General features: G+C 34.2%; 3 protein-coding genes, 2 long non-coding RNA genes and 2 pseudogenes across 5 annotated transcripts; all 7 read right to left on the bottom strand.

Annotated features, from left to right (window-relative positions):
• Positions 1 to 12,139: 12,139 nt before the first annotated feature.
• Positions 12,140 to 13,252, bottom strand: LOC114424132 (probable mannitol dehydrogenase). Its single transcript, XM_028390993.1, has 2 exons — positions 13,105 to 13,252; positions 12,140 to 12,345 (listed from the first exon to the last, which is right to left on the bottom strand). Exons 1-2 carry the CDS (start codon positions 13,250 to 13,252, stop codon positions 12,140 to 12,142), a joined length of 354 nt encoding a protein of 117 aa, XP_028246794.1.
• An 889-nt stretch (positions 13,253 to 14,141) lies between these two features.
• LOC114421765 lies at positions 14,142 to 15,558 on the bottom strand. The gene is made up of 3 exons (XR_003668576.1): positions 15,455 to 15,558; positions 15,178 to 15,296; positions 14,142 to 14,291 (listed from the first exon to the last, which is right to left on the bottom strand). It is a non-coding gene; the product is annotated as an uncharacterized LOC114421765 (long non-coding RNA).
• A 14,658-nt stretch (positions 15,559 to 30,216) lies between these two features.
• Positions 30,217 to 94,541, bottom strand: LOC114424131 (annotated as a pseudogene).
• Positions 73,698 to 79,096, bottom strand: LOC114423041. The gene is made up of 5 exons (XR_003668785.1): positions 78,823 to 79,096; positions 74,535 to 78,722; positions 74,314 to 74,435; positions 73,837 to 74,228; positions 73,698 to 73,752 (listed from the first exon to the last, which is right to left on the bottom strand). It is a non-coding gene; the product is annotated as an uncharacterized LOC114423041 (long non-coding RNA).
• On the bottom strand, positions 84,430 to 89,171 carry LOC114423040 (transcription termination factor MTERF15, mitochondrial-like). Its single transcript, XM_028389645.1, has 2 exons — positions 87,811 to 89,171; positions 84,430 to 84,909 (listed from the first exon to the last, which is right to left on the bottom strand). Exon 1 carries the CDS (start codon positions 89,030 to 89,032, stop codon positions 87,830 to 87,832), a length of 1,203 nt encoding a protein of 400 aa, XP_028245446.1. The 5' UTR covers positions 89,033 to 89,171; the 3' UTR covers positions 84,430 to 84,909; positions 87,811 to 87,829.
• A 31,577-nt stretch (positions 94,542 to 126,118) lies between the features above and the next one.
• Positions 126,119 to 128,944, bottom strand: LOC114424130 (annotated as a pseudogene).
• Positions 128,945 to 132,399: 3,455 nt separating this feature from the next.
• LOC114424129 (rhamnogalacturonate lyase B-like) lies at positions 132,400 to 137,918 on the bottom strand. Its single transcript, XM_028390991.1, has 14 exons — positions 137,803 to 137,918; positions 137,597 to 137,647; positions 136,133 to 136,246; positions 135,881 to 136,000; positions 135,628 to 135,763; positions 135,208 to 135,390; positions 134,727 to 134,882; positions 134,512 to 134,618; positions 134,334 to 134,427; positions 133,898 to 134,039; positions 133,631 to 133,790; positions 133,425 to 133,541; positions 133,064 to 133,187; positions 132,400 to 132,636 (listed from the first exon to the last, which is right to left on the bottom strand). The coding sequence occupies exons 1-14, from the start codon at positions 137,916 to 137,918 to the stop codon at positions 132,400 to 132,402; spliced, it is 1,857 nt and encodes a 618-aa protein (XP_028246792.1).
• Positions 137,919 to 144,179: the final 6,261 nt, after the last annotated feature.

Raw genomic sequence — 144,179 nt, 5'->3', positions numbered from 1 at the left:
CGTAAGTTTCCGTAACTTTACGAAAAAAGAATCACCAAAAAAAGCAGAGGGGGGTGTACTTAGTAAAAATGGGGGTGCAAATAGCACCCAGGCCCACTTGGGCCCTCTAGAATATTCCTCCAGAAGGCTGTTGCTTCTGGAGGAAGCAACCTGGCTCGCCTGGGCGAGCTGAGCTCGCCTGGGCGAGCTGGGCGGCAACCACCTCCCCTATTTTGCTATAAATAGGGGAGGAAGTGAAGAAGAAAAGGGTTCAGCCCCTTTGGCACTTCTCTCTCTTTCGAATTTGCTTGAAAAAATCGTTTCCGTGAAGAAAATCTAAGCCGAGGCGCTTCCGAAACGTTTCCGTAACGTCTTCCGTGAAGAATTTCGCAAAGGTTTCAACCGTTCTTCGACGTTCTTCATCGTTCTTCGATCTTCAACGGGTAAGTACCTCGAACCAAGCTTTTCGATTCATTCTATGTACCCGTAGTGGTCCACATTGTGTTTCGTGCATTTTTATTCTCGTTTTGTTTACTTTTTATACCCCCTGTTGACGTGCTTAAGCCATTTTACTTAAGTCATTTCTCGCTTAACTTAAAAATAAAATAAATTTCCACCGAACGTTTGAATTATATTATCCATTAACTTCGATTAAAATAAATTCCGACCGTTCGGTCGTGCCGTAACCACGTTGGAAATCAAAAAGAGGTAAAAAATAATATAATAATCAAAAAGACATCTTTTAGTAAAATAAAGCGGAAAATCAATCGGACGTTTTCTCTTTGGGATTTCTCATTCTTAATCGAATTGATTAATAACTAAAGTGAAACTAAAGGCTAAAATCAATTCGCCTAGTCAAGCTCGTCCATAAAAATAGGCTTTTGAAGTTTGTCATTTCATTTTCTCACTAAGTAAAATGGATCATTTTTAAGGTCCAACGCCTTAAAATGATCACCTCTTAAAGTAAAAAGAATCACTTGATAAAAAAGAACTACGTAGGTCTGATTTTCTCATCCCAAATTGAGGAATACGTAGGAGCAAAGGGAAACACCCTTGTCGACCACAAAAAGAGAAAATATAAAAAGGGTATAAAGGATATAGAGACATAAAAAGGGAACATAAAAAATCAAAGTCATGTTTGCACATTCGATTAAAGGCTGCCGTCCCTTAGGGCGGACGTGTGGGGTGCTAATACCTTCCCCGTGCGTAAATACAACTCCCGAACCTTTCACTTAAAAGTTCGTAGATCGCGTCTTTTCCGGTTTTTCCGACGTTTTCCTCAAATAAACGTTGGTGGCGACTCCGCGCGTATTCCTTTCGTGGAACACGCATCCCACGAGTCACGCGTCGCCCTCCCGCCGAAGGGTAGGTTGCGACAGCCCCACCTAGGCTATGTATAGTCCCTATAGCTGTAGTAGGCTCCTACACCTCAGTATTCTCTAAGCATATGTAGGCTCCCTCAAGTACTCTTTCAACAAGCCTTTCTAGGATTAACCCTAACATTCTCTAAGCCTTTATAGGCTATCTACCCAAGAATTCATTTATAAAACCTCTTTAGGATTCAAATCCTTAGTAGCAACTACTACTTGACTCCCATAGTAACATATTGTGGTCACTTTCAACCTTCAGAAGTAGAAATCCCAAATTACTTTTCTAAGGTTCCTTATGCTAAACGAGTTTTATTTGGGTAGGTACCTAATACATCTTAAAGGGAAAAACTCATCAGTAAGCTCCCCCCTGAGAATATGTTTAAAGAATCTTTATTACTAGATAAATTTGGCTATGCAAATAAAGATAGCTTAGGTTAAGGAAGTCTAGTATTAGAAATTGATGAAGCTTTTGACCTATGTACTCTCAATTGTGTTCCTTCCTAGCATAGAAATTCAATTGCACTTCAATGTCCTTATATAGACTATCTTGAAGATGATTGTTGCACCTTGTCCAGGAGGCCAAGAAGATCTATAGTGAGTTGTCTCCATCACACAAATGGTCCCACTTTCTTCCTTAATTGGAATAACTTGCATATAACTTTGAAGTTTGAATTTTTGTTTATTAGTGCCTACTTTGGTTCAGAACTCATGACTTCTCTTTTATTCCAACTCAATCATGAGGTTCGCTACTTCTTAAGAAAAGTGAGTCATTCGCAGAAATGGTGTTCATTCTTTTTTACTATTGCAGCTTGTGAATGACTACATTTCTTCTTCATGGTTATCTTGCTAAAGTAGAGCTTATCTCTCTTATTTTGAATTAGATTTGTTGGATCAAGAGTGCTTCATCAAGGTAATGCATCAATACACTGATGCATGGTGTTGACCATTACAACTCTCAATGTGTGCTTCTTGACTATGTAGACATGTTTATCTTCACTTGTAGTCAAACCATTGCATCTTCTAATGATTCTTAAGTCATGTGCAGCTTCCAATATCTGCCCCTTGACTTAAACTACCTCCAAAATGATACTTCTAGTCATATACAACTTCTAATATATGCACTTTGACATAGAAAACATGACTGCCCTTCTTCTTTTGGTTTCTTGCTTCTAAAGTTGGACAAGCTTCAGGGTTGGGAAACCAAGTCTGTCGGAAAAAGCTTTACACCTTGTTCTCTATGTTTCTTGATAAGTCACATTTCTTTGAAAGCACTCAAGGCAAAACATTAGTAACAAAAGTCTAACATATTTAAAATTTGCTTCTAAAAGTTTGTTGTCATTAAAACATTCATCTCATTAAGGGTTCTGCTTCAACACTAAGAATATCATATTCCATGGTCTATTGAAAGTGGGTTGTAATAAATGTTCTCGAAAGAGTTTCTCAAAAAAAGGTAAATTAGTATTGGCAAAATATTTCTAAATACTTAATTCACCTTTTCTCTTTTCTTGAGCACCATTTAACCCATTTTATTTCTACAACAAATACATATTATGAATCTTGTACCTGGTGTTGCCTTTGTTCAACACTTGCAATTTTGGTTGATCTAGTGTTTGGATAAGGTAGCCCATTACACAAATTGAGCTCAAGTCCAATTAAGAATAAGTATCATCATCATCATCATCATCATCATCATCATTATCATCACTCAAAACCATTATTATTGCCTCATCGTCATTGTAATTACAATCATTGTCATTACCAAGATTACCATTGTGACTTCTATAATTACAATTACCACTATCACTATTACTATCTCATTCATATATCGTTAAATTTATTAACTTTCTTTTTATATCTCAATACAATCAGCGTTTTAGAATTTCAAATTCTAATTAATGTTTTTTCCCTCGAATACATTATTTAATAACTCACTACTAGTATTGACTTCAAGGGTTAAGGTATTAAATAAGATTATTTTAGTCCAAACATGATAGTATCTACTTTCATTAAGTATTGCTTAATCTCTGTGCATTAACCTTAAACATAAAAACATATGAAAAGAGGTAATATTATTACTAACATCACTACTACATTGATATTGTCACATTTTTTTTATGATACCATTGTTACCATTATCATTTATGTTAATATCATTGATATTGTGGTTAGTGGGTGTTAAAACTAGTTTGGCATGGCGGGTCAACCCTAGTAACATGCCCAAATGGGTTAAGTTGAGTTAAGACATTCAATTCTCTCACCAACTCAATATGATCAAATGTCAGGAAGAGTTTGGTTGACCTTTTTTTCTTACACTGAATTAAAGTTCACTCCTTAAAGTTAATGAGTAATTTATTATAACTTGATTAGTTTCTTATTGTTTAAAATTGTGAATCCCCATGAAAGCAAATCTTTGTAGTAATTAGAATTTCAAACAAATAAACATCTTAACTTAAAGTTTATGATCATTTCTTAAGTATCAAATATTTAAGGCATCTCCAATAGCCAAAATTTAAGATACCCATTTTGAGTATGTTAGAGTATATTAAATTATTTTTTATTCTTAAAAAACTTTGGAGATGGGTTGTTTATATAAGATAGCCATGCCAAAACTTAAGAAACTCACAATACCAATTAGACTTGCTCCAACAACAAAACAAAATAAAAAAATAACTTTTTATCCTAAGAAATTGGTCAAGCATCTTCCATTGACGATGAGCTTAGTGAGCTTCTTGATTTACTAGTTTTATAATATTTTTATATTTAATTATATTTGATAATAAAATTTAGAGAAAAATCAAGGCAAAGACAATTATAAAATTTTTATATTTTTATTTTTTTTAAAATGATTGACAACTTAACCCAACCCATCAACCCATTCCCAATTGGGTTGAATTGAAATTTTCAACTCAACATGAGTTTTGACAAGTTAAGAGAGGGTGGGTTAAATTTACCCATTTGATATACCTAATTATGGTTGACAACCATCACTACTACCACTATCTTTATAATTTTTTCATTCAAAAAGTTAAATGACGGCTTTTTTTTACGACAATTACATGATGACTTAATAGGTTATTCATTACACATAAAATAATAATAGATGATGGTGTAGTAAAAGTTGTTCATTCTTCTATCGAATATTTATGTCCATTGAACATCGTATTATCTAAAAGTAAAAAACTTACTTGTGCTATATCACAACCATGCATCAAAGAATAAACTGAAGAAAAAAATTAAACCCTATTACATTTCCCTATTTTATATTATTAATTTACCATTTTATTTTTAGTGCTCTTTAATTTACATTAAATGCAACTGTTTTTTTCTAATTAATTAGACCACCGGTTGGTACATTTATAAGCTTCTAAGTGATTTTTTTAATTTTTATATTATCTCTTCATTAAAATAGTCTTACGTTACTTTATTTTAAATAAAATAAATAAATAAATTTATAACCATAATATCTTTATCATTAATTTCCCAAACAGTTAAAGCATGTGTATTTATTATTTCACGCATGTAAAATAAAATAAAATATTTTTTTTCTTATTCTGGAATTAATTCTACCACCGGTTGGTACATTTATAAGCTTCGGATAATATTTTTTTTTATATCCTATCGTCAATATAATAGTCTTACGTTACTTTATTTTAAATAAAAAATAGAAATAAATTTATAAGCATAATGTCTTTATCATTAATTTCCCAATCAGTTAAAGCATGTGTATTTATTCTTCCACTCATGTAAAATAAAATAAAATATTTTTTCTTATTCTAAAGTGAGATGATGTCTATAATTATATTTGTTCATTAGAGACAAAAAATTTCTGTCAAAATATAGATTTTAAATAATAAGAGTGAAAAAAAGATTATACTACTTTCTAAGATGAATTGTTATCTATTATACTAATTATTTTAAAATTTATATCTAAAGTATTTTTAATTTATTTAATAGTGTAAAAAATATTTATGTTAACAATGTATAAAAAGTAACCTTCTTTTTTTAATTTCATATTTTTTAAACCCTCAAGTTATATATTATCATTTTTTAATGGAAATCATATATTGTCATTTACACTATTTATTATTTTTCACTGTATTATTTATTTTTTAATACTCTATTCTATTTTCACTTTCTAAGTATTTTAAAAAGCATAATTGGTAATGCTTAGTTGACAGTTAACTAACTTTCTTCTTTACGCATGTGGCTAAGAATTTAATCCCAAATTCCAGTGTATAAAAATATTTTTTTTGAAGATGTTAATTCCTTATCGACATCTTAATACTTTAAGCTTAAGGGATTAATCCTTAATTCTTAGTTAGGAATATCCTAAAAGTTTAACAAACAACTATTATGACTTGCACTTTTCTTTTTATATCTTAGAAAATATGCCACCTGCCAACTTAGAAAATATTTTTAACTAGCATAAAAGCATTTTTAATTATTAAAATGCGTAATTATCTTAATTAAGGAAATTGTAATCAATATAATTTTCATAATTTAAACATTTAAATTCACAACACAAATATATTCTAATTCAAAGTTGATAATATGAATATGTTTTGATTCAAATTTAAAATCTCATAAGTTGAGTTTTATTAAAAAAAAAGTTATATGATCAACTAAACTATAAATACCTATGTATATTATAAGGATGACAAAAGTGAGGTTTTTTTTTCGTGAATACACCATTTCTCTTATTTTTTTCTCAATCTATACTACTTTGTAATTTAATTTTCAATTTACACTACTTCAGACTTTGTGTTTGGAATTGGTGAATTTACAACGCAATCTACACTAGTTCCGTGAACAATTTTGTGCTTTGTATGAAGGTGAATACACTCTCTCTCCTTTTTGTTTTTTTTTAATTTAAAATATTATAAAATATAAATATTATATTATATAATTTTTTAACTGGTTTTAAAATTACTTATTTATTAAATTAAATTTTATAATTCTGTTTTTTATTTTTTAAAATTTATGTGTTGTTGATATTTTTATTTTTAAAATTACTTATTTTTAATTGGTTTTACTGCCACCCGAATCAATGTGACAAGAATATGAACGAGATCAATGGGGTCCTGATCCAAGGAGAAAGAACACTATAAAGGATAGTCTCGTTTCAACTCGCATTTCTACTAAGATGGACCAAGAAGAAAGTAAACGGGAAAGTAGAAAAAAATGTGAAATTTGCCGGCAACATGGTCATAACAAAAACAATTGTCCTAACATATCTCCATCTTAAGTTTTTCCTTAGCGAAATGTAATTGTTTAAGTATTTTATTGATAATGTAATATAATGTTCTTCTATAAATAAATTGTTAAACAAAAAGTCTTCTCATTTTTAATTAAATGTAATGACATAAACTATTAGACATAAAATTAATTTAGTTAGTTACTAGAAGTTATTTGAGTAAATTAGTTGGTTACTCAAGTTATAGTTACTAGAAGTTATTTGAGTAAGTTAGTGTTGGTTATTCAAGTTAGTTATTTTCTATCTTCGTATAAATATATCAACTTTGTAATACTTTGATGAATGAATGAATTGAATGAATTTGAAAACTATCGTTCATTTCTTTCATTCCTAATATGGTATCAGAGATTTTTGCTTTTGTGTCTCTTGCTTCCTACTGAAACTATTTATGGTTCTGCCTGGTGGTGTGGATAGTGCTGCTAGCCCTCGCTTTGTGGCGCCGAGCCCTGACTCGAGGGGGCGTGTTGCGAGTCCCACATCAGGTGGTTCACGAAGATGATTCAGTTTTTATATAACTGGGTAGGCCACCCCCTTATGAATCATTTTTTAAGGGGACCTTTCGGATGCCTGATTGATTTGTTTTCTCTCATGGCCATGGATGTCATTGATGATTAAGTTCTTATATAACTGGGTAGTCCACCCCCTTATGAATCATTTTTTAAGGGGACCTTTCGGATGCCTGATTTCTTTTTTTTTTCTCTCTCATGGCCATGGATGCCATTGATGATTAAGTTCTTATATAACTGGGTAGGCCACCCCCTTATGCATCGTTTTTTAAGGGGACCTTTCGGATGCCTGGTTGGTTCTTTTTTTTCTCTCTCTCATGGTCATGGATGCCATTGATGATTAAGTTCTTATATAATTGGGTAGGCCACCCCCTTATGAATCATTTTTTTAAGGGGACCTTTCGGATGCCTGGTTGGTTCTTTTTTTTATTTCTCTCATGGCCATGGATATCATTGATGATTAAGTTTTTATATAACTGGATAGGCCACCTCCTTATGAATCATTTTTTTAAGGGGACCTTTCGGATGCCTGGTTGGTTCTTTTTTTTCTCTCTCATGGCCATGACTGCCATTGATGATTCTAACCCCTTCATTCTTCATTCTTCTGAAAATATTGGCATTGTCTTAGTTTCTCATCCTTTCATCGTGTTTTCGGCAAAGGCTTAGTTGCTAATGTGGTGTTGTGGATGAATTGGCGTGGAGTGGTTGCGGTGCTCGTTTATGCCACCGCATTGTGATACCTCTTCAAGCGTGTTGGTTACAATTTCTTGTCCTTTGTCTCCAAAGTTTTTTGCCAACAAGCTTTGATGTTTGCTTTGGACTCTTGGAAGCCGTCGAAGTTGGTCGAAGATTTCTCGAAGTTTTTATTTTGATCAATGTATTTTCGACATGTTTCGCTCTATTTCCTGTTTTCAATTTTTTTCTTTTTTCTTTTTTCTTTCTTCTTTAATGTTGATGCATTGTATTCTCCAAGCTAGAAGTGTTTTCAACACATTCCAGCTTGCGGGGGGGTATTAGACATAAAATTAATTTAGTTAGTTACTAGAAGTTATTTGAGTAAATTAGTTGGTTACTCAAGTTATAGTTACTAGAAGTTATTTGAGTAAGTTAGTGTTGGTTATTCAAGTTAGTTATTTTCTATCTTTGTATAAATATATCAACTTTGTAATACTTTGATGAATGAATGAATGAATTGAATGAATCATAAAACTACTTTTCATCTATCTTCCATTTCTTTCATTCCTAATATATTTCATTCCTAATATCGTTCATTTCTTTCATTCCTAATATAAACAAACTAATTATATTTAGTAATATAATTATATTAAAAATAATTATATTAGAAAATTCAGATTTTAAATAAAAATATTCACCTAAAAAATATGTTAAGTAAATTAAATAATAAAACAAAAATAATTATATTTAATAATATCATTTTCTGTAAAAAAAATTAAAAAAATTATAAAATTTAATTTAATAAATAAGTAATTTTAAAATCAATTAAAAAAATTATATAATATAATATTTATATTTTATAATATTTTAAATTAAAAAAAAGGAGAGAGAATTAGGTATACATGACATAGCTATATAATTTGTTTGTTCTAAGTAATCTCTTGGCCACATTGATTTGTAAAATAGTGTAGATTGACCACGTTCAAAGCACAAAGGTTCAAGAGAGTATATTGGAAATTAAATTGCAAAGTGACGTAGGTTGGGATAAAACAAGAGAGAGAAGGTGTATTCACAGAAAAAAAAAAAAACCTAGAATTGATTGGTTCGGCCTATTTTGGTCTACCCATTTAAATTTAACATATTACACATGTTAGTCCTTCCTTTAAAAAATAATTTTTTTTACCAAAATTCATATTCCATCAACAATAAAAAAACACTGAAAAATGAAAATTTATAGGGACATAATCACATTAAATTAGTTCCACTTCCTTGTAAACTTTTAATATTTGACAATACAAAATATTTAAAAAGTTTAATTACTATTTTAGTCTCTAAATTTGTGAAATATTTTTTTTAGTCCCTGAAATTTAAAAATGTTATTTTTAGTTCCCAAATTTTGATAAATTGTTTTTTTAGTCCATGACATAATAAATTGATATCTTGTGACAATTTTTAGTTGCCATAAACAAATTTTTATTTGGCTAAAATATATTTGTGTCCTCATAAATATGAAAATATTCAGAATTTATTCTCGTAAAATTTTTAGTACGTTTTTCATTCTAATAAAATTAAAATATATCATTTTTTGCTTAGACATATAAATCTAAACCTACAACGATAACTTTTTACATCGATTATATATATAATCAATGTAAATATAATATTTTTTATATTGGTTATGCGCATAATTGATGTAAAATATTTTTATATTAGTTATACATATAACCAATGTAAAAAGTCATGCACATTGATTCAAAAATTTACACGGTACTCCTAGTAAGAAAAACAATACATTTGACAAAAAACATATTAAAAATTTTACAGAAATTTTTCAGGAGAATTTCTAACATTTTCATATTTATAAGAACAAAAAATATATATGTTAGCCTTTTATTTTTTAACTACTAAAATTTGCATTTTAAAATGGTAACAGACTATTAAAAGAAACTGTCACAAATTACTAAAAATCGTTGCAAAATATGAATTTATTATCTCATATACTAAAAAAAATTAATTTTTCAAAATTCAAAGACTAAAAAAATATTTTTAAATTTCAGGTCTCAAATTCAAAAACTAAAACAGTAGTTAAACCAATTTAAAATAATATATTAATCTTAAAATCTTAAATCATATAAAATATTTAAACCACACAAAAATACTGATAATCTTGGATAATAATAACTAATAATAAATCTATCAAAATGGTGTTTTACTACTATTTTAGAAAAATCAGTCCAGGAGAACGTACTTACGTGTGAAGAGTGATGAGCGTGCTCTCTATTGCACTGTCCTTCAGATCTCACGCACGCTTGCTAGCTTCTTTCATACTCACTGTTTTCACTTTATCACTCTTCATTAATATGAATAGGAATGAATTTATTTGCCCCAAGATTCTATTATCTGTTTATTCTATTACTATTAATTATTATTATTAATCACAAAGGTTTGATTGGGACACGTGTCAACATGTGGTAAATTTTTTTTCCAAAATTTCTCTACTTCCTTTCTAACTTTTTTCTTTTTTTTATGTACTTCTATTTCCCTGTCATTTTCTTTTTCATTTCTTTTTCTTTTATCTTTTTTATTTACAAATATTTTTTATATTAACTACTATTTTATTTATATTAAATATATCTATCTATTTTGTTCTATTACTCTTTTAATATATAAATTGAATGAAATATTTTTTTTTGAATTATCTATCTATTTTGAACAATCTATCCATTCTCGATTAATCTCATCCAATGTTGTTATTATGTCTATTTGCAATTATTACTGCTATAATTTTTTTGTGTTAAATAATTACAGATTTGGATAAAATTAAAATATTTTTTTTAAAAAAAAATTAATTTTATTAAGATGAGAACATGGATAAAGACAAAAAATGACAAACTCATCCTCATTTTACCCTTTGTCATGCATATTCACAATTATGATTTATACATTTTTTGGTGTTGAATAATTATAGATTTTGATCATTTTTTTTATTTTAATTTTGTTGAGTGGGGATGAAAAATAACTTACTTGTGGATGTGTCTGTCTTAGCCTATCGTTATACCTACTTACAATCATTATTTATCTAGTTTTTTTTTTGTTTTAAATAATTACAAATTTGGTTAGGATTAACATATCTTTTATTCTTTTAATTATTTTATTTTTTGGTTTAATTGTTTTCTAAATTAAAAAAATACTTTAATCCATTCACATGTCTATTAGATCAATTGATCATATAACATATTATTATACACAAATAGTTTATCCTCTGTCATTTTGTTGCTTCTTGTAATATTAAGTTTGAACTTCATCCATGACTACTTCTATTTTTGTATGGTATCATGTTTTTTAATATACAATTTTCATCGTATTTGCTTCTACTAGAAAGTTTTCTTCTCATTGCAATGTCTTTATGGACCATAAAAAAATATATATTTACTTACATATAAAACGTGCAAAAACAATCAATTGAGCATAGACCCAATTTCTGGTAGTTACATAAGAAAAAAAATTACTTTCAATGATCCCAAGTTATATATCAACATGACTTAAATATCTTTCAACTTCATATAATATAAGTGTTTTGCTTTTCATCCGTTTTTTTTCTTTGTTTCATAATCATCTTGCTACTAAATTGAGCCAATTAATTATGTAACTAAAAAACAATAATAGGAATAAAAATAAATCAAGTGAGTCTAATTCAATTGCTTAAACAAGACATGTGAGTGTTATAAATCTTTTGATACCATGTTGAATTCTTATGGATAAAAAAAAAATCAAAATACAAGAAAACTATAGGACAACAAAACAAAAACATTAAAAATATTTAAAAAGCTCAAAACAAACATAACTTATTATTATAGGGACTAAATAATTATTTATGAGAAATTTATAAAAATTAAGCCTTCATACACTACGTACATATGCATGTTTGGAGAGTAAAAAAATTAAACCAATAAATATACCAATAACTCAAACTCAAAGAATGCAAGTTTGTGTTTAACTCAACATAAAAAACAAAAAATTAACTCAAAGGTAAGAATTATCCTCAATTATATATTTTATCTTTATCTTTTTTCTAATTAATATGAGACTAGTTTTCGTTCAGTAAAAGCAAAAAATAATTAAAGATAAAATGAGAAGAAGATAAAAATAGCACAATGATTATATAAACTTGTGGCAATGGTACAAACTTTGTAGTGTTCACTAATCACCGCTCAAAATCAAATATATGTGCATTAACTACGTCAATCAATAAACAAGGTAAATCACCTTATCAAAATAATACTCACTTTACAACACATATACTATGCTTAATCAAAACAATAAACTCTAAGCTCCAATTTTCATTGATGCAAATTTTAAGAGCTTGGCTTTAGTGTTTTCCCAATATCAATAACAAATCGATATTTTACATCTGCTTTGAGGAGGCACTCCAATGCCGTGTTCACATAATTTATAGGAATAACCTCAATGGCAGGTTTTACATCATGTTTAGCTGCAAAATCAATCATTTCTTGTGTCTCCTTAATTCCTCCAATGACACTGTCAGCTATTATTTTTCTCCCTGCAAACCAAATACAATATTTGTAAAATTTAAATACCTTTTAGTCTTTTTGTAATTTAATATTTTTTTCTTTTTGTTCTTATAAAATTATATTTTGCTTTTAGTATTTTTATTTTTTAAATCATATTATATAATACTTTGAATAATAAAAAAGACTTCCATATATTTTTTCCTGTAATTTAGTATTTTTATTCATTTTTGTTATTGTAAAAAAAAATCATTTTAATCCTTATAAGATGTGTTTGTTTTATTTTTCTTCCTTAAATACTTTAGATAGTGTTTTTCTCATTGTTTAAAAGCACATTCTTTATTACTGTTTAAAGTATTATCTAAAATACTTTAAGGGAAAAAAATAAAATAAACATTTTGTAATGATTAAAATGAAAAAAATTACAAAAATATGAAATGAAAAAAACATTAAGTTACAGCAACAAAAAATGTATTTAAGCCTAAAAAACGCTATCTAAAACAATAAAATGACAAGAAACAAAACAAACATAATTTGTAAGGACTAAAAATAAAAAATTAATTTTACAAAGATGAAAAATAAAAAAATATCAAATTATAAGGACTAAAAAAATATTTAAATATATTTGTAATTCACTTTCATTTGCAACAATATTCAAATCATTCTACTGTGCAAATTATTAGCATACAAAAACTAGATGCAAAATTTATATCAATGGCAAGTTATGTCAATTCTGAATTGCATGAAGGTTCTTTGCTAAAACACATGGTATTCTTTTTCCATATGCATACCTGCAAGTAAAGGGAAGATTGGTAGCTCTAGAGGCTTCTCTGGTAAACCAACCATGACGAGTTTCCCTTGAGACTTCAACATACCTAACAGAGGGGGCAGAGGATGGATGGCAGAAACTGTGTCTATTATACCATCCAAGGTGCCCATTGCAGCCTAAACAGAAAAGAAGGGGCCTTAGAATTTGAGCAATAATTGTTTCTCATGGGGGTACATATTAAGCATGTTTGGTTCAATTTATTTGAAAAGAAGAAAAAAAAAACATATTCACAAGTCTATTTGGAATAAATTTACGGCGAGAAAAATCAATTAATTTTTCACGGTGAAAATAAAGTAAGAAATAGTTGCTTCTATTTTTTCATAATATCTCCATGACTTTATATAGTAGAATCAATTCGCTGGTGTTATCCAAACACACGATGCTAAAAATTCACAATAATGCAAAACATATTTTAAAACCAAACTACTTGGTTTAACAAATGGTTGTAGTTTGAAAACAGGTATAGTTTAAAGCAAACTTTTGTAAATACATAACGGGTTTCAAACTAATTTTAATTTAATTAACCCACTATAACAATCTAGTGCAGGTTTTAATAATTTGTAAGAGGTCTTAAATTTAAATTTCATTCTAAAAAAAGAGGATAAAATATGTTTTTTGTTTTAAAAAATATGAAAATATTTAAAATTCATTTTTGTAAAATTTTCAATATATTTTTCATCCTCACAAAATTAAAATATATTATTTTTTGACCCAAACATAGATTCGGATAAATTCAAACTAGTAATGATAACTTTTTACATCAGTTAGACATATATTAATATAAATGTGACATTTTTTATATTAATTATATATATAATTGATATCAAAAGTGATACACATAGGTTAAGAAGTCTAAATCTTGTTTCAAACAAAAAATAATATATTTCAATTTTATAACGAATTTATAATAAATTCTAAATATTTTCATATTTAAAAGGATGAAAAATATTTTAACCAAAAAAATGAATTTTAGTTAACCAAAAAAATGAATATGTCACAATCATTTTTGGACAGTAATTCTCAAGATTGTCTTCACAGCTTTGGCATGAGCGACAGGATAGAACCATGCATCCCACACCCACCTTGTCTCCTACTTTGAAGTTCCGTACCTTGCTTCCTACCTCTGTTACTTCACCTGCAATCTCGTGCCTACGTTTTGGTACTCAAATTAGAATACAAATATACAATGTGACCAAGGTTTTAAAAAACGGTTTGTGACCGTTTTGAACTATAACATCAAGATTTTTTTTTAATTATTTGTGATCTTAACACGACCATAATTTGGATCACATATCTTAATTTCTTTATGATTTTATTGGACTAGCCCTGCTGAAAAATTGGGGATTCAAACTTGAAAAGAACAATGCAATGCTTGTGATGCTTGAAAAATTCAAAACACCAAAACCCTGTTATGCTTCGTTCTAAAGTAAATTCAGAATTTTACCAAAATCATAAACAAAACAAAAAATTAGAAAAACTAAAAGTGAATATTAGTTTATCAAACCTTTTAGAAATTAGCTAAATGTGCAGAAGATCATTAAGTACAAGTTTAAATTTTAATAAATTAGTTTTGAAATTACCATATTCAAAGATTAATATGCATTGTAGAGTAACTTTTTTTTTTAAAAAAAAAGTCAAAATTAAATAAAACAATATTTATATTAACCTTTAAATATGGTAAGAGCATCTCGAACATGTGTTGACGGTATATATAAAAAAAAGCATCTCCAACATAAGTTGATTAACTTTAAGGAAAATTGATTTACTTTTTTTTTTCTCTGTTATTGAAATAGATAACATGAATTATTTGTATAAATAATTGTTTTTTATAACATTTATACCATAAATAATATATTTTTTAAGTATTATAGGATCCGTAAAATAAAATTAATCACTCACACAAATATCGTAACATTAAAGTAAATTTTTGTATAAAGTGTTTAAATCTGAAAAATTATAAGCCCATAAAATTAAGATGAACAATGCATGTATGCAACTATGAATTGTAAATGCTCTATTATATTACGAAGCATACCCGGGTACTAGGGGAGGGGATAAGTGGAAATGCCCCATTCGTTCTTCAACATATGAGGGTCCGAGTGACATATAGCACAGTACAATACTTTGAATGCTACATCTTTCTCTCCTGTTTCCCTGTCCCATTATAACAAATTAAAATCCGGTTAATTTAACTGAAATATATAAGCATTAGATAATACTAATTTTATTTAATTAACATGTAATATCATAAACATGATTTTAAACTGACCCAATAATAAAAATATAATTGAAGAAATGAGTACTACATGCACCTTCTTGAGAACTTGAAAGGGGAGAGAACCCCAGATGTGTCTCTAGCTGTCCATCCAAAAGCCTTCCTGGGATGCTCCATTTCTGGTGGAACTGCCATTTGAATCTGTTCTATAAATTAATTGGGAAGGAACTAAAAGTGAGAATTGATTTAACTCAAAGGCACAAGAGAGTGAGTAGAGACCCCAGAGTTATGTGGCACACGGTGCTTCACGTATGCTACTTAGAAAGGAAGCGGGTAATGTGGTTTGTATGGTTTTCAATAAATAAAAAATTCTAAAAGAAATTAGTTTCTTCACTTTCTTGCTATCAAGGGTAACATCGATTTCCCAATGAGGTTTCTTGATGGCCCATGAAGGTTCTCGAGCAATTACTGTCGAGCGCTTTGAATGGTTTTAAAATATATTCAAATTATAATTTGTTAAAATATAATTTTCGTTAGTGTATTTAATAAAATATTCTTTTTAAATATGTGTATTTGGAAGACACCCGTATTCTTAATCCCGGATAAAAAAAACTGATCAGCACGTCAAACTTTAAGATTAAACGCAATTTGAAGCTTCTGTTTACTTACTATAGTTTTTTAATCATAATTATATGAATTTAACGTTTGATTTGATCAATTTAATATATTTTTTATTTAAGTTTATTTTTGTTGTTGAAGAAGACATTTAGATTTTTATTTTATATGCTTTTTTACTATAATTATGATCCTACCTAGAATATGCTAATTTTAACCTTAAATGGAAATAAAAGAAACTTAATTTTTTTTTAGAGTTTGAGATCATGAGTGTTTCTTAACTCACTTTTGATTAATGATTAATCTTATTTGTGATACATGATTTTTGTTAGTTTAAAAAAATTTACACATAAAATGAAAAAAAATTTACACATAAAATAATCATTGTGGTACAATGATTATTTTTTTTTCTACTTTTACACTTCTTAGACTTCACTCACTTTTTATGATAATAAATGATGAGAAAAAGTTATTTTGATTTTTTTCCCTCAATTTTTATTATGAAAAAATGAATATTTCAAAACAATGTAAAAAAAAAAGTGACACCAAGATAAAAGTTATGGATAAAATGTTTTTGTTTTGTCCAAATTTAAATACCAATAAGTTCAACATGTTTTCGTTACCCTTAAAACATAAACACCACAACTCGCAATCATAATCTTTCTTCTCACCTTATATCTCCGCCTATGCTGATTAGTGTTTTTATCAAATCACTAATTCGGGACGTGAAGAATAGTTGTGAATACCTATTAGTGAGCTGCAGCCAATGGACACACTGCTCTTAGTGATGCTACAATACAAATACTTTTGAAGCTATTCTCCTAGTGAAACTTTTAATTTCAACTACAAGGTCAGTCCAATGAGTTCTAAAATGAAAATTAAAATATATATTTTTTACTTTTAAGGAAAATAATTATACGTGGAATCTTTTAGTTAACATATGTGACCTTTTTTACTTTAGAAAACTAATAATAAATATTGGATCTAAAGTTCAAACTTTAGTTGCTTTATACTTGGGTCATTCCTGCTCATATGTAATTGTCTCAAGTGGCAGGTGTTGCTTCTTGTGGTGGAGTTATTCATAGTAGCATGGGAGATTTTGTCCAAGCTCGAAGGCTTGGTAACTGCTCTGTGTGATAATGGTATTCAAAATTTGTTGGTGGAGTCAAGATTACTAATGAAGGCCATTCACAGCATACTCATTTTCATGAGTTAAGAGAGGAGATTTGCAAATTGAAGGATGAATTTCATCAATGCCTTTTTTCCGCATGTTTGTGGAGAGTCTAACCAATTGGCTGACTTGACTCCTTCAGTCCTTTGCCAGGCACGGTTTGTCTCTTAGCAGATACTGTTATCTCTTTTCTTCTATTCTTGTTTTTACGGTTCAATCCTTTATGGATTGCTGGTGTAAGCCTTTTTAATTAACTAAAGATATTTTTAAATAGATCTTGATCTTCGGAGGTTTACCGCAGTTTAAGCGTATTTGGTATTCTCCACTGAGATGCATACATCTCCACAAAAAAGTGCAAGAACATCAATTTCAAATACACTTCTGGTTCAGGAAATAAAGGTTGCTTAGGCAATTACATATTAAGGTTATGCTGGAAAAAACATTTCAACTAGCTTTTATTAGGTGAAAAGCTTTGACGATAAATAAATTTTTTTTAGTAGTTTTTAGTTTTTTTTTTTAAACGTTGGCTTCAGTTTTTTATACATTTTTTTCTTTTTATCCTTAAACATTTATCAAATTTTCTGATTATTTTAAAAATAAATTATGATTTTTTTCTGTTATTTTATATTTTTTAATAATTTCAACAACTAATAATTTAATAAAAAATTACATTTTCAATTTCCAGCTTAACTTTCTCACTTCTAGCTAATTTTATAAAAAAAATAACAAGAATGAAACTGAGGACAATGAAAAAGTCCCGTGTAACCAATCAATTTGAATAATTAATTAAAGAATTGAATTAATAGAAAATTGAAGAATTTAAATAACTGTATTCATTTACAAGCTACAACAGTAAAAAAGAATGAACACCATTTTTGCGAATGACTCACTTTTCTTAAGAAGTAGCGAACGTCATGACTGAGTTGGAATAAAACAGAAGTCATGAGTTCTGAACCAAAGTAGGCACTAATAAACAAAAATTCAAACTTCAAAGTTATATGCAAGCTATTCCAACTAAGGAAGGAAGTGGGACCATTTGTGTGATGGAGACAACCCACTATAGATCTTCTTGGCCTCCTAGCTTACTGATGAGTTTTTCCCTTTAAAATGTATTAGGTACCTACCCAAATAAAACTCATTTAGCATAGGGAACCTTAGAAAAGTAATTTGGGATTGCTACTTCTGAAGGTTGAAAGTGACCATAGTGTGTTACTATGGGAGTCAAGTAGTAGTTGTTACTAAGGATTTGAATCCTAAAGAGGTTTTATGAGTGAATTCTTGGGTAGATAGCCTATAAAGGCTTAGAGAATGCTAATCCTAGAAAGGCTTGTTGAAAGAGTACTTGAGGGAACCTACAGAGGCTTAGAGAATACTGAGGTGTAGGAGCCTGGGAAGGCTTTAAGAAAGAAAAAAAATTATGGTTGTTGCTTGTGTTAGTGGAAAGGCTACAGCTGTAGGGACTATACATAGCCTAGGTGGGGCCAACCAGGATAATTCCATTGTGTGCTTTATCTTTCTTATTGCTTTTGATCTGTACATTTCTGGATCCTTTTCGTGAGCAACTTGATTTTTAAATGACTATATCTTTGATAGAAAATCTCTTAAGCTTGCTCAATATGTTTTTACACAACCAAATGCATATACCTATTCATTGTTTTGAACTATCAAAACATATTCAACCTACCTTGAATTAATATTCTATGAGTAGCTTTTGAAGTAGTGTATGAGAGTATTTTTGTATGTGTTGGATCAAGCGGTCTCGGAATAATTAAGAAGGGGAGGTTGAATTAATTATTAATGACCTTTACTAATTAAAATTTTCCCTTCTTAGGCTTTTACTATATTGTTAAGAAAGTAAAGAACAGAAATATAAACTTAACCAAAAGTTAAAGCGGTAATTAAAGTGCACAGCGGAAATTAAAAGAGTAGGGAAGAAGAAGACAAACACACAAGAGTTTTATATAGGTTCGGCAACAACCCGTGCCTACATCCAGTCCCCAAGCGACCTGCGTCCTTGAGATTTCTTTTCAACCTTGTAAATTCCTTTACAAGCAAAGATTCACAAGGGATGTACCCTCCCTTGTTCTCTTTGAACAACCTAGTAGATGTACCCTTCACTAAAGCTGATCCACAAGAGATGTACCCTCTCTTGTTCTCAGTCACAACAACCCAAGTAGATGTACCCTCTACTTGTACCACAAAGGATGTACCCTCCAATGTGTTAAGACAAAGTTCTCAGGCAGTTAGTCCTTCGAAACTTTGTGAAGGGGGAAACAAAAGAATTCTCAGGCGGTTAATCCTTTGAAATCTTTTGCTTTAGGGAAAGGGAAGAATCAAAATAATTCTCAGACTATGTTGTTTTGAATTCTTTGACAAGGGAGAAGGGAGACACAAAAGAATTCAGGCGATTAGTCCTTCGTTCTTTTGGAAAAGGGAGAAGAGAGACACAAAAAGAATTCAGACGGTTAGTCCTGGGCGAATTCTTTTTGGCAAAGGGAGAAGGGAATGAAAAAGATGAATAACACACTTTTGTTTTCAAGGTTTAGAAAACTAGAAAACTTTAGAAAGCTTTTGGCAAAGGAAGAAGAAGAAGAAGATGTTCAAAGAGATTCAAAGATTGTAAAGGATTGTAATAATTGTTATGAATAATATCTAAAATGCAAGTCAAGGTCTTGCTTTTATAGACTCTTCATGTCTGGTCAAGAAAACCATTAGAAGAGTTATAACCTTTAGAAAAACTTGAAAATCATTGAAAGAGTTACATCTTTTGATTTTTATTCAAAACTTATCACTGGTAATCGATTACCAAATCATTGTAATCGATTACACAAAGCATTTTTGTGAAAGGATGTGACTCTTCACAATTGAATTTGAATTTCAACGTTCAAAGACACTGGTAATCAATTACCAAAATCTTGTAATCGATTACACCATTTTGAAATTAATTGGAACATTGTAAATTCAGTTTGAAAGCTTTTGAAAACAAACTTTGCTACTGGTAATCGATTACAGTAAACTGGTAATCGATTACCAGAGAGTAAAAACTCTTTGGTAAAAGCTTTTGTGAAAACTTCATGTGCTACTCAATGTTTTGAAAAAAAATTTAGTACTTATCTTGATTGAGTATTTTCTTGATTCTTGATTCTTGAATCTTGAGTCTTGAATCTTGATCTTGATTATTCTTGATTCTTGATTCTTGAATTGTTCTTGACTCAATCTTGAAGTCATTCTCTTGGGCTTTTTGTCATCATCTTTGTTATCATCAAAACACCTTGAATCAATCTTGATTCATCACCATGAATCAATCTTGATTCAATCATGAAGCTTGCTTCTACAAATGTTGCACACAAGCCTCACCTCACTTTCAAAATCATCCTATGTCTTGTTCGATTTCCCCCCAAACCTAATTTCTCGTTCAATGCCATGGTTTTGAAAATTTCAATAGGAAAGTGATTTTTTCCTTAGTTGTTGTATCTCTATTGTTAATTGCTTTCGGTCCCTATTTTGTTTGAATGTTATTGCATGATACCATAATGCATACACTTTATCTATTCAAGTTCTGTGGGATCAAAAATATGTAAAAGATATTTAGTACATTGGGTATTCATTTCTTAAATTTCCTATTTGGAAATTGTCAAGCTCCCAGTGGAAAAGTTCCTGCTAATGGCACGCATTCGAAAAATCCTAAAGAGGCATGTGCTTTATGGTTATCTATCAAGATAGCTTCAACTTAATTTGCTTGTTCTTTTGTGCTATGATCACTTCAATCAATTTGTGAACTTTTCCTTCTCCTTTTAGGCTTGTACGGAACATATTCTCTTTTCTTGTCTAATTTTATAAGCTTTTAAGTTCCAGTTAATTAATCAATGGTCCTGTCATTTTTATTTACAGAAACATGCTGGGCAACGGTCTCCAGGGAAACATTCCAAAGGGAAAGCTCGATGGAAAGGCAGGGCATCTTTAAGAAAGACTCAACCTTTGTATGCAAGTATCAGCTTGGAAGCTCTTTGGTTAGACATTCAAGAATTTGCAATGGTTAAATATAAGGTATCAGCTATTACCTAACCTGAATATATAATATTAACCAGGACATTGAGGTTAGCTAGGTTTTTCCTATCCATTTAAAATAAGTTTGGAAGTATGTATATTTTGTTATTTTAACTGTTTTTAGTTGAATGTGGGCTAGTTTTGGCAAAATAGTAAGGATGCGGGATTATATGTTGTGACCTAGAGGTCTTGGAAACAACCTCTATTCCAAGGTCTAATTTTTTTCCTGAAAGATATATGGCAACAATCTTTTCAATTATGTTCTTTTATAGGAGAACAAATACAACATTATTCTTAATAAAATTGCTATTGGAATGAAATCACCTACCATTTATTTAAACATGGAACACATAAGACTTAAATTTAAACTGGTCAAAAAAAAATTTAATTCTTAGATATGAAATTTGAATCATTTAGTTAGTTCCTGCAGTTCAAAAAATTAGAAGGGTGTTAATTAAAGAAGAAAAAAACTTATATCTCTAATAAAAAGTGGAAAAATTTGTAGCAACTAAGTGATCATTACTTAAATAATTAATATTATTTGAAAAAATAAACATATCATAATCACTTTTTTCATGAGGCTCATGTTTGTTTTTTGTACTGCCTGCATTGGTTCTGTTTTTAATTTGTAGGTTTGGAATAATTAACAAAACATACAACATATTAAACAAAAGTGCTAAAACAACATCGATTTTGGAAGAACCGATGTTGTAATGCACCATACAACATTGGTTTTGACCAAAACCGATGTTGCATAATAGCAAAGCAACATCGGATTTGGAAAAAATTGATGTTGTAATGCAACTTACAACATTGGTTTTGGTCATAACCGATGTTGTAAGGTGCATAACAACATTTGTTTTGACAAAACTGATGTTGTAAGGTGCAAAACATCGATTATATCAAAATCGATGTTGTATGGTGCAATTACAACATCAATTCTTCCAAAACTGTTGTAAGCTGCATTACAACATCAGTTTCTCCTAAAATCAATGTTGTTTTTGCATTTTTTTATATTTCGTACTATACAACATCGACTTTCATAAAAATCAATGTTGTATATTGGATTTCAACATCGGTTTTTTATAACTAATGTTAATGGTGATACTTTAACGTTGGTGGATTCAACATCAGTTCAAAACCGATGTTGAATGTCCAAAAGAACTGATGTTAAATGTCATTTTTTTAGTAGTGTCCCTTTGGATCAACACTTATTACAAGGGCACCCACTACTTCAATTGCATTTCTTTTACTTCCCTTAAATTATCGCTATTAATAATAGTGTTAATTTTTTTTATTTACCTAAATTAGCTTTATCACTTAAGCACACACACACACACACACACTGTCATTCTCCTTCTTGTATTTTGAGAGAAACTCAAAAACCCCAATACGTTGTGTTAGGGATTGTGAAAGTTGAGTTGATTGATCACAAAGTGGTTGCTTGAGTGATGCGGTGTGAATGTTGAGGATGCCTTTTATCCTCAATCCCAAACTCATGTGACACTATTGCTATTGTACAGTGGTTTGACATTGCCACCGATACCGTGTTCTACAATTTAGGGTTCCTTTATTTATTGGCCGATTGAAGGAATTTGTTGGTAGTTGGTGGTGGTTCGAGTGCAAAGGTGGGGTCGTAGCAAGTTCGACATGCTTGTAGTTGGTGCACGCTCTGTCTCATTCACCTACTGTTGTCTACTCTCCACCATTTCCTCCTCTGGCTCCCTTCGAGTCATCGCCTGGTGTTCCTTTCGTCACTCCTTCATTAATCTTTGCTCCTTTGTCTGAAAGCACCAACCTCCCTTTTCCTCTCATAACAACATTGCTTTAAACAAATTCACCGTCACTAGATCTGTTGTTGTCATTTTTGCTCCGCCTTTGCTCATGTAAAGAAACTAGAGACAATTTCGCGGATTTATCTTTTTTTCCCTCTTAATATCGTCACGAATTTACATGGATCATGAATTCTAGTACTTCATTTTTGGTTGCTTTTTCTATAATGTGTGAAGATCCATTGTTTTGTATATTGTATATATTTATGATGATGATCAAATGAACATTTTCATGATCTTAAACTTTTGTCATTTCCATTACGTCATTATTAGTAATTTGTTAATTATAAATGCAGTCTTAATTTTGTATGGACATAACCTAAACGTGCTCATGTCAACTTTAATTTTGTTGGGATGTTTGGTTGGATACATTTAAGAGAAGATAGTAGAAAAAAGGAGAAATCTACCTTCAGTGGCTTCAATTTTTGCATTTCTAGAAACAGTCTTGGCTTCTAGCAGGTCATGTGAAGATGAAATTAAATGGTAAAATTGTCATTAAATTTCATTGTAGTTTTATTAAAGCAACATGTGCAAGGCACATGATAAATTTTTGTTAACAGAATCTTAATTGTGATTGTATAGTGGTGCAATTGTAATAAAGTTGTAAAATTTAAGGGGTTATGTGTAGTGGTAATTTAAAGAGGGTGTCCGTGTAATAAGTGCAAATATGAAGGGAGGCCAATGTAATTTGTTCAAAAGAGTAAAAAAAATTCCTAGAGTTTATATACACAACTATTTTGACCGTATAGACTTGGAAGTTAAACATAATCAAATCAGTGTTAGTGGAGGTCGTTCTAAATGGATATAATCATACATAACTCCTTGAAAAGGGTTCATGGCTCTTGACTGCCTCAGATAGAAGGTGTTGGTTCCTTTAACAAAACGATCACTTGGTACGTTAATGCTTAATAGCCTATATAATCCATGCACACCATGCCTTGCTATGGCACTATATCCTCCTATTTTCCCCATTGCAAAGTCTGGTGGATTAGCACTAGGGTTATTGACCCGAACCTAATGTGATCATCCTAATTAAGAAGTGCAATTATAAAATCATTAACTTATAGTCATAATGGAAATGGTTAATTAATTATGTAAAATTTCTAGGTATGTACCTAAAGGTCAACATAAGTAATACATGCCAAGGCAAGTTGCAATTTGTAGTTTCCTCGTATTATTTGATTTGGATGTTCAAATACAATCTGCTATGTGGTTGGTTGGTATGTCTTATTTCCTGTGCTTCTGCACACAGTGCTATTTACAGTCAAAACTTTACAATTCTAATCACAAGTAGTCATGAATGACAAATTTATTAACTTTTATATTAAATATTTTTTCATCTATGGTTGCTAACACCAATAGTGTAAATGTTAGGCTCCCTACTATCTACACTGGACTTCAAGGGTCAGTACCTCCTGAGAAAAATGAGAGAAGAGAATTAGAAGTTGAAGTTATTTTTCATTGCCATTTCCTTCTTACAAGAGGTTGGTATTTATAATGCTTTTATACTAATAGAATTGATAATTCTCTTATTACAAGATGACAAGGATCCTTACAAAATGGAAATTGGCAAACAAGGTTCGTTAAGGCATTGACAGACAGGAATGCCAACTCAACACTATGTCGTTACACAAAATCCTTCAGGTATGCAAGGGTATTGTGCTATCTCTTGGGTCTTGCTTTTGCTATTGTTGGTGTGTTGCTGATGTTGTTGGGTCTATCATTCCCATGGGCTTCCAAAAGCACCTTGTCCTCAAGGTGATAAGTCAAACGCAGTTGCTCCCAATCCTCCCAGATGGTGTCTTCAAGAGGTAAGCTTGTCCACTGCACGAAGGCCTGCAACTTGGAATCTGAAAAAGTTGACTCCTTGTGAGTGCTAATGAATGCCAGTGGAGAAATAATAGGTTGATTATCCTTGGCAGTAGCTGGTAGTGATAAGGGCGCAGGGGTGGTACTAGAAGAAGCTTGATGGAAGGGTTTGAGTAAAGAAACATGAAAGACTAGGTGAATGCAGGCTCCTTCGGGTAATTGCATCTTATAAGCAGTTTTGCCAATAACTTCCAAAATTTAGAATGGGCCATAGAAGCGTTTAGCTAATTTCGGAGGAACTGATTGAGGCCCAGCTACCGAGGTCTGTTTGTATGGTCTGAGTTTGACCATCACTATATCACCCACCTGGAAAGTTACATCCCTGTGTTTATGGTCAGCAAAATGCTTCATAACTGCTTGGGCTTTCATAAGCTTCTTGCGAACTTCCTCAAAGACTGCTTCTCTATTAGTGAACATGTCATCTACCGCATCCACTTTCAAAGTGCTTGTGATATACTGTGGGAGAGTAATGGGTTTCTTCCCAAAGGTTATCTCATACGGTGAAACTCCTGACCCTGAATGTTTCGAAGTATTGTATGACCACTCAACCCAATTAAGTAATTTCCCCCACAAAGTTGGTTTCTTATGAACAAAGGCACACAACACTGTTCGATGACACGATTTAGAACCTTAGTTTGTCCATCCATCTGGGCATGATACGCCGAACTCATCTTCAGGCGAGTCCCACTGAGTTTGAACAGTTCTTGCCAAAAACCACTAATGAATAAGGGGTCCCGGTCAAAGATGAGACTGCGAGGCATGCTATGAATTTTGCTGACTATATCGATGAATAGAATGGCCACTATAAGAGACGTATGATGGGTGGGCAACATCCCCAAATGAATCTCTTTTGAAAACCTTTTGACAACCACAAGAATGGCGGTATTACCGTGGAAAGATGGTAAGCCTGTGATAAAATCAAGTGAGAGATCTTCCCACGACTGACATGGTACCGGCAACGAGTTCAATAAACCAGCGACTCTCTTAGCTTCATACTTTGTGTGTTGGCAATCCAAACAAGCAGCTACGAACTGCTCAACATCCCTATGAAGCCCTGGCCAATCAAAGTTCTCTGTTAAGCACGCTCTGGTTTTGTTGCTGCCCATATGCCCCTCGATAGGTGTGGAGTGATATTCATGGAGCAATGTCTGTATGAAACTAGATCCTGGTGGTAGCCAAATGCACCCCTTTTTGACAACACAGTCAGGATGAGCCTCTGCTTTAGTGAGTATGTCTTGTCAGAATTGAATGAATCCAGATTTTGTACGATGTCTCGCTTGAGTTCCGCTATGAATGTAGGAAAAGGAACAAATAACCACATCAGGGTACTTGTAGGTGGTTCAGGTAGTTGAGATACAGCATCTACGGCCAAATTGATGCAATAGTCATAACCCAAAAGTCAAGGTAGGTTCATTTGCTACTTCGGAGTTTGCACCACCTGGGTCAACAGCTCCTTGAGGCTTCGATGATTAGTAAGGATGATGATGCGGTGTCCCAATAGATATTGTTGCCACTTCTTAACAACGAAAGTAATCGCGAAGAGTTCCTTTACATATGTCGAAGCTCGTAGTAATTTGGGGCTAAAAGGCTTGCTGAAGAAAGCAATGGGGTGGCCATTCTGTGATAGGACTGCACCCATGCCAACACCTGATGCATCAGTTTCTAGGGTGAATGGAAGAGAAAAATTTGGCAGCATAAGAACAGGAGCAGTAGTAAGGGCCTCATTTAACTTCGTGAACGCCTGTTGGGCTGCTTGAGTCCTCTCAAATGGATCCTTGGTGATCAATTTGTGCAATGGTGTTGTGATAGAGGCATACCCTCTAATGAACTTGCGATAAAAACCAGCCAGACCCAGAAAACTACGCAAGGCTCTTGTAAAGCGTGGTGTTGTTCATTGTTGTATGGCAAGAACCTTGTCTTCTATAGGTGCAACTCCCTGTGACGATACTATGTGGCCCAAATACTCCACCTAGTTCTATGCTAAAGAACACTTTGATAATTTAAGGACAAACTGCCCTATCAATAATACCTGAAATGTCTTCTCCAAGTGGCACAAATGTTCATCGAAAGTGCGACTATAAATTAAGATATCGTTGAAGAAAACGATGACAAAGTGATAGAGGTAGGGCCGAAAGATGGAGTTCATAGTGGCCTGAAACGAAGATGGGGCATTACAAAACCCAAATGGCATGACTCAAAACTCGTAGTGCCCATGGTGGGAGCGAAAAGCAGTTTTACATATGTCACCTTCGTGCATGAGGATCTGATGGTATCCCTGTAGTAGGTCTAACTTGGAGAACCAGTGATGTTTCTTAACCAGCAGAATAGGGGAAGAGAAGGGGCATGGTAGTCCATACAGAAATGTCATTTGCCGTCATGTTTCTTAACCAGCAGAACAGGGGAAGAGAAGAGGCTGGTACTGGGTCGGATGATTCCTCTCTGTAACATAGAATCAACTTGAGCTTCAATCTCTTGTTTCTAATAATGGGGGTACCGATAAGGACGCACATTAACTGGGTCAGAATTAGGGAGGAGATGTATATGGTGGTTGGTGGGGCGTGAAGGGGGAAGGGCCTGGGGTGGTTAGAACAGGGCATCAAATTTGGTGAGGAGCTGCTGAATTTCTAGAGGAAGTGGGGTGGGAACTGTTTGGGTTGAAGAAAGCTCGGCAGGGGTAATAGAGATGTGGAAATATGCATCAGCGCCCTTGTTGTGCAACATGCGATGTAGCTGAGGTATAGTAAGCAATTGAAGGGTGGAATCAACATTACTTTTGAGTTCCCCAATATGCCTACTGTGAACAAAATGCATGGATAAAGCATTATAGTCCATGAGGACCGGACCCAATGATTTGAGCCATTGAACTCCAAGGACTAAGTTGGTGCCATGCAAGGGTAAGAGGTGCAAATCGACCAGGAATATGAGGTTATGTATTTGGATTGGAACTACTTCGCAAACCCGGTGGCACTGGAGGTACTGCCCATTGCCAACCATAAATCGAAGCTGTGTGGTAGGTCGAAAAGGAAGGCCCAACTGAGAAGCCAAGGATTCCTGGATAAAGTTGTGGGTGCTACCCCCATCAACTAAGATCACCACCTAGTGCTTACCCATAGAACCCAGTAGTCGCAGAGTTTCGGGGACCAAATGACCTGACAGAGAATGAAATCTAATTTGGGTCTGGGTCGGGCTATGAATGTCGGGTGGGTCAAGTGGTTGTATAATGGGATTATCTGCCTCAGTGTCATCATCCTCATCCATGATGAGAAGGAAAACCGTAGAGGCACACTTGTGTCCTCGGTGGAAGGTGGAACTTCTCGTCATAGTTGAAGCAAAGGTCGCCCTCGCGGCACGTGGCTAATTCCGCCGGCAAAAGATGTTTAAGGGGTATGAGAGCTTCAAGCTTTGGTGGAGCAGGCAACAATGGTGGAGGTGACGTCGTCAAGGCTGTTAAAGGTGGGGTTGTTGGTATCAGGGCAACCCGACCGCGTGATGTTCGGCACTGCTCAAGTAACTTATCCTCCAGAAGGCGAGCGAGCCCCACCGCCAGAGCCTGTGTTAATGGCTATAAGGCTTGGACCTCACGACGAATCTCTGGCGTGAGTCCAGATACAAAATAGCTTAAGAGAAATGGGGGAGGAAGACCGATAACACATTTAGCTAAGTCCTCGAACTGAGAAAGATAGTCGGCAACTATGTTGCATTGGGTGAGCTTGAATAAAGCGCCAGTGGGATCCTCATACTGAGAGGGGGTGAACCGCGATTGCAGAGCTTGCAGGAATCCTGTCCAAGACGTGAGTTAACCATTGTTGGTCATCCACTGAAACCAGGGTAAAGCGCTACCATCCATGTAGAAGGAAGCGATGGTTAAACGCTCATGCTCTAGAGTGGAATGGTACTCAAAAAATTGGTTGATTTTGAAGATCCAACAGAGAGCATCACTGCCATCAAAACAAGGAACTTCCAATTTCAGACAATGGGCATGCACAGAAGAAGCGAAGGAAGGCAGAACAATGGAAGAAGCTGAAGGGGAAGAGGTAATAGAGTTCTTGGTGACTAGGTTATGGATCAGTTCATCAAGTTTCAAGGTCATGGTCTGAATGGATTCACTCAAGGATAAATGGTTCGCGGTAAGTTTCACAAGGCCGTCCTCTAATCGATCAGAAGATGCCTTTAATCTAGTTGATTCAGCCATGGTGCAGAGACAACGAGAGTACCAAAATGTTAGGCTCCCTACTATCTATACTGGACTTCAAGGGTCAGTACCTCCTGAGAAAAATGAGAGAAGAGAATTAGAAGATGAAGAGATTTTTCATTGCCATTTCCTTCTTACAAGAGGTTGGTATTTATAATGCTTCTATACTAACAAAATTGATAATTATATTATTACAAGATGACAAGGATCCTAACAAAATGGAAATTGGTAGACAAGGTTCGTTAAGGTAGTGGCAGACAGGAATGCCAACTCAGCACTATGTCGTTACACAAAATCCTTTAGGTATGTAGGGGTATTGTGTTGTCTCTTGGGTCTTGCTTTTGCTATTGCTGGTGTGTTGCTGATGTTGTTGGGTCTATCAGTAAACACGATCATCATTTGGGTATAAATCAATATAACATTCCCACAACCCGTATTGCCTAAAGCTTTAAAAAATAGAGATACATTATTACGATTATGTTTAAACTTAAAAAGTAACTTTAAAATAAGTATTTTTTATATAAATATTATTTTTACTATCCTCAACCTGAACTAATAATTTTCTTATTGCAATAATATTAATGGTCTTAAGTTCGAAACATAACACGTTCAAAATATAAAATAGGTTTAAATATATTTTTTTTATTTACAGATTAGTATTTTTTATTTCATTTTTTCAATTTTTTTTTTGTTTTAGTCCTTATCAAATGTGTTTGTTTTATTTTGTGTTCTTAAAGTGTTTGAAATAACAATTTTTTACTGTTTAAAACACTTTTTTATTGTTAAAAATACTATCTAAAACATTTCAATGATAAAAAACAAAAACACATTTTGAAGGACAAACGATTTTTTTCTATAGGGACAAAAATGAAAAAACGTTAAATTACAGGGACCCAAAAATATTTAGGTCTAAAAAATATAAGTTTTTTAAGAAACAAATAAGATTTTCTTCCTAAAATAAGCAGAAATCTATTTTTTTTAAACAAATTAAACAAACATACGAAAAAATAAAAAGTTATTTATTTTATTAAAATAAACACTTATTTTAACAATTGGCCATACATCAATAAAAGTGAAAAGAAGAAAGACTTGCACAAAAAAACAACAACTGTAAATTAATAATGGGTTTTGGATTACTTGGCTCTGTGCTCTTCGTTGTAGAATCTGTTCATGAGCGTAGGATAAGGGTTTGGTACATAGAATTATGCAGATGTGTGATCTAGAAACCCAAATTCCCACATGGTTGGTCCATTTCTTGGAGGAGCATACACGAGTGAATCCAATTTGATGACTCCTCCTAGAGGTTCTAACAAGTAATTGTTCAATTGGGCAAAGTAATAACTAATTTTGGCCTTAACACACAAGAGAGTAAGGGAATAAATTCTACCTTGTGTGATGGTGATTGTAGCATTATATTTGTGATCACCAATGAAGCCAGGAACCCATGCATAAAAATTATAGTCACCAGGCACAATATTATTTATTAGGAAGAAACCCTTTGTATCAGTTTGAGTCCAAAATTGATAGCCCTGTGACTGGCATAAAATTTTCAAACCCTTTTTAAGTACCTTGATATAAAATAAATAAAGAAATTAATAGTGTGTTTGGATAACTATCAAAATTGATTATGGTACTCAAAATCACGGTGAAAAGTTGAAAAACTGGAAACAACTATTTATTGGTTTGGCTTTCAACGTGGTTTTGGAATTGATTATGGGAAAATTGAATTTAATCCAAACGTGTTACAAGTAAAAATAAGTTTCATTGGCTCCTATTCCAAATATGCCTTGCTTTCTCTCTGCCATGATCCTTCATCTCCAGGCAAAGCTAGCCCAACATAAGCATTGCTAGCATATAGAAATCTACCTCCTCTGAAGTACCTGGTAAAGCAAGGAAATAAAAGGAACATTGGCGACTTTTATATTTATTGGTCTTAACCCTTCGGTTCATTAGGGGAAAAACATTGACTAATCTGGAGTTCAGCCGAGAGGTAAGAAGAGCCTGGTCAATAATTGTTTTCGTTAAGGATCGAACTCAGATAATACCCAAATGATTCAACCTTAACTTCAACTTATTAACCACTTGTGTTCAATCCCTTGATTTTATCCATTTTTATATTAATATCTATAGTATGAAATTGAAGAAATAAAGTGTACGTACAAGGCATTGACATTTACCTATCTTGGACTAATAATCTTCCCAAAACTATTCCCTTTTGATTCGGTGGAATAAAATCCACTTATTTAGGAAAATCGTAAGGCCAACTTCTAACTTCTTTAGATTGTCGATTAGTTGTAGAACATAATCAAATTACATTTCATAAGTCATATAATAAGAACTTTAGGAATTTTTTATATACAGTCACAATTTTGTGCTGTTAGGGGTAACTAATACTTGCTGCACAACATCTGACCAGAGGGATATGTTAGAATTTTAGGGGATCCTTATAAAATATCAATAACCAACCAGGAACACATTATGTTAGATTATCAAGAGGGGTTATGAAGAATACCTGTATCCATAGTATGCAGCAAAATTAACAATTATAAGAAGCAATTGGTTTGGTGATCTTTCTCAACCAAACCACAATTTTCCTTTGTTGGGATCTTCATTTTCTCGTCAGATAGGGAGACGAGCATACAGTTTCTTGATTTGGTATATTGGGGAGTACAACCGTGTTTTAGATTTTTAACCTGGTAGAGTTCTCATTATTCCCTAATGAGCCAAAGCGGTTTCTGCTTATTAAGCCCATATTAATTTTCTGATGATAGTCTAATAGGCTCACCAAATTATATCACTTATATTGAGCCCAAAAAAATGTAAATAACTAATATAAATGTTATAATATAATATGTAGCCCATATTAATTAATTAATTAGGAATTATAAAATTCCTAACATTCTCCTACTTAGGCTTCATATTAACTTTAGTCATTTATACTACAAAAGTCTTTAGGTGTGCAACCATATGCTATTTACTTTTAGATTTTTCTTAAAAAATCTGGTCCATCTTATATAATAACACAGAACTGTGCCAGTTTTCATCACTATCTAACATGATTGAGCTATAATGATCACGAATGTCACATATACTTGATGACATATATCAAATATGGATAAGCGGCATGAAAATAACATGTAATTTGATCTTATTCATGTTCATTTCCAACTAGTCTAAATTTTATTATTTATAGAGATCAATCCAAACACAACATAAATATTGCAAACAAAACAAGCTCATAATGAAATGATAAACTTTAACTTTATTATATAGAAAATTCAATCTATACAAATATCTAAAAAAACATAAAACATAGAACATAAATGAGACTCCCATTAAACTAAGATGCTATAAGGAACCACACCCATATGAGCAATGTGCTCATGAAAAACTTTAGGTACCAAACCTTTCGTGAGTGAGTCAACTAGCATATCATTAGTCCTTAAATGTTCTATGGAAATTTGTTTATTCTTAACTCTTTTCTTAACAACCAAAAACTTGATGCCAATAAACTTTGATTTGATTGTACTTTTATTGTTGTTGGATTAAAGAACTACCAATTTATTGTCACAATAAATTTTCAATGGTCTTTCAATGCCATCCACCACATGCAAACTAGTGACAATATTTCTCAGCCATATCCCATGGTTGGAAGCCTCAAAACAAGCAATGAACTCCGCAACCATGGTTGAAGAAGCTACGAGAGTCGGTTTAGTAGACTTTAAAGAGATAGCTCCTTCAGCCAATATAAATATGTATCCAGATGTGGAGTGTTTGTTGTCTTGACATGCAGCAAAATCAGAGTCTGAGTACCCAATGATTTCCAAATTCATTGAATTTTGATAAGAGAGCATGTATCCTTTTGTTCTCTTTAGGTAAAGCATCACACGTTTTACTGCTTTACAATGTTGCATTCCAAGATTACTCAAATATCTGCCCAGAACTCCTACCACAAATGCTATATCAGGACGGGTGCAAACTTGAGCGTGCATTAGACTTCCTACTGCTGACGCATAAGAAATCTTTTGCATCTTTGTTCTTTCAAGGTCATTATTGGGGCATTTTTTGAGACTAAATTGTAGACAAAGGATCAAGCTGAATGTTTTGATGATGCCAAAGGTTCACATGCGTCTCAAAGCCTTATTCAAGACAAAGAAATTAAAGATATTCAAGATGGATGATCAAGACAGTCTCTAGAGTCTTAGAAAGGGTATATTAAATAGGAAGGGAATTCCAATTGAAGTAGCAAAAGGTTTGGCCAAAAAATTTAAGTTAAAAAGTCTTTTTCAAACAAATTTACTCTCTGGTAATCGATTACCAGAGGATGTAATCGATTACCAGTGGCCAAAACTGATTTACAACAGCTGTTAAAATTTGAATTCAAAATTTGCATTGTGTAATCGATTACACATATATGGTAATCGATTACCAGCAGTTTCTGAATGTTTTAATTCAAATTTTAAAGCTTGTAATCGATTACACATATACTGTAATCGATTACCAGAGCAGATTTTCAGAAAATATTCTCAACAGTCACATCTTTTTATGTGGTTCTTGAATGGCTATCAAAGGCCTATATATATGTGACTTGAGACACGAATTTGCTAAGAGTTTTTCAGAACAAAAAAAGTCTTATCCTCTTATAAAGCAAAATTGTTTTATCCTCTTACAAATTTCTTGGCCAAATTACTTGTGATTCAATAAGGAATTTTTGAGTGCTCAAATTGTTCAATATATCTCTTTCAAGAGAGATTTCTTCTTTTCTTCTTCTTCATTCTGAAAAGGGATTAAGAGACCGAGGGTCTCTTGTTGTGAAAAAATTATAAACACAAAGGAAGGGTTGTCCTTATGTGTTTAGAACTTGTAAAAGGATTTTACAAGATAGTGGAACTCTCAAGCGGGTTGCTTGGGGACTGGACGTAGGCACAAGGGTGTGGCTGAACCAGTATAAATCTGAATTTGCATTTTCTCTTCCCTTAAACTCCTTTATTTATTATTGTTTTATATTCATATTCAAATTGTTCTATTTGAATCAATATTTAAGAAATTCATTATTAAGGGAATTTATAACTTGAATAGAAAGTGAAATAGAATTTTTAATTGGGGAAATAAGTTGTAATATCTTAATTCAACCCCCCTTCTTAAGATATCTGAGGCCACTTGTCTAACAAGTGGTATCAGAGCTTCATTCTTGTATAAAGTTTAGAAGCTTCAAGAATTATGGCCTCATCAAACTACTTGTTTCCCGAGGGAAATTCTATAAATAGACCTCCTATCTTTAATGGAGTGGGTTACCACTACTGGAAAACCTGCATGCAAATCTTTATAGAGGCAATAGATTTAAATATTTGGGAAGCCATAGAACAAGGACCTTATGTTCCCTCTATAATAGCCGGAAGTGCAACAATAGAAAAACCTAGAGCAGACTGGACTGAGGAAGAAAGAAGATTAGTACAATATAATTTAAAGGCCAAAAATATTATTACATCTGCCCTAGGAATAGATGAATACTTTAGGGTTTCAAATTGTAAAAGTGCTAAAGATATGTGGGATACACTACAAGTAACACATGAAGGCACAACAGATGTTAAAAGATCTAGGATAAACACTTTAACTCGTGAATATGAACTTTTTAGGATGAATATAAATGAAAGTATACAAGACATGCAAAAGAGATTCACACACATAGTTAATCATCTTCCATCTCTAGGAAAAACTTTTCAAAATGAAGATCTAGTAAATAAAGTTTTAAGATGTCTTAATAGAGAATGGCAACCAAAGGTAACAGCCATCACAGAATCTCAAGATTTGTCTAGTATGTCTCTTGCTACGTTATTTGGAAAATTGCAGGAGCATGAAATGGAATTATTGAGATTAAATCAACATGAAGAAACTGATAAGAAGAAGAAGGGAATCGCTCTTAAAGCCTCATCTGCAATCCAAGAAGACAGTGATAAAGAAGATTCAATTGACTTGGATAATGATGAAGATATTAGTCTTTTTGTAAAAAGATTCAACAAGTTCCTGAGAGTTAGAGGAAATCAAAAGCGACCCAATTTTAAACCTAAAAGAAGGACAAAAACTTCATCCTCTACTCTAAAATGCTTTGAGTGCAATCAACCTGGACATCTGAGGGTTGATTGTCCCATCTTCAAGAAAAAGATGGAGAAGTCTGAAAAGAAAAATATCAATGAAAAGAAATTGAAGAAAGCATACATTACATGGGATGAAAACGATATGGAATCTTCTGAAGATTCAGAAAATGAAGAAATAAACCTCTGCTTTATGGCTAAAAGTTATGAAAGTGATGAAGAGGTAACATCTTCAAACAACTTATCTATTTCTTTTGATGAATTGCAAGATGCATTTGCTGATCTGCATAAAGAGTCAATTAAACTTGCAAAGTTAGTTTCATCTTCAAAGAAAACAATTTCAAATTTAGAAAATGAAATTTCAAAATTAAACAAAGAATTAGATCATCTTAGAAATCAAGTCTCAATTTCTAAAACAAATGAAAAAGTTCATATTTCTACTATTTCTAACAAGAAAATGTCAGATTCTTGTAGTTGTTGTGAAAAGTATGAAAAAAAAATCAAAGAGTTGAAAAACTCACTTGCAAAATTCTCTTATAGTAAAAATAATTTAGATGTCATATTAGGAAAACAAAGACATGTCTCTAATAAGGCTGGACTAGGATATAAATCTGAAAAACAACAAAAATTTCATAAAAACTTCTCTACTTCCACACAAAAATATAATTCTAGTTCTATCACATGTTTTTACTGTGGAAGAAAAGGGCATGGCACATCTACATGCTATTTTAGAAGAAATTGTAACAATATTAAAATGATTTGGGTTCCAAAAGGATCCTTTATTCATACTAACACACAAGGACCCAATAAAATTTGGGTACCTAAGTCACAACCTTGATTTTGTAGGAACCCTTGAGGAAAAAGTGGTACATAGATAGCGGATGCTCAAAACATATGACGGGAGATGAATCAAAATTCACACATATCTCTCCCAAGAAAAGCGGACATGTAACTTATGGTGACAATAACAAAGGTAGAATTCTTGGAGTTGGAAAAATAGGTACAAATGCTTCAACCTCCATTGAAAATGTTCTACTTGTTGAAGGTCTTAAACATAGTCTGCTTAGTGTGAGTCAATTATGTGACAAAGGCTATCTGGTATCATTTGATTCTCAAAAGTGTGTCATTGAACATAAACATGATACGAATATAAAGCATATAGGGTTTAGAGTCAACAATGTTTACATGATAGATTTAAGTCAAAAACTAGATAATAATCAATGTTTTCTTAGTAAAGATGATGATCCATGGTTGTGGCATAAACGGATTGCACATATAAACATGGAACACTTAAATAGATTAATATCAAAAGATTTAGTTGTTGGTTTGCCAAAACTAATATTTGAAAAAGATAGGCTATGTGATGCATGTCAAAAGGGAAAACAAACTAGAGTTTCTTTCAAATCTAAAAATATTGTTTCAACTACTCAACCCTTACAATTACTACATATGGATTTGTTTGGTCCTTCTAGAATCATGAGTTTTGGAGGAAGTTACTATGCTCTTGTTATAGTTGGTGATTATTCTAGATACACATGGACTCTTTTTATCACTCATAAGAATGATGCATTTCAAGCATTTAGAAAACTTGCAAAAATCATTCAAAATAAGAAAAATCTCAAGATTATATCTATTAGCAGTGATCATGGGGGTGAGTTTGAAAATAAAGAATTTGAATTATTTTGTGATAAGCATGGGATTGAGCATAACTTTTCTGCACCAAGAACCCCTCAACAAAATGGTGTTGTTGAAAGGAAAAATAGATCTTTGGAAGAGATTGCTAGAACTTTATTAAATGATACTCCTCTTCCAAAATACTTTTGGGCTGAAGCCGTTAACACTGCATGCTATATTTTAAATAGGGCTCTAATAAGACCCATTTTAAAGAAAACTCCATATGAATTGTTCAATGGCAGAAAACCAAACATCTCACATCTTCATATCTTTGGTTGTAAATGTTTTGTATTGAATAATGGAAAAGATAACTTAGGAAAATTTGATGCTAAGTTAGATGAAGGTATTTTCCTTGGATATTCTCTGCATAGTAAAGCTTATAGAATATATAATAAAATAACAATGACAATTGAGAGTCTATACATGTTTCCTTTGATGAGTCTAATGCCATTCTTCCAAGGAAGGATTTTTTAGATGATATTTCAGATTCCTTAGAAGATACACATATTCATGGAAATGACTCTAAAGAAAAAGATGAAGGAAGCAATGAAGATTCTCAAGATAATGAAGTTAGAGCAAATAATGAACTTTCAAGAGAATGGAAAGCCTCAAGAGATCATCCCCTCGACAACATTATTGGTGATATATCAAAAGGGGTAACAACTAGACATTCTCTTAAAGATTTATGCAATAATATGGCTTTTGTATCTATGATTGAACCTAAAAATATAAAAGAAGCCATAATAGATGATAACTGGATCATTTCCATGCAAGAAGAACTGAATCAATTTGAAAGAAACAATGTGTGGAAATTGGTAGAAAAACCTGAAAATTATCCTATCATAGGAACAAAATGGGTTTTTAGAAATAAATTAGATGAACATGGCATAATTATTATAAATAAGGCTAGGTTAGTAGCAAAAGGGTATAATCAAGAAGAGGGAATAGACTATGAAGAAACATATGCTCCAGTTGCAAGATTAGAAGCCAATTAGAATGCTCTTAGCATATGCATCCATAATGAATTTTAAACTCTATCAAATGGATGTTAAAAGTGCTTTTCTAAATGGTTTAATTCAAGAAGAAGTATATGTTGAACAACCCCCAGGCTTTGAAATCCCAGATAAACCAAATCATGTTTATAAATTGCGAAAGGCTCTTTATGGTTTGAAAATGGTTTGAAACAAGCCCCTAGGGCGTGGTATGAACGTTTAAGTAATTTTCTCTTAGAAAAAGAATTTTCTAGAGGAAAAGTGGATACCACATTATTCATAAAGAGAAAGCATAATGATATTTTGTTGGTTCAAATATATGTTGATGATATAATTTTTGGATCCACTAATGATTCATTGTGCAAGGAGTTTTCCCTTGATATGCAAAGTGAATTTGAAATGTCAATGATGGTAGAACTAAAGTACTTCCTGGGATTACAAATCAAGCAAACTCAAGAAGGTATATTCATCAATCAATCTAAGTACTGCAAGGAATTGATCAAAACATTTGGGATGGAAAGTGCAAAACACATGGCTACACCGATGAGCACTAGCTGTTACTTAGATAAAGATGAATCTGGTCAATCTATAGACATGAAACAGTATCGAGGTATGATCGGATCTCTTCTCTATTTATCTGCTAGTAGACCTGATATTATGTTTAGTGTATGCATGTGTGCTAGGTTTCAATCCAACCCCAAACAATCACATTTGAGTGTAGTTAAGAGAATCATGAGATATCTATTAGGTACAATAAATTTAGGATTATGGTATCCTAAGAACTCAACATGTAACTTAATAGAATATTCTGATTCTGACTTTGCCGGATCTAAAACTGATAGAAAAAGCACAAGTGGAACTTGCCAATTCATTGGATCCGCTCTTGTCTCATGGCATAGTAAGAAACAAAACAGTGTTGCTTTATCCACTGCAGAAGCGGAATATATTTCTGCCGGCAGTTGTTGTGCACAGATTTTATGGATGAAGCAACAATTATCTGACTATGGTATCCTTCTTGATCGTATACCTATTAGGTGTGATAATACTAGTGCCATAAATCTATCCTAAAACCCTGTACAACATTCTAGAATGAAACATATAGAAATTAGGCACCATTTTCTAAGAGACCATGTTCTAAAGGGAGATTGTTTGCTAGAGTTTGTTGATACAAAGAATCAGCTTGCTGATATCTTTACAAATCCTCTCACAAAGGATATATTCTTTTCAATAAGAAGAGAATTAGGACTTTTAGACCTTAGTGATTTGGATAGGTAAAGTTTTATGATTGATTGATTAATTTACTCTTATGATTGATTGTTTATATGTTACTTTGATTAATTTTGCTTAAATTCTTGTTATTATGATAGAATTTATGTATTCCTGTGTGCTGTATAGTTGAATGATTGATTTAAAGTGCATTAGTAGTGATGATTAATCATATTAGATGTGTTTAGAATAGACATAGATATTTTTTTTTAGAAACTAGCCTAGGTTATGTTCTGGTAATCGATTACCATCCATTGTAATCGATTACACAAGAACAGACAGCCTATAATCGATTACAACATCCTGTAATCGATTACCAGAAGGCTCATTACTCTTGTAATCTATTACCAAGCCTTGTAATCGATTACAACTCGTCCTTGTCTATAAATACTCACGAAATCAGAGCTGCTGCGCAGCTACGGCCTCCTCTCACGCCTCCTTCATACCTAAAACTTCAAATCTTCGAATCTCACTCAATTCTTCACCAAATCACGTCCCGTAAAGCCCAATCTTCCTCTTTTTCATTCCTCTTTGACTTCCACTGATTAAAATCCACTAAAACTTCATCAAATGGAAGAGCCATCGAAGAAGAGAAAGGGATCATCCTCCACCGCTGCTGCTGCTGCCCATCGCCGCCACGGACCATCTGAAGCATCCACAACACCTATTCATCCATCTTTATCATCTCCAAGATCATCTACATTGTTTTCTTCTGATGATCAGCGTCTACGGTACCTCTCTCAATTTTCTTCTAGGATCATCTTAGACCCTAAGTACCTAGATGTAGAGTTTTTTAATGATGAAACGTTTGATTGCTATCAAGTGTTTCAAAATTCTGGCCTTGTTAATTTCATGTCATTAAAATTGCCACATTATCCTGAACTTGTAAAGGTCTTCTACTGCAATTTGAAAATTCAAGATGACATTATTTCCTCTGAGGTGCATGGTATTCCTATGATCATTGATTAGTCTTTATTCTTTTCTTTAACTCATTTACCCAGTCAAGGTGCACCTTTTGAGGGCACCATTGTTGATGACTGGAAATTTGATTATTCTAGTCATGATGCTCGCCGCATGGTCTGCAGTGATCAGGCTGAAATGACCGATAGATTGCTGGCCGAATCATTAACTTTTGATAATCGCATCATGCACTATATAATTGTTAGAATTTTACTTCCCCGGTCTTCAAATTTAGCACAAGCCTCTGAGGAGGATTTGATTTTGATGTGGGCTTTTCTCACCGGTCGTCAGATCGACTGGGCCTATTTGGTTCGGTACCGAATGCATAAGGCATTACGGGCCAATGCACCTCTACCTTATCCACAGTTGATAGCTTTGTTTCTGCGTCATTTTCAAATTCCGCTTGATGATGAGCCATTTGTTCAAGTCAAGCGATCCTTTGCAATTGGTGCTGGTGCTGTGACTTCCTTTGGTTACCGTAAGGATCGGAATGGTCAATGGCTGAAGAAAGACGCACTCCCTCCTCAAGATGAGCGTACTCCTTCACCTCCTCCTCAGCGTGAAGATTCAGCACTCCTGAATGAAGTCCTTACCGAATTACGAGGTCTTTGTTCTTATGTTGGTGAACGTTTTGACTCATTGGATACACGCTTTGCCGGCATGGATATTCGCCTCACACAAGTTGAAGAAGATGTCTCCTTCATCCGTACTTGCTTTGATCCACCACCACCGCCTCCATCATCCTCTTAGATTCATTGTTATTATTATTATGACTAAGTTTTATTAGTAATTAAGTATTATTGGTACTTTGTTTTGATCGCCGTGTATTTGGCTTTTTGTTGCACTAGTTATCGTACTCTTGCACTATTATTATATTTCTGGACTTTGCTTTGGTTGGTTATGACAATGTATGGATTTATTTTGGTTTAATGTTTGGCTCTGTTTGAATTTTGATTGTGTTGCTTAGTTCTTTTTGATGTTGCCAAAGGGGGAGAGAACTTGAGAGAGCTTGGGGTAGAAATCAATTAGAAATTTATTATTAAGTAAAGTTAGGCATACATGCCAAAAGATAGGGGGAGTAAGGGTTGTATGAACGTGCTATCATCTTGTATATAGCTTGTCTTGATTTCAGGGATTGTCATCATCAAAAAGGGGGAGATTGTAGACAAAGGATCAAGCTGAATGTTTTGATCTGAATGTTTTGATGATGTCAAAGGTTCACATGCGTCTCAAAGCCTTATTCAAGACAAAGAAATTAAAGATATTCAAGATGGATGATCAAGACAGTCTCTAGAGTCTTAGAAAGGGTATATTAAATAGGAAGGGAATTCCAATTGAAGTAGCAAAAGGTTTGGCCAAAAAATTTAAGTTAAAAAGTCTTTTTCAAACAAATTTACTCTCTGGTAATCGATTACCAGAGGATATAATCGATTACCAGTGACCAAAACTGATTTACAACAACTATTAAAATTTGAATTCAAAATTTGCACTGTGTAATCGATTACACATATATGGTAATCGATTACCAGCAGTTTCTGAACGTTTTAATTCAAATTTTAAAGCTTGTAATCGATTACACATATACTGTAATCGATTACCAGAGCAGATTTTCAGAAAATATTCTCAACAGTCACATCTTTTTATGTGGTTCTTGAATGGCTATCAAAGGCCTATATATATGTGACTTGAGACACGAATTTGCTAAGAGTTTTTCAGAACAAAAAAAGTCTTATCCTCTTATAAAGCAAAATTGTTTTATCCTCTTACAAATTCCTTGGTCAAATTACTTGTGATTCAATAAGGAATTTTTGAGTGCTCAAATTGTTCAATATATCTCTTTCAAGAGAGATTTCTTCTTTTCTTCTTCTTCATTCTGTAAAGGGATTAAGAGACCGAGGGTCTCTTGTTGTGAAAAAATTCTAAACACAAAGGAAGGGTTGTCCTTGTGTGTTTAGAACTTGTAAAAGGATTTTACAAGATAGTGGAACTCTCAAGTGGGTTGCTTGGGGACTGGACGTAGGCACAAGGGTGTGGCCGAACCAGTATAAATCTGAGTTTGCATTTTCTCTTCCCTTAAACTCCTTTATTTATTATTGTTTTATATTCATATTCAAATTGTTCTATTTGAATCAATATTTAAGAAATTCATTATTAAGGGAATTTATAACTTGAATAGAAAGTGAAATAGAATTTTTAATTGGGGAAATAAGTTGTAATATCTTAATTCAACCCCCCCTTCTTAAGATATCTGAGGCCACTTGTCCAACATAAATTTGTCTATTTTGGCAATCGGGGTATCTCTTGGTTTACTATCTTTCATGCTAAATTTATCTAGGATATTATTGATATATCTCTCTTGTGACAACCTTAAGATACCTTGAGAGCGATCTCTTAGTATCTTAATACCTAACACAAAAGAGGCTTCCCTAAGATTTTTCATTTCAAAATTTTTCGTTAGAAATTTTATAGTCTCTTGTAATAAGCCTATATCGCTACTAGCAAGCAGTATATCATTGACATACAATGCCAAGAATAAGTATTTACTCTCACTGGGCTTATGATATACACAATCATCAACTGCATTTGCCTCAAAACCATACAAGGTAATGACTTAATGGAACTTGTAATACCATTGATGGGAAATTTGTTTTATACCATAGATGGATTTATTTAGTTTGCAAATCATAGACTTTAAGTCGCCTGATACAAAGTTTTCTGGTTGCACCATATAAATCGTTTCTTCAATGTCACCATTTAGAAACACAGTCTTAACATCCATTTGATGTAGCTTTAAATCAAAAAGAGCTACCAGTTTCATTATTGTTCTAAAGGAATCCTTTGAAGGTACTGGAGAAAAGGTTTATTTATAGTCAATGCCTTCCTTTTGACTAAAACCTTTAGCGACTAGATGAGCCTTATATCTCTCGACATTGCCTTTTGAATCCCTTTTGGTTTTAAATATCCATTTGCAACCAATAGGTTTCACACCTTTAGGCAATTCGACAAGATTCCAAACATCATTATCTTGCATAGATTTCATCTCATCCTTCATGGCATCGATCTAATTTTGAGAGTTAGAACTACGCATAGCTTGATAAAAGTTGATTGCATCATCCTCTATTAAACCAATGTCATCCTCATGTTCTTGGAGAAAGATAATATAATCATATGGGATTGAACTTCTTCTCTCTCTAACAGATCTCCTTAATGACACTTCTTGAGATTGTTGTATAGGTATTTGAGGGAGAACCTCATTGTTGTCTTGTTCTTGAACAATGTCATCAACAATAATTAGAACATTGTTTTCTATTACTGGAGTTGTTTCTTGAACAGTAATAGGTATGGGGACTTGAGCACTGTCAATAACAAGTTCTTCCTCAAAGACAATATTCCTTATGTTCTCTTCCTTCCCAAACTTAACTTCCTCAAGAAATCTCTCATTTCCTGTTTCAAAAAAGAATCTTAAAGTCGGATCGTAAAAATTTTAGCCCCGAGAGCGTTCGACATAGCCAACAAAATAAAAGTTAACTATTCTTGAATCAAGCTTTCTTTCATGCAGTTTACAAGACCGTGTCTTAGTCGAACAATCCCAAATATGCAAGTGTTTAATGCTTGGCCTTTTGCTAGTCCAAAGTTCATAAGGGGTTTTGTTAATTGCTTTACTTGACACCCTATTAAGGATGTAAGCTGAGGTCTTTAAGGCTTCTCCCCAAAGCAACTTTGGCGAAGAAGAATAACTAACCATACTTCTCACTATATCCTTAAGAGTTTGATTTTGTCATTATGCTACACCATTCATGCTATGTTTGCCTGACATAGTGTATTGCAGAACAATTCCACATTCTCCGAGAAAAAATGCAAAAGGTCTGGGATGTTGTGCTCCTGATCCATCATATCTACCATAGTACTTACCACCACGGTCAAAATTTGATAGCCTTAATTTTCTTTCCAAGTTGAAGTTCAACTTCATCCTTAATTTTCTTTCCAAGACTTCTCATGTATCAAATATAGGTAATTGTATCTAGAGTAGTCATCTATGAACGAGATAAAATAGTGTTGTCCATTCTAAGGAGGTGTTGGAAAAAGACCACAAATGTTAGTATGTACTAGTTCCAAGACGTCTTTAGCTCTTTCGGCACCTAATTTCCTCATGTTTGTTCGTTTTCCCTTTATGCATTCAATACAAACTTCAAAGTCTGATAAATCTAAAGGTTCAAGAATTTTATTCGACACGAGTCTCTGAATTTTGTTTAGACATATGACCTAAGCATTTGTGTCATAAAGTGGCTGAATTCTCATTTAATTTTCACTTTGTACCACTTCAGTTTGTTTGCGGTATTTCATCATAAGAACAAATAGCATCTAGCATATATAGATTATCAATTAAAGAATCAGAACCAATCAAATTTAAATTTAAATTTTAGTAGAGACTAACTTCATTATTTCTAAATGAACAAGAAAAACCAAATTTGTCCAAACTAGAAATTGAAATCAAATTCCGTCTAAAAGACGGTACAACAAAAGTATCAAATAAATCCAAATAAAATCTTGTTTTCAATTGTAATCTAGAAGTTCCTATAGCCTCCACCGCAACCCTCTTATCGTCGTTGACACTTACGTGAGTAGTAGCACCAGAATCTACCCATAAGTATCTTTAGGTACAAAAGCTAAATTAACTTCAGAGCAGATAAGAGAAATAGATTTACCTTTATTTACTCACCATGCAGCATACTTTGGACACTATTTCTTCATTGTGTCCAGACTTCTCCCTAAATCCTTCGCATTTCGTTTATTTCTCTTGCTGAGAAGACCCTTCCGAAGCACCCTTAGTTTTCTTTCTTGTCTTATTTTGAGAGGTTGAGCTTAACTAAACACTTTTAGATTTGTCTATGCAGCCTCTTTTCTTCTTGCACACAATGAGATATAAGCTCATTAAGGGACCATTTGTCCTTCTGAGTGTTATAGCTCACTTTGAATTGCCCAAAGTGTGCAGGAAGTGAGATCAAAACTGAATGTATGAATAGCTCTTCACCAAGCTCTAGCTTAAGTGCTTTTAGTTTTGATGTCAACTTAGACATTTCCATTATGTACTCCCTTATATTACTTTTGCCCTTAAACTTCATGGAGATGAGTTTAGCCAAAAGGTTACTCGTCTTTGTCTTCTCGTCTTTTGGCAAAATATTGTTCAATTTCCTCAAGAAATATCTTTGCATTTTCACCCTCAGAAATAGATTCCCAAAACACCTTTGGAATAGAGCACTTCATGATCATAATGCACGCACATTCGATTGGAATAGTCTTATTTCTCAATTTTTACCTCATTAGAGGTTTCTGAAGTAGAAGTGAGTCATTTCATTCTCAGTGCCAAATCCAAATCCATACATGCGAGAACAATTTTTATATCTTCTTTCTTGACCTTAAAATTTGTCTGATTCAGTATAGCAACATAAACTGAATAATAAAAAAAATCACATGCTCACAGATAAGCCAACAAGTTATTAAAATATATATAACATGACATGTGCAAAATAGTTCACATAATAAACCTGTCACAAGATATCCAACACAACATTATTTCATAGTCTTTGGACCATAAATTAAATTAATTAGTGATTGATACTTTCAATGCAATGATCAAATTATGTCGAATAATAGTCTTTATTTGGACTGACTATTATTCACATGAAAAATATCTTATAATTGTTACACATTTATTATCACATGTACAATATTATTTGGCCAAATTGCGTTTTACTTTGAGCCGAACATAATCATATAATTTCATACTAATATCTATGCAATTCCGATTAAATTAATTTATGCAATAGAGATTTCTTTTGGTGACATATTGTTTCAATTAATTTAATCAAAATCACCCGACACAAAAAGGAGAGGGTTTGTAATGGCTAAATTTGCACCCAAATATAATACTGGATTTGTATATGCGAAAACATAAATCATATACACAATTCATAAAGACAATAAACAAAAAAACTAACATTTTATTCTCTCGGATGAAAGCAAATGCTTTAATTTTTGTAACTTGAGGCATGACAATGACCATGTATGATATGCAACATAAAGGCATGTATATCATGTGAATTAATAAAGCCAAAAAAACATGCATGTAAAGTCATGTATATCATGTCATGACATAGCATGTGTTTTGTTTCACAAATAACAACCAATATAACAAGAATAACAAGCCAACAATTACTGAGTGAAAGAAAATTCTCATGTAATCACAATGCATAACCGTGAACACATGACTTAGCGTGATTGAAAAAACGTCTAGACTCGCAATCACAATTTTTAATCAAGTGATAAAAAATTCCAAAATAAAATTAGGGTTCACATAACAAAGCAACATAGGTATAACACAAACCAAACAACTTTAATTCCTAATAATCTAACAGTAATGGTGGTTCTGATACCACTTGTTAGAATTTTAGGGGATTCTTATAAAATAACAATAACTACCAGGAACGCATTATGTTAGATTATTAAGAGGGGTTATGAAGAATACCTGGATTTATAGTACGCAACGGAATTAACAATTATATGGAGCAATTGGTTTGGTAATCTTCCTTAACCAAATCACGGTTTTCCTTTGTTGAGACCTTTGTTTTGTCGTCAAACAGAGAGAAGACAATTGTGCTTTAGGTTTTTATCCGGTTAGAGTTTTCATTATTCTTTAACGGGATAAAGTAATTTTCGCTTATTAAGCCCATATTAATTCTTTGATGATAATCTAACAGGATTACCAAATTCAATCACTCATATTGGACCCAAAAAAATATAAATATTGTAATATAATAAGTAGCCCACATTAATAAATTAATTAGGAATTATAGAATTCCTAACCGGATAGTCTATCATCCTCTCTTGAAACATTGTTAAAATAAGCAAATACACGACCAAAAACCTTGTTATAAGTCTCTCCTCCTCGAAATGCCATGGTTACCTCCTTGCCAGCATAGTGACTACTCACAAACATCGGAACAAAATTAAGATATGCAAATTAGAAGTGAACTGATGTGTATATGAAGTATCAACTTATATATTTTGATGTATATATTTTATGAGTAAATTCATCATGCAATGATGATGTAAACAGTTGTTATATTATGATTCTATTACTTATTATCTTGTATAATAAATTTGTTACACTTTTATAACAATTATTTAAAAAATTATATTAATATTGATTTTTATTGATTGTTACTGTATACTACTTTTCTAGTACATAATTCTTAAATTTATATTTTATCCGGTATTGGACTCGAGCCTTTTTACGGTTAATAGTGTTACTGAAAAAATTAGAAATTATAAGACCAGTAGACCTATAAAAAAAATGGCGGGCATATATTGGAACCATATACTTATTTTTAAACGGTATATTAACATGTTATATAATTTTTTTTATATAAAAAGAATTGCACCATGGGATACTGTGGTGTTATGGTGATTGTAAAACATGTTACTTCACCATGACATTAAGAAGTGTTATTTCTTATCATTTTTATTTTATATTTTAAAAAATAAACGGTTTAATTAAAAAATATTTTTATTTGTGCACTAGTTAGCTATTTAGCTTTAAAATAATCTTTAGACATAAAAAATAAGGTTAATTATGTTTTAGTCTTTGAAATTTAAAATAAATTTATTTTTGTTCCCAAATTAAAAAAAAAAGAATAGTCTCTCAAATTTTTTTTAAAAAAACATATTTTTAGTCTCAGAAGTCAAACAGCTTTATTAAAAATATTACAAAAGTAAACACGTGTCAAATGTTATCAAATGCGGGTAGGTTAAAAAAAAATAAAAGTTATCTTTCTTAGAAAATTAAAAACTTATTTTTTAAAATTTAAGAGATCGAAATATTTTTTCAATTTCAGAGACAAAAAATAAATTTATTTCAAATTTTAGAGACTAAAAGTATAATTATGTGGTAAAAGTGTTTGAACCTTCCATACACAACGACACTGAATTGGGATTTGGTACTGCTTTGTTTGGTTTCGTGTTTATGGTGGATTTGATTGTTAAGAAATTGATGAGAAGAGAAAAGAAATTTTCAAAAGAATAAGATGGTCTTACATCTCTTTTAATTTTCTAAATTTATTTTAAATATTTTTTAATTTTTTTCATTATTTTTTCTTCTTCACAATCGAGCACACACCTACTTATTAAGAAGAGTAAATAGTTATTTTTGTCTTTGAAGGAATAATTTACTAAAAAATACGTTCTTGAAATATGAAAATACAAAATTTAGTCCTTGAAAGTATAAAAAGTGTAACAAATATATCTAGCAATTAACTTCCCTCCATCACTGTTAATAAAATAGCTTATGTGGCGTAGAGGGACAAATTTATCATTGAAATGATTACCAATATGGTCATCCCTAATTGTCAACATATGGACATATTTGTCATATAATATTTTCTTAACTTTTCGTCTTCTTATTCTCTCGGAATAGGACTGAGTAAATAGTCCCTTTTGTCCCAAAATGTATAATTCGTGACAAATGCGTCCCTGTAGGATGAAAATACAAAATTTAGTTCCCAAAAGTGTAAAGAGTGGAGCAAATATATCTGGTCGTTAACTTATGTCTGTCACCATTAATAAAATAGTTAAGATTCAAAGAAGTGAAATATGAGATATATTTATCTTTTATTTACAATAGATTGTGACTAATTATTACAATTTGGAAAAATTTATAATGATTGGTATACTATTATAATATTTATTTTGGATAATTTTTATTATGACAGACAAATTATGATTGATAATCAATATTATCATTATTATTATGTTTGTTTTAAATTATATTTACCAATATATTTTTTAAGTGATTATTGTAATGCTATGCTTGTAACGATAAAAAATGAAGAAAATTTATCCTAAAATTATATTTTACCCTTAAATGAAACGAAATTTTGGATCTAACAAATTAGTCCAATAGAAACATACTAATATTTAGGTCCAATAAAAAAATTGTTGACATTTTTGTCCAATAATATTAACTTATTGACATTTTGGTCCAATGAAACGTACTAAATTTTAGGTTAAAAAAGTATTAACATTTTCCTCCAATAAAAAATATTGACATTTTCGTTCAACAAAAAATTACTGACATTTTCGTCCAAAATGGTACTTTACTGACATTTTCGGCCAATTTAGTTAGCATGACCACGTTGACAATCATTTCAGTGACAAATTCATCTCTCTATGACACATATGTTATTTTATTAATAGTGATGAACGAAAGTTAATGACTGGATATATTTGTTACACTTTCGGAAACAAAAGTGATTATTTATCCAAAAGAAAATGCATAATGGTCATCCGGGGAAAATATTAAGGGTACCAATACAATTTTTTGGTAATTATTAAAATAAAAAAAACTTAAATATGTTTATTATCCATGTAAATTTATACTTTTGGCTCCTGTAAGAAAATTTTTCATTTTTAATCTCTCAAATCTAAGTTTTTGTTTTTTTCAATTTTAGTCTCTATAAGATATTTTGCTCATTTTAAATATAGATTAATTTTTGTTTTTTTTAATTTTAATCCCTATAAACGCGAACTTATGAGATTATAAATGAAAAAAATTAGTATTTTAAAATGACAATTAAATTGAAAAGGCACAAACTTAGGACTAAAAATGAACAAAAAAACCTTTAGGAATCAAAATGAAAAAAAAATGCTAACTTACATGGATTAAAATCAGAAAAATGAACTTATAAAGACCATGAATGAAAAGGCGTTAACTTACTAGTCCGCAAATGGAGAAAATGAACTTATTCGAAAGAAATGGTTATTTTTTCAAGATCTGTATCCAGCCCACAAAAATTTGCAAATAAATGGGTCAATTCACATACCCAAATAGTAATTTGAAAAAACATTTTTTTATAGTAAAAAAATGTTTTTAAAAAGTGAAAAACGAATAAAATTAAAAGAAAAAATAACTTCATTTTTTAAGCTAAAATGTATCACATTAAAATATATCAACATTTTAAACATAACATTATTAATAACCTAAATTAAAGATAAAAAATCTTAACATAACAATAATTGCACATTGGACTTAGGCGGATTACACAAGTAGTTCGTAAGTCCGTAGATAAAGTTTGCTAAACTAGTAGGTTGAACGATCAAACTCAAAAACTTAATATAGTTATGCGGATTTTAAAAAATGCTCGTTTTCGAAAGATTTGCGGGCTTAATGGATCAATCTATGAATGAGGGTCAATATAATTGCTTCCAGCTTTATAAAATTATATATCTACCCACCAAAAAACTTAAATTTACAAAGTTAAGAATTATACTTCTACCCCCATAACTTTGTTCTACGGTGCCCCCATAAAAATTATAGGAGTCAACATTCTTAGCCAAACTTTACTTAGATAAAATTACCAAGCATCCTATACAAAGATGATAAAATAAACACTTCAACAAGATATGCCAATTACATGGCCAAGTTGTTTTAGTCATGCTTCCAGCCAAAACCCATGTTATCATCAAGACCGTTGTTAAAAGAAGGGATTATCTGTGAACTCATGGCTGATATCTTGTACCATGATCAATATAATCCATGGTCTTGCAAATGTAGATTTTATGGCATATATATCAGATGTTCTCTAGCTAAATTCATTGTTGTCACTAGCAGCAAAAGAATCACTATTTGAAGTTCTTTTGAAGCTATTGTTCCTTGAAATAGATTCATTGTTTCCTGTAACATTGGTAGAACCTTTGCCGAAGGATGGATTATGGCACTCAAAATCCAATGCATTCTTTGCCATATTCCTATTTGCATTGGGTCCACCAAGAATCTAGTTGCATTCCCCCTTTGTTATGGGTGATGCTAGGTGCACCAGCGTTATTGCTTGTGCACCCAACAATTATTTATAATTCCTTAAATGCCCCTACACCTTCTTCTTTGTTTTTAAGTTTATGTTTAAGCTTTTTTTTCATTTAAGGTTCGTTTGCTTTCTTCTTTGCTTTCTCCTTTTGGTGTTGGTTTTTCATTGTTGAGAGAGGTGCCGCTTCGGTGGTGGTGAAAGTGTTACGGGTCGGTGGTGATTGTTGCAGTGGTTGGTTCGTCATCGGAGGTACACCAGGTATGCGGTGTTGCTGGGTGAGTGACTTGATCCGCATGTGTAATTTCAACATACGGATCAAGTTGATTCGTGTAAACCATACGGATCAACTTGATCCGTATGGGTTACAGATTTTGAATTTTTAAAAAATTGTTTAAAGTTTAATTTTTTTTAATTATTAATATGTTTGTATGTAAATTTGTAAAAAGAAATTATTTGTTTATATGTGTATTTGAAATAATTCGTATGTAGATTGATATAGTGTTTTTGGTTTTTAATATATATGATTATGAATTGTAGTGTTTATAAAATGGTGTGCAGTAAAAGATTATGTAGAGCTTTGTATGATATTATATGTATAGTGCAGTTAGGTGTTGTATGTTTGTCATGTGAAAATTTTTGATTTGTTGTTAAGATGGACGAAGATCAATGGATGTATGACAGTATAATGTTTGAAGATGTTGATATGGATGATCAAAATGAACAAAAATGTGGTGTGAATGAACAACATGTTGATTGTTCGAATGCGTTCAATACTTCTCAGGTAATAATGTTCATTATTGTTATTAAATTGATAGAATGAATGTTCGTTTGAAGACTAAAATTGCCTGGGTTGCATTGTTAGTGTTTGCTACCCGAGATGATGTTTTGTAGTGTGCTCGATCAGTTGCTCATGAAAACGGATTTGTGGCGGTGATTATGAGGTCTGACACAAACACTGGTATTAGAGGAAGGACTTCATTTGTGTTAATTGGTTGTGAAAGGAGCGGTCAGTATAGGTCTAGGAAGAAAGATTTTGTTAGAAGAGATACTAGGAGTAGGAAATGTGAGTGTCCCTTCAAGTTTCGTGGGAAACCAGTGGTTGGAGGGCAAGGTTGGATGGTGAAGTTGATGTGTGGGAGTCATAATCATGAATTGACAAAGTTATTAGTTGGACATTCATACACTGAACAATTCACTAAGGATGAAAAGACAATTATTACATATATGACAAAGTCAATGGTCAAACCAAGAAACATTTTGCTAACGTTGAAGGAGCATAATGTCAATAGTTGTACAACAATCAAACAAATATACAATGCAAGAAGTGCATACCGTTCTTCCATTAGAGGAACTGATACTGAAATGCAACTCTAATGAAGCTTCTTGAACGGGATCAATATATTCATTGGCATAGATTAAAGGATGAAGATGTGGTACGTGATATCTTTTGGTGTCACCCTGATGCAGTGAAGTTATGCAATGCATGTAATTTGGTGTTTTTGATAGATAGTACCTACAAAACAAACAAGTACAGACTCCCACTACTTGACTTTGTTGGTGTGACACCAATAGGGATGACATTCTCTGCTGGTTTTGCATATCTGGAGGGTGAACGTGTTAATAATGTGGTATAGGCTTTAGAACGGTTTCGAGGTATATTTCTAAGACGTGATGTCATCCTTAGAGTTATTGTGACTGACAGAGACCTAGCATTGATGAATGCAGTGAAAACTATATTCCCTGAGTGTACAAACTTGTTGTGCAGATTTCACATCGACAAGAATGTCAAGGCAAAATGTAAATCCCTAATTGGTCAAAAAAATGCTTGGGAGTATGTCATGGATGTCTAAGGAAGTTTGGTTGATTGTCCTTCGGAACATCAGTTCGATGAATGCCTTAAGAAGTTTGAAATTGCTTGTTCACCTTAGCCAATGTTTGTTGACTATGTTAACGAAATATGGATAATCCCCCACAAAGAAAATTTTGTTACAGTTTGAACGAATAAGGCGATACACTTAGGAAACACAACTACAAACAGGTATGAAAATGTTAAAGTTTTTCTATTAGGGTTGATGAATTGATGGATTTTAATTATTGTTTTTGTGTATTTCAAATGTAAGGTTGAATTTGTTTATTGGGCTTTAAAAAGAGTATTACAAAATAGCCTTGGAGACTTATGTAGTGTTTGAAATGCACGCTGCAACACACTGAAATTAAAGCATCCTTTGAAACAAGTACACATGTGGTTGGACATGTTTTTAAAGTTACCTTATACAAGAGGCTTCTTGACATGGTTTCAAGGTATGCTTTAAATTAGATTGTTGCTGAGTTTAAACGTGTACATTATGCTGGCAAGAATCCTTCTTCTTGTGGTTGTGTCATGAGAACTACGCACGGTCTTCCTTGTGCATGTGAGCTATCTAAATATGTTTTTGGTAGCATTCACTAGATTCAATCCATATGTTTTGGAGGAGATTGAGTTTTTCATACCAAAGGTTATCTAAGCCCCAAGTGACCATAAAGGAAGAGATGGAAACAATATCTAAGTGATTTGAGGAACTTGATATTTGTGGTAAAGTAACTCTAAAGAGTAAACTTCGGGAAATTGCATACCCTGACCAAAACTCTACGTGTCCTCTTCCAGAAAAGTTCAACACTAAAGGTACACAGAAGAAACCGATGAACAGAAACCAAAGATCAATAAAGCGTGATCCATCTTACTGGAGTATGTTGATGCTTTACATTCTGTGCAAAATAGTAATTCTTCGATGAAGCATAGTTCATTGACAACATTGTGGATGTCAAAGCTGACGGTAACTATGGATATCGCTCGATTGTCGCTGTATTAGGTATGGGTGAAGATTCTTGGTCCTTGGTGCACAACCATTTGCTTAAAGAACTTGGCAAATGGTCAGATGACTATATCAAGCTCTTCGGTGGCACAGATAGATTCGAGGAATTAAGGAGGTTCCTATTTGTTGATGGGTTATCCATGGTATGTAATTTATGTTTTGCTTTTTAAGAATTAACTTTAAATAAATGTTATGTGTATATTTGTTTGATTCAGGTTATTGTGGATAAGTGGATGGATATAACCGAGATGGGATGTCATTGCATCTAGGTATAATGTAATCCTTGTATCGTTGTCGCTACAATAAAGCATGACGTTCTTTCTTCTTAGAAGTCAACCACCAACCGATTCTTCTGTGCATTGCAAAATATGTATCGGTCACGTCTATGACAATCATTTTGTTCAGGTAGATTCAAGATAGTCCTATTTTTAAATTTATGCAATCATTTGTATTCTTTTGACGTAAAATTATTTGTGCATGTACAACAGGTTTATTTTAAAGACCGTTGTCCTTTACCGCCTCTAGCATTGTTATGGTCTAGAAATTGTCATCCTCAAGCAAAGCAGTGGCCAACTCCATATATTAGTAAAATGCAGCAGTACAGAAAGTTGATGATGTTGAAAAAAGACTATGTTGACATAACTGAAGACAGAACATGTAGCTTCTAATGACTTTGTAATGTCCTACATTAATATATAATTGTTAGGTTGCAAATTCACATACTTTTCAGTATCTTTGTTATGTTAAATTTAATTGCCAAAGGTGTAGACGTTATGGATATATTGTTACGTCATTACTAAGGTTACCTGGTACGTTTAACGGTTACGTAATTTAAAAAAAATTGTTAACGTTAACCCTAATATTTAGTAGACATAAACATAGACTAAAAATTATAGATAAAAATAAGTTAAAATTTACAAAATGTTTGGGAAAACCAAAATATTGTCAAATACAAGAAAATTATAAACATAGTTGAAATATTAAAATATAAAATGGGTGACGTCTATGGTTGATCTGTGCGCCGCCTTCGTCGCGACCTGACATAAACATTGCCATCTAGTGTGACATCCCTAGCGATCCTTATGCAGTCTTCCATGACCTTGTGTATTTTCATGCCTACAGTGACTATCCTTAGGTTGAGCAAACGCTCCAACCTTTTTGCGATTGCTTGGTGTCATACCCTAATTTCGTCCGGGGACTATTGTTTGATGGCATGCAACCTTTGGTTGACCGCTTCGAGGTACTTGGCACCCTTTGTTGCACAATACATGAAGTTCCAAGACATGCCGAATATCAAAAGGAAGCATTGTTATGCAATCCGTGAAATTTTGTAGCGTGCCGGAAATCAAAAGGAAGTGTTGTTGCGCAATCCGTGAGTTTCCGTAACATTCCAAAAGCTAAAAAAGGAGTAATTACATAATCCGTAAGGTTTCGTAACCTTACGGAAAGAAAACAAGTATCGTTACAAAATTCGTAAAGTTTCGTAACGTTACGAAAAAAGAATCAGCAAAAAAAGCAAAGGGGTGTATTTAGTAAAAAAGGGGTGCAAATAGCAACCAGGCCCACTTGGGCCTTCCAGATTCTTCCTCCAGAAGGCGGTTGCTTCTGGAGGAACCAACCTGGCTCGCCTGGGCGATCTGGGTGGCAAGCTCCTCCCCTATTTTCCTATAAATAGAGGGAGGAGTGAAGTTAGTGAGGAAAATTGTTTTCGTGAAGAAAATCCAAGGCGAGGCGCTTCCGAAACGTTTCCGTGGGTAATTTCGCGAAGATTTTCAACCGTTCTTCGTCATTTGTCATTCGTTCTTCGGTCTTCAACCGATAAGTTCCCGAAATCGAACTTTTCAATTCATTCTATGTACCTGTGGTGGTCCCCATTTGTTTCGTGTACTTTTATTCTCGTTTCATTTACTTTCTGTACCCCCTTTTGACGTGTTTCAGTCATTTACTTAAGTCATTTTCTTGCCTAATCAAAAAATAAAATAAATTTCCACCGATCATTTGATTTGTAATATCCGTTAATTTCTGTTAAAATGAAATCCGATAGTTCGGTCATGCCATAACCACGTTGGAAACCAAAAAGAGGTAAAATAATAATATAATAATCAAAAAATATCTTTTAGTAAAATAAAGGAAAAAAATTAATCGGACGTTTCTCTTTGGGATTTCTCTTTCTTAATTGAATTGACTAATAACTAAAGTGAAACTAAGGCTAAAATCAACTCGCAAAGTCAAGCTCGTCCGCAAAAAAAATCACTAAAAAGGATCTTAAGGTTCAATACCTCAGTTTTTCTTAACAAGTAAAAATGGATCATTTTTAAGGTCCAACGCCTTAAAAAGACCACATACCAAGTAAAAAGAATCGCTTGATTCACCCTTAAGAAAGAACTACGTAGGTCTGATTTCCTCTTCGATGGAGGGTACGTAGAGCAAGAGCCCCGCTTTTGTCGACCTCAAAAATAAAAAGAAATAAAAGTTTAGGTACACAATTTCATACAATTCTAAAATTAAGGTTGTTGTCCTTTGGGACAAACGTGAGAGGTGCTAATACCTTCCTCAAACGTAAATACAACTCCCGAATCTGGAATATTCTTCATGACCGGTTTCCTTCGGTTTTTCCGACGTTTTCCACAAATAAACGTTGGTGGCAACTCCGCGCATTTTCCTCCTTTGGAAGACGCACCCGTGAGCCTCGCCTCGCTCGCCCGCAAAAGGGTAGGTTGCGACAGTTGGCAACTCCACTGGGGACTGTTTTTGTGAGTTAGGCCTATTTTAGGAAATTGTGGAATTGTGAAACTTTGTGTGTGCATTTTTTTGAAACTGTGTAAATATAATAAATGTTGTCTTTTCCACATTTTTACACTGCATTCTAAGCACCCACGGGTTTGAGTAAAAAAGGGGCCCTATACCCGGGTCCATGGGAATTTAAGGAGTGGAGGTGAATCTATGGTCATGCTAGATCTCCGACTTGCTTGATAATAATGAAACCTCGTCTAGAGTTTTCTCTCTTTATAATGTGTTGTCGCTGGTATTCCATACCGTCGCAATATTATTATCTTGAGTGATGATACCTCTAGAAAACAGCCATGTGAGATATAGATCGTTGGGAGTAGTTATTAGAGACCCCTAGATATTATCCTATAGGTCCCCAAATAGGGGCATGGAGCAAACACGCTCTGTGCCATTTGTTCTCATGCATTTTTCTGCAAATAGCACATAAATTATAGTTTTGCTGTATAGCTAGTGATATTTTGTCTCTCTAGAGTAATGGGTCACTTTTTAATACATACGTTGGGGCACCGCAATGCCTAGAACGTAGTATTAAAAAGATGGATCTTTTTTGGTCTCGTATATGTAAATTACCCCTTATTTTTATTTCCGTTTCATGCATGCGCATTGCATCATTCATATCGGAGCCTTGATCCACCCCTTTTTAGGTAAATGATGGGGACAAATCAAAACAGAAAAAAGATTCTATCAAGTTAAGATTAAGGGCCTAGATGTCACCAGCCTTAAGGAGTTGGGACGGTTGATGGGACCCCTCCAAAGGCATGCCTTCCGCAAAGTGTACGGAAAGATTTTAGATTTGACCACAGCGGAGGTATTTACGGAAGCCATTGTATCCCTCGCCCAATACTATGACCAGCCGTTGAGATGCTTCACGTTTGGGGACTTCCAAATAGTACCGATTGTTGAAGAATTTAAGGAGATTTTAGGATGCCCTCTTGGGGTAAGAAAACCGTATCTTTTCTCCGGGTTTCTTCCCTCCTTGAGCAAGATTGCAGCTGTGATCGGAGATTCGGCGAGAGAGTTAGATCGTATGAAGCAAACTCGAAACGGCGTAGTGGGCCTACCGCGAAAATACTTGGAAGGCAAGGCAAGGGATATGGGGAGTCAAGAAGAGTGGGTCCCGTTTGCGGATATACTAGCTTTCCTGATCTTTGGGGTTGTCTTCTTTCCAAACGTGGACGGTTTGGTGGACCTAGCTGCAATTGATGCTTTCCTTGCTTATCACCATAGCAAGGAGAGCCCGGCGGTAGCTATCTTGGCGGACTTATTTGATACATTTGACCGAAGGTGCGAGAAGAATAGCGCACGGATTGTCTGCTGCTTACCCACTCTTTGTGTGTGGTTGGTTTCGCACCTATTCCAACAAGACATAAGACACCCGTGTCCGTTTCAAAGTTATCGCTCGTGCGTCGAAAAGAGAAGAGTCGATTGGGACCAATACTTGGCTGGGATAGGAGGCGGCACAATCAACTGGTTTCCTCATTGGAAGGAAGGAAAGGAGGGAGTTCTTTTCTCATGTGGGGACTACCCAAACGTTCCGTTGATAGGGACAAGGGGTTGTATTAACTATAATCCCGCACTTGCCATAAGACAATTAGGGTAGCCCATGAGGGGAGCACCGACGGAAGAGAGCCTCTCGCCTTTCCTTGTGAGAGATTTCGGCGCGCAAAGTCTCAAGATTGTACAAAGAGTCCACAAGGCGTGGAAAAGCCCATTAAGGAAAGATAAAGAACTTAGGGGCATCCGTAATGGCATCATCGATGGTTATCATGAATGGCTAAGAGTTCATACACGAGGGTTAGATTGGCTCTCCAAGTTGAAAATTATCAACGAGGAAAACTTCGAAGCTCCAGAAGAGGATGAAGTCCAAGCTCTAAAATCAGAGCTAGGAAAGGCAAGACTCGCCAAAGAAAAATTCAAGTCAGCCGTTACAAACATCCGGAAAGAGTGTGCTGAGTTACGAGAGGAAAATGAGGCTACCGCAAGAGCCCTTGAACAAGAAACCAAGAGGGCTCGCAAGGAAGAGCATGGCCGAGATAAATTCCGAGGAGCTTTGTGGGGCAGCAACAATGAGCTCAAGCTCTGGAGAGAGGAAAGAGACCAGTCACGAGTACATGGTATGATCTTAAAGGAGGAGTTAGCTGCTTGCTCAAGATCCAAGAGGAATTTGGCCCAACACTTAGAAGCCACGTAGCAAAGCATGCTAGCTATAATAGGGCAGTACAAAGAAGAGTTAAACCAGTCTTTGACCCATGAACAAAAACTAGTAAAGGATTTTGCACAAGCGTACGCCGAGAAGGAAGCATGAGGGAGAGTGAATGATGCATTGCATCAAGAAGTGACCATGTGGATGGATAGGTTTGCCTTGACCTTAAATGGAAGTCAAGACCTCCCGCGACTACTAGCCAAAGCAAAGGTCATCGCCGAAGTGTGTTCAGCCCCAGAGGAAATTCACAGGCTAATCAATTATTGTCAACACATGATAGATTTGATGGCCCATATAATTAGAAACCGTTAGGTTCTGTTGTAACACTTTTGTATGATCTTGGCTAGATAAAAGCTTTGTTCCTTTTTATAAAAAGAGAAGTTCTGAAACTCATCACGTTATCTAAAAAAGGCCTTGAGGTGGATCCAAGTGCTCTGATCATTCATTAGCATATTCATGTTTTGGTGGCATACTCACCACTGTTTGTTTCTATAGGGAACTCACCATAACTAAAAAAGCGCAAAGGCACCCCTATAACACCCGATCCAGAAGTAAGATGGATAACGAGGAGGGAGTGCAAGAACAGATGAAGGCCGACCTATCGGCCTTAAAAGATCAAATGACTTCTATCACGGAGGCCATGCTAAAGCTTCAAAAAACTATAGAAGATAATGCTACGGCGGCCGCTTCCAATACAGCTAGGGAAGCGGAACCGGTGCTACAGCCCGCAATAAACTTGGGTCGAGACAGAAACACGATGGTTTTCAATCGGAGGTATAGTCCTCAAGCCTACCCTTATGGTTTGCCTCCGGACTTCACTCCCCATACCGCTCCAGACGATTTGAGCCAAGCCCCTACCTTCGAGGGGCAGTTCCCTCCTCATGCCGACTATCCTCTGCAAGAAGATGATGAAGGAGATGCCTATTTAGGCCCTCTACTTCCCCTCAAGGATCCGGCCCCCCATGAGTTGCCCCAACCAAACATAGTTTGCCACGTTCCATCTCCATCCGCACCCGTTAAGGAACTCGTTCCCTTTGCAAAAGACAAGGAAAAGATTGATTTACTTGAAGAGAGGCTGAGAACGGTAGAAGGCCTTGGCAACTACCCGTTCTCGGATTTAGCAGATCTGTGTCTGGTACCTGACATCATCATTCCTCCCAAGTTTAAAGTACCAGATTTTGATAAATACAAAGGGACGACTTGTCCAAAAGGTCATCTTTGGATGTATTGCCGAAGGATGGGAGCATATTCTATGGACAAAAAGATGTTAATGCACTTCTTTCAAGACAGCTTAGCCAGAGCAGCTGTGGCATGGTACACCAATCTGGAAGCTTCTTAAATCCGGTCATGGAAAGACTTGGCAACTGCCTTCATTAGGCAGTACCAATACAACACGGATATGGCTCCTGATCGGAACCAACTTCAGAGCATGACCAAGCGGGAACATGAGTCCATTAAAGAATATGCTCAAAGGTGGAGAGACCTAGCAGCCCAAGTCGTCCCACCTATGACTGAAAGGGAAATGATCACGATTATGGTAGATACGTTGCCTACATTCTACTACGAGAAACTGATAGGATATATGCCGGCTAACTTTGCAGACATCGTCTTCGCCGGAGAAAGAATCGAGTCCGGACTGAGAAAAGGCAACTTTGAATATGCCTCCAACGTTGCCCCCAACAACAATAGAAGAGCTCCAGTGGTGGGCACACGGAAAAAAGAAGGAGATACCCACGCGGTCACCACCGCCCCGACATGGATGAAAGCGCCCCAAAATGCCCAAAACTCATACCAACACAACCACCCAAACTTTTCGATCCGAGCTGGAAGTTCCCTCCCAACTCAAGTGGAAGGGCCTCCCGCAACAAAAAAAACTCCTGCCCAACACACAGCTCCAGCCACTCCCCAGCCAACCAATAATACAACTCCTAGCGCGAGCTATAACAATGCACAATGCCCCCCGAAAGACGATTTCTCTCCTATTCCCATGGCATATTCCGAGTTATGGCCCTCATTATTGGAAAATAATTTGGTGGTGGCCATACCCGGAGTGGGTAGCCACCATACCCTAAGTGGTACAACTCGAATGGCACATGCGTGTACCATAGTGGAGCCCCCGGACACAACATTGACTCTTGCCTGCCATTCAAGTATACGGTGCAACACCTAATAAATGCCGGCTGGCTATCATTCCAAGAGGAGGGCCCCAACGTTAAAACCAATCCACTAGCCAGTCATGGAGGGGCTAGCGTAAATGCCATTGAAAAGGATAGGTCGTCAGGGTCAAAGAGATTAAAAGATGTGGCTACGACTAGACGATTCATCTACCAGTCGCTGCAGGCTGCATGCTGCATGCATGGTCTCTCGTGGCGGAGACGAAAGTGACGAATGTCTGTTTTATCTCGGGGAAACACACGACATGGAAACCTGTCCCGCGGTGGAAGAGTTACTTCAGCGGCTCATGGATTGGGGGCTGCTCAAAGTGTCCGAGGAAGATAGGGAAGAACCACAAATTTGCATGCAGTCAGAGGAAAGGAAGGTTCCCCTAACCCCCAAAGCCCTAGTAATATGTTTCACTAGGAAGGTGACCGGCTCCAGGCCCATGTACCCCCCGACAGTGCCCAAGCCAACGCCGTTTTCCTATCAAAGCAATAAGGTTGTTCCATGGAAGTATACCCCTCCCGCTTTTGGAGAGAGAGCTGCAACCGAGGTTGACTCCTTGTCAGCCAAGGTGACCAACATCACTGGCCTTAGTGTCGTAACCCGCAGTGGCCGGGTGTTCGCTCCCCCTCACTCGGCGGAATTGCCCACCAAGGGGAAAGCACCCATGATCCAAGAGCCCGCAGACGTGGCCACCCCCTCAAAAGAAGTAGATCCCCCGGTGGTAAAAGGAGCTGAAAAGAAAGAAGGTTTTCAAGGAAAGGCGGTGACCTTGGAAGAGGCTCATGAGTTTCTTCGTCTCATCCAACAAAGCGAGTTTAAAGTAGTTGAGCAACTGAATAAAACTCCGGCAAGGATCTCTTTGCTCGAACTGCTCATAAACTTCGAGCCTCATCCTGCACTATTGGTAAAGGTCCTCAACGAAGCCCATGTAGCACACGACATCTCGGTTGAGGGATTTGAAGGAATTGTTAATCATATAACTACCAATAACTATATCGCGTTCGTGAAAGAAGAGATTCCCGTCGAGGGGAGAGGGCACAACAAAGCTCTACATGTGTCTGTCAGATGCATGGACCATGTCATCACTAAGGTGTTCATCGACAATGGTTCAAGTTTAAATGTGATGCCAAAGACCACCTTGGAGAAACTTCCTTTTAATGCGTCACGTCTAAAGCCAAGTTCGATGGTAGTACGAGCCTTTGACGGTAGTCGGTGGGAGGTGATGGGGGAAATCGACATCCCCATTCAGATAGGCCCCCACACTTGCAATGTGGTTTTTCAAGTGATGGACATAAATCCCGCCAACAACTTCCTTTTGGGGAGACCCTGGATTCACGCGCTAGGAGTGGTCCCTTCGACGCTTCACCAGAAATTGAAATTCGCGGTTGGTGGACTCTTGGTGATAATGTCAGGCGAAGAAGATATGTTGGTGAGCTGCCCCTCCTCCGCACCATATGTAGAAGTAGCGGAAGAATCATTGGAAACAACTTTCCAATCCTTCGAGGTGGTAAGTTGTGCCTCTATGGAAACGAGTCTGTTGCTGCCTTGTCTCTCTAATGCAGCCCTAATGGTGGCACGGGTGATGCTCAGGCACGGTTATGAGCCCGGAATGGGTCTGGGCAAGGACAACCACGGGAATGCTGATGTGGTCGACATTAGGGGGAACCCGTACAAATATGGGTTGGGGTATGAACCCGGGAAACCGGGAAGAAGGAATGTGCCGTCAAGACTCCGGGCAAATAGGGCATGGCCCGGCCATGTTAGCCAGTGTTTCACAAGTGTCGGGATAATGTTCGAGGAAGAGGTGGCGGCAATAGGAGAGGAGTCTCCACAAGATCCGCCAAGTTTCGCGCGACCATGCCATCCCAATTCCCAAGTGGGGAACTAGCGCGTGATGAGCCAGTCGGAAGTCTATACCGCTGATTCAATGTAATTAGAGGCTATAGATTCCTTTCTCTTTTGTTTTGTGAAACCTACTTTATTAAATAACAAAGAGATCTTGTTTCATCTGTTCTTGAGATTCCATCTTTTCTCATATTGTTTTGCATGTTTTTGTTTCTTTTGTCTTGATTGGTATAGATGTGAGGGTCGATTCTTTGAGGATCCTAACAACGAGAGTTTGATAATCGATTTTGACCGAGAAGTAAGTCAGACAATAAACGATGAAGAGGAAGAGGACGTCCTTTCACCAGAGTTGGAGAGGTTGATCGCTCAGGAAGAATGCGAAATGAAGCCTCACCAAGAGGAAACCTAACTGATAAACTTAGAGACTGGGGAGCGAAAGAAAGAAGTGAAAGTAGGAACCCGTATGACCGCACCTATCCGCCAAGGTTTGATAACCCTTCTTGAAGAATATCAAGACATCTTTGCGTGGTCGTACCAAGACATGCCAGGTCTAGACCTCGACATTGTGCAGCATAAGTTGCCATTGAATCCCGGGTCTTCCCCGGTTAAGCAAAAACTACGAAGGATGAGACCCGAAATGTCTTTAAAAATTAAAGAAGAAGTGAGAAAGCAGTTTGATGCGGGTTTCTTGGCTGTAGCTCGATACCCGGAGTGGGTAGCCAACATTGTCCCAATCCCAAAAAAGGATGGCAAAGTGCGAATGTGCGTAGACTATCGGGATTTAAATCGAGTTAGTCCTAAAGACAATTTTCCTTTGCCACACATTGATATACTGGTAGATAATACAGCCAAGTTCGTCTTTTTCTCCTTTATGGATGGTTTCTCAGGGTATAATCAGATAAAGATGGCACCCGAAGATGTGGAGAAGACTACTTTCGTCACCCTATGGGGAACATTTTGCTACAAAGTGATGGCCTTCGGGCTGAAAAATGCTGGGGCAACCTATCAGCACGCCATGGTAACGTTGTTCCACGACATGATGCATAAAGAGATAGAAGTCTATGTAGATGACATGATTGCCAAATCTCGGACCGAGGACGAACACCTCGTCAATCTGCGTAAGCTGTTTGGAAGGCTACGGAAATACCAACTGAAACCAAACCCCGCCAAGTGCACCTTCGGGGTGAAATTGGGGAAGTTATTGGGATTTATCGTGAGCCAGAAAGGGATAGAGATAGATCCCGAGAAAGTGAAGGCCATTCTTGAAATGCCAGAACCACGCACGGAGAAGCAGGTTCGAGGTTTCCTGGGCAGGTTGAATTACATCGCAAGATTTATCTCACAACTCACCCCTACCTGCGAGCCCATCTTCAAACTATTACGTAAGAACCAGAAGGTCCTATGGAACAGCGACTGCCAAGAGGCCTTCGAAAAAATCAAGCAGAGCCTCCTGAACCCCCCGATCCTCATGCCACCTGTAGCATGAAGACCTCTTTTCCCATACATGACTGTGTTAGACGAATCTATGGGGTGCGTGTTGGGTCAGCATGACGACTCTAGGAAAAAGGAACAAGCCATTTACTATTTAAGCAAGAAGTTTACCGCCTGTGAGATGAATTATTCAATGTTGGAAAGGACGTGTTGTGCCTTGGTATGGGCGTCACATCGTCTTAGGCAGTACATGCTCAGTCATACCACGTGGCTTATTTCTAAAATGGATCCTGTGAAATACATCTTTGAGAAGCCAGCCCTCACGGGACGAATCGCTAGGTGGCAGGTACTACTATCTGAATTTGATATTGTGTACGTCACCCAAAAGGCGATAAAGGGAAGCACCTTGGCAGATTATTTGGCTCAACAACCCCTCCAAGATTATCGGTCGATGCACCCTGAGTTCCCGGATGAAGACATCATGGCCCTATTCAAAGAAAAGCGAACGCACGAGGATATAGACAAATGGATTTTTTGTTTCGATGGGGCATCTAATGCTTTGGGCCATGGAGTAGGGGCAGTCCTTGTATCCCCAGATGATCAGTGTATTCCTTTCACGGCCAGGCTAGGTTTCGATTGTACCAACAATATGGCCGAATATGAAGCGTGCGCCCTTGGGATTCAAGCGGCCATTGATTTTGACGTAAAGCTACTCAAAGTGTATGGAGATTCGGCTTTGGTAATACGCCAGTTGAGAGGAGAATGGGAAACTAGGGATCCGAAGTTGTTACTCTATCAAACTTATATCTTGAAGTTAGCCGAATTCTTTGACGACATTTCTTTCCACCACATACCTCGGGAAGAGAACCAAATGGCCGATGCATTGGCCACCTTGGCATCCATGTTTCAACTTGCCCCACACGGGGATCTGCCGTACATTGAATTCAGATCTCGGGGCAAGCCGACACATTGTTGTGCGATAGAGGAAGAGCGAGATGGGAAACCGTGGTATTTCGACATCAAACAATATGTTGAGAACAAAGAATATCCACCAGGGATTTCCGACAATGACAAAAGAACGTTAAGGAGATTGGCTACTGGTTTCTTTGTGAGTGGTACCATCCTGTACAAACGAAACCACGACATGACCCTCCTGTGATGCGTAGATGCCAAAGAGGTGAACTACATGATTGAGGAAATCCACGGGGGTTCATTTGGGACATATGCCAATGGGCATGCTATGGCCAGGAAGATCCTTAGAGCAGGTTATTACTGGCTCACTATGGAAAGCGATTGTTGCACCCATGTAAGGAAATGCCATAAATGTCAAGCATACACGGACAACGTCAATGTTCCGCCACATCCTCTGAATGTCATGTCCGCCCCTTGGCCTTTTTCCATGTGGGGGATAGATGTCATTGGGGCCATCAAACCCAAAGCTTCGAATGATCATCGCTTCATTCTTGTGGCGATAGATTATTTAACCAAATGGGTTGAAGCGGCTTCTTATACCAATGTCACGAGGAGTGTGGTGGTCAGATTCATAAAGAAGGAACTGATTTGTCGATACGGACTCCCTAGAAAGATCATTACTGACAATGGCACCAATCTGAACAACAAAATGATGCAGGAAATGTGCGGGGATTTCAAGATCCAACATCATAACTCCACCCCTTAGCAGCCAAAGATGAACGGGGCTGTAGAGGCTGCAAATAAAAATATTAAGAAAATTATTTAGAAGATGACGGTGTCATACAAGGATTGGCAAGCGATGTTGCCTTTTTCCCTGCATCGATATCGAACCTCGATACGAACTTCTACTGGGGCAACGCCGTATTCCTTGGTTTATAGGATGGAAGCGGTACTCCCGTTTGAGGTAGAGGTCCCTTCCCAGAAGATGCTAGCAGAATCGGGCCTAGAAGAATCAGAGTGGGCTCAAACACGCTACGACCAACTCAACCTTATTGAAGATAAGCGTTTGACGGCCATTAGCCATGGGCGCCTGTATCAACAAAGGATAAAGAACGCGTTCGACAAAAAGGTGCGCTCGCGCAAGTTCAACGAGGGGGACCTTGTGCTGAAAAAGATATCCCACGCTGTTAAAGATAATCGAGGGAAGTGGGCCCCAAATTATGAAGGACCTTTCGTTGTGAAAAGGGCTTTTTCTGGGGGGGCTCTGGTGCTCACCAACATGGATGGCGAGGAACTACCCTCGCCCGTGAACTCCGATGTCGTTAAGCGATATTGCGCTTGAAGTCTAGGGCAATTGAGGAAACCGCTGCATGTTCTTTTTATTTTTGTGTTTTTGTTCTTCTTGGTTTCCTCCAGGGATTCCTGTCCGCTGTAATTGTCTCGTCACAGTTCTTTAAAAGGAGAGAACATAGGTCTGAGGCTTCAATCCTCACTTTGGTTTAAACCATGTGCCATTTGTAATAACCTGAGCCCTTTCGCTCAGTTCATGGGGTGCCCCAAGCGCTTAATTAAAACTGAACCTAACCAGCTTTCACTAAGAAGATTATTGCATTGAAAACATTCATGCATACGCATGCGCATGCATATTTTGTGATAACAGGGGCAGGATCGTCTTAGGCAACAGTCAGTGGTCGAGACAAGGTTAAAAGGCAGAAATCAATCAAGGTAAGACGACGACGCGGTCACGATTTGCCACGCATTGTTGTTTCCTACTTTCAGGTACTTAGGGACGGATGCAAATAGAGGTTAGGGTCACGACCGACAAATCGTCGTCCCTTCCCGGCTCTGGACAAGCGGAAAACGCCGCTGCAAGGCAGCCTAGTATCCTTTAAATTTACAGTAATTATTACTATTGTTTGTTTAAAATAAATAATGGATGCCTAATCTACTTTGAGTGGGTTCGAGTAAGCGAACGCCGACCCGTAGAAGGCCATGCTCATGTATTCCCTAAAAAAAAAATACAGGTTAGCTCACCTGGGCGAGCAACCCCTGTACAAAAATGTTAAAATAGGGGGAGGGGGAACGTTTTCTTCACCTAAAAGTCCCCCCCCCCCCCCCCACTTTCAAAAAACGCAAAGCTCACGGACCTTGCTGTTTTTGCTCCCCCAAGCCACCTTTGGTTGCATTTTGCTTTTATTTTTTATACTCCTACTCACTCCATCAAGTAAGTATCCCATTCTTGAGCTTTCTAGCTTTCCATTGATGTATCTTGGTCTTCTTTTGGTGCTCTAAATTGTGTGAATATGCCCAAGTCTATGGGGCAATTTTGGCTTTGTTTCATGCTTGATTGGGGTGAGTTGGGGGGTTGTATGGGATGGCCCTAGGCCTATGTTGCATTCTAAAGCAATGGGGCATGCCACATTGCCCCCACTCTCTTGCTATTCATGCCTAAACATGCACCCACCAAGTGCTCGGTGAAATGCCTCAATGACATATGAGCATGGTTTTGTAAGCTTGGGATTGTGGGACTGTTTTATATGTATAGGGAGAGCATGAAGGATTTAAAATGAGTGCCTGAATGCGATTCTAAGCCTAGGAACCCAAGCTTTTAATTTCAATACAAGGAAGCATGACTTACGCCTAGGAATCTAAGTTTTGGCTTTGAATGTAAAAAGGCATGAATGTTAGGACATGTTTGAGAAATTTTTATTAGAATTTAAATTTGGCTGCCCCATGAGGAATACCTTGCACCTAGGTAGCATGGAAAATACCTTTCAACGGTATGTATATATGTGAATATATATATAGCATAAAAATGCCTTGCAAAGTGTGTGAATATATGGCATAAAAATACCTTGCAAAGTGTGAATGTATAGCAAATAATGCATTTCAAAAATCTGTATATGTAGGATAGGTAGCGTAAAAATGTCTTTCAAAATATGCATATTTGTGGATAGTTAGCATAAGGAGCCTTTCAAAAATGTACCCATGTCAAAAATGGCACGAGAATGCTTCCCAAATGAATATATGATGTGGAATTGCCTTTCAAGTGTAGATAGATGACATGAAAGTTCCTTCTCAAATAAATGCAAGTGTGTGCATGGCATGAGTTTGGCTCTCCAATATGCATATATAAACAAATATGAAACAACAAAAATGTATATGTTAATAAAATACTCCAAGTGTGCGTAGGTGGTTTGTGGTAGCAAAATACTTAGGATATGAACATGTGTAATTTTGACACAATACCTTGAGCATGCGTATATGTATTCTTTTCAAAAAAATATGTATGTGTGGTAACTAGAATGTTTTGAATATCCTTGTATGTTGATATAAATAGTAGGATATTTTACGCATATGCACGTTCATAAATGTTTTACATTAAGGAAATGTGTGCACGAGTTTGTTCTAAATCGGAAAGATTAGCATACCGTTTTTTGCTTTAAAATAAGTGTTTTCTTGTAAACTAACTTTCCAAATGTTTGTCCTCCCAGGAAATGGCTCTGAGAAAGCTTTCCACAAAGAGATCTAGCAAGGATGCCGCGGCTGAAGGGACTAGTGCCGTTCCCGAGTTCGACAACCATCGTTTCAGGAGCGTTGAGCACCAGCAATGTTTTGAGGCCATCAAGGGATGGTCATTCCACCGAGAGAGACGTGTCCAGCTCAGGGACGATGAGTACACAGATTTCCAGGAAGAGATAGCTCGCCGGCGTTGGACGTCACTGGTCACTCCCATGGCTAAGTTTGACCCAGATGTAGTCCTAGAGTTTTACGCCAATGCTTGGCCCACGGAGGAGGGCGTGCGAGACATGCGGTCATGGGTAAGGGGCCAGTGGATTCCTTTTGATGCAGACACCCTCAGCCAGTTCCTGAGAGACCCACTAGTGTTAGAGGAGGGCCAGGAGTGCGAGTATAGTCAGAGAAGGAACCGGGCCGATGGATTTGACGAGGAGGCCATTGCCCATCTGTTATGCATACCGGGTCAGGATTTTGCCCGGACCGCTGCCGGGAGACAGGTGCGAATCATGCGCACCAGCATGACCACCTTGACTCAGATGTGGATGGCGTTGCTGCTCAGCAACGTCCTACCCAGCGATCATAACTCTGACCTCCCTCTGCCGAAGTGTCAGCTGGTGTACGCCATCCTGACATGGATGAGCGTCCATGTGGCTCAGTTGATCGCTGACGCCATTTATTTATTTGCAGGTATGCCACCTACCAGGCACCCTCTAGACCCAGATAAGTCTAACAGGGCCCTGGGGTTTCCAGCGTTGATCACGGGCCTCTGCCAATCATTCGGGGTTCCTGTCACACTTAGTAAGGTGATTCGACCGCCGATCACCCGGGCTTTCATTGAGAAGTATTGCACGCCTAGACAGGCGTAGGGTGATGCACCGTAGGCTGCAGACGCACCACCACCACCTCGTCAGGCTGATCCAGCTGGGTCATTTGGCATGGAGCAGTATTTACAGCACTTGGTTCGCCAGCAGGTGGCCAACCACAGGGGGCAGGTGCAGACCCATGAGTGTCTCTACCAGCTCAGCCTTAGTCTGCAGAGCCATGGTTTCGCTCCTTTTGCGTGCCCTACTCCAAATCAGTTCAGGGCAGGGCAGAGGTTGCATGGCCCGGAGATTGGCCTGAGGCCCAGGCAGGAGAGGCACCCGCAGAGGCTCCTGGCGATGCAGATGAGGCCCGCATAGATGAGAAGATGACAGATTTACTCGATTTATATTCTCTTTTATGTTTCCTCTTTTATCTGTTACATATCATTTTATTTTTTATAACTTGAGGGACTAACGTTTGTTTTGTTTTGTTTGACTCTTGTTTTGTGCATACATGTTGTTTGGATTGTTGCGTTAGTACTTACTTCGTTATTGTCGATAGTGTTTGTTGAAATTCCGGAATCGTGTAGAGTTTTCATTTAGGAACGTTGTCCTAAAAATAAAATGAACAAAAATCATGATAACGCCAAAATTAAGAAAAAGAAAGAAGTGTTGTGAACAAATGTCATGTCTATATATATAAAGAAAAGAAAAGAGTTTTTATATGTAAAAGAAAAAATGTATGAAAGGATTTTGTGTGTGTGTAAATAAGGTGTGAAAAGAAATTCTTGTGTGTGAGTAATGAGTGTATACAAAGAAATTTTTGTATGAACCATGAGTGTATGTTGAAAAAACGAAAAAAAGAAATCTTCGAACAGGAATAGAGTTTGTATATAGACTGTGTTGATATAAAGAGAAAGAGTTTTAATGCGTGTGTATACAGAAAAAGTTCGTCATGTATAGGAATGTAGGTGTACAAAGAAAAGCTTTCTCATAGATGGCGATGGATGTATAGTTTTTTGCAAACATAAAAAATGAAACAAAAAGAAAAAGAAAGAAAGACCTCGAAGGTCGGCATGTTATGGTCATAGGAAGCATAAATCATTCGTAGAGAGCAAACATATCTTTTGGAAACAAGAGACTGACGCTAAGAGTTTATTTTCCGGAATAACCGAGATAAGAATGGATGGATTCATTGAACCGATGAAAGAACATAATTTGGAAATATTGGGTCTACTTGTGTAAATCCCAAGCCTTAGTATCACAATGCCATAAACTGGATGCTTGAGTACCCACCTAGCTGTGGCCATGACTAATTTTGCACGTTGTTTCCAAATCATCATTGTTACACGTGCCTTGTGGAAATAATATGGAAATTCAACCTGAGATCGACACCTTGACACACGAATTTGTTTTGCCCCAGATATCAAGATCGGGCTCGCACGATGAAAAGACCATGTTGAGACTCAACCTAAACAAAGATCGGAAAGGAGGAAATGAAAAGAAAGAAAAGAAAAGGAAAAGAAGGATTCTCGGTCGGAGATCGGAAGAAAGTAAAAAGGAAAAGATCGGAGGAAAATAGAATAATTCCCAATCAATAATGGAAAGCAAGAAAGAGGACAGGAGATCTTCGAACCGAATAAATTTTCGACGAGGTAAATAACCGCCAGCAAAGAGAAAACCCATTTTTAAAGTGGTTCTTCCTTTGGGATTGCCATTCAAAGTCGTTCTCGACTGGCGATATCCCGCCCCACATAAATAAAGAGGAAAAAACTGAAACACCCAGCTTCCTCTCCAAAAACACTACCCTTGAGAAAATCTTATTGATCCGTGATCGTGAGTGTGATCTTTTGGTTCGATAGGAAATCGTGTGCAAAATAAAGTCATGGTGCAGTTATGGTTTGGGATTAGGGTAAAACAATTGCATGTGTGAGTTTTTATACACTATAAGTGATTTTATTCCCAGTTTCAGTTTGACCCGACGTTTCGCCTAAATGTTCATTTAAAAGCTAAATGTTTACATCCTGCCCTTCATTTTTTGTTACAAGGAAAATTACCTTTGGCATGGGTATATTGTTTCTCTAAGATATGGTGCTCTCGCATGATTTATTTTTCTTTGCTAAAAGCATGTTCGCCTTTTTAGAAAAAAAAAAGGTGGACCATTCGGTCCTACCCTCAAATCTTATTCAGAGCCCCATGAATTGATTGTCATTCATGCATCCTCCACCAACGGGTCTGGAGCCCCACGAATTGATTGCCTAGCGCTGTTCGCCTATCCTCCACCCTCAAATCTTATTCGGAGACCCATGAATTGATTGCCTAGCGCTGTTCATGCGTCCTCCGCCATCGAGTCTGGTGCCCCGCGAATTGATTGCCTAGCGCTGCTCGCCTATCCTCCACCCTCAAATCTTATTTGGAGTCCCATGAATTGATTGCCTAGCGCTGTTTATGTGTCCTTCGTTATCAAGCGCGGAGCCTCCGGTGGCTGGGAAATGTGTTTTTTTTGTTATTTTTCCGATCAGTTCCTTCGCCAAACATGTGTATATGTGTATATTATGTTATTGGTGTTTTTTGTTGTTTGTGTTTGTTTTGTGTTGTGCAGAGAAAGAAGAAGGAGAGACGGAAGTTGTCATAGACTAATCACGGAAAGGGCGAAGACGGACGAAATCAGTGTTTTATCTTTGCTTTCCTCTTATCTCCGATAAAAGGTAAGTAAAGAGGGGCAACTGTCATACCCTAATTTCGTTCGGGGACTATTGTTTGATGGCATGCAACCTTTGGTTGACCGCTTCGAGGTACTTGGCACCCTTTGTTGCACAATACGTGAAGTTCCGAGACATGCCGAAAATCAAAAGGAAGCATTGTTATGCAATCCGTGAAATTCCTTAACGTGCCGGAAATCAAAAGGAAGTTTTGTTGCGCAATCCGTGAGTTTCCGTAACATTCCAAAAGCTAAAAAAGGAGTAATTACATAATCCGTAAGGTTCTGTAACCTTACGGAAAGAAAACAAGTATCGTTACGAAATTCGTAAAGTTTCGTAACGTTACGAAAAAAGAATCACCAAAAAAAAGCAAAGGGGTGTATTTAGTAAAAAAAAAGGTGCAAATAGCAACCAGGCCCACTTGGGCCTTCCAGATTCTTCCTCTAGAAGGCGGTTGCTTCAGGAGGAAGCAATCTGGCTCGCCTGGGCGAGCTGGGTGGCAAGCTCCTCCCCTATTTTCCTATAAATAGAGGGAGGAGTGAAGAAGGAAGGGGTTCTGCCTTCTTGGCATTTCGTAATTACTTGAAATTAGTGAGAAAAATTGTTTCCGTTAAGAAAATCCAAGCCGAGACGCTTCCGTAACGTTTCCGTGGGTGATTTCGCGAAGATTTTCAACCGTTCTTCGTCATTCGTCATTCGTTCTTCGTCGTTCTTCGGTCTTCAACCGATAAGTTCCCGAAATCAAACTTTTCAATTCATTCTATGTACCCGTGGTGGTCCCCATTTGTTTCATGTACTTTTATTCTCGTTTCATTTACTTTTCGTACCCCCTTTTGACGTGCTTCAGTCATTTACTGAAGTCATCTTCATTTGATTTTGTAATGTCCGTTAATTTCTGTTAAAATGAAATCCGACCGTTCGGTCATGCCGTAACCACATACCAAAAAGAGGTAAAATAATAATATAATAATCAAAAAATATCTTTTAGTAAAATAAAGCAAAAAAATCAATCGGACGTTTCTCTTTGGGATTTCTCTTTCTTAATTGAATTGACTAATAACAAAAGTGAAACTAAGGCTAAAATCAACTTGCAAAGTCAAACTTGTCCGCAAAAAAAAATCTTAAAAAGGATCTTAAGGTTCAATACCTCAGTTTTTCTTTCCAAGTAAAAATGGATCATTTTTAAGGTCCAATGCCTTAAAAAGACCACATACCAAGTAAAAAGAATCGCTTGATTCGCCCTTAAGAAAGAACTACGTAGGTCTGATTTCCTCTTCGATGGAGGGTACGTAGGAGCAAGAGTCCCGCTTTTGTCGACCTCAAAAATAAAAAGAAATAAAAGTTTAGGTACACAATTTCATACAATTCTAAAATTAAGGTTGTTGTTCTTTGGGGCAAACGTGAGAGGTCCTAATACCTTCCTCAAACGTAAATACAACTCCCGAATCTGAAATATTCTTCATGACCGGTTTCCTTCGGTTTTTTCAACGTTTTCCACAAATAAACGTTGGTGGTGACTCCGCGCATTTTCCTCCTTTGGAAGACGCACCCGTGAGCCTCGCCTCGCTCGCACGCAAAAGGGTAGGTTGCGACACTTGGGAGCCTTCTGTGACATTGAAAACAACCCATAAAGTATTACAATAAGTGAACTAAATGACACTTGATAAAACATTAAAGCAACATTACTTACCACTGCATGTCAAGGCTGCTCCACATCAGAAGAGGCATGTGTCGGTGCTGCTGCTGGTGCCACTTGAACCTCAAGGATATGTGGCTCCACATATGTGTCATCCTACATCACAGGTGGATGTTTGGTCGGATCAGCAAGCTATGTAAGTGTCATGAACGGATGTGAAATCATGAAGAACCACTGTATGTAATCTGATGCACATTGTCCTGGCACAACACAAATTTGGTCCGTTGTTGCAAGATAATCAAAGTAATGCATCCACTTGTCGTCAACATCTTCAAATGATAACATGGAACTCGTAGTCTATGGAGGAATGGTCTGAACGTATCCAAATTTCCGCACCACCCTCTCTGGTCGGTGTCTGACAACAACGGGACCCCATCGTAGATGACCTGAAAAGCATGAAATCAAATCAAACTCCCGCACTCCATGGTGTTCACTGTAAGGCATCCAGCAAACATTAGGAATCGTCAGTACATCGATGTTGGTAATGACTTCAAAGAAGCCTTCGTAGTAATCCACCGGCAGGCACGTGGAGAGATCTCATCATAGTCTAGATTAGTCAAACACTCAGCAGGGAAATGCTCATATATCCAACACTACAAAGATTAGATCAAAATAAAACAAATGTCAAATTAACATATTAAAATATATTAAAAACATAGTCCAAATTAACATATTAAAAACATATTAATTACCTGTAATAGGGTTATGTAACCAGCAAGTTGTCGACCACCGATCTTACAAGCATCATTCAAATGATAATACATATGCATTAGGGCGGCAACTCCCCATGCATAGCTTCCACTTTGAATCAAGTCTCGAAAAACGTCTAAAAAAACATGAACATGTGTTGCACTCTTGTTAGCAAAAAGAGTGCAATCTAACAAATGCAGCAAATAGGCACGAGCTGCAACAGTCCAATGTCCAACCTCACATCTACTATGATAAATATCTCGTAGCCACAATAGGCGTACGTATGCCCTATGACATTGTGCTATCTCAGCTTTAGCTTATTCTCTGGAGACTTCAAGTAACTCCACCAACATCAACACAGCTTCGTTGACATGCAGAGACTCGAAGATGTGGAATGCGCTTATAATTAGAAGATGAAGCAAAGACGCCACATCATCCAGGGTGATGGTCAGCTCTCCAATAGGAAGATGGAAACTGCTAGTTTCCTTATGTCACCTCTCCACAAAAGCGGATATAAGTCCCAGATTGCTAGTGTCCACTGAACATGCGATCAAAGGACTTAATCTTGTGGCAGCAACCTATCAATCATCATTGAAAAAGACATCATCTAACTCTGGTTCGTCTAAAGACAAACTAGCAATTTCAAGAATACCACAATCATCAAGTGATTCAAAATCATTTCCAGCTACATCCCACAAGTTTCCTCTTGATGATATTGTGGAGTATTCCTTGAGAGAAGTCGTAGGTTGCTATGAACAAATACTAAATCTTCAGCTCTATGTGGTGTCATCTTGTTTCTCTTTAAAGAATGGATAAATGAATATGTACTCCAATTCCTTTCACAACATGAAGATGAACAAGGTTGTGCAAGTAACTTAAGGACAACCTTTTGAAGTATTGGAGCATTAACGTCATGATCTAGCCACCAAGCTTTTGGATCCATTTGACCTCTATCATTTAAAGAATCAAGATCATCAAAACCTTTTCTTCCATCCGAGAAGTTGGCAAACTCAATATTCACTTTCCTTCTTACATCCACATCAAGAAAGAACCTCTTGAAGCATTTTGATCTTTCACGAGTGAGTTCCATGTCTTGATGTGGAGGAATTCGATTAGAATATTCACTTAGTCATTCATGACTATAATATCTACAATTAAAAAGAAATATATACATGATTAAAATTTATGTAATTCTAAAAAAAATGTAAGTAAAAAAGTATAGAGTTAATTACCTAGGATTTAAGGAATGAGCTAAACAATGAAGAGGAGTGCTACTCTTAGTCCAACGGTCAATTAATATGGAGTGCACTACCTCATAAAAGTTTGATCCTTCACTCTCCTCCATTCTCTCATATTGATATATGGCATTCTTCATATTTTCAATCATTGAATCTCACATCTCATATACTAGATGGAGAGATGAAGCTTCCGTATCAGTTCTTGTAAGAACATCATAGATAGGGCTAGTGAAAGAAAGAATATAATCAACCTTATCCCACCATTTATCATCCAACAAAGTATCTTTCACAAATTTAGCCTTTGCAACATCATCTTCCTTATAAAAAGACCATTGGTCACTAATGACCATCTCTTGGAGTCATTTCTTCAATTGCTTGAATCTCTTGAGCATTACAATAGTAGAGGCAAATCTTGTTGAAACAATGGATAGCAATTTCAATGAATTGAAAATTGATAGTCTCATAGAGTGACTCATGACAAAGTTTTTCACAAACATTGCATCATCCACAATTTGGGTGATCCAAGAACATTCTTCATAAACAACATTGTTTTTTTTTTATATTCTTGACTGCACATATGTTCTTCAAAGCAAAATTTAATGTATGAACAACACATGGAGTCCAATAGATGGAAGGAAACTCAGCCTTAATTATTAAACTTGTTGCTTTACAAACGGCTACATTATCTGTCACTATTTGCACAACATTCGAATGCCCAACCTCCATAATTACCTCCCTCATATGTTTGGCAATGAAATTCTTGTCTTTGATCTCATTTGAACAATCGATGGCCTTTAAAAACATAGGTCTGCTCTCTGTGACAACCATGAAATTAATAAGAGATCTTCTTTGCGGGTCACTCCATCCATCACTAACAATGCTCACACCTTTTTGGCTCCATGCATTTTTAATTGGTTGTAACAAGTTCTCCACATGTCTCCTCTCATTTTGAAATAATGTTGTCCTTAATTTATTATAACCTCGAGGTTGGTAACCATTGATCTTATTATTGGCAGCATAGACAAATGTCTTCCTATAATGAGGATTTCTTGCTAAATGAAAAGGCAGCCCCGAAGAGTAAAACATCCTAGCAATTTCATGATCAAGTGTCTCTCTAGCTTGCAAATTAAAGGCATTTTCTACAGTTGATGTCTTTCTCTTTTTTGGATCAACACCAAGAGTGTTTGTATCCATGTGGTGTTGAGTAGAAACCAAAAATGACAAAGATTTTGTTTTTTACTTTTCCTCCCTCAATGTAACCTCATTGTCTATCTTCTTCAAATCTATAAGTTTGACGATTATTACCTTTTGACAAACTCTAACTCCCTTTCCAATCATCTTCAACAAGTGTGCCCTTACTCTAGTGTAAGACCCATTAAAGGTAAAATCACAAATATTGGATTTTATCTCATAATTTCCACCACCACCTACACTTTTTATTTTTGTAACATAGGTCCATAAAGGTTTGGTATCATCATCTTGTTAACTAGGACTAGAAGCACTCATCTCTACAACAATTTAAAAAAAATTAAAAATCAATGTAAACAATTTCTAAATAAAAAACAAACAACAAAAAACAATTTCTAATCAATTTAAAAAAAATTAAAAATCAATGTAAACAATTTCTAAACAAACAACCAAATGCCACCAAATTTCTTTTTATACTCACAAAAAGCTAGTGGTATCATAATTACACCAAGGAAGTGACAAAATCAGTTAAACAATGAGAGAAGTTGAACTAGGTTGTGACATCTCTGTATAATTTGATAAAATATCTTATCCAAGCATATGGGATTAATAGTAAAACATCAAAATAAAACTTGTAAACGATTCAAGAACCTCCAATATAGGATTCTTTTTTTTTTAGAAGTTGTGGACATTGTATTGAGTGTCAAGGTGTGTATTGGAAGTGTTTGACTATAATAATTGCTGCAACATTGGGAAAAAGTAGCATGTCAAGTTATTAAAATTTAAAAGAGCAACAGTGCTAAAATAATATGTCAAGTTATTAAATTATATTCAAACACAATCAACTTTGGAGGGATGCATAGTCCTTCAAAGCTTACAAATATAAAATGTTAGTTGTAGAAAATTATTTACTAATTCTATAATTGGTGGAGCTATTAAAGCCTATAGTGAAATGGGAGGGAAATAGAAAGAGACAAGCATGTTCATAAAAAGAAGAAATTTACTCAACTAGAAATCAAGGCCTGTCAATGTTGCCATACAGCCAGTATTCACGTGACATAGTTAGTGTCTTCACCAAAAAATAAGGTCTGCCATACCTGTAGGCTATAGTATAGGTCCTATACTGCTCTATTCATAGTTACGGCAATAAGCCAATAACACGGCAACGGGAAAAATAGAAAAACAATAACACGACAGCGACAAGAGATGAAGAGAATAATGCTTTTTCAACATAGGCAGCGAGAAAAACAAAGATCCATTATTAAGAAACCAGAAACGGCACCCACAAAAACCAAAAAAGAAATAGGGAGGAGATGAGAAAAGAAACAAGGGTGAAAGGCCTACCTGCCGGGGAAACGGAGGCGACAACGTGCACTGGTGGAGGCGTTTGGTTCGCTTGCGGGAAACGGCAAGGAGAAGACGAAGAAGAACCGCTTTTGTATTTGGTAAGCATTTTTTAAATAAATAAAAACAATGGTTGAGGCTTGTTGGGCCGCGTCCAATCATGCATGTCCACTTGGTGGGTCGCGTCCAATCGCGCGCGTCCGGCGTCCAACCGTGTCCGGTGACGGCGGAAGCAACGGACACCGCGTCGCACCGAAGTCGGACCCGAATGCGTGTCCAGTGCGCTTCCGACGCGGGACACGCCGCTGAGGTGCCGCATCCGTGCTTCAAGGGCAGCGACTAGCCCTTCAATTTTTGGAACAGGCCTCCCAAATTTCTGAACCTTCCTTCCATGGGAGGAAAACTTCAATTCAGGACATTCTTGCAAAAAAAAAATGATTCGACAACTTATAAAAATAATAATTAAAATTATGACAAATTTAAATAATAACAATTAAGTTTAATTTAAAATTTGAAATACCTCTTCATTCCATACGATGACTACAACATGGTCACCATAGTCAGTCAGCACTGATGGGTCACACAGCCCACTTGGAAATCCCTCAACATCATCAACAACTTCTTCAGCATGTGCATGTACGTCTTCAGTAAGCATAGGATCATCCTCAGCAATAGGGGCAGCTTCCCGTTGCCTACGTGCAGATGTCGTAGGCCTTCGCCGTTGGAGAACATCATCTAAATCATGATGATCCTCTCTCCCCAAGGCTCTACCCATAACCCTGGCTAAGGCACGACCTAACTCTCTAGTTTTAACCATAATCTGCAAATTTTGACATGCATTTTTTGGTCAAATTCAATATTTACTATTAAAATAAACATAAATAACTACAAAATTTATAACTACAAATAATATATGACTATTTTTCATTGAAATAAAATAAACATAAACAATTACAAAATTCATATATTTACTATTACAATTTCAAACTATTTCATAACACCATGCAATCATACATATTATTTTTTTAAAACACAAACAATACCTATTTTTAAAACAAAACTAACAAATAAAATACCTATTTAAAAACATTTTTCAAAACATAAATACCTTCTTTTTTTAATTAAAAAGGGTCATACGGATGAAATTGATCTGTATGACTCATACGGATCAAGTTGATCCGTATGAGGCATGCGTATGAGTCATAAGGATGAAGTTGATCTGTATGCATTATACGGATCATATAACACTTACGAATCATGTTGATCCGTACGAACGCAGAAAACGAAATACGAAAATGCAGCCATTAACGGAGACGCGAAGCTTACCTCGATAGTGGAAGAGCAAAACAGAGATGTAGGTCCTCAATGCCGACAACGAACCACCCAATGCGCGACAAACCAACCTCCAATGAAAGCAAATGCTGCCGAGAGGAGAAGAAGCTTGAACATCGTCGCGAAAGCAAGCAAACGGCGCAACCAAGAGGAACGTAAGGACAACCAAGAGGAACGTAAGGACAACCAACATGAACAGTGGAGTGTTGGGTGTACAACTTTTATATTTTAAGTGAAGGGCATTTTCACCCATTCATTTGAAATGTTGGGTGCACCTAGCAACACCCCTTTGTTATTTGACATCTCTCAAGAGTGGCTGTTGAATCATCTGCTGCTTTAGAGTCTGTAATAATACCATATCTAATGGTTGGAAATACCTCTCCTACCTGGTGTTAGGTAAACTAAAGAGAGAGAGCTGAGAGGGAAAGATGGAATGCTAACACAGATGATGAAAAAATGAATTATTCTCATTAACTATTTAATAGAATGCTATTACACACTACTTATAGTAGTTGTCCACTTACTAATCAAACTAATCACACAAAGCTTTTATACTACACACTACTTAACACTCTTCCTTAGTACAAAAGCTTATAGAAAAAAAACCTCAGAAATCTGTAGAATTAACAACACACATCATCTTCCTAAGCATCTTGAACCTGTCAATCTTCGAAGCCCCGGTCATGATATATGCTAACTGCAAGTCTTTCTTACAGTGCTTCAAATCAATTTTTCCTTTGTTCACTTGATCTCTCAGGAAGTGGAACTTAGTTTTTGTGTTTACTTCTGCCATGTGAGACTGGATTTTTGGCTAAATCTATAGCAGATTTTTTGTCCACCAACAGCTCCACAGTCCCACTCATCTTCACATTCAATTCTTCCAGCAAGTATGTAATCCAATTGGCCTAACAAGCAACATTACAAGCAGAAATATATTATGCTTCACATGTGGAAAGAGCAATCACGCCCTGCTTCTTTGAGCACCAACAGATTGGAACCCCAGAAAGAAAGAATACATAACCCATTGTACTCCTCCTATCCACCTTGTCCCCACACCAATTCGAGTCTGAATAGGCTACAAGTTGTAGACAAACCTTCTCTTTTTGATATGGGAATAGAATTCCAAAACTGCAGTGCCTTGTAGATACCTCAATATCCTTTTGGCTACAACCAAGTGAGGTTTTCTAGGATCACTCATGAACCTACTCACCACTCCCACACTATATGAAATGTCAGGTCTTGTGTGGCACACAAACCGTAAGCACCCCATAATCAGCCTGTACATTGTGCAATCAACCTTGTCCTCCTCAGTGAAACTTTCAAGCTTCATGTTCATATCAGCTGGGGTCTCTGCAGAATTGTAGCCTTTCATGTTGAACTTCTTCAACATATCAATCACATACTTCCTTTGCAGCATGAATGTTCCACACTCAGTCCTCAAAAATTCAATGCCTAAGAAGTAAGTGAGCAATCCCAGGTCAGTCATTTCAAACTCTTGACTGAGCTGCTTCTTGACTCGATCAATCAACTTCACATCACTACCTGTAATAAGTAGATCATCAACATACAAACAAATGATTGTGATATCTCCAGCTCCCTCTTGCTTGACATATAAACCATGTTCAACAGTGCACTTAACAAAGCCCACATGACTAAGAAAGGAATCAATCCTTTTGTTCCAAGCTCGAGGGGCTTACTTTAATCCATATAAAGCCTTCTTCAGCCTAAACACCTTTTCTTCCTCACCTTTCCTCTCATATCCAGGTGGCTGCATGATGTAAACTTCCTCATCTAGTGGACCATTGAGAAATGCTGACTTAACATCTAATTGCCAGAGATCCCAATGATTTAGATTTGCTAAAGCCACAATGAGTCTAATTGTCTCAAATCTGGCAACTAGTGCAAACACCTCTTTATAATCAATGCCTTGCTTCTGAAGAAACCCTCTAGCCACTAATCTAGCTTTGTACTTAGATATAGTGTCATCTGGATTGAGTTTGGTCTTGTAGACCCATTTCACTGAAATAGGCTTCTTATTTTGAGGTAAAACCATCAATTCCCATGTCTTATTCCTTTCAATTGATTCAATTTCTTCAGTCATAGCTTTCCTCCACACCTCACTGTTGATGGCTTCATCAAAACTGACTAACTCTATGTCAGATTGGAGTGTTAAATGGATCAAATCACCATCATTAGTCACTGCATTATCAGGAAACAACTCATAATCTTGCAGTCTCACTGGTTGTTGTTTATTTCTTACTGGTCTTCCTCTGATTCCTGTTGGGGATGCATCATGATTGAACCTTGCAGGATCATTAATCACCTCAGAGTTATCCCAACTGAGCTGCACTTGTCTTCTTGAAACACTAAAATTTTCAGTATAATCCTTCCATGATCTTTGTTCATCAATATAGACATCTCTGTTGTACACAATTTGATGTGCATTAGGATCATACAATCTATATGAGCTTGTGGGATTATACCCAACAAAAATCATCACCTCTGACCTGGAATCCAATTTCTTCCTTCTTTGGTTAGGAACATGTTTGAAACACAATGATCCAAACACTTTGAAGTGACTCACAGATGGTTTCCTTCCAGTCCAGGCTTCCTCAGGGACCATGCCAATGAGCCTTTGTGTTGGACACCTATTAAGAACATAGGCAGCAGTTGTAGTAGCTTCTCCCCAAAATTTGTGAGGAAGTTGCTTGCTTCTTAGCATGCTTCTCACCATGTTAAGCACAGTCCTATTCCTCCTCTCAGCAATGCCATTATGCTGAGGAGTATAGGGTGTTGTTATCTCATGAACAATGCCATGTTCCTTGTAATAATTGGACATATCTGTAGAGCAAAAATCTCATCCTCCATCTGTTCTCAGAATTTTAATGCTTCTCCCTGTCTGCTTTTCAACCATACTTTTAAATATTTTAAAAGTCTCAAACACTTCACTCTTGAGCTTCAGCATATACAACCATAATTTCCTACTGAATTCATCAACAAAGCTCACAAAGTACTTGTTGTTCCCAAGTGAAGGTGTATCAAAAGGACTACAACAATCAGAGTATACAACATCCAACAAGTTCTAAGACCTAGAGTGTGTAAAGCTGTTGAATGAACTTCTAGGTTGTTTGCTAAAGATGCAATTTTCACATACCTTTTTTGGAATGGTAATAGATGGCAGACCATGAACCATGCCTTTGGATCTTAACATGTTCATTCCTTTGAAATTCAAATGCCTTAGCCTGAGATGCCAAAGCCCAGTATCACTATCCAGAATTTCAGCTGACATACACTGAGATTTAGTGACTGAAAGATCCACTTGAAAGGTTCTGTTTTGGGCAAGTGGGATCTTCAACATTCTCTTCCCTTGTTGATCAAACAACTCCAGAACTCCTTCTTCACATTTCAATTTGAATCCTTTTTCAACCAATTGACCAATGCTCACCAGATTACTCTTTATACCTGGAACAAACAAGACATCTGAAAGGAGAGCATTGCTTCCATCCTTCTTAGATATCAGGACATCTCCCATCCCTTGAGCAGCAATTGTTCTATTGTCAGCTAATCGAATGACACTTCTTTTTGAATCATCAAAATTTACCAGCCAATTCCTATGCCCTGTCATGTGATTCGAGCAACCAGAATCCAAATACCATGTTCTTGAACTGCTAGAATCTGAATTGGTGGTCATCATCATCATCACAGGAGGATCTTCATCGAGATCACCATCATCTTTGAGCAAATTGGCTTCATCACCACCATGTCCATCATGATGATTTCCTTGGGCAAGGGCATTACACTCAGAGGAGAAATGACCAATCTTGTTACAATTGTAACACCTCAGCTCTTGCGATCAATCACTTTCTTCTTGCCCCGATACCTTTGATTTCCCCTATTTCTACGCCCTGATGATTCAGCTGGCTCTTGATTAGATTTTGAGGGTTCATGATTCCCAGAACCCTTTCCTAATGAACTTTTGTATTCTTTGCCTTTCACTTTGCCCCTATTGTTGCCTTTGCGGTGAAAATCGTTCTTTCGGGAAGACTGGGCTTGCAGGGCCTGATCCGAAGCTCGATCTGTGGTACGCTATAGTAGGCATTGTTCGTGAGCTTCGAGAGAACCTTGAAGCGCAGCAATCGTCATGGACTCCACCTTCCCAGATTCTTCCATGGCAACAACCACATGGTCGAATCTTGGAGCCAAACACCGTAAGATCTTCTCAACAATCATCAAGGTCTTCAATTCCTCATCGTATGCCTTCATCGCATTCGTGAGGACAAGCACGCGATTGAAGAACGCTGCAATGATCTCGGAGTCCTCCATCGCCATCAGCTCGTATTGGCATCGCATTGTCTGCAATTTCACCTTCTTAACCTTCGCCGCTCCCTCATTCGTCGTTTCCAAGATTTCCCAAGCCGCATGAGCACTGGATGCCTCAATGATCTTCTCAAAATGGGCTTCATCTACGCATTGATGAAGGATGTGCATCGCCTTGCAGTCCCGCTTCTTGTTCTCCTTGAAGGCGATGGGTGCTTTGCCAAGCACTGGGAATCCCTCCTCCACAATTTCCAAAACCTCCTGATACCCAAGAATCACACACATCTGGATGCACCACCAACTCCAGTTCTTGCCGTCGAGGATGGGGAGGGTTGTGGGGAGAGAGATGGCTGAGCTTTTCTGGGCCATGATCACAGATCACAGATCACAGATGGATCTTGATTTGACTCTTGATACCACTTTGTTAGGAAAACTAAAGAGAGAGAACTGAGAGGGAAAGATGGAATGCTAACACAGATGATGAAAAAATGAATTATTCTCATTAACTATTTAACATAATATTATTACACACTACTTGTAGTAGTTGTCCACTTACTAATCAAACTAATCACACTAAACTTTTATACTACACACTACTTAACACCTGGGAGACCTAGCCTCCTTTCCCACGGGAATTTATCTTCTTTAAAAAGTAGTTTCGATGTTCAACTGATTCTGATCATGTTTCAAATTTGACAATTAACCAAAATTGGAAACTGAACATTCAATAGTGCTTCTTCATCTTAGACACATGCATACATGATACATGGGGAATGTATCATTACGTATTAAGCATGTTTTTTACGAACTCGTGAAATTCTATATGTCATGAATACAAGATTATTCTCAATGAGAACGCCTAACTGGTATGCATTAATGGAGCCTCCCATAAAGCAAATTATCCGCATTAATGATATTATAACATTCTTGTACTGGTTCATATTCTCCACATTGAAACCTGCAAAGCAATTTGAACTTATGAACCTCGAACAACAAATGCAGTTTATTTCCCATTCTAATTTTTCTTTGGCTAACCTGAAACATGATACATGCTTGCACCAATTCAATTTACATATACCCACCACTCCATTTCTAGATGCTAAAGAGAGTATGTTACTACTTAATAGGATCCTCATTAATGGACAACAGAGCAAGCAAAATAAGAATTTCTAGCTGAATTCATATCATCAAGCATAAATGTATATTGTTTTCAGTTCAGGCTTCCCTGCAGCTTCTCTTCTTTATGGTACAAAAATCACACTCATAGCATTGTAAAGTCAATACATGCACAAGATGATAGGGGGGGGGAGGGAACACTGTACACACATAGATACTAAAAATTGAATATTAACAACTGAATATATCATAATCTACTTTTACTTTCAGTTTCATATTTCTCAGAACACATGATATGTTGATAATGGTATAACATTAGGTAGCAATAAAATTACCAAGCTTTTGTGCCAACCTAAATTGAGAAATGGGAAAGAACATAACAGCCAACTTGAGCAACAATAACTGAGACATACTTAATGAAGGTACGTACTCTGTCCACTCTTGGAGGAAGGAAATATAGGAAACAAATCAACAAACTTGATATTCGTATAAATAGATATCTATCAGTGATATTGGTGGAGTGGTACACTTTGCTGTAATTCATGAATAACTCACCCCTTTTCAAAGTGACAAACTCATCTGAAGCATTTAAGTAAAATTGTGCTGCATCCTTTGTGTTTCATTGCCCATTATTCTGATATTTACGCATCAATAATAAGTCAATATATGTTTCCTTATTCTTACTAAAAGCATTCAGTCACAATTTCTGATCCATAAGTAGTTGAACTAGTCTGCAACTTTACCCACCAATCCTCCTTTTTAACAGTAAACCTTAGATGTGAAACAGAAAATATGTTACATATTTTGGCCTGTCACAATCTCCATATTTGATTGATATTGTAAGAGACATGAATAATGTGATTCTTCCTATAGGAATCTGGGGTGTTGATGTTGTGAATCTACAGGAATCTTACATTTGGGATTTGTTATTAGGCTATGGAAATAACAGTTTTAGAAAATTTGGGGGAAAAAATTAAGTTAATCCTCGATTAAGTAAATTCAATTTACTTTCAGGTGGATGGAGTATATTGTGCATGTCAGTGTATGAACCTGTTGAACTATAACATATTCATAGTTATCGATCCTGGATACTCACGATTCAAGAGTAGTGGCTGACCCTAAAAATGCTGTAGCTGAGGAAATGAATGTAGGGCTGACATGAGGATTCACTGACCTGATGTTATTCTGGTTTTATTAAGATATTTAGTGAGTACTAACACATCCCAATGCTTAGTTCTCAAATAAAAACAAAGCAGAATGCCCACTTTCTACTGCCTCCTCCTATTTAAGCTAATTCATACTTCTAAAGCTGTAACCACCTAGCTATTCTAACTAATTAGTAACTACTCTCTGGCCCTGTCAAATGCATAAAAATTACCTGTAATTGACAAACGTTCAAATCCATATATATCCACGACTCCGAATAGCAGCATGCAGAACAAGATAATGACCATTTTAAGTTGAAGGGGCTACATCATAAACTTGTAAGATACCATAACAGCATTCATTTATCAAAAATTGATAAGGTAATGGTAGCACAACTAAACTCAATATGATTCTATTGAAATAAACTTTGGTTATTGATACCCCTCCACATGCTCTAACTAATAACCAGGGGCTTCCAGCAAGACATTCAATTTAGTTCATGGCAGTTTTTTAAGTGTAGACATGTCTATGACATGCCACTTTTGGCTAAAATGAATGGCAAAAAGTATGTGATAACAGACTTCTGAGCTGAAACAAATTTTCATAATACATAGACATATTTAAAACAAGGTTAAATTACTCATTTGGTCCTATAGTTTCATGATTCTTACTTTTTAATCTCTATCATTTGAAAGTGGTTTTTTTAGTCCTTATAGGTTACATTTTAATTCTCTGTTAATCTCTGTAGTTTAAAAGTATTTTTTTTAATCCTTATAATTTGTATTTTAATTCTCTTTTAGTTCCTGTAGTTTGAAAGAGTCCCTATAGTTTGAAAGTGATATTTTTAGTCTCATTTGTATTTTAATTACCTTTTAGTCATTACTACAAGAAAAATATAAAAATAATTAGCTACAAATTAGTCATAAATTATCAATTTTTTTTATTACAAATTATCTTACGATAAATTAGTTACTAATTACTTTCTAATATTTTTGTAGTTAATTGTAATTGATAATATTACTCTCGTAAGGACAAAATGGAATTAAAATATAAAATATAGAACTAAAAATATCACTTTCAAACTATAGGGACTAAAAGAGAATTAAAATACAAATTATAAGGACTAAAAAATCACTTTCAAAACTATAGTGACTAAAAGAGAATTAAAATGTAAATTATATGACTAAAAAAATCACTTTCAAACTATAAGGACCAAAAAAGTAAGAATAGTGAAACTATAGGGACAAAAAAATCACTTTCAAAGACCAAAAAGGTAAGAATCAGAAAACTATAAAGACTAAATGAGTAATTTAACCTTAAAACAAAAGAGCAAAAGGCATCAGTCACCCCTGGCCTACAATATAGCACACTTCTTTTATGTGTTGTACATCAAAAGAGATAAATAACCCAATTTATTGAATTGAAAATCAACACTAAATGGATTTATATACTTGATTATAAAATCAATATGCTATAAATCTGACCAAAAGCCTCTCCACCCAAGGAAAATAAAACTCAAACACAAAAAGGAAAAACCAGCAAAAATCAAAGTTCAATTTATCAATGAAAGAGACAAGCTGGAAGTTAGGGCAATCACCAGCAAAAGCCTTCAAAGCCTATAATACATTCTGTTGATTTGCCAAACTGTTGTAGAAATCTGGCAAGAAAGGCAAATCTTTCTGAAAACTAATGACAAATTTCTTCAAAAACTTCGCCTCGGTTATGCAAATAATGCCACTAAAGTGCAAATTATTCTTGAGCAGACCTTTTGATTTCAACATTTTGATTACCGAGAATCTAGGGATAATCCTCTTCTCCAAGTTGTACGTTACAACTTGAGGATATTCAGCAATATCTTCTGATGGCCAACCCATATCCTTCACTAGAAAACTCATTTTTTTTATAAACACTTCCTCTGACAACTTCACAACACTGGGAAACTTTCGAACTGCTCGAAGAGCTATTTCGCGGTTCCAGCCACACCTCTCATAAACCTCAAACCTTGATTCCCATCTCTTAATGGCAAGAACTTCAACACCCACGACAAAAGTTCTTCTCAAAGGATTAAACCCAAATTCCTTAGCAGTGTTGACAGCTTCCACAAATTTGGAATGGTCCCTGTAGGCTAGAGTCCCAGAATGCATCAACAGATAAGAAATGGAACCTTGAGGCACACCAGATTCCCTCAAAACCCTAATGTTTGGAACCAAGCGTTTCATCATGTCACCATACGTAAAACTAAATGGGGCATTTTTCAAAGCTCTAACAACTTCCCCTTTGTCACGAAGTACACTCTTTAGGATCTCATACCGTGGAATGAGGCATTTGTTCAAGCTTCTGAACAACATATTATGGCTAGCAATTAGGATTTTAGGCATGTCAGTGTTGGAAATCCCAATAGAACGGAAGAACTTGAGTTTAGGCAAAAGGGTATTCTCTGCATCCGCAAGAAGCACTGAGGGCTTTCTCTCCACAAGTTTTGCAAGATGGGTTTTTTCAAACCCATAGTTGTTGAGAAGATCAATAACAGCGTTTGGGCCATCTGGGTTTTTCAAATTGATCCTGTTGGAGATTTCCCTGGCCCGTCTTGGGGACAACCCCCATGAGTTGATGAGGTAAGACACAGTAAAGGTGTCACCTTTGTGGTGGTTTTCATCATCTGATTCAGAATCAGAAGAGATTCCTGAAGTGAAGGAATTGAAGAAAAAAATTGAAGCATTGTGTTTGTGTTGCAGCATAGAACCCAATTGGATTGGGGTACTTCTGTGGTGTGTGAACGATGCAGTTAATCTTGCAATGAGAAGAAAATTACGCACCATTTACCAGTGAACGTTGTTGATGATGTGATGAAGGGGCAATGCAACGCACAATACAGTAAGTCGAAGCAAGTACTGTACGGTGTTGTCGAATTGCTTAAGAATAGTGAAGGTAACCTAACGACACTGGGAGACCAGTAGGTTTTAGCGCAGCGCAAGGACATCATTTTCAAGGTAGGTAGGTTTTTTTTCAAAAATTTTGGCTTTTTCTTTTCTTTTTTTTTAACAAAAGTTGGGCAATTTTTTCCATTAAATCAAAATGAATAGATTTCGAAAAAAATACAAAAATGAATAAGTTGTTTTTAACAAAATAGTATTTCAGTATATTCTTTCAAAAGACAATTTGTCTATTGTAATTTTTAAAAAATATATTTATGTCAGCAATTAATTAAAAAGTTACACTACTCATGATAATAAAAAAGCCCAATTTTTTCTTCACTAGCGTATAACATTTGCACAGGAAATATATTTACCTAGTTGAGAGGAAGGAAATAAAGAAGGCTAAAAAATCATTTTGATTCCTGCATAAATTGATAATAATTTAATTCTTAAAATTGAAAGAAAAAATTTTTAATTTAATCTCTAAACATATAAAATAATACAACAATTTTTAATCCATAAATTTTATAATTTAATATCAAATTATTTTTCAAAAATATAACTTATTATCAAATAAGTTCTTAAATAATCAAACTTGATGTCAAAATGATACTTGTGCACGATATAGAATTTTAATATCGATGTTAAAATGATTAAATATATTATATTATATTTAATATTACACTTAAATTTAAATGTTTTTGTAATTTTGAAAAATAAAATTATAAAAGAATTTAATCACTTTACAAACATACATAAATGATTATTTTCATAATATTTTAATTTTACAAGCAATACTTTTGAATAACTTAAAGTATAGAAAATAATTAAATTAAAAAATATTGATTCAAATATTAGTTAAAATATATCATTTAAAACAACCTATTACTTTATTTATTTTTTTCAAATAATTGAGTTAGATAGTACGTAGCATTTAAAATAACTCATAATGCATGCATAGTTAAAATACTTATTACATATAAATGCTATATAAAAATATAATAATAATAATAATAATAATAATAACACTTAAGTTAAAATTAATAATAATGATATTTAAATTAACAGTATAATTATACAATTTAAAGAGAATAATAATATCATATAATATATATAGTTATAGTGGTACATCAACTTAATAATTTTCTTTTAAGTTTTTGAAGATTTATATGAAATAAATATTTTCATTTACTTTAATCATTAAAATATTATATATTTGATTGATAATTTATTTTATTTAACCCAAGAGATTAGTCCACGAGAACAAGATATGATGTCATATTTGATGAGTTATTGATTCAAATTCTCACTCCTCTGGTGAAAATGATGTAAACATAAATAATTTTATAAGCATTATCTGAGTCTAGACTTTCTTTATCTTAAATTAGAACGTCATTTTTTTTCTTTAAATCAATAAATAATCAATGATATCAACAATATGAGAACCTACTGCAAAATTTCACATGAAGTCTACCTAGTGGTAAAGGAAAATAAAAGTTTGCATAAGTTGCTAACAAATTCAAAACAAGATTTAGGCTTTTTTTACTATCTACGGATATTTTTTTTTCAATTTTTCTAATTAGGCGTGGTTTTTAAATGATTACCCAAAAGGGGTAAATCATGATAGATATCACAATATTTAAGTTAGAAGTCGTGACACCTATTATGATTTTGTATTTTTTTTTTGTAACTGAAGTCATAAAATTATCTATAACTCAGTTATTTTGCGACTTTAAATAAGTAAAACCTTTTTTAAAAAAAAAGTTAAAGTTATTTTTTTAAAAATAATAGTTTTTATTTTTTTACGGTTTTTTTCTAGTTTTTCCAAATTAGAAAAAAATTATTTATTTAATTTTCAAATAAATAATTTTAATTTTACTTATTAATAGTTTTTATTTAATATGGTGTATGTCTTTTATGGTTTTATTTTATATGTTAATTTATTTTAATGTTTTATTATTTAAAATATATTAAATATTTTTAATATTGTTTTATTTAAATGTTTTTGTTTATTTAAAATTTACATAATCTATTAATAAAAATATATACTAAAATTAATGTATTATGTTCTTTTTAATTTTAGTATGGACTTCAATATGCAATGAGATGGACGAAGCAATTCCAAATAGGCTTAAGAAATGTTCATTGTGTAGAAGTGAAGGGTATAATTGTACTAATTTTTCAAACAAATAAGTACATGACTAATATAATTTTTACATTTTATGTTTTTCTTTAATTTGTATTGTTCATTTTATATTATTGTATTATGTTGTTTTTAATTTTAGTATGTATTTTTATTAATAGATTATCTAAATTTTAAATAAACAAAAACATTTAAATAAAATAATATTAAAAATATTTAATATATTTTAAATAATAAAATATTAAAATAAATTGAGAACATATAAAATAAAACCATAAAAAATATACACCATATTAAATAAAAATTATTAATAAGTAAAATTAAATTTCGCTAACAAATAAGTCATTGAAAATATGAAAATATAAAATTTAGTCCTCAAAAGTATAAAATGTGCAACGATGTATCATGTTGTTATATTCAAAGACAAAATTAACTATTTACCCTACTAAGAATGAAGATGTTGAGGGCTCATACCGCGATGGTGATGGGCCAACATGGGAAGTATGATGGGTGTTGCTAGGTGCACCCAGCTGGGTGCACCTAGCAACACCCAAGTATGATCCTCCTTGATGGGCCCAACATTGCAAAACTCATTGTTGGGCGTTATCATCCAAAATCCCATGGATGGTGCATTAGAAGAATCAACACTAATCCACCCATGAACAATGTGGACCTGGTTCTCACATGAGTACTATAATTTATCATCCACCAGAGCCCAACACAACACAAAAACACAATCATTTCATTCATTCACAGCACTTTGAAGTTCAAACCAACAAAAGGTAAAAATAGCCAAAAGAAAATTGGCAAATAAGACAAAGCAAATATAAAAATCAGCAAGTAGTTGTTGGTACAAGTTTTTTTTAATATAATATTTGTATGAAGTAGTTTCCATCAAAACTGATGATTAATCTTTGTCGAAAACCTCAAGCACACACAAGGTAGACATTTTTCTCTTAACATGATTTATTTTATACCCAAGGGTCAATCAAGATTCAGTACATGGACTACTTGATTAAGGAATGCAAACTGTTATCACTTGTGTCAAGTCGTTATTGGTAGTTATTAGTCCAATAGGTGGTACTAAGTACGGTTCTCATATCTCGAGTTCGAGTCTTATATGAAAAAAAAATATAATTGAAAAAAAAATCTCACTAAAGTTGACCAATCAAGAGATTATCGAACAAAAATTAGTTATTAACTAAATGTTGATGAATGTTTCAAACACATTTGCAATATTGCACACCTCTCCTCTGAATTTTGGGTTGATAGGTCTGGTTAATAGAACTGCTTCTAGGAATGTCAGGATTTGGCATTTGCCTAGTTTCTCTATCTCTCACTGTTGGCATGCTTTTCCAAGCTTTAATACCATTTGGGTGTAATTTTCTTTCGAATTTATCAATTGGGAGTCATTTTTGAATTATTACTCATTTTGGGGTAAGTCATAACATGTATTACGGTGTTGGAAGTCGTAACATTTATTTCAACTTATTTTTATTTTTTATTTTTGAAACTGAAGTCGTAAACTTTATTACAACTTCAGTTTTTTTTTTTTAACTTACCACTTTAAAGTCATATTTTTTTTTACATTTACAACCTTGAAGTCGTAAATGTTTTTTTTTACATTTATGACTTTGAAGTCATAAATTTTTTTCTTACGTTAATTTTAAAAAAATGTAAATAATTTTTTAAGTTAATTTTTTTCAAAAAATTGTAAACAATTAATAATTAAATTATTTAATAAATAAATATTTTTTGTTTACTTTTTTAATCGTATTTAATATTTTTTATATGGTTTTATTCAATATTTTATATATTTTTAAATATATTTTTATTTAATATATTTTTATATTTTTTACTAATGTTAAGGAATTTTATTTGTTTTGTATATGAAAAAAATAATGTAAAATACTTAAATTAAATAATGAAAATAATATAATATATTAAAATAAAACAAACAATACAAATTAAAGAGAAACATAATACGTTAATATAGTAAAGACTAATATTATTTTTATGTTTTATGTTTCTCTTAACTTGTATTATTAATTTTATATTAATGTATTATGTTATTTTTATTTCAAGAATAATTTTTATTACTAAATTATTATTTATTGTTAATATTAAATTCATTTATACAATAAATTAATATTATTTAATAAATTATAAGTTAATATTAGTAACAAAACCTTCTAATATTTTCATTTAAATTTTAGTCAACTTATATTAATGTATTATGTTGTCTTTTTATGTTTGTCTTTAGTCTTTTTAAATTTAAGTATTTTGTATTATTTTTTCATTTAGAAAACAAATCAAATTCCTAAATATTGGTAAAAATATATATATAAAATATAAAAATATATTAAATAAAATAATATTAAAAAATATATAATATATAATAAATAAAACAATATTTAAAAAATATATAAAATATTAAATAAAACCATATACAAAATATTAAATAAACTAAAAAAGAAAAAAAACATTTATTTATTAACTAACTGAATAAAAGAAATTATTTACAATTTTTTTAAAAAAAATTAACGTTAATAAAAAGTATTTACAACTTCAAAATCTTAAACGTAAAAAAAAACTTTATAACTTCTAAGTCATAAATGTGAAAAAAAAAACTTTACAACTTTAAAGTCGTAAATTATATATAAAAAAAAGAAATAATAACTAAAGTAGTAAAAAGGTTTATGACTTCAACTAAAAAAAGTCGTAACAAATGTTACGACTTACGACTTCGAACACAGAAGTCGTAACGCGTGTTATAACTTATCCTAAAATGGATAATAATTCAAAAATCACTGCCTTTCATCTGATATAGCCATGTAGTTGAACCTGCGTCGTTTGTTAATTTTTCCATTAGGAAACCACAGTTGCAATTTGTTTTCTTTAAAAAAAGTTAAGTTTGCCAAAATAAACTATTTTACTCTGGTCTAAATTTTTAGAGTATACTTTTAATTAGAATATTTTTATACTGTAAATTAATCATAATTCTTACAAGTCTAGGGTAGCTTGGATGTTGTTAGCAAAATCTGTTGGAAAGTTTACCATGAACTGGGTTTTCATGAGGCTGCGAGGCTCATATTGAAGATCAAATTTCGACAGTTCTACGGACCACACTACCATTCTTCCTGCCAGCTCAAGCTTTCTCAACACTTGCCTAATGGGGTGGTCCGTCTTGGCAATGATCTGGTGACTTTGAAAGTATGGCCTGAGACGTCGAGCAGAGGTTATGAGTGCCAATGCCACCTTCCTGATCATTTTGTAACGCTTTTCAGCATCATGAAGGACACGACTAACAAAATAGATGGGTATTTGGTGTTTACCATCTTCTTGGATGGGGGCTGAGCTTATAACCTCTTCTGCTACTGAAAGGTAAAGGACCAGGGTGCTTTAGGCTTTGGTTGACTTAGAATTGGCAATGTTGCGATAGTTTTCTTAAAAGCTAAGAAATCTTGCTTTTAAGCTTCGTCCCATAGGAATGGCCCAGTCTTCCTAAGTAGCCGGTAGAACGGCTTCGCCTTTCCTGCAAGCTTCGGGAGGAACCTGTACAAAGATGTCAATCTACCATTCAGCTTCTAAACCTCTTTGATGTTGGTAGGGCTATGCATTTCCAATATCGCCATACAGTTGTCAAGGTTGGCTTCAATCCCAGATGGGTGATCATGAAGCACATAAATTTTCTGCCACCAACCCCAAAGGTGCACTTTTCAGGGTTGAGCCACATGTTGTACTTGTAGATCTCTCTGAAAACTTCCTCTAATTCTACTAATGTTAGGTCATGCTGTGAGACTTGATGATGATGTCATCCATATAAACCTCGACATTTTGACTATCTGCCATTTGAAGACATGGTCCATAAGCCTTTAGTATGTAGCTTCAACATTCTTGAGTCCAAAAGGCATAATCCTGTTACAGAAATTGGCGTCTTCCGTTATGAAGATAGTTTTTCCTTCATCTAGTGGGTTCATCCTAATTTGGTTGTACCCTGAATAAGCATCCAGGAAGCTCAACAATTGGAAGCCAAACGCTCCATCCACAAGTTGGTCGATGCTGGGCAGGGGATATGCATCCTTGGGATGCGCTCTATTGAGTTTGGTATAGTCAATGCACATGCGCTACTTCCCATTGGCCTTTCTCACCATGACAACGTTGGCCAACTAGGTTGAGTATCTAACCTCCCTGATAAACTGGGCTTTGAGCATCTTGTCGATCTCTTCCCTAACCACCCTACGTAATTATTTTCCCATGTTTCTCTTCTTCTGTGAGATTGGTTTGGCTTGAGGGCAGACGACCAATTTTTGGCATATGATGTTGGGATGGATGTCTGACATATTAGATGGCTACTAGGCAAACAAATCTATGTTCCTTCGTAGGACTTCGACTATATTTTTGTAATTGCAGTTGGTGAGGTCTCTACTGAGTTGCGTGCATTGCCCGAGTTTAGGTCCAAGTTGTAACTTGATGAGCTCTTTGATTGGTTTTGGGCCTTTATTGATTGCATCATCCCAAGGATCCACGTCGAATGTATTGTCTTGACTTCCCCTATTTGTTTCATAGATTGTCAGGGTCTTTATTGGGAATTCTTCAACAACGCTCATGACTTGACTGTTGCTGCCACGAGTGGGGGAATAAAGCTTGCATGGCTCTTTCATGGGAGTATAAGGAGTCACTTTCAAGCTCTCAACATAGCATTTTCGGGCTTGCTTCTGGTCTGTCTTGACAATGACGATTTCTCCCGTCAAGATAGGGAACTTCATTTTTGAGGTGTGGTGTAGAAACTATGGTTCTAAGCTCATTCAATATTGTCATGCCAATCAACGCAAAATTAGAAGTGTTGGCATCAGAAATTAATTACCTTACAGTAAAACTCCACGAGAGCTTGTCCTGAGCAAAGGTGGTTATTAGGTCCACGTAACCTCTGATTTCTTCTCTTTCTCCGAAAAAACCTAGGAGTGGTCTGTAGTGGGGTTGAATCCAATAGAGTATGTTCGTGGAACTGCCTCAGTTGATAAGAACTTTAGATATCATGAAGTTGGCAATAACAATGGAGACAATCATGGGGTCGTCCTGGTTGATGGGGTTAATGCCTTTGAAATCTCTATCGGTGAATGTTATGGGGGGAAGACTTCTCGATGGTTGTATGTTGACGCAGTTGACATCAATATCTTTGATGGTGTGGAGATGACGCTTCCGGGACTTGCTAGATAGCCCTCCATAGGAAAATTCACCCGCATAGTGTTAATCACACCTCTAATATGCTGAGCGAGTTCATCTTCTTGCTCTTATTGAGGTTGATGTTCATGCCTTTGTGTGTGACACCTTTGCCTCCCCGTCTCTTCCGTTTGGTCCCCCCCTTCTATCAGTATCTCTGTTTCTACAATGGTCCTCATTGTGCCCCCTAGACTGGCCTCCAGTTTGGTTGTCATCGGGCTTTTATTACGAATTGGGCTAGGTATCTGGCCTGTATGAGTTCCTCGATCTTGTTCTTGAGGGCCCAACAATCTTCAGTATTGTTGCAATGGTTGTGATGATATCTATAGTGATTGGTTCTATCCAGATCAGGTCTAGGAAGAGGTATGGGGGGTAACTATATGGGTACTTCTGCATTGAAAGCTTCTTCAAGGATGGTGGCTCGATTGGTTGTTAAAGGTGTATAACGTTCGTACCTTGGTCCCCTTAGAAGAGGTTGATGCTTGTATTTCTTGTGTTGCTTACCTGACTTGTGTGAGTCGGTCCTTGTGCTACTTTCTCCTTTCTCACGCTTTTGTCCAACTTGTTGAACTTTGTTCCAGAACATCGATGTTTCTTCCATCTGAATGTAGCCCTTTGCTCGCTCTCGTAGTTCATCTATGTTGCTTGGAGGTTTCTTGCACAGACTATTGATGAACTTGCCAGGTTGTAGGGCTAGCAACATGGAATGTAATGCCACATTGGGATTGACATTCCTGATTTGGACAATGAGTTGACTGAATCTATCCATAAATCTGCAGAATGACTCATCATCTACCTGTCGCAAACAAGCCAGAGCAGCAGAAGTCAGGCAGTGCATATTGAAAACTAAAGCGATCAACAAGGGTGTCAAAGCTGACAATAGACTGGGGAGGGAGTCCTCCATACCACGTCAATGTCGCCCCCTTAAGAGAAGACTCGACATAGGATCATGTCGTCATTAGTGTAAAGGTTAGCCTGGGTGAGAAACGCATCCAGGTGCTTTTGCGGGTCAGTGGTCTCATCGTAATGCTCCAGGTTGAGTGGTTTCCAACCTATAGGTAGGTCGACCTCCATGATTCAATTGACAAAAGGATGTTGTCGAGTCATTCATCCTTCATGCCGATGTGCATGCGAGGTGTTGCTATCATCCACGGTATTGTTGGTCTGATGGGGATGCAATTCACCCTCTATGCGCTCATTGATTGTGTGATGGGAGCGTTCGTCTCCTTGGGGGCATCTAACATGAGCCTCCAATTCATCATGGTCGGCCTTCAACTTTTTGAGTTCCTCTTCATGGCGGCATTCCATCTCTGCGATGCAGGATTGGAGTTGGCATAAAGCATTATTGTCCGTCGTGGTCGTCGGGCGGGGATTAGAATTTTCTAGGGGTGACTTTCGTCTGAGAGTGCATCATGTGCTAACCATAAGTGCAGGTGGCCACAAGGGAAGTTTTACTGCGGCCCCATGGTGGCCGCCAAATGTACTTACTGAAATTTGGAGTGAGCTGACATCAGGATGGACTTTCGTCAGAGGGGGCTCCACGATATTGATATCATGTGTCGGACTTGCAGGTATCCTCCATTGGAGGAATGAGGCGGGTACCTACAAAAGGGACTATGACGCTTAAGTAAGGATTTAAGTGAGTTGAGAATGAATGAAAAATGAGTGTAGAACCTTGTTATTTATAACATTGGACAAAAGCCTTAGGTCCTTGATTGCCAGGGTTCTTATAACAGCATAACAACTTCGTTGATAACTTGTAACTACCTTTTAACAACTTGATAAGAGGATAATAACATTATCATTAAGATTCTAATATATTAAAAGATTAACGACCCAATTACCTGGTTGCTGAGCAAGTAGCGTCGACTCTCTAGATCTAGGGCTGACGTGTGTACATTGATGCATGTGGTTAAGAATTTAATCCCAAATTCCAATGTATAAAAATATTTTTTTAGAAGAAGTTAATTCCTTATAGACATCTTAATACTTTAAGCTTAAGGGATTAATCACTACTAGAAACCAAGCTTTTAAAATCGTCATTTTAACATCTGTTATATAAAAACCGATGTTAAAAATAGCGCAGTGACATAGTTGTAAATAAGTTGAGTTCGTTAACATCAGTTTTTAATAAACTAATTTGTTTTACCAATTGTTAACCTCAGTTTTTTATAAATAAAAACCGATGTTGTATTATTTCCCAAATTAAAAGCCTTAATTCCCTTTCCCTCTCTCACCTTGTATATCACAAAATGCACGAGGTGTACGCCAACGACCGCGCCGAGGAAATCATGGGCCAGGCCATTCAGGAGCTCGACTGGAAGCACTCCGACATCATCATCTCCACCTCTTGCAACGACAAAGGGCTCTCATGCAAGCACATCATTGAGGGAACCAAGGCCTCCTTGAAACGCCTCGATATGGAATATAATATGTGGATGTTTTCTACTGTCACCGGTCGGATTCCTCTATGCCGATATGGAATACGCCGCATCCAATTCTAATGCCTCTACATCAAGCACGATTCCTAACTCGAAGGCCTCATCAAAATGGCAGATCTGGTAACACTAAATATCATTACACTTCCGTGAGTTTTTTTTATGGGGAAATTAGTTATTAGTTTCTTAGTACCTCCTATGAGTTTTATTTATGAGTTTGTTTCCCTCACAAATGTGTCTTTGTTTCAAACCATTAATTTGGTTGCCATTTGCACTCCCGTAGATTAAAACACGTGCCCTCCGGACACCATTTACAACAACTTCGTCGACGTGCTTCCTGTGGTGTGTCTTTTTTATTGTGAAATTTGGAATTGAGGATTGGGAGTTGGAATTTGGGTTCAGGTGAAGTACTTCCATTGCATAAATTAACAAAATAATTAGTTCCAGAGTTTCTCTAGACTACCTAGAATTGAGAGCTTGGTTCTTGATTGCCATGGAAGATTACGAAAAAGCCCTCAAGGATGTCCGGGCAATTTTGACATTGGATCCAAATTATATGATGTTCTATGGGCATATGCATGGTGATCAATTGGTAGAAGTTCTCCAACCTGTTGTTCAACAGTGGAGTCAGGCTGATTGTTGGATGTAGTTGTATGACCAATGATCCTTTGTTGCTGGATATATTGACAATACAAAATATTTGAAAGGCATAATTATTGTTTTAGTCCCTAAATTTTGGGATGTTTTTTTTAGTCCCTGAATTTTGGCAAATTATTTTTTAGTACATGACATAATAAATTGACAACTTGTGATGGTTTTTAGCTGCCATAAAAAAAAGTATTTGGCTAAAATATGTTTTTTGTCCTCATAAATATGAAAATGTCTGAAATTCATTCCCGTAAAAATTTCAGTACATTTTTCATCCTTACAAAATTGAAATACTCTGAAAATACGAATTTTTATATCGGTTATACATATAGTCGATGTAAATGTGATATTTTTATATCAGTTATGCATATAATTGATGCAAAAATGTTTTTTACATTGGTTATATATATAACTGATGTAACAAGCCATGCACATAGATTAAAAAGTTTAAATCTTGCTCCTAGCCAAAAAATAATACATTTTAATTTTACGGGGATGAAAAACATACTGAAAATTTGCAAGGGTGAGTTCCAAACATTTCCATATTTATGAGGACAAAAAAAATATCTTAGCCTTTTTTATTTTTTAGTCGCTTGAATTTGAATTTTAAAGTTGTAACAAAATACTAAAAGAAACTGCCACAAGGTACTAAAAATCATCACAAAGTATTAATTTATTATGTTAGATACTAAAAAAATAATTTGTCAAAATTCAGGGACTAAAAAAAATACACTCCTCAAATTCAAGGACTAAAACAGTAATTAAACCTATTTAAAATAAAATCTTAATCTTAAATCACATAAAATATTTAAACCACACAAAATACTTAAAATATTGGATAATAATAACTAATAATAAATCTATCAAACAGGTGTTTTACTATTATTTTAGAAAAATCAGTCCAGGAGAACGTACGTACATGTGAAGAATGAAGAGCATGCTCTCTGCTGCACTGTCCTTTAGATCTCAAGCTTGCTAGCTGCTTTCCTACTCACTATTTTCACTTTATCACTCTTCATTAATATGAATAGGAAGGAATTTATTTACCCCAAGACTATATTATCTATTTATTCTATTACTATTAATTGTCTACTATATCCTAATAATTGAATAGGTTGTCGAAATGTCAAAATTATCCCTGCCTACACCATCGACACGTGGCTTGCTCCTCTGTGTTTCTTTGTTTTTCTTTTGTTCTTCTTTGATGGTGGGTTAGGGTTTCTGATGTTGGGCATTAGTTTTTGTGTTTTATTTGTTGGCCAGTGCAAGTTGGTTTTACGTTGTGCTCTGTTTGTCTGTGATGTAGCTCGAAATTTGTTTTTAGGTTCTGAGGTTAGGTATTGGGCTTTGTTTTTTTGGAAGTTTGGTCTCAGGATTTCAGAGTTGGAAGTTATATGTTTAGGGTTTAGTTTTTGGGTCTTATTGTTTAGGGTTTAAAGCTTAGTGTCAAGTTTAGGGTTTGATGGTGTCTATTGATTCTTATTAATTTTTGGTGTTTTGATTCCTTATATTGAGGTGAAATTTCTGGGGATTTGGGTAGTCAATTCAGAGACTGGGTTTTAGGTTTGCTTTCTAGGATTTTAGGTTGGCTTTTGTTGTTCTATATTGTTTAGTGTGACTTGATTGTGAAATGAATTTGTTGTTCTTTCCTGGTCCGTATGACATGTCGAATGAAGAAGGTCTGTTGTTGTGTTTGAGGTGGAATTATGCGCTCAAATTGTTTGCATTCCTTATTATGCTATTCATTAAAGTTTTATCATAGGAGATGTCTCAGAGTTTTCATATTGTTGTAGCTATTGATGATAGCAAAGAAACATTCAAGCTTGCAGTTCGAATTGTGGACCTGTAGTTTGTCTAGGCGCGTGAAAAGTCTAGGCACCTTGAAATGGTTTTGATGGATGGAAAGATATGTTGTGATTTAGTTTTTTCTTTGTTTAATAATGTGATAGGGTTTATGCTTTGTTTTGTTGTTGTGTAGAGGGATAGAATCCATGTCATAGTTAAGAAAGAGGATCTAAAAAATTGGGAAGTTGAACTTAAGGAAGGGAAAACATATTATATGTATAACTTTAGGGTTGTTCCAAATGATGGCCAGTACAAAGTTTGTGCACATCCATTCAAGCTTTTTTTCACTGGTGGTACAACCCTGAGGCAAGTGGATCTCGCTGAAATTCCTCTTAAATCATTTGAGTTTAAGAGTTTTGAAGACATCGATAATGGAAATTATGATCCTAATATGCTGATTGGTGAGTTGGTTTTGGTCCTGTCCAAATTAGTTTTCTCTTATTTAATATTCACAGATCACCACTCATTTAACTTCTGAACAACACTTTTATTTGATGTTTTAATTTAACATTTGTATGTCTAATTTAGAAAATGTGTTCTTATGTTCCTCTTTTTCCATTTATTGGACCGTACCCAACAACAATAATTCATTGAAAGCATCAAAATTACTGATAAACCAACTAATGCTTATTATTGAAGAATTCATGGAGAGGTGTTTTTTTTTTCATTTGGGTTGATTTGATTATATATTTTTTTTGCCTTTAATGTGAATTCTCATTTTGCAGACTTACTGAATTAAAAATCATGATCCGACCAGTTCTCATGTTTCGTGGTTAAGCAAGTTCATAGCTTTCCAGCTCTAGCTAGTTTTCAGAAAATGATAGATTTTTTAACAAAGATGAATGAAGAGTCTTTCCTAGATAAACAAAATCTCATAGGTATTGATAATACTTATGTATTGCATTATTTTGTGAACATAAATCATTTTACTCATCAATCCAATTACTCTTTTATTTTGTGCAAGAAATTGTTTGTGTAACTGTGAGTACCATTGGTAGAATTGTTATGGAAAATCATTCATGGTCTATCTTAATAATGGAATAGGTTGTGGAAATGTCATAAATACCTTTGTTTAGACCATTGACATGTGGCTTAAGCAACTCCTTTGCATTTGTTTGTTACATAAATCATTTTACTGATCATTCCAATTACTTTTTTTTATTTTGTATAGGAAATTGTTTGTGTAACTGTGGGTATGATTGGTAGAATTGTTATGGAAAATCATTCATAGTCTATCTTAATAATGGAATAGGTTGTGGTAATGTCATAAATGCCCCTGTTTAGACTATTGACATGCGGCTTAAGCAGCTCTTCTGCGTTTGGTTGTTTTATGTCGAGTGTTATGTGTCATGGCTTGTTTTTTTTCCTTCTTCTTTAGTTGGGTTTGGCCTTAGTGATGCAGGTTGAATGGTAGGAGTGTGTGTGTGTGTGTGTCACTAATAAATGAAGGAAGTCTAGAAGATCCCCTTTCTGCTCTCAATCTCTGAACTCTGACACCTATCTTTTCACTGTCATTTCCATTTGCTTGGGTTAATATGAGGTTAAGCGTTGGGGTGTGATTGCCAAAGGAACAAAAGTCTCTGTAGTTGGGTGGTTGTTGTTGTTCAGACGAAAGCGATAAGGAAGGTGTGTTGACGTTTATTTTATTTTTTCCTTTCGTTCTTTTCTCTAATTTTGGCATTTGAGCTTACAGTTTGTACATTGGGTTTTTCATTTGTTCCTCTTTGTTGTTAGGTGTTGGGTTGTGATTTTGCTAGTAGGTTGGGTCAGGGTTGCGTATTGGGATTTGGTTTTTTGGAAGTTTGGTTGCGGTATTCTGGAGTTGGGAGTTAGATGTTTAGGGTTTAGGTTTGGTGTCTTATTATTTAGTGTCTAAGGTTTAGGGTGTAGGATTTTATGGTGTCTATTGATTTAGTGTTTAGGGTAAAGAACTTATATAAACAATATGCCATTCACATGTGCATATGGCAAATATAATCAACAGCCTGTGTTGAGGTAATTGATAGGTTTTTTGAGTTCACATTATTTTTGTGTGCATGTTAATATTAATATATTTTTCCATTGTCAGGTATAGACTTGAGGTCTTGGTTTACCACAATGAGCAAAGCACAAAGTTTCTGTGCTGGGACCATGGATGCATAAACCTTATTGGTCAATCAGATGATGAAGTTAATAGGTTAAAGATAGTAGTGAATTACTACTGAATGGAAGCTTCAAACTGAATTTTTTTTCCATAGTTAATAACTTTAGCTATCACCTAAATTGTTATTATTATTAACTTATGCTTATATGTTATGTGGAAGGATAATGATGTTGATTTGAATGCTTCTCCATAACCTCTTGATAAAATTCTGGGTTAAACACTTGCATTTAAAATCAAGGTTCAACCAAAGTTCAGGAATTTGGTTGTTTTGAAATACTCTTTTGACTCAAATTTGATAAACACCATGATAGACATAATCCCAAATGCTGACATACTATTTTCTAGAAATTTTTAAATGTAAATTCAGGCTATAATATATAACATCTTTAACTGATATTCTGATACTCACTGTGATCCATGAATAGTATAGGTAGCTGGTCCATCTAGTATTTAATAAGTTAATTAGTAAGATGCTACTCAACTCATACATTATTAATGTTTTGATTTCTGTGTCTATTGTTCAAAATAGATTATAAATAACAAGTTTATTTGTCTTTCCTGCAATGTTTTGCACTTAGGAAACAACTTAATCCAGTGGTAACAAATTATTTAACACTGCAACATTGCTTTCTACCATCTCAATTTTGGTAGTATGCTTAAATCCTTTACTTTTTAAATTAAAATCATCCCAAATTAGATTGGTCAAAATAATGGTGTCAGCCACTCTCTCTTCTATCACAATGGCAAATAGTGAATATGGATAAAAAAAGAACACAAGGTGCAGTTAGAAGTTACCCAATCTGACCATAATTATTAGTTTATATATTATCATTTGGTCCTTATTAGTTTACCACTCCATAACTCTATGGTTTTATGTTTTCTTATCCTATGCAACTTTATCATAAGTGTGAGGTCCTGCACATTATAAAATCATGTATTTACTTTAACAATATATATGTTACATTATAGAAAAAACAATGTTGGCAGAAAAAATGCTTTTTCTTTTTTAGCAAAACCAATAGTACTTTCAGGAATCAATTGATGCTATAAAAGTAATAAAACGAGCACAAAAGTACAAAATAGAAATTCAATAGTGACCCATAATAGACGTGTGCTATAAAACATTGATGTGCCATTATTTTTTCCTATTTCTTAACCCTTTTTGCACCATTTTAAATATTGATTAGTCTTAATTGTCAAATTTATTAGGCAGTTTTATTATTTGGGCTCATTCAGCTAATTTGATGTTTTTAATCTAATTTCAGGAATTAATGAAGCATTGGGCTTGAATCTAGAATTGGGCTTGGGCTTGAATCCAGCATTGGGCTTGGACTTGAAGATGACAGACTAATTTATTCTACAAAATTAGATCTTATCTTATCTTATCTTATCTATATATTATTTAGATTTGATCTCATCTAGATATTATTTCACCTAGATCTTATCTTATCTAGATTTGATTTGATTTTACTTATGGGCTTGGATTTAAAACAGATTTGTAAGCTTTGGGGTTGAAAAAAACTATATAACAGCACCGAGGTTCTAGTTTAGCTCCTCTCTCTCTCCTCTCTCTCTCTCTCCTATTTTTCGTTTTTAGTTTTAGTCTCTCTTCTCTTTCTCTTTTATTTTCGTTTTTTACAATTCCAGTTCAGACTTTTAGTTTTATCAATAAAATTCCGTTCTCTATTTGATTAATGGAAGGCTAAGTCCGCAGCGTTGTTTTCTCTTGAGGATCAAGCACAATTCTCTTTGAGGTTCTATTATTACTATTAACTTCTGTTCAGTTTTTTCTCTTCACTAATTACTCTGAATTTGTTGCTATTAATTCATGCATGCTTAGTGCTTGATTAATTGTCTCTGCACTTAATTTACGTTCATGCTTAATGATCGTTTATGAGTAATTGGTGTGTGTGATGCTTAATCACATAATGAATGCTTTATGTTAAATTTCGCTTAGTAATTTAATTTAGGGTTGGATTAAGTGGTTGAATTGATAAAGGATAAATTCTCGCAACCTAGGATAAGAGACTTGCTTGTGAATCAAGGGGAAATAACGTATTTTAATTCTGATAATTTCTAATTCAATTTTACTCGCTGTTTAATTTACAAAAGCAAACAACTCCCCCAATTTGTTATTATTTCCTACTATCTGTTATGAACATTTGGTGTATCATTGCTCGTTGGGAAACGACCTAGGATCACTTCCTAGTTACTACATTTTAATATTTATTTGATTTGGGTACGACCTCGATCAAACATATCATAAGCAAGAATTCTTTATTCGTTCTATTTAAGAAACACAAGCATATTTCATTCTATATCATTCATCATTTATTCTGCCTCTTCTCATTCATATTCAGATATATCTTCAAGAAATTCAAGAGAAATCAAAATTAAAGATATTAAACCAGATCAAGCAAAATGGTTTATCAAATGTCAAATTATTAGGTATTTGTCAATTTGTCAGATAATCAATGGAAAACATGTATCTTTCATTCAGTTCATTCTCATAGATTCAGAGGTATGTTTTAACATGAACCATATTTTGTTTTCTTGTATTTGCATTTTCTCATTTTAACCATTTTCAATATTGAGGTGACAATACAATAAAACTAATTACATTTATGCACATTTTTGGTTCAATATGTAGGGTTCAAAAATTGAAGGTCTAATGAAAGAGAAGCTTTATGACAAAATTTTAAAGGATGAGATAAATCCTAAAAAACTTTACACATTTGCTAATGTTAAATTAATAGGTAATTTTGGCATCAATCGTATGACTAATCATCGTTATATTCTATTGTTTACAAAAAAAACTCATATTAGAGGGGCTGAAAATGCTATATTTTAGGCTAACACCAATCCACTTCAATGAAGTTCGCAATCTAAAGCAACATACACACCTCCTAATTGGTATCATATGTTATTCATCTTAACTTTTTATATCTATTACAATATACTAACACTATTTTTTCACAAATATAGTTGGTGTTGTTACAACAAGGTCTGGACTAGAGCGAGATTTGCAAAACATGAACAAGATCACAAAATTCTTCTTTGAAATTTCAGACCATACGTATGGTTTTACTTATTTCCAATTTGCAATTTAAAATTAACAATATATTACTATTTTTCTACTTTAAATTCAAGATTCATTTTTTTTCTTTTCTATCACAAATTTTCCTCTAAAATTTGAAGGTGATGCTACTATTGAAATAGTTGAAAATACAACAATGATTCATTTCAACCCCAATCTAGATGAGTGGCCTGCAATAAGATATGGGTAACTAAAATTATTTCAATTCCATAAAAACTTAGATACTATTTGGAACAATTACAATATCAAATTATTTTTTTAACAGTTTATTTGAATCCGCACTTCTCGAAAATTCATTATTATATATGTGTCTTTGCCAGTGAATCAGGTAATAAAATAATTTTCCTTCTTCAAAAAACACAAAAAAAAAATAACTTTTTTTTTTACTTTTCTTTTTTTATAGGATGAGGCAGACTGTTTAGGCCAAAGTATCAAAGACCATTGAAATATATGAAAAATCTCATCTTATGTCTTTAAATATTATGTTGTATCTTTTCTAATATCTTTCTATAGCTACTATCTTTTAGTCTATGGTTGATGTAATATTATAATATCAGGAAACAAACTGTATCACTACATAAACAATTATATCTTTGTATTATGTTAGATTTGGTAGTATTTGATTTATTTTCTTATCCAGCAACAATAAATTGCTCATTGAAAGCATCAAAATGGCTGATATTGAAGAGTTCAAGCAGAGGTATTTTGTTTTTCATTTGCGTTAATTTTATTTTGTTTGTAATTGCCTTTAATATGAATTCTCATTTTGCATACCAACTGATTTAAAAACCATAGTTAGAGCAGCTTTGATGTTTTGTCATTAAGAAAGTTCACTGTCTTCTGCCTCTAGCCAGTTTTCAGAGAAGCATAGATTTTTTTGCAAAGCTACAGTTAACAAAGATCATTTTATTGATCAATGCAATTGTTTTTTATTTTGTGCAATAAATTGTTTATCTGAGTACCATTGGTATAATTATTATAGAATAAGGCAAATTTAATCAATAACTTGTGTTGAGGTCATGGTTTACCACAAGGAATAAAACATAAAGCAAAGCTTATTGATAAGTAGCTCAGGAAGTTAATAAGCTCCAACAATTCTCCTGCTTTGAAATTCTCTTTTGACCCAAATTTGATAAATTCAAGCTATAATTTATCACATGTCTATGTGATGTTTCAAATAAAATTTCATTTAAAAAAATGTGGACGGAAGTTAAACAAATAATTTAATTTTAGCATATTTCTATAATCATTTTTTCAATGTTTCTATATATGATGTAGGTAACTTACCAAGTTCATTTTCCAGTATTTGATGCCGAATGATACTACTCTGTGAGCTGTGAGCACAAATTTCAATCCTTCAATTTTATATTCATAATTGTGGAAACTATCACATTCTTAAACTACATTAATGTTTGCTATTTAATTTTTTTTATCCTTTTCACAGCAATCAATGTCTACAACACCAAATCATCATCTAGTTGTCAAAGTTCCTCTTATACCAACAAAGCAATAGTCATCTCAACTTATTTGCAAGACATATAAATACTCTTTGAGTAGTCTTTTTTTCTGGGGGATGTCTAAATGTGGTCCATGAAATGTTACTGTATTTTGTGCATATAAATTTTAAAAAAAGAGTTAGTCAATGAGATTGATTATTTTGCTTGATTGTTAGTATATAATTTTCAACTAGCAATAAGGTTGATAGCAATGCAATTAATTCATTACTATAAATTCCTCATACATACGATAACAATTTGAAGCATATTTCAAATCAAGTAGAAATGTATTAGTGATTTGGACAATAGATGGTATAATCTAACTACGTTTTATAAATTTTATTATTAGTTAACTTATAATAAATCAATTGAAAATAGATTACAATATTTACTCATTTTTTAAAACAAATTAACTCGAACTGAGAAAATAAATCCAGTTTAATATTACACTGCTATAGAAGAATAATTAATCACCTTTTAAAATAAAAAATAATATAAATATAACACTTTAAAAGATCATGTGAATTTTAATTAGTAACAAGATAAACAAAGTTTAACTGACTTTATTCCCCTTTGAAAACTCTTATATAACTTAAGGCACAAAACCATACCTTTCAATCTTAAGCTTCAAATATCTCATCTATTTTAATCATTTCACTAGTACTTAGTGCTTTATTAAGACTTTCAAAACTCATTTCAATTATAGAGTCTGTTAATCAAGATATTTATCCTAGCAAATCACTTTCTTTTAGTAAAATCTTATCTCATATGTGTCTAATACTCTAGACTTTCTTAAGAAAATTTATTTTAACCTATATGCAACGACATTTCGGATAATGCTATACTTTTATTTAAACATGTTATTAAAAACAAATACAAAGTCTTTTTATTAAAAAATATGTAGAGTTTTATTTATTTATTTTTTACTTTTATCTTATAAATATATTATATAATTCATTTTATCTATTAACTTAAAAATTGCATTTAACTAAAATATATATTTATGTTAAAATTAACAATAACTTATAAAACTTATGTATCTTCCTCTACAAACTAACGTGAAATGGACCCGTCCATATGCACGAGTTAAAAACGAGTTATTATTAATCAGAAAGGTTTGATTGGGACACGAGTCAACATGTGCTAAAAAATCTTCTTCCTTTTTTTTATTTACTTCTATTTCTCTCTCACTTTCTTTGTTCATTTCTTTTTCTTTTATCTTCTTTTACTTACCAACATTTTTTTATATTAACTACTCTTTTATTTATATTAAATATTATATAATATATATCTATCTATTTTGTTCTATTACTCTTTTAATATATAAATTGAATGATAATATTTTTTTTGAATTATCTATCTATCCTGAACGACATATCCATTCTCGCTTAATCTCATCCTACCTCGTTGTCATGTCTATTAACAATTATTACTTATATAATTTTTTGTATTAAATAATTACATATTTGGATAAGATTAAAATATCATTTTTGTATTTTAATTTTATTGAGTAAGATGGAAACATGGATACACTACTACAATTTTTACATATAACATCAGACCTTTAACATCGGTTATTCACAAAACCGATATTAACAAAAGTACGGTGGCATTTTTGTAAATAAGTAGACTTAGTTAACATCGGTTTTTCCAAAACCGATGGGAAAGAGTCCCGGAAAGGGTACTCCCAGGGCGTTATTGTTGTTTCTCCTTCTGCCTGAGTTCGTGTTTGTCGCAAACTGGGCTGCGCTTCCGTGACTGCAACCACATTGTCGAGTTCGCATTTGTGGAGTTCGTGTCTGCGCTTCCATCGAAGGTATGTCTCTATTGTATGTTAATGATGAAAATCCATTGTTCAATGGTCTGTCTCTGTTGTCATGTTTTGAAACCCTAGTTAGGCACAAAGGGTTAATCGTAACTGAATCTGTAGTGATTTAGGACCATACGTAACTGCCTTAAGCAATTATTGCAGAATAAATTATGGAGTAACAACAGGGGAGTTAGGCAATTTTTAGTGGGTTTTCAGGAAGGGAGAGACGAGGCTCTCAAACATCTTGGGGGTTCTATTTCTTTTGAATAAAATTCAGTCCTTATTCCCTTACCAGTTGGTATCTATGACATTGCTTTTTAGTTTTTACATTGGTTTTGATTGTGTTTTTGGGAATCATTCATTTAGATTAGGAAGCATTTCAAACTTTACAGTGACTGGTAATTAGGTTAATGGGTGGACAGGCAGGTTGCAGTTTTACTCATTATGTTGCTATCCATGTGGTGGTATTAAGATGGGCACTGTTATTGTCTATAATTGAAATATAGTATAATTGTTTTTTTTCTTCTTAAAATTTGAACCGGTGCTATCATTCTTTGAATGCCATCATCTACCTTTAATGATTCACATCTAAATTGGTCCCTGTTTAATTAAATTAATTAGTTATTGCTTTAGTTTGACTGGATAGAAGTATGATATGTATTCTTAAAAAATTGTCCATGAGCTATTTGATAAAATGATTGAGAATGAATTGAAATTTTCTTGCAAAGTTGTATTCTGAACTTATTTTTCTTACAAATCAAACTTGGTACTTTGAAATCAGTGTAGTTTGTGTTGAATGTGATAGAAAGGATTCAGAGGTAATGCCTTTGGAAGAAGACAAATGAACAGTATAGGATGAACATAGGAGATCCTCATTTGCAAATTTTATAATTTTCATGTAACCGACTGTTACCTCCTATAACAGGTCATCAGTGGTTCCTGACCTGTGCATCAGACTTTAACTACTTCACCATTGCCAGCACTGTGCATTGAGAGGGGTCTTTTCCTCATTTTGTGGCAAAAGGTGCACATTGCTGAAAAAGGCTTTAAATACACTCTCAGTATAATGTCTTTTGAGAGTCAATGTATCACCATGAAGTGAGAGTCATATTGTTGATAAAAGGCTTTAAATACACTGTGGCTAATTTCTGTATGGTTTTTTTTAGGGTTATCATTTACTACTGCTAATTGGCGTTGTTGTGGAAGCAATTTGATTATATCTTTGAAGCCTCAAACTCAGGTATTTATATCTTTGATTCGAAAACTAATTTGAAATTGTTGTTGTATGCATTACTGGTATATTTGTAACTTATGCTATGCCTGTCTACATGACCTTTCTTTCATTGGACTGATATCTTTGAAGTATTTACTATGATTTAAACTCTCAGAACTTGTTCATTGTTAGTGTTGAATGTTTTTGTAATTTTATCTGCTACCCTTCTCTATATATATGTTTTTTTTATCAACAAAATAATGTATTATATATATAAGATTAAATAGTACCAGAGGTACTGATACAAAAGAGGGATTTACAGTCCTTATATCTAGACACCAGCACTGAATGGTATTCTAGATACTAGGAGAACATCTAGTTGTTCTATTTGTATCACCCATTACATATACAAAAGCCTTGTCTAATGTTGCTTGACCATTGATTTAGATGAATTAAGAAGTCTTTCTCAAAATGTCTAAGCCAAGTCCAGGTCAAGAAAATAGCTTCATCAAACAATCTATTAATATCAGATTCTGCATTTGAAAACAACATTCTGTTTCTAAACTTCCAAATAGCCCATGTTACCGCTAGCCACCAATATCTCCACCTCTTTCCCCTTACTCCTTTTATCTGAATAGAGATATGCTGAAGGAAATGTTGTACAGGTCTGAGAGGAAAGGCGCTTTTAATATTCAGCCAAGATATTGATTCCCACCAGATTGGTTGGATCTTGCTGCAGTGGAAAAAAAGATGGGAGACCTCCTCCTCAGCATCTCTGCAAAAAGGGCAACGCATGTCCTGAATCTGCAATTGTCACCGGTGAAGATTCCTTTTTGTTGGTAGTCTATCCTTTAACAACCTCCAAGCAAACACCGGAATCTTACTAGGGATTTTTATCTTCCATAATTCCATACACCATTCTTCTTGTTGGCCTGTTGCAGTAGCCTCCCATATCAGCTTATAAGCGCTGCATGTCGAATAATTCCCTGATTGATCTCCTAACCATACCCACTCATCAGATCCATGCTGCTGAATAATCATATCTTCTATGTCCCTTAGGAAATTGATGGCTGCTTCAATTTCATTATCAAACATCGACCTTCTCCAAGTGAATTGCCACTCCCATCCTGAATCTTTATGATGTCCCAGCTTGTTAATGGTTTGGTTCTGCTGTGATGATATTTGGTACAATCTAGGGTATCGCTCTACTAGTGTTTACTGATGCTGGCTCCACTTATCTTCCTAGAATCTTACTTTGTCCCCGCCTACCACCTTCCATCTCATGTTGCTTTGAATCATGTCTCCCTAATTTGGAATATTGAATGATTGCTTTAAATCTCTCCACCACACAGATTGCTTTGCTGCCTTCCTTGCCTCATGAAGACTCCTCCATCCACCATATTTTGACTCTAAAACTCTGGTCCAAAGGTCCCCCTTTTCTTGCATCATGTTCCATTTCCACTTGCCAAGTAATGCGAGATTAAAGGCATCAATATCCTTAATCCCTAGACCTCCTTTTCTTTTGGCAAGCAAACTTGGTCCCATTTAATCCAAGCAATCTTTTTATGGTCTGTTCCACCACCCCATAAAAAACTGTGTTGAATCCTTTTTAATTTTTCTTGCACTGATTTTGGAATCCTCTCTATATATATGTTGTGACTGCCACTTCCCTTCTCTCTCTCTTGTATTATCTTTTTTTTTTTATCAGCAAAATTATAATTTGTATTAATAACTGTGAGTACCAGAGGTACTAAATATACAAGGTAGAAACCAACAGACTAGCAGAACCATAGGTCCTACGAATCAGGTGCCAATCTAAATAGAATACAATAACCCTGCATTGCTACCCTAATCAAAAAATGTTGTTGATAAATTACTAGACCAATAGTTGTAGGGCTGGGCAAAGCCTTTCTCCAGCTGTCTTTTCCGCAAATTCCCTTTAGTTGGGATTGTATCTTTGATCAATTGCCAAGCAAATGTTGTTGGTTTTAAAGGGATTTTGAGCTTCCATAGGTCCTCTAATTTTTCAGACCATCTATGAGCTATATAACGAAGCAACACTAAGACTATGAACTCTGCAGATTATCAACCCCTTCCATTCGCTGCAAGAGTTCCAATATGCTTCCAACTTTTCTCTTAGCTCTATCAGTTCCATTTTCTGACAACTCCTGCAGTGCTGCTTCTGTTCCATGTTCTTTCGCTAGTTTTAATTGCAGTGGATCTCCGGTGCATAGTGACCACAAGACAGCAACAACATTCTCTCGATTGCGTGGAGAGCCGGTTCGTATAACCTCAACAAGAATATGAATTGGCTTGGCCTGACCGATCGCTACCCTGCCTTCATGGTGGCTTGCAAGGATTGCCATAATAGCTAGTGCTTCATCTACCATTCCACCCCCAGCATCCTTCAAAAATTGTATCAGTGGGGCTACTATACCAGCTTTTACAACTCTTGCTTTATTTCCCTAATAAATAGATAGGTTGAAGATAGCAGTAGCAGCATCATTCTCACCTGTAGGAGTACCTTCACAAAGTAACTTTATTAGAGCAGTAGCAGCATCCTTCTTACCAGCAGCTGCCCTTTGTTGTTCTATATCGTTACTCGTTAGTTTATCCAATAAAGCACCAATAGCAGTTCGATCACAATCTGAAAGACTGCTGCCACCACATTTCTTTGTTCTACAGTTTCCTTGCCTCTTTGGTAGCTCAATACCGTTGCTTTCACACCACAAAGCAATCAAACTCTTCAAAACATAGTTAGGGGTAAGGGCTGTATGCACAAGTGTCTGCTGTGTCTTGGGGCAAGTTCTTCAACACACACACAGAAACACACACAGCCACACACACACACACACACACACACAAACACACACACACACACACCTATACACACACATAGCCACACACATACACAGAAACACAAACACACACACACACACACACAAAAAAAGCACACACACACACAAACACACACACACACAAACACACACACACACACACACACACACACACACACACACACACACACACACACACACACACACACACACACAGCCACACACACACACACATCCATACACACACACACACACACACACACAAACACACACACACACACACACACACACACACACACACACACACACACACAGCCACACACCCACCCACACACACACACATACAGCCACACACCCACACAGCCACACACACACACACAGAAACACAGACACACACACACACACAACCACACACCCACACACACACAGAAACACACACACACACACACACACACACAGACCCTCATTAGCCCTGTTAGTCCTTTAGCCGCTAAGTCAAAGAGTAATGGAGCCAAAGGGTCTCTTGTCTCAACCCTCATGATACACACAGACCCTCATGATACACACACACACACACACACACACACATACCCAACTACAATATTAAAGCATAAGCACCCTTGAAACCCAGCATTTGAAATTAGTTACATAAACAACTGCTGATGTCTATATTTGTCTGTAATTGAATTTGACCTTTTGTATGTTCTTGTATGTGATTAGTGTAATTTGATATATAAACAACTGTTGTTCATGGTGAGTGAACCTTAGATTCCCGTTTGAGACTGAATGCAATGACTCTTGCGGACAGTTTGCATTAGTCATTGTATTTAGTCTTGAATTGTCCGTTTGGACAGTTTGGGGAGACTGGTTTTTTTATGTTAGATTCATTCGTGAAGGTTATTATTATTTTCATTAATTTGATTAAATTTCGGTTCAATACATTTCAAGTTGTTCTCCGAGTGCATACTTGATTATTGGGAAATTCATTTGACCGATGTCATTTCGTGTACTTGGAGACCAATGCAAAATGCTGCCGAAATTTAGTCAAATTTTTGTAAATAATGGTAACCCTGACGTTTGAAGCTAACATAAAAGACAGTTTTCCTAAATGGGATAGGGCCACACCTATAAATAAAAAGTGAGATTTTCATGCATGGAATTGCTTAGATGGATCGAAGTTGGATGAATGAAAGTCGCATGAGCCCAGAATATAAGGATGGCGTCGAACAATTCTTGCAATTTGCTTTAGAAAGAGGTCGACCGAATGAAGAAGGAAAATATTATTGTCCTTGCATCAATTGTTTGAATGGAAGACGACAATTACTCGATGACATACGGGACCATCTAATGTGTGATGGGATTAAGAAGAATTACACAACGTGGATATGGCATGGTGAAGTGACAGACATGCAGAGTGGGTCCCAATCTGAACCGCTTGATGTAGAAATGGGAGATCAGTTAGAGGATATGATTCGTGACCTTGGACAAGAGTCTTTCCAGCAAGCACACGCCCCTGTGTATGAAGGATTGCAGAGTGATTCTAAGAAGCCTTTGTATGCAGGGTGCAAGAATTCATTAACCATGTTGTTTGTTGTATTAAGTCTGGTTAATGTGAAGGCTAGGTATGGGTGGAGTGACAAAATTTTCACCTCACTGCTTGAGGTAGTGCACAATCTGCTTCCAGAGGGTAACACATTGCCTAAAAGTTACTATAAGGCGAAAAAGATATTTTGTCCGATGGGTATGGAGTATCAGAAGATTCATGCTTGCCCCAATGATTGCATACTGTACAGGCATGAATTCCAAGAAAAGTCCAAATGCCCTATCTGTGGGACTTCACGGTACAAAGTGAAGGATGAAGAAGAAAGTAGTTTTGATGAAAACTCCAACAAGGGCCCCCCAGCAAAGGTTTTGTGGTATCTTCCAATCATTCCAAGGTTTAAGCGTCTTTTTGCTAACGAGGACGACGCAAAAGACCTTACATGGCATACAAATGGAAAGATTTCTGATGGAATGGTCCGTCATCCGGCTGATTGCTCCCAGTGGAAGAAGATTGATGGTTTGTATCCGGATTTCGGGAATGAGCCAAGAAATCTTAGACTTGGACTAGCCAGTGATGGAATGAATCCATATGGCACCTTAAGCACTCAACACAGTTCATGGCCAGTTCTGCTAGTATTTTACAATTTGCCTCCTTGGTTGTGCATGAAGCGAAAATACATGATGTTGTCTATGATGATATCGGGCCCAAGATAGCCAGGAAATGACATTGATGTTTATCTAAGTCTATTGGTTGAAGATCTGAGAAAGTTGTGGGACGAAGGGGTTGTAGTGTTTGATGCGTTTCGCAAGGAGACCTTTGAAATGCGTGCAATGCTTTTTTGTACCATTAATGACTTTCCAGCATATGGGAATCTCAGCGGTTACAGTGTTAAGGGTCATCATGCATGCCCCATCTGTGAAGAAAATACAAGTTACATACAACTTAAACATGGGAGAAAAACAGTCTACAATAGGCATCACCGCTTTCTAACACCCAATCATCCTTACAGACGACTGAAAAAAGCTTTTAATGGAAGTCAAGAGCATGATATTGCGCTGATAGCGTTGACTGGTGAGCAGGTATATCAGCGGGTTCAACACCTGAATACTATATTTGGGAAGACCCAAAAGAAGGATAAAAGTCAGAGTTGCATATGGAAGAAGAGGTCCATTTTCTTTGATCTTCCGTACTGGTGTGATCTTGACGTTAGACATTGTATTGATGTTATGAATGTGGAGAAAAATGTTTGTGACAGTGTTATTGGGACGCTCTTTAACATTCAAGGCAAGATGAAGGATGGCTTGAATACCCGTCAAGATCTAGCTGATATGGGTATACGATCACAGTTGCATCCAATGTCTGATGGGAAGAAAATTTACTTGCCCCCAGCCTGCCATACTTTGTCCAAGAAGGAGAAGATAAGTTTTTGTCAATGTCTTCGTCGGGTGAAGGTTCCACAAGGATACTCTTCAAATATTAAGAGCCTTATGCAGTTGAAGGAGCTTAAGCTTGTAGGGTTAAAGTCTCACGATTGTCACGTGCTCATGCAACAATTGTTAGCCGTGGCTATACGAGACATCTTGCCAAACAAAGTCAGGTTAACGATAACTCGCCTGTGCTTTTTCTTCCATGCTATATGTAGCAAAGTCATTGATCCAGTCGTGTTTGATGAGTTGGAAAATGAGGCCACAATTATACTGTGCCAGTTGGAGATGTATTTTCCCCCTGCTTTCTTTGACATCATGATTCACTTGATTGTGCATCTGGTCAGAGAAATCAAATGTTGTGGTCCTGTTTATCTACGGTGGATGTATCCAGTTGAGCGATACATGAATATCTTAAAAGGGTATACAAAGAATCTATATCGTCCAGAAGCATCTATTATTGAGAGGTACATTGCAGAAGAAGCCATTGAATTTTGTTCAGAATACTTAAAGAAGGCTAAACCTGTTGGGCTTCCTGAGTCTCGGCATGATGACTGAGTGGGTGGTAAGGGTTCAAGAGGACTGCAGGTGATCACTCCAAGTGTAGAAGATTTGTTACAAGCTCACTTGTATGTCTTGAACAACAGTAATAAAGTTTTGCCATACATAGTTAAGCATGAAGCTTTAGTCAAACAGAATAATTCAAAAATGTCAAAGAATTGGGTGTTGAAAAATCATAACAAGACTTTCTGTGATTGGTTTAAAGATACAATCTTTACAGATGAGAATGCTTCAGAAACATTAAGAAAGCTAGTAGATAGGCCTAAAAGAAATGTTATAACCTGGTAAGGATACGACATAAACAGGTATTCATTTTACACACAAGCACAAGATGACAAAAGTACAATGCAGAACAGCGGGGTCACCCTAAGGGCTTAATCTCAACACTTTGCAAGTGTCAATGACGCCAATCCCTGTGTAGCTTCCATCCCTTACTTTGGGTTCATTGATGAAATTTGGGAGCTTAATTATGTGAAATTTATAGTATGTGTTTTCAAATGTAAATGGGTTGACAACAACACCGGTGTGCGCACCGATGATATAGGATTTACGCTGGTAGATCTAAAGAAACTTGGTTAACACAATGACCCTTTCATCATGGAAAAACAAGCTAGACAAGTATTTTACGTGCAAGACCCTTGTGATGAAAGGTGGTGCGTGGTTCTGCAGGGCAAAACAGTTGGTGTTAATGTAGAAGATAATGATTCATACATGGACACCTATGTTAGTCCTTTGACCGCTCAAATCACTCGTAACCTTGTCGGAGAAGAAGAAGCTGACGACGTTCATGCTAATCGAAATGATCATGATGAAGGAGAATTGATTAACATCGTCTAATGTAATTTTCTGCAGAGATAGAGGTCACCAAAGCAAGTAAGTGACAACTACATTTTTCTCTGATTGAGGCATCGGTTTTTTGTTTCAATTTGCCTCCTTAGGACTTCATCCAGCTGATGTTTGTCGCCAATTTCATCATCCACCACCCTTTTCTTCTCTGTCTTCTCACGCTTATTGTTGTTAAACCCATATTTATGCTTTCTTCCCTTCATGTCTTGTTTTATCACAACTTTAGTTGAATCTCTTATCTTCAGCATAGTTGAATCTCCTGTCTTATTCTCCAATGACACACTTTGATGGCCTGTATCTCTTTTCTTCGTATGTTCTAGTGCTTCAGCTTCAGAATGCATAGAGCAATCAGAATTTTCCAGTGATCACCAAAGGCTTCTGCATCAGCGTTGACACTCTCCACCCTCTTTGGTTTATGCTTTTGTGTTTTCTTCCGTGCCTCCTCGTGCATGTTCCTTTGGTGATCATTGGAAAATTCTGATTGCTTTATGCATTCTGAAGCTGAAGCACTAGAACATACGAAGAAAAGAGATACAGGCCATCAAAGTGTGTCATTGGAGAATAAAACAGGAGATTCAACTATGCTGAAGATAGGAGATTCAGCTAAAGTTGTGATAAAACAAGACATGAAGGGAAGAAGGCATAAATATGGGTTTAACAACAACAAACGTGAAAAGACACAGAAGAAAAGGGTGGTGGATGATGAAACTGGCGACAAACATAAGCTGGATGAAGTCCTATGAAGATCCTCCTCATTCTCAAAAAGGGGAACGAGCAATAATTTGAAGGATGTACTTTCAGGAACTAAATGTTAGACCTTGTGGCCTCAATAATCTTAAGAGGGATAGGCTTAGAATGCAGAAGAAGCAACAACAATCAATTTAATAATGTTCTATAAACATGCAAGGCAAAATTGATTGCAATAACATAAATGAGATAAGGGAAGAGAGAATGCAAACACAATTTTATACTGGTTCGGCCACAACCCGTGCCTACATCCAGTACTCAAGCAACCCACTTGAGATTTCCACTATCTTTGTAAAATCCATTACAAAGTCTGAACCACACAGGGACAACCCATCCCTTGTGTTCAGGAATCCTTTACAACAAGAGACTCACAGTCTCTTAACCAATCTCATTGAATAAGAAGAATGGAAGAAGAATTCTCTCTTCAAGAGAAGAATATTACAATGAAGATCATGTAAGAATCCTTATAGATTTTGCAAGTGTTTGATTAAGGATTTCTTGAGAGAGCATTTGACAATGAAGTTCTTTTGGAATCTCTCTCATTGTCTTTTGAGAGGATAAGACATTTTTTCCAAGCAAAACTCTCTGCATAAAATTCGTGCCCAAGTCACCTATTTATAGGCCTTTGATGGCCATTCACAAATCTAATGAAAAGATGTGACTGTTGGCAGATTTTCTAAAAACTTTCCACTGGTAATCGATTACAATGTTTGTGTAATCGATTACACAGTTATAATTTGAATTCCCAACGTTCAGAGTCTCTGGTAATCGATTACATATGATGTGTAATCGATTACACACTTTCATGTGCCTTGGTAATCGATTACATGTATTGGTAATCGATTACATGTGCCTTGGATGACTTGAAATCTCTACATTTTGAGGCAAGGCTTGATCTTGAAGAAATATTGAATCAAGGCTTTGTTTGTTGAAAAAATCTTGTATTAATCTTGAAGCAAAATGAGCCTTGTTTGATTCTTCTTTTGACATCATCAAAATTATGTATACATACATTCACACTAAAGAATTCAAAATAGCTAGTAATAAGAGGGATTTGTTTTTGGGATTTTCTGAGCAGCAAGAGCGGCTACGCAAGAAGCTTGCACTTGAGGAGGGAAGGATATTTGCAGCTAATGAACAAGTTTCTTAACTATTTGTCCTTAAGATTTTACTGTTTCTTTTTGCTAATATGTAAATATAAATGGTATAAGGGTATGGCGTAAAAACATCGTCTATATTTACTTCTAAGATTGTTAGGGGTAAAAATGACCATGTCCCTATGGCAAAAAAGAAAATCAATATCAAAGAAAACACGGATGAAGTCCTAAGGATGCCATGTACATGTGTATTTCTAAAGATATAGTATTTATATTCCATCAAACATACATTGACTGTTGATTACATGTAATAGACTTTTTATAACATGGTTGCCCCAAATCACAATTAAAAAGCACAACTACCAATCTTTCAGAGTCCTTTGGTTAATTTGTCTTGTCTCCTTATGCGGTGGGGTTTTGTTTAATAATATTATACTTTTGCCTTCCAAAATAAACTTATGACTGATCCTCTTTTCATTAATCCTATTTTGTATGTTATTGTATAAAAGATCATGGGTTCTCCACCTGCCTCCACTCCTCCTCCTCCTCCTCCTCCTCCTTCTCCTCCTCCTTCGGACGCATCGGCTTCGACGTCTGCCATGAAGCGGACACGCAAAGCCTCACATCTACGATCGTTGTCCACTAGACCACCTGGTGTTGAGAGACCAGTGGTGCATGTTGATCATGCTACCGGGAAGGCCGACGGTCTCCACAGGAAGAAATTAAGAACATATTTGGGGATTGTGACACGTGATAAGGTGGACATCACCTACGAGAACTGGAAGGAGGTCCCTACTGCTTAGAAAGACCTGATTTGGGAGGATATTCAGGTATTTCTCTTTTCTTATTTGATTTTGTGTAATTAATAGCCAAAAAATACATTATTGTAACAAATCAACTTTGTTTCATGTTGTTAGGCGGAATTTGATATCCCAGAGGCTTCTGACAGTAGGACGAAAAGCAAGTTACTACAGACCGCGGGGGAAAGATGGAGGCAGTTTAAATCAGACCTCACAAGGAAATGGGCCCTTGCAGCCGATCAGGACGGTGTCGAGGACGCTGTCTGTGACAAATACGGCATCAACAAGGAAAAGTGAGCCCAATTTTGCCAGACTCGCAGAGACCCTTCTTGGAAGGTATGTCCCTTGCCATTTAAGTTGTTTTTCATATTAAACATGAAGTTGTTATACTTCATTCTACCCATTTCAAACAATGTTTAATTTTTTTAGGATGTGCGCATCAAGGCACAGGCCATCCAGAAGCAGAATACTACCCCCCACGTTTTGTCTCGTGGGGGTTATGATTATTTGGAGCAGAAGCTCCTGGCTGAGAAGACAAAGAAGAAGCTGTAGGAAGCTGCACAGTCTGGAAGCGTTGATGGTGTCATCGACCCTCCATCCCCGGTCAGACGCCACGTGAAGTGAAAGATGACCCGCACGAAGAAGACAGGGGAGATAACGACTGAGGCCGCAAAGGAAATCGCTGAGAAGATTGTAAGTCATTTTCAACTAACCATTACAATTATGTTTGAATATTTTGAGAATGTCATATACCACTGTGTGTTTTCTGTGCAGGATTCGTTTGAGGAGCAGGCCACACAGGGATCGTTGTCTCCCATGAACGTCAGGATATTCTAGCCGATACTATTGGACGTCCAGAGCACCCTAGACGTGTCCGTGCTGCTGGAGCCGGTGTCACCATCAAGCAATACTTTGGATCGGCTCCACGGACGTCCAGCAACGCTTCCTCTCTACCTCCTGACGAATTACAGCAGCTGACCCAGCAGATCAGGGACCAACTAGAGGAGTCCATCACAGAGAAAGTGACGAGGCAGGTCATGGCATCCTTCAGCTAGCTTCAGTTGCAGATGCAATCTCAGGGACTTGTAGTGCCTCCTGAGCCTCTCGTTGGTCTTGGTCCCTCCGGTCCTCGAGTGAGCACAAAGGGGAGTTGTGTTGATCCCTCAGGAAACGATCCTGAGACGGGTGACTCTGACAGGTGCGGCTTGTACATAGAAGCAGATCTTGCCCGCCTGGTTGCCATGGGGAGAGTTTATGAGGGATTCACTCTTTTTCATAACACTCATTTGTTGCCTAGCCAAGTAAAGGTGAGTGTGGAGGAGGTTACAGATGCAGATGTTCCAGTTCCTGTACCCACTGATGAGGTTTCCTTAGTGGGGCAGGCACTTCACACCTTCCTTGCTTGGCCGACACATCTGGTCAAGTCTTTATCACAGCAGGTACTTATTGTCCTTACTATATGTTTCTTCTTTTTAAATTAATTCATTAAGCGTGCCTCAAATTTGGCTATTTAACTTTATTTCATGAACAGGTAGCTGTGTCTCTGCCAAAACCACCTTCGAAGCCCGATCCGGAGGTCGATGATCCGCTTTATCTGATGACATTGACCATCCCAAAGCTTTTCTTGAGGCCTTATCAGGTTAGATGGGATGCCACCGTGTTCGGGGTCGTTAATCCAGATTTCCCCTTGTACATAAAGCACGAAGACCTCTCCGAAATCGCATACGGTGGTCAATGTCTCAGCATATCAGTGTTACAGTTGTGGATTATGTAAGTCTTTATATAAAAGACTTTTAATTACCTAAGTTATGGCTTTCAATTCATAAATATTTAACTTTTACTTAACATAAACAGGCATCTCACTGAAACATGTATGCGAGCGGGGAATTCTGATATCTATGGATTCCTTGAGCCATAGTCCATTCAGAGGTCTGGGCAATCACAGATTGAATCTGAAAGTTACATAAAGAGTTGGATGCAGAGTTCACAATGCGATGTGTATCTTGGAGCCTACCTAAATGGGTAAGTCACAAAATAACAAAATTTAATTAATGTTTACTAATGTACTAACCCATTTTAGGTTCCACTGCAGCGGACACTGGCAGATGGTGGTCATCCTGCCCAAGGAACACTTAGTTGTCTGGTTTTGTTCATTGCATAACAAGTCAAACAACTACCTTAATGGGATTATTAATAAGTTAGTGTTCTTTTCAATACATTTGCATTGTAATACCTAAACGTACAACACCAGTTTTTAATTGTTTCTCATATGGAACAGTGCTATCAAGGGTCTTGATGATGCTCCACAGCCTAAATCAAAGGCTTCTGCTAGGTGGATTGTCGTCAAAGTACGTCATTTACATAAAACTTTCACTTATATATATTTCTTTGTGTCTGTACACTAGTCGTTTGATTAATATCCAAATTTCATTATGTATTTAGTGTAATAGACAAAAAGGAAGTACTGAGTGCGGCTACTATGTGATGCACATGATGTCCACCATTATTTTAGGAATTTTTAGAAATAATTGGGAAGCGGTAAGTTTATTTCAAAGAAAATCGATTTATTTATAATTTGTATTACATTATTAACTTATTATGATTTATTTCATCATGCAGTATTTTAACGATCCTAGACCATTGGAGCCATAGAGATTAAAAGCATTGCGGATCCAGTGGGCACAGTTTTATCTCAGAGTTAGAGATCAGGCCTAGGATTTAGGGACATTTTTTAACATTTTTTACATTTTCTATGTAACATGAATATTGAATTCATTTGATGATTGTTCTTTATAATAAATCAATTATTTGATGTTTATTATCATTAAAACTGCTTGAAAGCAGAATAAAATGTTTATTTGCTGTGAATTAGGCCTCCTGAAATTGCATTTGACAGGTACAATTTTGGGTTTACTGTAAAAACAGAAAATATATATAAAGAAAAATACTTGAAAACAACATCGGTTATTAACAAAAATAGATGTTAATATCATAACCAACATCGGTTATTTACAAAAACCGATGTCGATATGAACCTTAACATCGGTTATAATAGAAAACCGATGTTAACGTTTGTATATTAACATCGGTTATTTGTGTATAACCGATGTCAGCGTTTGTATTTTAACATCGGTTATCTGTAGATAACCGATGCCAACTATTGTACATTAACATCGGTTAATTATAAATAACCGGTGTGAATATTTGAATATTAACATCGGTTATGTACACATAACCGATGTTATACACAAAAAACTACACCAAATAAGTGTATGCATCATCAACGTTGACATCGGTTTTCTAGCAAAACCGATGTTAAGGGCATATGTTAACATCGATTTTTTTAGAAAACCGATGTTAAACTAACATATTAACATCGGTTTTACTAGAAAACCGATGTCAACGTTCATCATGCGTACACTTTTTTTGTTGTTGTTCATTGTGTTTAACATCGGGTATTTAGAGAACCGATGTTGTCATATGTATGTTAACATCGATTCTCCAAAACCGATGTTAACATTCATACATTCAACATCGTCACTTTCAACATTGATTTTAGAACCGATGCAGAATGTTCTAAATAACCGATGTTGAAAGTGTATTTTCTAATAGTGATAAGAACGAGGAAGACATACTCATCCTTGTCTTGTCCTTTGTAATGCATATTCACAATTATGACTTATATATTTTTCAGCGTTTAATGATTATAGATTTAGATAATATTAAAATATCTTTTAATATTATAATTTTTTATTTTAATTTTGTTGAGTGGGATGATGAATAGCATACTTGTGTTTGTCTTTTTCCATTGTTATGTCTATTTATAATCATTAATTATACATTTTTTTAGTTTTAAATAATTATAAATTTGGATAAGATTAAAATATCTTTTACTCTTTTAATTAATTTATTTTTTGGTTTAATTGTTTTCTAAATTAAAAAAATACTTTGATCCATTCAAATATCTTTATTAGATTAATTTATCATATAACATATTATTATACACAAATAATTTATCCTCTCCATGGTTTTGTTGTTTCTTGTAATATACTAAATTTGAACTTCATGGATGCCTACTCCTATTTTGTATGGTATCATGTTTTTTAATATACAATTTTTATTGTATTTGCTAGAAAGTTTTCATATGATTGCAATGTCTTTATTGACCATAAAAATATTTTTTTACTTACATATAAAACGTGCAAAAATAGTTAATTCACCCGTGCGGAGACATAATTCGTGCTAGTTACATAAGAAAAACATTACTTTGAATGATCCCAAGCTATATATATACATGGCTTAAAAATCTTTCAACTTCATACAATATAATAGTGTTTTGCTTTTCATCCGTTTTTTTTTTTTTTTTATGTTTCATAATCATCCTGCTACTAAATTCAGCCAATTAATTATCTAACTAAAAAAGAAAATAAAAATAAAAATAAAAATAAATCAACTCGGTCTAGCTCAATTAGTTAGAGTATTGTAAATCTTATGGTACCATATTCAATCCCTACTAATAAAAAAAAATAGGAATCAAAATAAAAAAGAAAACTATAGGACACCAAAACAAAAATAACATTAAAAAAATTTAAAGGCTCAAAACAAAAATAACTTATTATTATAGGGACTAAATAATTATTTACGAAAAATTTATAAAAACCAAGCCTTCATACGCTACAGATGCATGTTTGGAGAGTAAAAAAATTAAACCAATAAATATACCAATAACTCAAATTCAAAAGAATATGAGTTTGTATTTAATTCAACATAAAAAAAAACTAGTTTAAAGGATGAGAACTATCCTCAATTATATATTTTATATTCGTGTTAAAAGGAATAAAGAATTAAAGACAATGACAAGAAGATAAAAATAACAGAATGATTATAAACTTGTGGCAATACAAAACTTGTGATGGGGTGTTCACTGATCACCACTCAAAATCAAATATATGTGCATTAACTAAGTCAATCGATAAACAAGGTAAATCACCTTATCAAATTAATACTCACTAGACAACACATATACTATGCTTAATCAAAACAATAAACTCTAAGCTCCAATTTTCATTGATGCAAATTTTAAGAGATTGGTTTTAGTGTGTTCCCAATGTCAATAAGAAATCGATATTTTACATATGCTTTGAGGAGGCATTCCAATGCCGTGTTCACATAATCTATAGGAATAATTTCAATGTCAGGCTTTACATCATGTTTAGTTACAAAATCAATCATTTCTTGTGTCTCCTTAATTCCTCCAATGACCCAGCTATTATCTTTCCCCCTGCAAACCAAATACAATATTTGTAAGGTTTAAATACCTTTTAGTATTTATAATTTAGTTTTTTTTTCTTTTCTTTTTGTCTGTATAAAATCATATTTTCTTTTTAGTACTTCTTTTGTTTTTAATTTTTAAATCACTTTACATAACATTTTGAACAATTAAAAAATTTAAATATATCTTTGGTCCATGTAATTTAGTATTTTTTTTATTTTATCCTTGCAAAAAAAATTATTTTAGTCCTTATAAAATGTGTTTGTTTTATTTTTCGTCTATAAACCGTTTTGGATAGTGTTTTTTTCATTGTTCAAAATACCTTTTTTTAATGTTCAAAGTGTTATTTAAAACATTTTAAAGACAAAAAATAAAATAAATACATTTTATAAGGATTAAAACAAAAAGCAATTACAATAATGAAAATTAAAAAAACACTAAATTACAGGAATCAAAATTATATTTAAGCCTAAAAAATATTATCTAAAGCACTAAAATGACAAGAAACAAAATAGACATGATTTGCAAGGATTAAAAACAAAAAAATAATTTTATAAGGATGAAAAATAAAAAAATCAAATTATAAGAACTAAAAAAATATTTAAACCTATTTGTAATTCACTTTTCATTTGCAATAATATTCAAATTATTCTCCGGTGCAAATTATTAGCATACAGAAACTAGATACAAAATTTATATCAATGGCAAGTTATGTCAATTCTAAATTGCATGAAGGTTCTTTGCTAAAACACATGGTATTCTTTTTCCATATGCATACCTGCAAGTAAAGGGAAGATTGGTAGCTCTAGAGGCTTCTCTGGTAAACCAACCATGACGAGTTTCCCTTGAGACTTCAACATACCTAACAGAGGGGGCAGAGGATGGATGGCAGAAACTGTGTCTATTATACCATCCAAGGTGCCCATTGCAGCCTAAACAGAAAAGAAGGGGCCTTAGAATTTGAGCAATAACTGTTTCTCATGGGTACATATTAAGCATGTTTGGTTCAATTTATTTGAAAAGAAAAAAAAACATATTTACAAGTCTATTTGAAATAAATTTACGGCGAGAAAAATCAATTAATTTTTCACGGTGAAAATAAAGCAAGAAATAATTGCTTCTATTTTTTCATAATATCTCCATGACTTTATATAGTAGAATCAATTTGCTGGTGTTATCCAAACACACACTACTAAAAATTCACAATAATGCAAAACATATTTTAAAACCAAACTACTTGGTTTAACAAATGGTTGTAGTTTGAAAACAGGTATGGTTTAAAGCAAACTTTTGTAAATACATAACGGGTTTCAAACCAATTTTAATTTAATTAACCCACTATAGCAATCTAGTGCAGGTTTTAATAATTTGTTAGAGGTCTTAAATTTAAATTTCATTGTCATCATTGTAAAAAAAGAGAGGATAAAATATGTTTTTTGTTTTAAAAAATATGAAAATATTTAAAATTCGTTCCTATAAAAATTTTAATATATTTTTTATCCTCATAAAATTAAAATATATTATTTTTTGACTCAGACATAAGTTTGGATAAATTCAAACTTGTGATGATAATTTTTTACATCGATTAGATATATACTGATGTAAATGTGACATTTTTTACATTGATTATGTATATAATTGATATCAAAAATCATGCACATAGGTTTGGAAGTCTGAACCTTCAAAAAATAACACATTTTAATTTTATAACGAATTTAAAATATTTTCATATTTATAAAGGATGAAAAACATTTTAACAAAAAAAAAATTTTAGTTAACCAAAAGGGTACCTGCATCTCATGACCACAAACGAGTCAGCTTCAAGATGTTGAAGGGCTTCCTTTTTTTGCTAGGAGATGTGCTAATTAGAGTCACCTTAGCCCCAAAAGCTTTGGCAAACTTGACAGCCATATGGTCAAGGTCACCAAGACCAACCACACCCAATTGCATCCCTTGCTTGTCAATTGCAAAATATCTCAAAGGGCTATACACTGTGATCCCAGCACAGAGGAGAGGAGCAGCAGCATCAAGAGGTAGCCTCCATATGTGGTGGTGCCATCAACATACTTGCCTGAATATGTCACAATCATTTTTGGACAGTAATTCTCAAGATTGTCTTCACAGCTTTGGCATGAGCGACAGGATAGAACCATGCATCCCACACCCACCTTGTCTCCTACTTTGAAGTTCCGTACCTTGCTTCCTACCTCTGTTACTTCACCTGCAATCTCGTGCCTATGTTTTGGTACTCAAATTAGAATACAAATATACAATGTGACCAAGGTTTTAAAAAACGGTTTGTGACCGTTTGAACTATAACATCAAGATTTTTTAATTATTTGTAATGTTAACACGACCATAATTTGGATCACATATCTTAATTTCTTTATAATTTTATTGGACTAGCCCTGCTGAAAAATTGTGGATTCAAACTTGAAAAGAACAATGCAATGCTTGTGATGCTTGAAAAATTCAAAACACCAAAACCCTGTTTGGCTTCGTTCTAAAGTAAATTCAGAATTTCACCAAAATCATAAACAAAACAAAAAATTAGAAAAACTAAAAGTGAATGTTAGTTTATTAAACCTTTAGAAATTAGCTAGATGTCATTTTTCAAAATCATCGAACATCATTGGTTAGGTTATATATTAAAAGTTTCACTAAATTAATTATTAGATTAAAATTAATTTGCACAAGATCATTAAGTACATGTTTAAATTTTAATAAATTAGTTTTGAAATTACCATATTCAAAGATTAATATGCATTGTAGAGTTTTTTTTTTAAAAGTCAAAATTAAATAAAAACAATATGTATATTAACCTTTAAATATGGTAAGAGCATCTACAACTTGTGTTGACTGAAAAAAAAAAGCATCTCCAACATAAGTTGATTAACTTTAAGGAAAATTGCTTTACTTTTTTTATATATTTTATTGAAATAGATGACATGAAAGTTGTTTATATAAATATCACTATTTATATAAACAACTAATATTTATAATATTTATATTATAAATAACATTTTTTTAAGTATTATAAGACCCACAAAATAAAATTAGTCACTTACTTTAACAAATATGATAACATTGAAGTAAATTTTTGCATAAAATATTTAAATTTATATAATTATAAGCCCATAAAATTAAGATGAGTAATCCATCTATGTAACTATGAATTGGAAATGCTCTAACATAATAATACGAAGCATACCCGGGTACTAGAGGATAAGTGGAAATGCCCCATTCGTTCTTCAACATATGGAGGTCCGAGTGACATATAGCACAGTACAATACTTTGAATGCTACATCTTTCTCTCCTGTTTCCCTGCCCCATTATAACAAAATCCGGTTAATTTAACTGAAATTTATAAGCATTAGATACTAATTCTATTTAATTAACAGGTGATATCATAAACATGATTTTAAACTGACCCAATAATAAAAATATAATTGAAGAAATGAGTACTACATGCACCTTCTTGAGAACTTGAAAGGGGAGAGAACCCCAGATGTGTCTCTAGCTGTCCATCCAAAAGCCTTCCTGGGATGCTCCATTTCTGGTGGAACTGCCATTTGAATCTGTTCTATAAGTTAATTGGGAAGGAACTAAAAGTGAGAATTGATTTAACTCAAAGGCACAAGAGAGTGAGTAGAGACCATGAGGCATACGGTGCTTCACGTATGCTACTTATAAAGGAAGCGGGGAATGTGGTTTGTATGATTTTCAATAAATAAAAAATTCAAAAAGAAATTAGTTTCTTCACTTTCTTGCTATCGAGGGCAACGTCGATTTCCCAATGAAGTTTCTTGATGGCCCATGAATGTTCTCGATCAATTACTGTCGAGCGCTTTGAATGGTTTTAAAATATATTCAAAGTATAATTTATTAAAATATAATTTTCGTTAGTGTACTTACTAAAATATTCTTTTAAATATGTGTATTTGGAAGACACCCGTGTTCTTAACCCCGGAAAAAAAAAAAACCCAGCACGTCAAACTTTTAGATTAAATGCAATTTGAAGCTTCTGTTTACTTACTACTAATTATATGAATCTAACGTTTGATTTATCAATTTAATATGTTTTTTATTTAAGTTTATTTTTTTTGTTCAAGAAGACATTTAGATTTTTATTTTATGCCTTTTTTACTATAATTTTGATCCTACCTAAAATATGCGAATTTAACCTTAAATGGAAATAAAGGAAACTGTTTTTTTTTTCGAGTTAAAGACCAGTTTCTTAATTTACTTAATTAAAGACTAATCTTATTTGTGATATAGAACTTTCGTTAGTCTAAAAAAGTTTTACACATAAAATAAAAAAATCTCTTTGTTTAAGGTGAGACATATTTTAATAAAATACAAAAATGTTTTTTTTTCATTTTTATAGTTATAATATTTTTTAGACTGTTCTGTCACTCCCTTTTTATGATAATAAATGATGAGAAAACTTATTTTAATTTTCTCTCAATGAATATTTCAAAATTATGTAAAAAAATGTGACACCAGGATAAAAGTACTAGATAAAATGTTTTTGTTTTATTCAAATTTAAATACCAACACGGTCAACATATTTTCATTACCCTTAAAACATGAACAGTGATCTTAATCATCTATCCCACCTTATATCTCCGCCTATGTTGATTAGTATTTTGATCAAATCACTAATTCCGGACATGAAGAATAGTTGTGAATACCTGTGTGCTGCAACCAATGGACACGATGTTGTTAGTGATGCTACAATACAAATACTTGGAGCTATTCTCCTAGTGAAATTTTTAATCTCAACTGAAGTGTCGGTCCAATAGAAAATGAGACCTAGAATAAAAATTAAAATATATTTTTTTACTTTAAAGAAAATAATAATATGTAAGGTCTTTTAATTAACATGTGTGATATTTTTTACTTTAAAAAATTAATAATAAATATTGGTAGACCCAAAGTTCAAATTTTAGCTGTTTTACACTAGGGCCAATTCTGCTCAAGTGGCAGGTGTTGCTTCTTGTGGTGGAGTTATTCATAGTAGCATGGGAAATTTTGTCCAAGCTTATTCTCGAAGGCTTGGTAACTGCTCTGTGTGATAATGTTATTCAAAATTTGATGGTGGAGTCAAGATTATTATTGAAGACCATTCACAACATACTCAGTTTCATGAGTTAAGAGAGGAGATTTGCAAATTGAAGGATAAATTTCATCAATGCCTTTTTTCTGCATGTTTGTGGAGAGTCTAACCAATTGGCTGACTTGACTCCTTCAGTCCTTTGCTTGCCAAGCACGGTTTGTTTCTTAGTAGAGACTGTTATTTCTTTTCTTCTATTCTCGTTTTTACGGTTCAATCCTTTATGGATTGCTAGTGTAAGCCTTTTTAATTAACTAAAGTTATTTTTAAAAAGATCTTGATCTTCGGAGGTTTACCGCAGTTTAAGCGTATTTGGTATTCTCACTGAGATGCATACATCTCCACAAAAAAGTGCAAGAACATAAATTTCAATTAGTTTTTCATTCTTTACTAGGTGAAAAGCTTTGACAGTTGGATAAATAAATTTCTTAGTGGTTTTTAGTTTTTTTAAAAAGTTGGCTTCTAATTTCTTTATACTTTTTCTCTTTTTATCTTTAATATATTTATCAATTTTTTTAATTATTTTAAAAATAAATTATAATTTATTTTTTCTGTTATTTTATATTATTTAGTAATTTCAACAAACTAATTTTACGGACTACTTATAATTTAGCAAGTTACATCTTAAATTTTCAATTAACTTTTAGCTAATTTGTAAAAAAATAACCTAAGTAAAATGGAACTGATGGCAATGAAACAGTCATGTGTAACCAATCAATTTGAATAATTAATCAAAGAATAGAATTGTATTCTATAAATCAATGCTGCTATCCAATAAATTGAAGAATTTTATTCTATAAATCAATGCTGCTATCCAATAAATTGAAGAATTGTATTCTATAAATCAATGCTGCTAACCAGCCTATATTACCTACATAATCAATAACTGAAAACCTGAAATGAAAAACTAACAATTCATTGTAAGACTAATAATGACAATTTAACCAGAGCCTTTAGCACGGTTAAATACTCTAAGTTTCAGGTCTTTCCAAACGGATGTAGTCATACATAACTCCTAGGAAAGGACTTAGACCTTTTGATTGCCTCAAATAGATGGTGTTGGTTCCTTCCACCAATAGATAGCTTGGTACTTCAATGCTGTAAGGCCTGTGCAATCCATGGATGCCATGTCTTGCTACGGAATTGTCTCGGCCTATTAATCCCGTTGAGAAGTGTGGAGGACGAGCCACAGGGTTATTGAGCCGAACCTAAATTAATAAGCCATATCAGTGTTAATGAAATGATCATGGTCATACCAAGCTCAACAACTATAAACTAGGATGTGCAAAAACCAGTTCAAAGAAAAAATCAAACTGAACCGATTTTAAACTTGTTTAAATTCGATTTTTAAGTCAAATTTGAGGACTGATTTTTGAAATTATTTAAAAATTGAATCAGTTTTGAACTAGTTTACAAACAATTTTTTTTATAAAAAACAATGTTATTAAGTGAATCAAATCAGTTTTAAAACCAATTCGGTTTGAACCAAACTTATTTGAAAATCAGCTTGTTTTATTTAATCGAACCAATTCGATTCAAAATTAATTCAGTCTGAAAACGGTTTGGTTCAAACTAGTTTATATAAACACCCCTACTATAAACACTTATCAGTTAAGTAAGACTATCGTCATTTACCACCAAGTTAGAACGAGTAGCTGAGGCCAAGGCAAGTTGCAGTGTGTAGGTGCCTCTTATAACAAATGGGAGATGGAATTTAATCTCCCATGTTGTTGGGCTAAATGTGTTGTTTCCTATGTTCCTGCATGAATTGGAATTTAGAGTTAACATAAATTAATAAGTTTAACCGTTCTGCACTGTTACTATAAAAATTGGTATCCTTCAACTAATTAAATCATGATGTGATATTTAAAGTAATTATTTTAAAAGTTAATAAATTTATTATACTTAATAATTTATGATTCAATAATGATATAAAATTAGTGCATAACCTATTTTTTCAACAGGGAATAGCTTTCACAATTATTAGAAAATTTACCTGGGAATCTGAGCATAAAACCAATCTTTACTATAATTACTGACATCAACATTATAAACGAGGTCCTGACTTGGGTATAACTCGGTATAACGCTGCCATAATCCGTATTGTCTAAACCTGTCAATGTAGGAATGTTAAGATAAAACAGAAAATAGTAAACGGATCAAAAGCATAAGCAATCATTATTGATTGAGTTTTGGGCTAACTTGTGTGCTGGTTTCCCAATGTATAATCGGTTGATGAGGTTAGGATAAGGATCTGGAACATAGAACTCCGCAGCAGAGCGATCTGGAATGCCAATTTCCCATATGGTAGGTCCATTTCTTGGTGGATGGTATATTAGTGAACCCAATTGGATAACACAACCTACAATAGAGTACAAACATGTTAACAAGAATGATTTAGATTCGTGAGGAAGACTAATTAACCTGTCACCTAACAATCTTATGAGAAATTTGTGAAAAATTGTGTACCTGGTGTGATGGTTATAGTAGTGTTATGTTTATAGTCCCCAAAAATGCCAGGAACCCATGCATATAAATCATAGTCCCCCGGTAGAATATTTTCAATTGTGAATTGACCTACTTTGTCAGCTTCAGTCCAAAATTGGTAACCCTGTAAGTAAACATTGGTAATATCACGTGATTTTAGTGTTTCATGAAGGTTTTAAATATCGGTCACATTTATTGATATTGCGACAAATTACAGACAAATACTTGACTAATACGATTCAAATTGTGGTTGCCTTATGATTACAAAAAATTAAAAAATCTTGATATTACAACCCGAATCATGATTGTAGACTATTTTTTAAAACCTTGTGTCTCATTGACTAGATTTTTTTTTTTTATTCAATGATGCCACTAAGATTGGAATGTAATAGAAACTAAATTTCATAAGCATAAATACCTTGCTTTGTCTTTGCCATGAACCCACATCTCCCGGAAGAGCCAAACCAACATAAGCATTGTCGCCATATACAAAACTCCCTCCCTGAATGTGCCTGGAGGTAAAGATAAGGAACATTAGCTCTTTTCTATCATTATAAAATTTATAAAATAGAATTAGATAATTCATGAACATGTACCGGTCTTGGACTAGTAATCTTCCTTCCACCCTTCCTCGTTTATTGGCTGGGAAAAATTCTTCTGAATTAGGGAAATCATAAGGCCAACTTTTGATTTCCTCAGACAGCTAAATAAGTGAAACAAATTACAAATCAAGGAAAAAAAAATCAGTCAAATTAAATTTTAATGAGCACACTTTTAATGGTATATTCAAGTGCTGTTCGTTATATAGCACCTGTTGTACAGCATCACTCCATAGGGCTTGTGAATCATGGCCACTAGAAACTGAGTTCAGATAAGCAAAAACAGGGCCATAAACTTTCTTGAAGGGTTCCCCTTCTTTTAATGCCATGGTTACCTCCTTCCCCGAGTAATGAGTGGTATGAAGTATCTAGGCATAAATAAAATCATTAAATTAGATTTGATGCTATAATATTGTTACTCTTTTTGTTTTAATGATGTACAAAGGTTATATTGAGATTTGAACTTCTCACTTCATGCATGCTATCTTAACTATTCTTGCACTAAGCTGATCTTAGTTGGTTATGTTCCTTTTTAAATTATATAAAAAAATTCACACGTAATTTACGATTTATGATGTTTTTTTTTAAATAAACAGAATAAACCCAATTTTTATCATTATCATATGAATAATTATTATCCTTTTTGTGATTTGAGTATGGTAAGAAATGGAAGATAAGTAGTTTTGGACTTACATTGAGTGTGGTTGGCCCGACATGAGAAGTGAGGCCTTGCTTAATTGGGCCACCACTACGAAACTCATTACTTGGTGTTATCATCCAGAAGCCCACAGATTCATTGGAATTGGAGTCCAAGTTAATCCACCCATGAACTTTATTGTCTTTGTTCTCACAAGAATATTGGTATTTGTCATCAACCTAATCAAAGTTCAGTCCAACAATTAATAAACTCTTTCAATTATAAAATCATGCGCATAAACAACAAAAAAAGTGACAAAATTATTAAATACGATATTATTTTTAAAATACTTATCAATTTTATGAAAGGATTTTTTAAAAAAAAGTATTATTTTCCTGGAATTAACTTTTCCAAGCATACAAAGAGAACCGACCATTAAAGATGTGATCAAATTTTTAAAAAAGAAAAAGATGTACCTCTCCTTGAAGTTCTGGATTACTAGGGTTGGTTATTAGAACTGCTTCATCAAAATCAAGGCGTCTCCCTTTAGATCTATCTTCTGCCGTTGGCATGACTCGTTGCCTATCATCTGCTATGGCCATGTAGTGGAACCTGTGCACATGAGATTTTATTAGTTTTACATATTTCATTTATGTATTTATTATTATAAAAAAGTACTTATAATTATAGTTGTGCATGCATATTGTATGGTAATATTTTTCTACTTACCTGTCCCTTTGTAGCTTGAAAACGATCCTAATGTGATCTATCTCCAGTGCAGGAAAATCTTTGGGATGTTCAAATATAGCGTATATGTATAATCCTGAACTACCTCTACGTAAAATATACCTACAAAATTGGACACATTTCATAAAAAAGGTATAACTTGTATGTAAATTTATATACAAAAGGGTTAAAAATTAAGTATAAGAGAAAAATTAATTGTATCTAAGATTTTTTTTTCCAGATAAACAAACTCACCTTTTGTCTATGTTTAAGGGGAGACTTGAGCTGTCCATGTCCCACGTTCTTGTAAACGAAACCTCTACTTGGTTCTCACTTGCTTCTATAACAGAAAATTTACTCCCTTGGATTCTGTGGATCCGAGATATAGAGATTGGTTAGTTAGTCGATACTTGATTTTGTTATTGCCAAGTGTTTGAATTTTTTGGTGCAAGTTACAAGTGTGTGATGACATTATAAATACTATGGGCAAATAAGGTACTTCGTGGCTCACTATTTACAAAATAATTGAGGTTGGTGCGATAGTTAGACACTTAAGTATTCACGTTATAAGAGTGGTAATATTTTTTTTTTCGTTTTTCTTTTTTGGATAAGTAGTAATGGAAAAAACAGTTAGGGGTAATTTGTAAATAATAATATGTATATATCAAATGAGGTAATCATTATTATAATAATTAGTTGAAAGAGTGATATTTTGTGTTACTATCGCTATTTAAAAAAAAAACAGTATAAGAAAGTAAGGGTAGTAGTTTTTCTTAGGAAAAGTAACAATAGTTACATTTTAAAGGTTTAGGAGAGAAATAAGAACAATTATATATATTGAAGGGTAATTTAGAAATAAAAAATATGTATACCAAACGAAATAATTGTCTTATTAATAATTAAATAGGAGACACTTCGTGCCCCTATCTTTGTTTTAAAAAAAATAGTTAAAGAAATTAGTAGAAGAGTTTTTATAGAAATGGCGGTGACAGTTTTTTGGGAAGTGACAACAATTATATCTTAAAAGGTTCATCAAGAAAATAAAAATAATTAATATATATATATATATATATATATATATATATATATTAAATTAATAAAAAATATGTACACCAAAAAAGATAATTATCTTTATTAATAGTTATAGATAATAGATTAGTCACTTGGATTCCACTCTCATGATTTTTATATCTAAAAAAAATTATACTTTCAATATTATTATATAAAATATGTCTTTTATCAATGCAGTCCTTAAACAATTAAATGATTTATATATTTTAAAATATAAAAATTAACGATAGACTAATTTATATGTAAATTATCAAAACTTTGTAACTAAAATTTATCAACCTCAGAAATTAGTAATGGAAAATTATAAATATATATATATATATATATAATTTGAGGTTAAAAATTACTAAAAATTACAGAAAAACCACTAAAAATGAAGAAAATCAGTCATAAATTGCAAAAAAAAAAATCCATAAATTATGTTTTTTATAATTTATGATGATTTTGAACTTCAATAAATTCTTGACATATCCTTAGATTCATCTAAACCTTACTTTGGATCAAAATAAGATATTATAATTTTCTAAGAAAAAAAACAAACAAAATATTTCACGAAGATAAAATCCAAACATTACCAATTTTACAACGGAAAAAACATATTTTTGGAAAGAAAAAAAAATCAACAACAACTTGTGGAGAAAGGTTTACCCCCAAAGTTTGGAAGTGCTTCCCGGTGCATTCCAGACAATGTCAAAATACCTGCAAACACGAATGTCTGTTAATTAAATCATAACTTCAACTTTATTAATTTTTTAGTTTTAGTCTTAGAAAATCTCAACTTTAATTTAATTGAAAAGGCGATGATTTAAAAGAAAATTAATTAGTGAATATAATTAAAGACGTCGTAGGTATACCCTCTATTATTAAATTTGTTGCGACGTTCAAGCACATTATCTATTCCATTGTATGATATTCCTAGGACAGTGCCCTCCGGTTTTGACAAACTGACCCGAATGATGCCATTTTCCATTATGACCTGAAAATTATACCCAATTCATGAAACAATTAAGAGGCCAATATAGTTACAATTGAAATAATAATAATAATTAAGGGGATTTTTACATTTGAAATAAGAATTTAATACCTGATTTTTTTCTACATACACTTTGACTTCAGGATGATTAAATGTTGAGTCAGGACCGTTGACCTCCCTTAAACTCCTGCCATTAAAAGGATAATTAACGTTGACATTCGAGCGAATCGGCAAACTAAAACAATCTACGCCCTAAACCCTAAAGGAGTATATTATCTGAAGTACATTTATGACAGTATGAAGCAATTTAGACCCTAAACCCTAAGTACATTTATCAAACTGTAAAAAGAATTATATTATCTTTTAGTCGTATAATGTATATTAAGATTATTAATTTTTATAATTATTAATTAAAAGTTACATGTAAAATTATTTCTAATTAATTTAAAAATGAAAATTAAATTTTTAATAAATCATTGGTTTGAGTGATATTAAATTTGATCTCCTTAAATAAAGTTTCAAGTTTGAGTCTTATAAATTAAAAAAAAAAACACGGTTGGAATGAAAAAAATTTACTAAAAATGGTCACTCAGATCTCCATATAAAGATTAATTAACAACCAAATCGATGAATGTTTTATACCAATAATATGGTAACAAAAAATATCAACAAATTTAAAATATGAAAAAATAAGAAAACAAATAGAAAATATTATAATCATAATTTCGTTAAGAAAACTGCAAATGAATATAACGTTGAAGAAATTAATCGGAAAATTAAATCTAGCTATAAATGTCTTCCAAAACGAAAATAATCGCGTGAGATTCATTGCGAACTAGGAAGCAAATAAAGAAGTTAGGAAGACGAGGAAAAACCTAAATGAAGTGCAACCAACGAGCAAGAAGCACAAATGTATTCCGCAAAGCCATAGGAGCAGACCACTTTTCCTTGTCGAAGCCACACTTTTCATGTTGTGCGATACAAATCCACATGCAAAATCAGCAGCTTCACCTAAGATCATTAATTCCAATTTGTTATAGAGAGCTAGAGAACTATATTTAAAGAGTTGGACTATCTTTTGAGATATATGAAAGATAAATGAAGATGAATTCTATCCAAATTTAAAGCATAGTCAAAATTTCAAATTCGTGGAGATGAATAAATAATACTTATCTTATATACCTAAAGTCTTATGAAAATATAAATAATCAAAATTTCTGAAGATAATTAAATTATTATCATTAACAGTAACGTATTATCATCAACTGCTAATAGATTAAGAAAAAATGTTTAATTACTTATAAGAAAATATGTAATTATAGAGATTTTTTTTAGATAAATATAATTAAAGAGAAATTACACAATCATATGTTGAAATTTTGTGTTTCAATGATATGAGCTAATATTTTAAACAATAATAATAGTTATTTATTATTATAGTCTCCAATATATCAAATCAATCCAACCATTTCTCTTATTCTTATATTAAGAGTTATAAATATCTCATAAGATCACCATTTATGGTTGATTATTTTTTATGGATTATCATAATTGAATAACTTTAAATTATAAACTAATTACGAATCTAGATATTTATCTAATCATTAATGATTTTACATGAAAAATATGCATGGATTAAAATATATTTATATTTGCAAAATACATTCAGAAGAGTTTTTTCTTAATGTCTTCTAAAACAGTTATGGATTAAAATATATTTATAAATTTGTTTGATAGTTAAAATATGATAGGAAAAGGTAAAATATGAAAACAAGATTAAAATATGATAGGATAATTATAATTTTTAATTGTGCATATCAGATAATATTATCGGTTTGTACTGGATTCTAGGTGCCCCTTGTATTTACTATTAATATATTTTATCCTTTGCTAAAAGAAACCCAGATAATATTCTTGTATTATTTTTTCTTGAATTTGACATGAACCCAAATAATGATGCTGTGATTGTATTTGACATGACAAACGGCTGTCACTGTCAGAGTTGTGATTGTGTTGTTATGAGAAAACCCACTAAATGATATATCTATTTTTATTTTTATTTCTTATTCTATAACAAACTTATTTGTTTTTCTATAACAAACAAAAATTTTCTTTTTCTTTTTCTTTTTCTTTTTTACTTTAGGCCAATATCCCTAAAAGATAAAACAATATCTATAAACTGATAAAAGATAAAACAAATATTTTCAGCAAAAAAAAGATAAAAAATAGTTTAAAAAAAGCTAAAACATATATTATTTTTTTGTATTTTATGTTTAATCTTGCTTCCTCTTTTTCAAGAATCCCTTCACGAATCTAGCCTTGCGGCATGTTACACTGACACTGTTTCTCACATTCTCTCTATCACAATCTTTTAAGTACTCTCCCTTCATGCACTTGTCTTTGTCCTCTTTACTAATTGCGTTACAAGTTGTGTTACGGGTTGATACTTGTTGTTATTCAAATCAAATTTGGAATTCCATTGTTGTTTATGTGACAAATCTTTGCCCCCTACTATTTTAATTTTTCTGGTTTCGTCCCTGAACTTCTCCTATTTTTTTGACAGATATGTGAGCTTCTCTTTTTTTTTTTTTTTGGAAAATGTAAATTATATTAAACCCTATTAGATTTTATCTTAAAATCAATTGACACTAAGTGAAGTTGTCCAACAGATATATAAACTGCACCCCAAAGACTGAGGCAGGCGATATGGGACTTCCTAACATTCCCCATCCCCCCTCCACAGACACTAAGTGAAGTTGTCTAACAGATATATAAGCTGCACCAAAGACTGAGGCAGACAATGTGGAACTTCGTAACATGATATTATGTTAGATTTCATCTTAAAACCAATTGACACTAAGTGAAGTTGTCAAACAGATATATAAGCTGCATCCCAAAGACTAAGGTAGACAATGTGGGACTTCCTAACAAACCTAAAATGATACAACAATAAATGAGGCATATCCCGAGAGGAGGGGCAGAGTTTTTGATTTTTTCATGTTGTCAAAGAGTTGAACAATGAAAATGGATGACTAGTGTCAGATCAAATTGATCGAACCATGTAGGAACAAAGTTTAAGTCTATCGGTCTGTTAGGATGCCTCAGTGGCATACATTACTGCACTTCCACTTGACCCCTATCATTAATTAGAAACGGCTCATCTTGCCGTGACCTTCTCTTGAATTTTCAAAACTTCTTTCGCTCCATCCCCGCTGGGGTAGAGAACCCATTGCTGAGAAAATCAAAAGCTTCTCTCTTTTTTTTATTAGGGTATATGTGAAAACTTCTCCTATTCTTGCTATTTTGGTTTCTTAATTCCTTCAGTTTCGTCTGTTATTTTAATTTCCCTTGCAGTCCATTATTTTTCAATTGTTTGAAGTGAACAACTAGCATTTTAACCTACGAGATAAATATTATTTTATATAAAAAAATATATTATATTTTTATTAATTAAGTTTATATTAAAATATAAAAATAACATTTAACTGGTATTTTAATTTGTACATTCTGCATTGCATAGAATAAATATTTTTTATATAATTATAATTATATTTCATAATGAATGAATATTTTAAATTTACAAATTACATTATAATTGAAATTCATAATAAAAAATACCTTTAAATATTCCAATTATATTTTATAATTTTATAAATAATTTAAATTGTAATATAATGTTATTTTTTAAAATTAAAATGGATAGGCTGTTAAAAAATCAAATACATAAATAAAGAAAAGAAAATAATAGTTTGAGATGGCTGATAGAAATATTTTCTACAAGATGTCTGAAAGGTACTTTCCACTTAAAAAAAAGTGCATGTTGAGAAACTTTAATTAAAAGAGTATAGAGAGTGAAAATTCACTCCAAGTTTTTTTTTTTTTTTTAACAGTTTCACTCTCCTAGATAATAATACTCCATAATATTATAATTATAACAATGGTATTTTAAAGATAAAAGAATTTGTTTGAACTGAAAAAGAAAATATAGGATTTAATTTGAAAATGAAGATAATATCATATTCATAATAACTTGTTAATATAATTTAATTTTAATTTTATAAAAATAGTAATGTTCTGATATGATTTGAATAGAATTATCTTCGGTAGACAATACTTGTGGTTTTTACCAGAAATAAAGAAAAAATTGATTAAATGCAGTATTTTCTTAGTTCGTAAAATTTTTTGCAAACACAAATTCTGTTAACTTAGTGTGCTCAAAGCCGTTCACCCTTATTTATTTTTAATTTATGATAATAATAATAATAATAATAATAATAATAATAATAATAATAATAATAATAATAATAATAATAATAATAATAATAATAATAATAATAATAATAATAATTTGTATAATAAAATCTTTTATATATTTAATGTCCCTTTATCCTTATTTATAAGATATAATTTTGAAAAATCCTTTTTTCTTTTTTATAAGACTTCATTTCAATTATTTTGTGCATTAATAAATTTTTTTAAAATATCCTAATTGGTCTCTTTTTCTCTCTTATGAAGATTGGAGAATCAAAGGATCTAATTTAGTTGGTTGAGTAGTGTGTGAATATTATAAATCCTTTGATAATGTGTTAAATTCAATTCCTTTGGATATTTTTTTAAGAAAATAAATACATAAACTCTCAATAATGTTAAGAATAAATTTGGGAAAATTTTATAATTGCAGACAAATTTTATGTTAATACCTAAATTTAATCAATTTCTTAATAAACATGGATTAGTTAATTACATCTTGTAAATAAGGACAAAAGAAGTAATAACGATAACGATAATAAAAAAATAAAATCATATACAATCTTAAAGTGTTATATAACGATAACCATGAAAATTGAGTATTTATATTTGATTTATTAAAACAATATAATACAATTCCTAAGGAAGAAAGGATCAATTAAATATGACTTCTTGACCTATAAAATTTCCCGGATGCAAGTCGCGACCGAATGATGATAATAAGAAATAAAATCATCTTTAATTATTAAAATAAAATTTTATAATTTAATAAATAAATAAAAATTATAGTTATAAAATTAATCAAAATATTTGCTTTCTAATTTAATCAGCATAATAAATAATATTGAAATCTTATAGAAAAAGTGTTAATCGTAATATCTTCTTAATCCTATTAACAGGTTGTCTGGAATTATGACGACACTAAACTCACAACTAAAAAAAGGGTATAATTTGTTTTTTTAAGAAAAAGTTATAGTTTTGTAATACTTTTTTCTATATTATTTTTTATAAATAAATTGAAGTTGTTATTTTATTTTATATCTCTTTTTATTCAAATTAAAATATGATATGTGATTAAAAGATATCATTCTTTTAGTTAGTTTTTCTAACGTGTAAAATCATAGAATCATATTGAATAAATTTTTAGCTTTATGATATATTGATAAAGAAAAACAAAAATATGAAATGATACTTTATCAAATAAATTAGTATAAAGAATAAAATATATGTAACGTGTAAAGAAAAAAAAATTAGTATACTAATAAAGAATAAAATATATATAAGCTTAAATATGAAATAATATTTTATCAGTGATAAATAAATAATAATGATGGAGTTAGAAAATTTTTTTTGTGAGACCAAATATGAAAATTAAATTAAAATCATAAATATAATTAATATTTTAAAATAAATTATTCTTTTTTAAATGAGATGAGTTTCATGCGAATTTACCTAAACTTGATAGGCTTAAAAAGTATTCTTTTAAATTAGATGTTTCTTATCTTTTGCGAGACGAGATTGATAGAGTTAAACCTATCTCCCGGTCTATTCCTTTGACATGCTTATTTTATATATAAATATTAATATGTATGTAATTTTTTTGAGATATAAATTAAATAATAGACAATAATATAATTTTCAATATTTGTTAAATTCATGTTTGTTTAGGGAAATAAATTAAAATATCCATGAACTTACGTATCTATTTTTTAAATACTTAAATATAAATAAGAGAATCTTATTATTTCGTCATGCCCCTAGAATCTTAGGACCAACCATCCCTATTAACATCTTGTTAATTTGGCATTCATTGCATGAAAACGACATACACTTGTATGGAAAAAGCTTTTGTGTTAAGATTAGGGGTGAGCAGCAGTCGACTACGGGGGTTAAATTTGGGCTAAAGATTCTTGAAATTGAAAACCAACTACAGTAAATCTTGGACCAGAACTAACCATTTAGAACCTAGATTTTGTTGGGTGTTGGATAATGCGATTGACAGATTTCACG

The sequence above is a fragment of the Glycine soja genome, chromosome 8, assembly GCF_004193775.1.
Source record: "Glycine soja cultivar W05 chromosome 8, ASM419377v2, whole genome shotgun sequence".
Lineage (NCBI taxonomy): Eukaryota > Viridiplantae > Streptophyta > Magnoliopsida > Fabales > Fabaceae > Glycine > Glycine soja.
The sequence above is the reverse complement of the archived record's forward strand: the minus strand, read 5'-3'. Positions and strand labels throughout refer to the sequence as shown.

Excerpts from the sequence above, each read along its gene's own strand:
- LOC114424132 (XM_028390993.1), bottom strand. The coding sequence starts at position 13,252 with ATGGGCACCTTGGATGGTATAATAGACACAGTTTCTGCCATCCATCCT. Across the intron at positions 12,346-13,104 it reads AATCTTCCCTTTACTTGCAG|GGAGAAAAATAATAGCTGAC; the intron begins GTATGCATATGG and ends TTTGGTTTGCAG.
- LOC114423040 (XM_028389645.1), bottom strand. The coding sequence starts at position 89,032 with ATGGTGCGTAATTTTCTTCTCATTGCAAGATTAACTGCATCGTTCACA.
- LOC114424129 (XM_028390991.1), bottom strand. The coding sequence starts at position 137,918 with ATGGAAAATGGCATCATTCGGGTCAGTTTGTCAAAACCGGAGGGCACT. Across the intron at positions 136,001-136,132 it reads CCCTTAAACATAGACAAAAG|GTATATTTTACGTAGAGGTA; the intron begins GTGAGTTTGTTT and ends CCAATTTTGTAG. Across the intron at positions 133,188-133,424 it reads TTTTATGCTCAGATTCCCAG|GAACATAGGAAACAACACAT; the intron begins GTAAATTTTCTA and ends CAATTCATGCAG.